This window comes from Vicugna pacos, unplaced genomic scaffold (genome assembly GCF_048564905.1).
Source record: "Vicugna pacos unplaced genomic scaffold, VicPac4 scaffold_18, whole genome shotgun sequence".
Lineage (NCBI taxonomy): Eukaryota > Metazoa > Chordata > Mammalia > Artiodactyla > Camelidae > Vicugna > Vicugna pacos.
Window position 1 is genome coordinate 12750 of NW_027328739.1, and position 144179 is coordinate 156928.

A 144179-nucleotide genomic window follows, 5' to 3' on the forward strand; every position below is an offset into this window, starting at 1 on the left:
GTCCAACATCTGGCGAATCTCCGGCGGCCAATCCCCACCCCAGGCCAGGCTGCAGGGAAGAGAAGAAATCGACCGGCTTGCCCGGGCAGCCACCCAACGGCCACCCCCACCGCCGCTGCGGCCGCCCCAAAGCATTGCAATAGCCTGCCTGGGTCAGGCTGACTGCAAGGATGTGCACTTGCCTTCTAATCCTGGCCACGTCCCTGAGCACCTCCATGCATCCCTACACCCCCTGCACCTCTGAACCCCTGCTACACTCTGCAATTCTGCATCCCTCCACCCCCACATCCCCTGAAATGCCTGCGCCCTCCACAGCCCCTGCACCCCTGTCAGCAGTTACACTTTTGCACTGCTTACAATCCTGCACCCCTGCATGTCCCACACACCACCTCTTGGGCCTTTGGCAGAGTCTCTGCTGTTAGACCAATGCACAGGGACTCACTCTTTGCCAGTATATGATGCATCAGTGGACGTCAGGGGTTGCCTGCAGGAAGGTACATGTTCCCGGTCACTAGCCTGGGCCACTAGGGTGATCTCTGTGAGGTCACCCAGGACGAGTTCAGAGATGCTGTTCTCTGGGAAGAGAGGAGTTGAAACCGGTCTTGAGGTCAGAGCTGTGCTCACCAGGCCGTCCACGCTTCATGTTTTACACAGGGCTTCGGAGAAGTGAAATGGATCCGGCCAAGTAAGACCGGCCTGCTGTGCGCCCACCTCAGTCCTGGGCTCTGAGTCAGACCGACTGGCTCCCACACTCAGGGCCCAGTTTGGGCACCTGAATTGTCCCTTTGAGGCATCCCATCAGTTCTCAGGATGAAGTCTGGCTGCTTCCACCCCATGGCCCTCCCTCCTACTGTGCTGGCCTCAGGAAGGTTCCTTATTTGGGGAAGAAGGCAGCCCACACCCTACCCCACCCCTCACCTTTCTCTAACCCAGGCTGGTGCTGTCTCTGTCCCTCAGAGTCTGGGAAGCCATCCCTCTTCAGTTATGTCCCTTCTGAGATGGACTTGTTTCCACTCAATTCTAGGCGAGGATGCACCATGGAATGCACTGGGTAAGAGAACCAAAATAAATAATTTCTTCTGTGAGGTTGTCTGTTTATCTACTGGGGCTGGGCTGTGTGTAGTTTGCTACAGCTAATTGTGTGAGAGGCTAAAACAGCCTGTGTGTCCTTGTTTTCATCTCCCCGCTGTCTTTGGGTTTTCCCTAGACACTCCTGAGACATTTACTTCTTTTAGTTTTATTCCTGTTATTACACACGGGCCCTACTGACATGGAGGTAAGGTGTTGGGGGAGCGGGACAGAGCAGGGCATCTGCAGTCCTGTGATTAGTTCTCATTGAGCCTGTGCCCTGAGCTGTGACCTCTACAAGTTTGTCTCTTTCCCCCCACCCCAATTTGGGTGACACAGAAGGGATTTCCCTTCTCCCAGGTTGGTTAGGCTCTGGTAAAATTATTTCTCATTAAACAAACAAACAAACAAAAAACAGCTTCCCCCAATGAAACAGAAAGTTCTGGGTGTATTTCAATACAGTTATTTTCTCCTTTCCAGGCAGGAAGCATGAGGAGTTATCCTCTGACCTTCATTCTGAGAACAGGACACGGTCCTGGATGTAAAATACATGAAAAAGAGCATGGGGCCCCTCTGACTGGCCCCCTGGAGTTGTCACACTCTGATATCCCCACACTGAGCCTCCTGCTGGCCTCAGGGACCTGTTAAATCTGCCTGCCCCCGGGGTTCTTACAAAATCTGGTTCTGCCTTGGGAGCTGTGAATCTCCAAGCCTGCCCGCTGTTCCCTTTGCCACCTCTCTGGGTTGGGAGCAGCTTTCCCCCTCAGTTTTCTGGGATCTAAGAAGAGCAGTGGGTTTGCAGCTCCCTCAGATCTGGTGTTATTTTCAGGACAGGAGGAAGAACTTCTGAGCTCCACACGAGCTGGACCAGAGGCTGGAATCCTCCCTTCCTCTGCCACTGTGCAATCAGTGGCTGTGGTTCTAGCCGAGTTTCTGAAGATGTGGACTTAATCACACATATCCCAGCCCCCACAGGAGCACAAAGTCCCATAAATCCCCCTAGTTTCCACTGGTAACTATGGAGCCGATGGGGACACGGGTTTTGGGACCACAGAGGCCTGACTGCACGACTTGCTCCGTGGCCTATTTACGTGGTTGCTCTGGGCCTTGTCTGAAGTGGCTTGCTTACCACACCTGGTACGTGGGAAACACAAAATAAGTACTAGAACCTTCACTTTTTCTCCCTCCAGGGCCTTCAAACATAGAAAGTAATAAGTGAACTCAGACAGCCTAGTCACCACAATGAGGTCCGTCCAGCCCGGCTCTCCTGAGTGATGGGCACTGACTTGCACCTTAACTCGGAACAGTAGGGGAACCGCCTTCCTCTAACTGGGCCTCTCCCCACACCAGGCACGCCCGCAGCTCAGACGGGGCCAGCTGCCCCACTGAGGTGTGTGCTGGTGGCTTCAGTGTGACCTGGCCCTGCCGGGACATGAACCTGCAGTGAGTGAGGTGGAGGGTCGGGTGGAGGGGGTCCCTTCTGGGGTGGCAGGGGGCCCGGTAGCACCCCTCCCAGCCTGGTGCCTGGGGCTCCCTAACACCTCCTACAGCTCCTGGGTTGGCTCCGGTCCTGGCCACTAACAGTATCTTTTCATTATGTCCCTTTTCTGCTTTTATCAGCGAGAAGTGGCTTCTGTTGCTTGTTCAGTGAAACAGTACATCGGGAAACCAGACTACTTCTAACATCAGTAAAATACCAACCTCGGTCAGCTCGCCGGGCAGACCGTGCAGCACAAAGGCCTGAACAGGGCTGTGCGAACGGCTTACGTGAAGGGTCCTCAGCATCTGTCTTCAGAGATACAGAAGCTGATGGTTCAGGTAAAACCTCAGGGTGGGATTGAGGAATCCAAAGCTGGTTGGTTTCAAAGGCTAACTGGTCAGACCAGACCCCTGAGCTGTGGTCAGAAGCCTGGCTCAACGTCACGCAGACTCAGCGCCCTAAGTGCCGGGTGGGGCTGGTGCTGTTCCCTTTGCAGGCTCTCGTTGGGGATTCACTGTAGCCCCTTAAATACAGCAGAAATTCCAGCCCCATTAGCCCCCACCCTGAGTGTTCCATGACACAAATCCCGGGAGTGTTTAATTTTCATCTTTGTTTAGGAGGATGAAGGTGGTTCAAGAGAAGACATAAATTCACACTTAGTGACACAAGGTCACAGCCAGTACTTCCTCCACAGAGAGCTATGTGCTCCCACAGTGGTGGCTGGGGGCTGGGCAGAGACCCTCTGCTGGTCCCAGAGGGACTCGCTCCTCTGGCCACAACTCATGGGTTGGACAGCAGATCCAGAGGGTGACAGAGCATCTTTCCTGGGAATTTGGAACTGACACATAGAAATCAAGTTCACTCATCTGGAGTTTGGCGGAGGGGAGGGGTGGTGGTTGGAAATCAAACGAAACCAGAGCATGAGAGAAACTTAGAAGTGAAAGAGCGAGAGACAGAGAGACTGAGCTTGTGAGAGCAAATAGTCAGAAAGAAGGCAAACAATCAGGGGACAGAGGAATTCCAGCTCCTGACTGTCTAGTCTGTCCCAGCCCATCAATGACCCCGCGAGATGTTTAATAACATTCCAGTTTTGCAGATTAGGAAACAGGCTGAAAGAGGTGGGGGCTGGGTTTGGGTGCACAGTTAATTCAATTGCCACTGGACCCCACACTTCCCATTGCCTGAAGGCACCCTAATCCTCACTGGGACCCCTGTGGTCCCCTGACAGCCCAGCACCCTGATCAAAGGGACCCTGCGGGAGTGGGAACCCCTCTTGAGTGTGGAGAGTTCCCTGCCCCGAGATGCCATGCATCAGCAAGCTCCCGCTCACCCCAGGTTAACATCAGCCCAGCTGTACAGTCTCCCAACCCGCTTCCCTCCCTGCCAGGCACCCCCATCCTTACCACCGAGTGTACTGCAGGAATTCAGGCACAGGGATGCCCAAATCAACACGAGCCCACCGGCTATAGAAACAGCAGACTCCCCGCCCCACCTGGGTTGCGAGGGGACAGAAGGTGTCCTCAACTTTCATGTGTCTAAGACAATCTTCTTCAGCTGGAGGTTCTAGAGAAAAATAAAAGGTCCAAAACATAGTTCGGTGAGGAATTCCTCCAAGGACCTGACTCCAGTGTCTACAACCATGTGTACCTACCCCCGGAATTGGGGTGAAGGTGGATTATTGATCAGCACAACCCCTGGTGGCCCAGCTCCTTGGCTTGGCTGCCCAGAGGGGGCTGGGGGAATGGGTAAGTCCAGGGCACTCAGGAAAAGCACAGAGGACCTGACCTCTCCCTTCTGCACTCGTAAACCCTTCCCCAAATCTCAAGGCATTGGACAGAGATCCGCCACAATAATGAGATGCTCCCATCTCTTCACTCACACCTGTCGGTTCACTTACATGCTGAGCATCCACTGGGTCCCAGGACAAGACACATAGAATGGCTGATGGGACAGGCTTGGTCCTTCCCCCTGGAACCTGTTCAATCTGATCAAAGAATGATCACTCATAAAGAGTTTCTCAAAATTATACAGAGACCAAAGACCAACTGCAGAGTGAACCAAATTTAAAAATATATATGAAGATCCCCCAGTCTCCCCGCCTAAGGTTAACAGCATAAAGCAAAAAGTTCTTGCCTTTAATCAGCAGGGAAGTTGTCACCCCCTCTCAGGTGGAAAGGAGAGTTATTCTTTGAGCACGTCACAGAAGTGCTCCATCGGATTGGACCAGGGCATCTACATTCATTCAGCAAATGTGTATAAGCTCCTACTACATACGGGAATCTCCTAACTAGACCGTTCCCAAGGCTCTCGGGCTTTATCAGTCAACAAAATAGACATGACTCCCCATCACTGGGGGCTCAGAATTTTAGCAGAGGATACAGGCAGCATGTTGGGGTAGCAAGAGTTTGGATAAATTTTTAAAAAAGAGTGATATGAGCAAACTCGGGTGATGGCGGTGGGGTGGGAGGCAGGCAGGAGAGAATAAGGCAATCCTGGCAGATCTCACGGAGTAATGAACTTGTAGCAGAATAGATCCGGAGGAAGAAGGAAGAGCCGGAGCCAGAGGCCCCCAGAGTGAGGGGGAGAGTGTGGGCAGAGAGGCAGAGCACGCCGGGTCCTGAGGCCTTTGTGACGACTTTGGCTCCTAATGACATGGTGACCCGTTTAGTGAGTTTTGAGGGGAGGGGTGATGTAGTCCAACTTATGCTTTTGTGTTTGTGTTTTTTGGGGGGAAGTAATTTATTTATTTTAATGAATGTGCTGGTGATTGAACCCAGGATCTCAAGCATGCTAAGCATGCGCCCTACCACTGAGCAACACCCACCACCCCCAATGTATGTTTTTACAGGCTCCCTCTGACTCTGTGTGGATGAGAGATTGCAGGAAAGCAAAGATGGAAACAGAAGGCTATTGGTATCCAGGAAAGGCTGAAGGTGGCTCTTAGGAGGGCGGGGAGCAGAGAGCAGGTATTTAATTAAGACAGAATATCCAGAATTTTCTAACAAGCTGCATTTGCTGTCTGTGAGTGTAAAAGAAAGAGAGAGAAAGGACATGGTTCCAACATCTGGGCCTGGACAATGGGAGGGATGTCCTCTCCATCCACAGGGGATGGGAAAAGGTGGGGCTGAGCAGGTGGAAAGGGGCTGGTATCAGCTCAGTTCTTCAATGTCATGGTTAAGGGGTGTATTACATATTGCCACAGAAGTGCCTAATAGGTAGAGGAATCTGTTTTCTTTTTCTTTTTAACATCTAAAAAATATAATTTAAACATATTAATTGTATTATGTGAATGATTTGGGAATTTCGTTTCATGCCAAGTATATGTTATATATAGCCAAATGGAACATATATCAAAAAAGGGGAGAAATGAGGGCTTTCACATAAAGTGGCTGTCCGTAACGTAGGTAAAATTTCAATAAAACCAGTCTTCAGGGCAAAAACCTCATCTCGGTGTTACATAAAAATAAATGAAAAACGACTATGTTCATGTACCATTATTTCATGTTACATAATAGCCCCAAACTAACACAGTGTTTAACTATGAGGCTTGTAGAAATACTATTCGCTTTTTTCACATAAATACAGAAGTGCAGAAATGTTCTAAGGTAGAATTAGCATCTTAGTGGAAATAATACATATTTGAGCATTTTACATGATATATATGTACTGATTCAAAATTTGGAAAAGTAATTACATAGTAGAACATATGTATGAATGAGAAAGCAAGATGAATGAAAGGAAAAGAATGTGATGTGAGTCTCAGGGATAAAGGCTCAGATAGAAAGGGGAAATCAGGGAATTTTGGAGAAATCGAGAAATTGATGGCATGCCAATTTCCAAGGCTGGGTTGCTTCCACCAAAGGAATAGCAGAGAGAGAGAGGAGAGGCCCAGGAACAAACCCTGGGGAACACCCACAGTATATGTTTGGAAAAAACAGGAGACATTGGTAAAGGACCAGCCAGCAGGCCAAAAGCAGAAACAGACAGAGTGATGGGCTGGAGGTTGAGTGAAGCAGGAACACGGGGTAGGAAGGATGGAAGAGCTGGGTCAAATGCTACCGAGGGACCAAGCATGATGAGGAGTCAAAATTGACCACTATATTTAGCAACATGGGGTCACTGATGGCCTTGACGGGGCAGTTTCCATAGAGCGAAGGATCAGGCGAAAAGCCAGAGTGGGTGTAAAAGGGGATGGCTCAAGAGAAGATGCAGACAGTGAGTTTAAACAACTCCTTAAAGATTTGCTGCAAAGACACAGGGTGGCAATTGGTGGGGGTGAATTAGGGTCAAGGAGTGCTGTTGGTTTAAGAGGATGGACGTTTATATACTGATGGTGCCAACTAGCAGGAGAACAAAATAGATGAGGCAGTGAAAGAGAGGATGGTTTTGGGAGTGACAACCCAGAGAAGATGGGAGGGATGGGGCCTCGGGGACTTTTGGAGGAACTGGCTTTCGATGCCACTTTTAATAAGCGGTGGGGCACCGAGAGTGAGGTCACAGACATCAGAAGGCGAGCGGATGTGCTGGGAGTTGCTTGTGAAATTTCTCTTCTGTTGGCTTGTTTGCTTGTTCAAAGTAGAAAACTAACCTTACCAGCAGAGGAACAAGGAGGAAGAAAGAGTTACTGGAGCCATGAGCAGAAGATAAGAAAGAGCCTTCCAGGGAGAATGGGACAGTAAAAAGGGCAGGGGGAGGCGGGGGAGTGCGCTCCCAGAAAGTTACATTTTCTCTTTGACGTCCCCAAATGTGTGACGTGTTATTACCCTTCCTGCTGTCTACAAAATAAAAATTAATTATGGTTCAGAGGAAATGCTATTTCATTCTAAGACGCTGCCTGTTCCTCAGGAATGGTCATCTTAAACTGCAAATATTACAAACAATGTTGAAAAGATGAACCTGTGTACCTAAAATCCCCTATTTTCTATTAATCTGTTTACTACTTAGTTCCCCTATCAATAACACATAACAAATACTGCCATGATGGAGGTACATCGATGCTTAAAAGGAAATGAGATCTGTATCCTTTTGCTAAATTCCATGGCTTCCTTAAGATGCAGTTCCACTTGGAATTTAGGAATGTCTGGTATAAGAAGTGAGAAACAGTTTGAGAAAATCCCGGGTCAGAATTATACATCACAACCACATCTCACAAGTATATACAGCCGTAAAAAAGTTTAAAAGCAAAACTCCGTAACTACTCTTAAAGACCTTTGCAAACCTGGGCCTGCCAAGATGTTTCCAAACTGGAAAGGAACTCCAATCTCTTGCCTGGTACCGGACCAGGGGCTGGCCAGCCTTTTCTGTAAAAGCGAGAGAGTAAATATTTTCAGTTTTGCAGATCATTTTGTTGTAACCATGCAGGTAGGCAATAAGAAAGCTAAGAGCACTGGGAGACAGGAAGCAAACGGGCATGCCCACACTCTCCCTTCCACTCACGGAAGCTTCTCTGTGGTGGGGAGGTTTGCCACAATCACTTGCTTCTTTGTTTCCATTGGTTTCTTTGTTTCCACCTTACTGCTCAAGCTCAGAACTTCAGGTGGGCCTGATCCTTCAGCATCCATGAAGAGAAGGCTGAGCGGGGTTGGGAACCCCACCTGATGGAGAAGAGAGATTACTGGGAGGGATATTGTGGAGGCCACCATGACACGAGACAATCACACCTTCTGGGGTGAAAGGGAACGAAGACAAGGGAAGGACACAGTAGTGGGACCCCTAGGTCGCCTGCCAGGCTTGTTCTCCCTCCACGGCAACCATGGGGGCCTGGGGGGTGTTGGGCTTCAGCTACGGTGATTAGGATGAAGGGACTAAATATAAAGGACCCTCCACCTCCTCACTAGGTTCCAAACGCAGCCCCTCTAAGTCCACCCTCTGAGTTTCTGGAACTCTGCTGGAAGAATACATGAGCAGGCCAGAGCCAGAGCCCAAGCCAAACATGACAGGGGTCTCGTGGGGCTGTAACCCCATGCTCAGTGGTCGGGGACTCCTTGCAAATCTGCAGAAATCCCTGTTCCACCTCATTCCTGGGAGATACCCCAGATCTCTTCCTGCTCTGTCTGTTCTTCTCTTGAGGCTATTGTCCTGGAGGGATGCTGAGTCCTTGAACCTGGTCCTCCAAACGTACATAAGCAGCCTGTTCAATAAAACAAATTATGCACTTTTTCACATTTGCCAGTTTTTTGATTCCAGAAAGGCTGTGGGACTCATTCTCACAGTCTCCTGTGCCCCCACCACATGGTGGCCCTCTGCTCATGTAAACACGATTTCCCACAACCGCACCCTGCCTCCCAGCTTGTCAGAGGGGAGTGTCCCACAAAGACACAGGTGTTTGTGAGGATCCTGTCCCCCAGCAGAAAGCCTGCTCCTGGAGCCACGGACAGGGATCTGGCCTCCTAAGCCGCTCAGCTCTAATTCAAAGCCTAAAGTGGGGGCCCCGAACATTGCTGAATGACTTTCTGAATCACCTGGACTGGAGGGGACTGATTTTCTTTCCAGGAATGGAGGTAGCGCAGCCTCCATTTTCAGGGCTGACCTTGACGATGGATCTAGTTCCCCCGACTGCACCGCAGGAAGGAGAGGCCCTTCCATCCCACAGCTTGGAAACCCAACCCAATGGAGTACTGAAGCAGTGCATTGCTGCCAGGTCCAGCATCCCTGCAGAGTGGCCTCTGCCCTTGAATGAGCCCCTTCCCAGGGCCTTTCTTGCCCGGACACGACCACAACCCAGTCTGTGCCAGAGCTCTGGGACTCTGCGTGTCCAGGGCACACAGGTGGGACCTGAACCAGGTGTCCCCTGGGCCTCAAGGGAGAGGGGTCTGCTTCTGCATCAGGGGAAGGTGACCCCACAAGGCTGGCAGGACACTCTCAATATGGACCTCCAGGAGCCCTGAGAGCAGTTTCCCTGCAGGTGTTAAGAGCCATCATCCGGAGGGCAGGCCCCTCTTTGTGCAGACCATCCAGCAGTGCTGGGCCCACGTGCTGACCTCAGAAATCTACATGCCCCCAGGATACCCCAGGCAACCTCACAACTTCGTCACTTGGTGACCTGGGTACCACGAGCTCCTTGGCCATCCCATGAGGGTGGTCCTTGCAGGCATGGTCTTCAGGTTCTCCCGTTGAGAAATCCCCCTGGGTTTCTGTGGTCACAGAGCACACACCAGAAGATTCTAGTCCTGCAGTGACCCCCACAGCAGTCAGCTCCCCTGTGCATGTCCAGGGACAAATGACAGCAATTTATTGCCAGGAACCGTGATGAACAAGGGGGTGGGATTCCATACTAAGTTCAGGATCCTGGTAACTCACTTTGCACCCCAAAAAGCTTCCATGAGAAATGTGTGTATTGGGATGTCTGTGCCCCTAGAAGAGCTGTTCCTGAGGGTTCCTGGGACCCTCCAGCCCCTCTCAAGGTTCTCAGATCCTGGGTCTAAATTTCTATCTGCCTCTTTTGGTGTACGGCCACGTGTGTCTCGTGGTCACAGGTCACTTTATTGTATGACTTGGCATGTTCTTAGTGCTCGTCCTCCACCCCTGCACTAGACTCCCAAGATGTTCCCACTGACCCTTGGCTCCCTGGGTGGCTCGGGGGGCCCTAAGTCTGCACCCTTCACTCTCCTCCTCTACCCCCACCTCTGGGGCCACCCCTAGGTGGACTTGGAGGTGTTTGTAAATGAGTCTTACACAAGGACATGTCTGGACAAAGCAGGACCCCACCCCCGGAAAACACACCTGCTCCCTTCTCAGAAGAGGACCCCACAGCCCCACATTGCCTCCCAGGGGTCTACTCAGGACACAGTCCCCCAGTTCTGGGCAAGGGGTCTCCCTGGAATCCTTGCTTCCAGGAAGAGTCTCTCTGTCCTTCTTCAGAGTTTAGAGGTGTTCCCATGTCCCTGACCACCAAGATGCCCAGCACAGTCCCTTCAGTGACCTGGAGAGACAAGGAACTTATGTGGCCACAGGTCTCACAGGACACACCTGCTGGGACCCCAGGCTAAAGGGCTGTCCTTCTGCCTTCTCAGGTGTGGCTCCCGTGGTACCTTTTTGCAGGGGGCCCAAACGGGGAGTGTGGCCCAAAGCAGTTCATGAGGCTCTCTGGGCAGGGAAGACTTGGGCCAGGTGGCCTTGCCTGGTTTCCCTGCTGGGCCACTCTGAAAACCCCCGCTCCTCTGGCTGTGGCTGGAGGCCCCCCAAACCTCAGGGCGGGGCCCTTTCTCTCAGCCTCCACTGACTCCAAAGCCACGCTGGTGCTAGCGAGGGTAAAGAGCTTTCTTGCCTTCTTTTGGCCAAGTTGCCACAGGTGGATGCTGCAGGGAGCTGGAGAGAGAGGTAGCACTTGCTCAGCTGTGAGTGGTTAAGCAATTTGACACCCTGTCAACTAGCCTTAAACATTGGAATGAGGACTTTCCCGGTAAAGCTGGAAGTTACTTTCAGTAACTTGTCTAAAGATTTCTGTTTTTTTTCCACTTAAAGACTCATAAAACCTCTCCCAGGTCATTCCTGGTATGGACCATTATCCAGGGATCAATCAGGAAATGCAGGAGGAGAGGGGTGGGGGTGGGGGATTGGGGAGGTTAGATCAGAGCCCACGGAGAGGAGATGCCCCTCCCAGGAGCCACACACTGGGCAGTGACTTCTGGCATCCAGCTCTCCTGTTCTCAGGCCCATTCCATCTGCGGAATTTTCCAAAAAAAACAATGGTGGAAGGGCCATGGAGGACACCTAGATCGTCCAGAATAGACAGGGGGAGCAGAGTCACCATGCTGGCCCTGGGTTTGGAGACAGACCTGCAGTGGAGACCACAGGCTTCTGAGAAGCCAGTTTTGAAATAAAGGCAGTATGCACTGGAATACCCGGTTCTAGCGAGCTCTTCATCATAGACATGTAATTTACATAGTTCTCACCACGAAATTCTGTGTTCCCAACACGCTACATGAATGACGGCTTCAACACACACTCATTTCTGAGATGTGAACAAGTGTAGAGCCGCTCTTTCATCCAGCATAATGGGCATGGTTACACCTAAGAACACTTACCAAGATTTCTCAGCAAGAGCCAATTTCGAAATAAAGGCAGTTTGTGCAGGAAAAGCCTGTTAGAGTGAGGGCTTCCCCATACACATGTAAGTTATAGAGTTCCCCTCACCATGAAACGCTGTTCCCAACATGCTACATGCATGAAGGCTTCGACACACATTCAGTTCTAAGATGTAAGCATGTGGAGAGCCGCTCTTTCATTCAGCACAAAAGGCATGGTTACACCCAGGAAGATTTACCCAGATTTCTCAGCTGCTTCCTTCAGCCAGATTCAAAATAAAGGCAGTTTGTGCTGGGAGAGCCTGTTGGAGCGTGTTCAGAGCTGTTTCGGGCTCTGTCCCAGCTGGAGGGTGCAAAGCCCAACCTCCAGAAAGAGGGACCAGGACCCCACCCGCCAGGTGGTGTTGCCTTTGTTGGGGAACAGTGATCTTTGGGTAAGATAGTTTGCGGCTCTCTCTAAAAACTGCTTTGACTTAAGTTTGCATCCTTGTCACCAGTTCCAGGACAACAGAAAAGGCATACCCTACATCCCTTTGCACTCAACTCTTCCCAAAAGAGCAAATATTTGTCCATGAAAATACCAGCTGCTCTTCTAAGGCCCACTAAATACCCAGCAGTGTGGGCGGTGCACTCTTGATCAGGGACAGGAGGAGAGGGAACAGCGGTCCTCCAGCAGGCTTGGCCTGGTGTGGCAGCTGCGCTGTGGGTGCGTGGTGGGGAGGGAATGCAGGGAATCCTGTTTGAGGGGCCTCTGTGCACGCCTGCATTATAGTCTGAGGTTTCATACAAAGCTCCAGGCATCCTAACTGATCACATACAGCCCCCACCCTTGGGCTGGAACCACCAGGAGATAAGTACCTGTAACAGGGACAGTGCCTGTTGTGGGGAGAGGTCATGGGACACTCCGGGGGCAGGGGCGGTGGTGCTGGGGAAGGCAGGGGATGCAGTGAAGGGTGGAGGGAGCAGGGTCCTTTGCTTGGGGGTGCGAGTTCTTTGGGAGACCACAGGGCATGGCACACATCATCCCCACCCTATACCCCAAATTCCTAGCCCCGCCAACACAGGGGCTGCTGTGCAACCTCTCAACGTGGCTCTCCTGTAAGACCGCACCCAACCAGGCATCTGGCACCCTGCCCTACCTCCCCTCTTGGAACAGATCCCGTCTTCTTGGAAACTGCCTAGCAGCGCGTATTCAAGGCCGGCAGCCGGCCTGGCGGATCTGCACTTCAGGTGCCTTACCTGGCCAGCCGTGCCTGCCTGGGCTCAGTCCTCTATCTTGCCCACCGGTAGCCTGGGTCCACTTCCGGTGCAAGCGGAGGCCGCGGAGCCCAGGCTGAGCCCCGCACACAGACAGGTGAGGGTGCCCCCGCCACGCTGCCCCGCCGCCCCGCCGCCCCGCCCACTGGTGGCAGCACTGCCCCAGCCTCCGGCCGGTGCCACCTGCAGGTGAGGACGTCCGCGGGGCCCCGCCCGCCCCGGCCCCGCCCAGCTGCCCCATAAGCCTCCCCCCACCCCCGTCCTGGCCGCGCCCTGGCTCCCATTGGCTCCGAAATTTCTGCCCGCGCACGTCTAGCCTCGGGAGGACGCAGACGCAAGCGCTAGGGGAGGGCCCCGCGGCGTTGCCATGGATACAGACGCCGCGCTCCTCGCGGGCCGGCGTGCGCTTCTGGGGCAGGCAGCGGGCTCCGGAAGTGTGCAGCTGCCCGGGACCATGGCGGTGTTTGCTGCTGGGGATGGCGGCTTGCTTGGCCGGGCCACTAGTTCTGGCCGCGTCAGTCGGCGGCCGACATCCTTTCTGGGGCGGCGTCTCACAGACGGTAAACGTACGGCCGTGCCGTTGGCAGGGCCAGTGGACATGGACCGGGGTGGGATCCGGGTTGGTGTGGCGGCCGGGGAGGGCTGTGGTGCCGGGGAGCGGGTTGGGGCGGGGGGGACAGGGCTGGGGCACAGCCTCCGGCTTTCCTCCCCCTCGGGCTCTGGGGCTTGGACCGCGAGTCCGGGTAGCCCTGCGTGGCCGCGGCCTCCCAGAACCCCTGGGAAGGGCAGGTGGAGGACCAGTCTTTTATGAAGCGGGGCCTTACCCTGGTTTTGAAGAGCCCCAGAATCAGATGTTGGAATAGGGTGGTTTATCAGCCTTGTATATCAGCAGGGAAATTTCAGTTCCATCCAGATGTTGGCTCCTTCGATAAAACTCAGGAGTAAGACAAGGGTCAGTGTCAATTAGCAGTTATCTAGGGCTTGACTCAAAATAGACTGTGCGGGGTGTAGAGATGGTAGATGGGCCCTCCCTTTCAAGGTTGGTAGTCTTCTGGGATTAGAGGCCTCAGTTGAGGATTACATCCTCATCTGCAGTAATGGAGATTGTGGGAAACATTAACACAGAGAAGGGAGGGGTGTTGCTGCGGTAACTCATTAAAGAAGCCAGGACACTTGCCTGGCTCTTGTGTAGGAGAATCTCGCCTAGGGTAGGGCAGCAGTTATCAAAGTGAGTCCGAGGCCCCTGAGATGCAAGACTATTTTCGTAGGAACGCCGGGAAGTCACCTGCCTTTTGCACACTCTTGCACTCCCGAGTTTCCTGTGGGGTTTTCCAGGGAAAACCTGGTCTGTGATATCACAAAACAGGTAATGTAGAGACAGATAGAATTAAGCTCTCACCAGTCCAAAAGAGATTTTCAGAAATTAAAATCACTGCTATTCCTCTCATTAATGCTTTTTGTTTAGAAAAATATACTTATTTTTTGCTTAAGAGTATTAATTGTAACATAAATTTGGTTGTTATTATTTTTAAGTGAACCCATAAGCATTTTTTAAAGTTCTTATTTAACTTCTAACACAGGAACTATTGATAGATTTAACCTACATAAACAGCAGCCTTTTGAAGTCCTCAGTAATTAAGAGTGTACAGGGGTCTTTAGGCCAAGAAGATTGAGAGCCCCTGGAGAACGGGTGCTCAGGTACTAGTCAGGTGCTTAGCGTTGATAGACAGATGCCAAGATGTCTTCTGCATGTGCTCCCGGACTCGAAATAATTGGCCACACAGAGATCGGTGGGCAGTGCCTCCACTATACAAACCAGAAGCTGCTGAACGTGTCTTGAGTCTAGGCCATGTGCTGTGAAGAGATTCCCATTGTATCTGTTCTATCTAAGCCGGGATTCCTGTGCAGAGACCTGGCCCTGAAGACCCGCTCTCCTTTGCTCCCTCCCAGGTACCTTCTGTGTTATGTCAACCCTCCGGAGGGCTTCAGCCTCCGTAGGGGCGTCTGTATCCATATCGCCTTCCTCCTGAAGACCCTGCTGAAAATGGAGGAGTCGGTGCTGGTGATACCCCCTTGGGGCCGCCTCTACCACTGGTAGAGCCTGGACATCCACCAGGTCCGGAGTCCCTGGTCTGACTTTTTTGATCTCTGAAGTCTCAACAGAAACATCCCTGACAATGAGTACGAACAGTTCATTGCAGGTGAGATGGTGATCGTTTAACTGGGGCCAGACGGTTTTTGTTCTGGTTCCGATGTGAACATCGGGCCGTCTTGCTTCGGGCTTGTCAGTCTGCTTAGGGGCCGTGCTCATGTTTCCTGCACTGCAGGTGAATTTGGTCTTTCCACAGTTTTTCTCAGGAAATATATCTGAAGTGTATGAGCTCTGTGTTCCCTCCCCTCTGAAAACCCTGGCCTTCTGGTGAGATGGAGCGGTGACAAGGAGGCCACTGCCACAGAGGCCTTGTCCCAGCAGGACTCGCTCCCTGGGCAGTAAGGGCCATTCTTAACTGAAGGAAAACACGATGTATGTGTACCATGGGCCACGTACTGGAGAAGGTATGTAACCTCTCATTCAGTATAATTTGGTCCTGCTCAAGCTTCCCATTTTAGTTTTTGTAAGAGGTAAGAGTTGAAGATTTTCTTTGAATACAGCTATTTAGAGCTTATCTTTTTTTTTAAATTGAAATGTGGTTGATTTACAATGTTTTGTTAGTTTCAGATATACAGCTGTTTTGTTAGTTTCAGGTATACAGCATAGTGATTCAGTTGTACATATACATAGTCTATTCTTTTTCAGGTTCTTTTCCATTATAGGTTGCAAGATACTGAACATTTTCCCCTGTGTTCTACAGTGAATCCTTGCTGTTTGTCTGTTTTACATATAGTAGTTTGTAATTGTTAATCCCAAACTCCTAAGTTTGTTTCCTAAGTCTGTGAGTCTGTTTTTGTTTTGTAAATAAGTTTATTTGTATCTTTTTTAAAAATTCCACATATAAGTGGTATCATATGTTACTTGTCTTTCTCTGTCTGAGTTATTTCACTTTAGTGTGATAATCTCCAAGTCCATCCATGTTGCTGTAAATGGCATTATTTCCTTCTTTGTTACAACTGTGTAATATTCTTTTATATCTAAATACTACATCTTTATCCAGTCATTTGTCAGTGGGCGTTTAGGTTGCTTCTATGTGTTGGCCATTGAAAACAATGCTGCTGTGAACATTGGGGTGCAGGTATATTTTGAAATTAAGGTTCCCTCTGGATATATGCCCAGGAGTGGGATTGCTGGATCAAATGATGTCTTTTTTTAGTCTTTTGAGGAATCTCCATACTGTTTTCCACATTGGCTTCACCAAACTACATTCCCAGCAATAATGTAGGAGGGTTCCCTTTTCTCCAAGCCTCTCCAGCATCTATGGTGAGTGGATGTTTGAATGGTGACCATTCTGAGTAGTGTGAGATGACAACTTATTGTAGTTTTGATTTGCATTTCTCTGATAATTAGTGATATTGTGCCTTTTTTTATATGACTATTGGCCATTTGTATATCTTCATTGGAGAATTGCTTGTTTAGTTTTTCTGCCAATTTTTGGATTGGGTTGTATTTTTTTTCTTATTAAGTTGTATGAACTATTTTTATAGTCTACAAGTTAAGCCATGTTCAGTCTCATTTTTTGCAAATATTTTCTCCCAATCCATAGGTTGTCTTTTCGTTTTGCTTATGGTTTCTATTGCTTTGAAATAGCTGATAGGTGTAACTAGGTCCCATTTGTTTATTTTGGCTTTTATTTTCTGTTGCTTGGGTGGATTGCCCTAGGAAAACCCTGCTGAGATATATGTCAAAAAATGTTTTGCCTATGTTTTCTTCTGAGAGTTTTTTAGCGTCTTGTCTGTTTAAGTCTTTAAGCCATTTAGAGTTTGTTTCTTTTTTGGTTTTTTTTTTTAACTCTATTATATCCTTTCGATTTGTGGTTACCCTATTTTTCAAGTATATCAACCCATTACCATATCTATTTCCTTTAGACTGATAATCACGTAGGCTCCAACACATCCTAAGAATAATGAGAAAAAGGAAAAAGAAAGAGAAAAAAATCTATCTTTTCTTGCTACCGTCTCCCTTTCCCACCATTTTGTATTTTGATGTACTTTTGCTTTTTTACATCTTCATGTTTATTGTCTTGTAACTCGTTATGTCATTTCCAATGATGTTTTTCCCATTTCTATAGCATCCTGCTTCCTTTCTGTTTAGAGTAGAACTTTTTAATGTCTCTGTTTGGTTCCATATTGCTGAATTATCTCCCTAACCCCCTCCCCCCGAGCCTCTGAATACTCAGTACAGGGAAGCCAAACCATCCTAGCCTTCATCTGTCCTGGGATGCAATCTTCAGAGTGGGAAAGAAGAATCATTGAAAAATAATATTCTGTTTGTTGCTTTCTACCCTTGCCCAGAGAGTGAGAATCACCTCTGAAGGCGGAGGAAGAAAGATGGGGGCACGGGGCACAAAGTCTTTTCTCCTTTTGATACTGAAAAAATGATTTCTTTTGTAATTAGTGATGATGCCCTTTAAATTGGTAAGATTGAGATTCCACAGCGTCAGCGCCTGTGAATAACCAGCTGGGAGAAAGCTCTCCAGGGCCCCTGTAGTGGGAAAGGCAGCCCCTCTGAGCACCTGTTGTTCTGTATTCTTCCTGCCTCCACACAGGTTCGCTAGGCACCATGCAGGACGATGCAGTTCCACAAGGTGGAGGACTGGGAGACCCCTGCTTGGTGGCGAGCCACAGGAGCCCACACTTGAAGGACAAAGTGAAGAGTAGTGGGACAGGCATAGGAACAGAGGATGGTTGAGACCCAGGATAGTTTCCTGGAGGCCAGCAGGTGAGACTGGTGGGGCAGATGGGGCCCTGGTGCATGGGCAGTCCTTGAGGGATCTGAAGCAAAGATATGAACCAAGATACTGGATTCGTGTGGGGGTAAATCGCCCCCTGGAGGCCGCTGGGCAGTGCAGCTGGCCCAGGAGGAGCGGGCACTTCCCCAAATTTGGGTTGACAGATCACAACCAACTCACTGGGAACCGAGAGGTACAGAGATATTGTTAACTTTTTGTCCCTCTTCCTGGAAAAAAATTGCTTTCTGTTGAATAGCCTGTGTAGTTAGTGAGAAATAAAGACATGAAGTAACATTTCCTCAAAAGTCATCCATTGTGTAGTTGTTAATAAGTGTCAAATGCAAACTTGAATAGATTAAATCAAACAGTCATCATCATATTTTAAAATCTTTTAAAATAAAAAATCTGCTGTCTTTGTTCTTCATTTCAGGGTTCACTTGGTGATAATAGTAACAAAAGCAACAGCAAACCTTTAAAGAATTCTGTCCTGCTGTTCCAGGAACTCTGTGTTCATGACAAAGCAATGAGGTGGCACTTTACAGGAAGGACAGTCATTAATCACACAGCTAGTAAATGGCAGGGGTGGGACTTGAACCCAAGCTGTCTGGCCCCAGAGCCCCCTCTCAGGCCCTTCAGTGCAGCTTATCACTTGGTATGCCCAACACAGGCCAGCATTAAAGAGCAGCGTGACCTTGGCCAAGGCTGCTTCACTGCTTGGCCTCTGTTTCTTCATCTGTAGAATGGGGGTGTGGGCAGTGAACTCTGTGAGCTCAGTGGTCACTTCCTCCAGCTCTGCTATTCTACTGCTTTGAGTTAATTTAAGAAGTATCCGAGCCCCTGAATGGCCCAACCATAGGATGGCACTTTGCTAGGCCGTGGGTTACGGAGAAAAATAAGATCAGCCTGCTTCTCCGAGGAGACTGTGTCCCTCCACGGCAAACGGCTGTGAGGCCCAGGCTCCCTCGGTGGCAGTCGGGGACTGGGCAGGAATGTCTGATAGAAGATGGAGGCAGAGCCCCTCCAGGAACAGTGGTGGCCACAGAGCTATCAGGAGCGGGAGCATCTGTCCAGGCTGCTGAGAGGGGGGCCCTCATGAGGCCAGTAGCCCCCCAAACTAAGCCTTCAGGACAAAGATCCAGCCATTCCTGCAGTGTCACAACAGAGCCAGTCCATCCTCATCACTGTGCCCATGTGCTCCTTTGTCCTGGGGCCTTTCTTTCCCCTACACCCAGAAGACTCTTCTCCCTCTCTTCTCTGAGTGTCCCCTCACTTCACCCATGGTCCCTGCTTCCTGGGCCACCATCTCTGGAGTTGACGATTTGCCCCATCACACCCTCCGTTTGATCAGGAGCCTGGGTTGACCTCCTTGTGCTCACTTTCCCCCATGAGGTGATTTCTCCTCCTCTCTTGGGAGCACCTGGAAAACCCAGTCCATTCCTAGCAGTGCCTGACACCCTGGCCTTCCTGCTCATCTGCCTCAGTCAGGAGCAGCTGGACCACCAGCTCTGCATTGCCTCACCGCCTACCATCAAGACGTCAATGTTGATTCTCCCTCCACCACCCAGTATGGTCATTGGAGGGTCTTCTTCTCCGTCAGCCTGAGCCAGACACCTCCCATTCACCCTACCCCCGGGCTCATACCCGGGCGTGTCTCCACCCCAGGTCCAGCCTCTCTCCTTTATGTGCCCAACTCTAGCCATCCAGCTGCTTCTCCACCAGCCTCCTTGGCCCTCCTTCACCCTCACTGGGGCATCATGCACTGACTCCTCTGCTTTCCTACCTGTCCACGTTCCTCTTACTTCCACTTCCCCACCTTCCAGCTCTGCATCCACAGTCAGCACTCTCTTTATGACAAACAAAACTCCCTTGAACCTTGATCTTTTCATTTCCTCACCAGGACGACTTCCATCTCGGTTCACCCAGCTCTATTTGTTCTGAGCCTGCAGGCAGCAGGCTCTCCCAGCACAGATTTCTAAGACTACAAATCAATGCCCAGCATGTTGCCACTGCCAGGCAATCCTCCAGGATTTCTCTAGTGAGCACATTTCCCCACTTGCCACACAGTGGTGTCAACATTCTATGCTCTCTGCACACCTCTAAGCTTCCCTCTGTCTCTTCCCTGACTCCCAGCAGATGGCCTTGCCTCCTGCTTCAGAGAGAATGACATGTTACTTGAAGGGAACTCGCTCACCTGCAGCAAATCTGCTCACCTCACCTTTTATCTGTCCCTCTCCCACCTGGACTCTAGCTGTAGTTGTTCTTAATTTAGTGAGTTTAGTTGACATATATATACACAGTTAAAAGCTTAGCACACTATAGGCTACCTTCTTGGGCTTACTTTTTCAATTTAACATAGAGTGTATGATGCATCCACTTCGTTGCATGTACCTGCAGTTCATTTGTTTTAACTGATCTTAAATGTTGTGTGTGTGAAAGTAACACAAGGCAAGTGTAAGCCAGGATTCAGGATGCTGGTTGCTTCCTGTGAGAAGAGGCCTAGGGCAGGATAGGACACAGTATGTCACTGTCAATAGTCCTGTTCTGATGTTGGGTGATAGGTTCACAACTGTTTCTTATAATATTAATTTTAATAAATAAATACTTCTGACAGGCACCTTAGGTGAGAATGTGTCATGAACCAAGGTATACAATGGATAATATTACATCATTATTGTTATGTAATCTTGTTATAAAACATATTAATCATAATCCTACATTGTTATGTGTTATATATTATATAGATACATAAATTATATATTATGTATATAAATAACTACATATGTATTGTATACTATCTGATAATAAATAAACAGAACATAACATGCTAGTATATCTACTATTATGTATTATTTAATAAATAATATACTATATCCTGTTATATGACATGGCACCTAATCTTTAATCAAATAAAAATATGTCACTATATGTAATGGTAATTAATAAAATTAAATGAAAAAGCCCGCAGCTTTTAACGCCAACACCGCTCCAGCTGCCACTGTCTATCTTCTTCCCTTTCATGGTCGAGGTCCTCACGGTGCTATCTGTTCCCACTTTCATCTCGTTATCCTGAACTTTCCTCCCCCTCCCATCCCATGCTGCCTTCTGCCCCGGGGTCCCTCTAGTCACCAGCGGCCTCTGGGGCACTGGTTTCCGGGCATTGTCTCAGGCCCAAGCTCACCCGCCTGTCCGCCGCCTCTGCCACCGCTGATGGGGACGGGGCGGGGGGGCAGAGTGCACCTGTTGTCCTGGAAGAGAATACAGCACAGACTCCGTGACCAGCAGGAGGTGTGGCCGGGACCTGCAGGACTGGCGGCAGAGCCAGACTGCATCCAGACCTGGGGCACTAGGAGTGTGAAGAAGCCCAGTCCTCACTGCCCCTGAAGTGAGGAAAACACCCTCAGGTGAGTTAAGGTGCTTATGACCTAGGTCTGTTGGCTGGAAAGGACAAAGGAGTCCCTAAGGGGAGGGTAGTTGATGTTCCAGGCCCCACCAAGGCCCTAAGGGCTGGCGGGGAAGCAGGCTGGACGCTCCACTGGACCCAGTGTCCCTTCGGGGGTGGGGCCTTCCAGAACAAGCCAAAAGCCCTCGGTCTCTGGGGGGAACGCGGCAGTGTGGGAGCATCCCTGCAGTGAGTCAAGTGACGTCAGGGCCTGTGGGATCCGTATTTATGGCCACATTGAGCCACAGCAGAAGCCACGGCAGGAGTGGATTCCTGTCTCTCCAGCTGACATCCTCGTGTCTGAGTGCCAGGCTTCAGACCCGATCCCCTGGGGCGCTAGGACAGTTATACACAGAGGCGGCTCGGGGAGGCCTCAAGAGGGCGGTACTGGCCTTCCTGCCGACACGATTACACAAAGATCAAACAATCCATCGATGGGAAGAAAATAAGAACCATGGTCACATCAGGACCGCAAGCTTAGATGTGGTATATGGGTGATATTTATCGACAATCTGGCGAGGATCTGGTCAAAGCTAGAGGCCAAGGCAGCAAACCGGTAGTGACACTAAGGAACATCGTGGTGCAGAGGCTGGACTGGGGGTCTGCAGGCTCCTCCCAGGAGGAGCCTCAGTGTTTGGGAGGTGGCTAACGTGCCTGCTTCATGTCACTAGCAAGTGATGCCACCTGTGGAAAATCAGCTATAATCCTGAGCCGGGTCAGCCCTGGGTGATGTGATAAAGGCTCCTACAAGAGGAGGCGCCAGACGGATAGTGAACCAACCAACAGGCTGATGAGTTTCTGGCCTGTGTTTATCATGCTTTCGTAGCCAAGAATGAGGAGAGAGTTGAATGGCTCACCATGAAGATTTTAACAACTTAAGAGAGTTCCATGTCTCACTGCATTTCAGTGTTACCAGGAGGAATTCAGGAGGTGTTTAGACCCAGAGGGGACTAACGGCCTCTTGGTTCCTCATCAACCTGGCAAGCCCACCAGCCCTCTATGGCCAGACCTTGGCAAGTGCCTTCCCTTGTTCTAACAAATCCCTTTCCACTCTCGCCTGTGGTATGCTTTTATTTTTGTTTAATTAATGGGAATGAAGATACCTTACAGCCTCTTCAGACCTTTCCTTAGGCCTTCTGCTCTTAGGCCCCGGCAAGGGGGCCCACTGCCCTGGGTCCTGCACTGCAGAGGGTCCCTCTGGCCCTGACACTTCCTCTGGCCACGCCCTCCATGGGGTGGAGTCAGCAGGGCCAAGGGGACAGGGTCATTGGCTCCATCCCGTGCTCTAGAAACCCAGGACCCCAGATGCCCTGTCTCAGCAGCCCCTGACCAATTCCTAGTGCCTGCATCGGCTCTCCTGGAAGTTCAGATTCCCAGGACTCACAGAGAGGCCAAAGGGCAGCTGTATGCATGGAGGGTATGAGCAGATCCCGGATGTGAGTTCTGAGTGTCCCCCTGTGAACATCCAAGGCCCCTTGTGGCAAGGGATGGACCCAGCATTGGGAAGAAAAGGGTCAGGCAAGTGGTCAGAGACTGGGAATCAGCTCTCACCACACGCTCACTTTCTTTGCCGGACTCCCCTGTGTCTTGGAATTCTAAATTTGAACCTGGCCTTCCACCTTATAATGAACGTCTATTTGTAAAGGCAGGACTTTAGAACCTACTGCACTTAACATGTTTACATGTATAGGATGTGAGCTCCCAGGTATGCTCTGGCCCTGCACTTCCAAAGGTCCAGAGCAGTTATGTTGGCTCTACTGAGACTGTAATTGGTAAAGACCATCTCCAGAGAGGAGGGGCTCCTGCTTCACGCTCCAAAGTCAGGATCTTCTGAGTGGATAAAACAAGGGACACTGTGACCCTCATTGTAAATTGATTTAGAATAACGCCATAGTGTGTAAGACGTGTGTGTGTGCACGCGTGCACCTGGGGATGTGTGTGGTACATGACTGTGTGTGTGTGTGCTCACTTGCACCTGGGGATGTATGTGGTTCTGTATGTTATGTGTGTGTGTGCGCCTGAGGACGTGTGTGGTTGTGTGTATGTTATGGGTGTGTGTGTGGTACAAGACTCCATGTGTGTGTGCTCGTGGGGATGTATGTGGACCAGAGCCAGTGTGTCTGCACGTGTGTTTGTGTGTAGGTGCATGCGTTACTTTTAATAGTAGAAGCTGTCCTTTAGAAATACGAAGTAGTAAAAATTGTATGATGTCTTTTGCTGTATAAATCAAAATTAAAATTATCAATCACCAGAAATTTAGTCCCCCTCAGATTCTGTTTTTTTTCCATATTGATTATGTCCTCATTTTACTGATGAGGAAACTGTAGCTTAGAGATGTTAACTGACTCAACCAAGGGCATGGAGCTCGTGAGCCCAGGGCCAGGACCCAGTCCAAGCCACGCTGCTCCAGAGGCCTGGAGCCCTGCTCACAATCATGCGTGGCCTCTTGGCGGGGGAACAGATTCTGATGGGCTGTGTCCAGTGTGCAGGCTGCCCATGCCGGGGACTCGGGAAGCCAGGTGGAGAGTACCAGACAGCAGACAAGAGTGAATGGCTGCTCAGAAGTCAGATAGGTTCCTAGGTCTTGGATGAGGAAGGAGGCTCACTCCTCATCCTTGATCCCTTTGCTGGTGGCCAAAAGGGACCAAGGCCCACGAGAGCACTTCTGGGAGCTGCCTGCCAACACCTGGAAAAGGACTGCTCAGGACTGGCTCTGCAGTAGGAGCAGAGGAAGGAAATGTCGCCTCCTGGTGGACATCCTTTGTGATGGCAGTAGGAGGCCTAGGAGCCTTGGTATCGAGGTGGCAAGGCAAGGTCCTAGTGGATGATCGTTTCCACGTGTCTTAAAAATCATTGCTTCATATATTTTATCCATTTTGTGGTTTACTTTAGGGTGGTAAATATGGTCAGTGTTACTCCATATTACCTGGATTAATTAATTTTTTTATTGTTAATTTTCTCTTCAGTGATTTGGAAGCTATATTGCCTCTTAAAGAAAATTCTCTCTGAATCTTTATAAATCATCTCTAAGTTTATAAATTTATATTCAATTGGACCAGTAATCCTATAAGAGTCTCAAAAATGAAATAATCTATTAGATCCTGTTCCTCAATAATGATAAATTTAGCATATTTTACCTCTCTGTTGTTCTAAACTGTGTGTGTGTGTTTGTGTGCTCCAGTTACTACTTTTTAGACAGTTGCTTTAAGTTTGTTACATTAACAAAGAAAATATAGGTATATACATCTTGGATTTCATTGCTCACTACCAATATTTAATCCCATGTCTTTCCCACTTTTGAGTTATTTACTTATTGGGATTTCCCAATCAACTGGACACATGATTGACTAATTTTTTTCGAGCGGTGGACTTGGAAAACTTACATATCTATATGCAGATTTATGTTCTCCTCATCAACATCTCTCAGAGTGTTGTTGATGGCCCAAGCCTTGTTTTAAATTAAGGCACTGTTTTTCACCACCAAAAAAAAAAACATTATTAATTTAAGGTGCTGTCTTTTTATGGCTGGCTATTCTTTTTTGGTGAATGGATATTAATAGAGATTTCCTTAACCTTCCTCCTTCTTTTTGCCATAACTCGAATTCATTGAGTAGCATGTTTTTACCATTACTCAGATTGGCTTCAACTTTGACTTCTGCTTTAAACCATCACCCCACTCTTTTTCTCCATGCTTATTCCTGAAAAAGTGAGCTCTCTATTTGTTTATAGGTGGTTCCCGTCAAAGATGTGTGACTCCCTGTCCAAAGTTCCAAAGGAAGAGAAAAGGAAAGATTCCTGTTTCTGGTGGTTACATTTTGTCAGGTTAGAGATCTAGTTATCCGTGTGGCTGTGGTGGAATCTGCAATATCTTGGCTCAGAGTTTCCTTTTTCTGGCTCACTAGGGGAACCGCATTAGCTGGGTTCACGGCGCTGTAGCCGTTGTCAGGATCCTGGGACTGAGGCAGCTCCTTTCCCTCCTTGTTATTTTGATCTTGCAAACTGGGTCCCAGCTATGTGAACCCTGCACCTGGTGGCCAGAATCGCCCCACACGTGACGTGTACCCACTTCCTTGGCGTCCCTCACTGCTATCAGCTAGTTCCAGTAAGAGTACGTGATGGCTTCCACTACTGTCCTTCCTCCATCCTCTCCAGGCAGGCCCTCCTTTCCCACTAGTTGGCCCTAAGCCTTCTCTCCTGCGCTACATACGCTGACGGAATTTCTCAGGGTTTCCAGCAGGTAGATGGGTCTCTTCTATGTTTGGACCCCTTCAGTGCTTGCAGTGAAAATATAGGATGTGGGAAGGAGGAGCTTGGGGATTCTCCGTATCTAGGGGCTCCCTATCCAGCAGATTCAACTAACGGTGGATTGAAAATATTGTTGAAAAAACAGAAAGTTTCAAAAAGCAACACTTGAATTTGCCATACACTGGCAACTACTTACATAGCATTCTTGTTGTATTAGATACCATGAGTAATCTAGAGATAATTTAAAGTACACAGGAGGACACAGTGAAAGAGAAAGTGACAACAAATATATGTGTATATTCATGTATAACTGAAAACTTGTGCTGTATGCTGGAATTTGATACAACTTTGCAAAATGACTATAACTCAATAAAAAATAGTTTGTATATATATATAAAAGTAGATGGGAGGATGTACATGAGTCCCATGCAAGTCCTATGTCATTTTATACAAGAGGCGTCAGCATCCATGGATGTTGACTTCAGGGTGAGTCCTGGAACCAGTGCCCCATGGTTACCAAGGGATTACTGGAAGTCCAGGCTCCTTATCCCAGCCTGCCATGTCCCCACATGGTCTGACTCCTACCTGTACCACACTTCCCTTGTCACTCTCCTCCAGCCCTGGCAGACTGCCCTCTGATTCTTGAACAGGCCACACTCACTGCACATCATGTCTGGCCCTTAGAAATACCTGTTACTTTCTGAGCATGGCTCTGCTTTCACAAGATGGGCTGCATTGTCACTAGAGAAGTCAGTGTGGAGGTTCCTTTAAAAACGGAAAATGGACTTAACTCATGATCCAGCCTTCCCACTCCCGGGCATATGTCAGGAGAAAACTCTAATTCAAAAAGTCACATGCACCTCAATGCTCACAGCAGCAGTATTTATAATAGCCAGGATATGGCAACAACCCAAATGTCCATTGACAGGTGACTGGATAAAGAAGTAGTAGTATATTTATACAATGGAATACTACTCAGCCATGAAAAAACAAATAATGTCATTTGCAGCAACATGGATGGACGTAGAGATAGTCATTCTAAGTGAAGTAAACAAGAAAAAGGGAAAAATGCCATATGATATCACTTATATGTGGAATCAAAAAAAGACACAAATGAACTTAAATACAGAAGAGAAACAGATCCACAGACATAGAGAAACAAACTTATGGTTCACAGGGAGAGAAGGGGATGGGAAGGGATAAATATGGGGATTCGAAAAGTGCCCCTCTTGGGGAGTGATGGAAATGTTAGCTATCTTGATCATGGTGATAGTTTTCTGGGTGTAGACATTTATCAAATTCACCAAGTAGTACATGTGAAATATGTGTATTTTATTGTACAGGTATCATACCACAATAAACGTGCCCTTAAAAAAAACAGAAAAACACTGGCGGCATTTTGTCCTACGTTTTTATGTGTCTTAAGTGAGTGGGTCTTCAAGATTCTGGTCTGCCATATTTTCTGAACCAGAAGTGCCCTCCTTCCCTTTTCTTTGGTAAACTGTCAGTGGGTGGCATTTATTCCCGTGGCTTCAACTGCTCTCTGTCCACTGATTAACTGTCAAATCTTTTCCAGCATGGACATCTCAGTTCAGTCCCAGAAATATACTTCTAATTGACAAGTAGACATTCCCATTTGATTAGCCCATAAAAACCTCAAGCTCTGTTTGTCTGGATTTACACTCTCTCAGAACTAGTTTTACTTTTTCAAACAATGACATCACTACCCCATCTCTTTTCTGTGCCAAACATCTGGGAGTTTTCCTTTACTTTTCCATTCCCTCACCCCCGTCAGTACTACAATTCTATTACTTAATGTCCCCCAACTATGTCCCTGCTTCTTGCTTCCCACTGTATTAAATCACACCCCTTGCTAGTCTCCCCAGTGCTGTTCTTTAGAGTGAACAATCCACTTTGCTCACTTATAATGACTAATCTGTGTCACTCTCCTCTTATAACCCCAAAGAATTCCACGCTGCGTGTGTGAGGAAGTCCACGCTCCCTGATTTAACGTCTCACCTTCTCATCACCTAGTTGCTGCTTTTTTTCAGCCTCAGATTCCGTTAGTTCCTCACAGCCTCTAGCCTCACTGACGTTCCTTCCCTAAGTGCAAAGTGCTCTTAGACATGACCAGGGGTCTGCACGAGACAGGCAAGCTGCTGACAATCCCGTCCCCACCACGCACTCTCCTGGTCTAGAGATTTGCTGGAATCCGTCAGATGTCAGTGCAGAAAGCATTTCCTCTCTGACACCTTCCCTACCTTCTAGAACACAGCCCTAGGCAGTGCAAGAGCACCTCTGAACATATAGTATATATGATGCCAAGTGACTCTTACCACATTGTTTTGAAAATCTATTTAAATTTGTATCTTCCACGACACACTGTGATCTCCTTGAGGGATGGGGGGCTGTGTGGTATTTGTCTAGACAGCTAATGTCTGGCACAGACCCCGGGCCATCGGAAACAGTGTGCTGACTCATCAAGAAGACTTGTCGTCTTTGCGATGTACGAAAGACTACATGCTCTCTGATCTTACACCATCCGGCAAGGGTCAAAATAATTTCACATAGAACTACAGAGGCAAAATATGTGTATTCTTTTCCTCTTTGTGAGCCCTAGATCATAGGCATCCTGGAACGGAGGTGTCACTCAAAGCTGTCTGTCCCCTAGGCTGTCACGCCCAGCTTCAACATATTTTTTAGAAGTTGTAGGGATATGTGTACATCACCCCGTCTTAGAGCAAATGGTGCTTCAGCCTGACCAAGTTTAATGTTCATATAAAAATCAGAAATCTTCCAAACTGAAGCCTGAATAAACATTTCCCTTTTCTCCTTCTAGTCTCTCTGCCATCTGCACCCCACATCCCCACTGCTCATCTGCGTCAGGCCACCTTCTATCTAGAAACATTTCCGGTGGGACACTTGGATAAGAACTAATTATAGCAGTAATGAAACTGGTCCCATGAACGTAGGCTCTGCACAACAAGGATGATTTGACCGGAGGCCTCAGCCGCGGCCTGCAGGGTCTGTTCACGTGTTCTGCCTGGCTTCCCTGCAGATGTTGTGCAGAAAATCAAACCTGCAGTTAAAGTCATAGAAGACCCAAGAAATCCAGAAAAATGCAGTGAGATTCATCTCCTTGGGAATATTTTTGAAAACCATCCACTAATATGAAGAAGAGATTTAAGAGGTTCGTTTCAAAGCAGATGATGTCCAACTGCAGGTGGGTCAGTTTTGTCATTGTTGCTCGCTAGTTGGCTTTCTGCTGCTTCTAACACGCCGCTTTTAAGAGAAGTGGCCTGAGTCGGCCCTCAGAGCAGAAAGGTGAGCTGGGCCTGGAGACAGCCAAGCTCCTCTGCTGTGTAGTGACCCGCTGAGAAGGAAGGGTTGGCCCAGGGCTTCCTCTGACTCTCTCCCTCAGTTATAAACTCTATGAAGGGAAAATGGAACAAAAATCTTAATTCAATATGGTATTGTCAAATTATTGTCAAATTCATCCCCTTTGGAGGGGATGGTATATTTCAAGGGGTAGAGTACATGCTGGATTCAATTTGCGGTACCTCAATGTAAAAAAATAATAAGAAAAAATCTTTAAAAAAAGAAAAATAACGAAGAAGAAAAGGGATCTCAAACAACCCCAGTTTAAAAAGAAAAAAACTCTTTTAAAAATAGTAGTCAGCTAGGACTTTTGCTAGATTAGGAGTTTGGGATTAACAGGTACACACTACTATGTATAAAATAAATAACCAACTCCCAGGTCCTTAATAAATTAGTTCAACCTGAATCCTTTTTCTTTTTTCCCCTAAGCAACCCGTGGAAGCCTCTGAAATTCTCATCTTATAAAAGAATTCATTTAAAGGTGGTTTGAAAGTTACTGGTTAAAACAGTAATTTGTGGTTCCATGAATATAGGTCTAGTAAGAAAGACAGACAGTAAACCAGTAAGCAAATAAATATATGATGTACTGCCAGGTACTAATAATTGCCACAAAGAAACATAAAGCATATTAGGAGAGAAAATGTTTGAATAGGAAATATGTGCGTGCTATTTTAAATAATCTGGTCAGGTAAGTCCTCTCTGAGGGTAAATAATTTGAACAAAGTCCTGAATAAAGCAAAAGAATAAGCCACGTAGGTAACAGACAAGAAAAGCCTCCCAGGCTGGAAGAAGTGTAAGTACTAGACTTGGAGTTAGAAACACAGCTGTCCTGGTGGGGACCATCGGGGCGGTGAAGATGGGCTGGAGCAGAACGGTGAGAGCTGAGGCTGCAGAGATCGGTGAGGGCCCGGATCACATAGGGCCTTGGTAGGGACACTGGTTATCCTTCTGAATACAATGGAAAATCACGAAAGTATTTTGCAAAGCGGAACAACTTGATCTGATTCATACTTTAATAAGACCGTTGTGGGTAACGTATGGGGAATAAGCAATGGAAGCAGGGCAAGGTAAACTGATGGGAAGCAAGTGGGAAGAGTGCTGCTGACCTGGAGAGAGACACCGAGGTTGGGCTGGGATGATGGTGGGAGACGGGCTGAAAGGGGGACACGATTTAACAGTAACGGTCACAGGCCTTAATGCTCGAGTTGGACACAGACACAGAGTGGTACAGGGTGATGGGTATGTGATATTTGGGGATGAGCCACAGTTTTTGTGCAGAGACCTGACAGGAGAATAAAGTGTGGACGTTGACGTCGGTAAGAAAGGTTGGTGGGTTTTGAATTCCCCCTAGAGTCGTGTCTCTGTTTCTCTGTACATGACGTCAGCCGAGCAGGGATGGGTGTTCCTACTTCTGCAGAGAATTGTGTGTCCTCCTCATCGACTAATTCGAGAGGCCGACCTGCCCATCCAATTGCAACATCTTGAATCGGCTTCTTTCTATCCAGGAGGAGATTTCCAACTAAGATGCCAATCAAAAATTCCCGTGTCCAGATTTAGAGCTGTGTGCCTTTGGGAGGATCTCAGAGATGCATCCACAGAGGCTCGGTGTGCTCTCTCTCCCTCAGAGAACACAGTTCCCTTCAGCCCACTGGGTCTCAGCAGAGAAGATTTCACACATAGCCCCTCTCAGGCCCTGGGGACCAACCTCCCGCTTGGCCAAGCTCTGAAATTGAGCACGAGTTCCGGGCAAAGGGCCTTCTCCAGGGGGCCATCTGGCAGATTACATGAGGACAGTGTACAAAAGAGTGGGAGGGTTGATGGTATAAATGCAGTTTTAGTTTTGGTCTGAAACTGATTCTGTCCTTCCGTTTCATTAAGCAAGTGTTAGGCCAGACATGATTCTCCTTTTTCTTTATATTTGATCATCCAAGAGGTTTAGATAGGGGATTTGTTTTAGGATAAGAATCTTTAAAAAAAAACCTTGCAAATAGCGTCTTGTTAGGCATTTTGACAAGTCAATTCTCCAGGCAGTATTGAACCCCCTTGTTCCTCCAGGGGGTCTCCAAAGGTATACATGTTCCAAATCTGACCCAAAGCCAATGAGTCTTTTCTTTTTTTTAAGAACTTCACCATGGACAAAAGATGTCACTAAAGAAGGTGAGAAAAGAGCAGGTCCCCATAATCCAGAGTCCCTCCCAAAGAGCCCACAGAAGTAAAGAGGAGATGAACGAGAGAAACGTTTTATTTATACACACGCAGGAGCCAACCAGAAAAGTAACTACCATGTTAAATGGTGAAAGTTAAAGGCTTTTTTATCAACCTAACTTAATAGGGAAAGGGGAAAGGAGAGAATTGGCTTCCATGACAGGTTTTCTTCTGCATCTTTTGAATCTCAGTTATTTTCAGCTTAAAGAGGTTTTGTATTAACCGTGGGTTCCATCTGACTTTCCATTCCTCGAACTTTGTTCTTCTATTTCAAGATTCACTCATGTATTCTGACCCCCTGGATTTTCCACGTGAATTTTAGATTGATTGTCAATTCCTGCAAAATACCACCTGGGATTTGGGTAGGCATTCTTTGAATCCTTAGATCTATTCGTGGACATTTGTCATCTTAGTAGAATGAAGCCTTCTGCTCCATGAATATGGGATTATTCTCTTTGAATATAGGTCTTCATTTCTCTCAACAGACTCTCTCATCTATTGTAGTCTTCAGTGTCCAAGTCGGGTACTTCTTGCTCACCTCTATTGGATGCTGATTCAGAAGAGACACGACCTCCTGGAGAACCTCTGCTTCCACTGAGCTGACATGGAACTGAGTCCTGAGAAGGCTTTAAATTCCTTTAAAAATAGGATTAATGTACTTTAATACTCCATAGATGAGTAATGAATGGGTCACATTAGCATAGGATTTTAATCCTTTTAGAATTAGTAGAGTAATACAGACACAGTACAAAAAATTGAAATATTGCCTAAAAAAGAAGTGATTTGTAATTCCCACCCACAGCGGTGTCTGTCATGAATGATTTGGTGCTTATGTCTCAGTCTCTGTGTCTCTCAGTATGTCTCTCTCCATCTCTGTCTCTCACACACTCACAATCAGATCAATTTCCATCTATATTGATTTCACACACATGTGGTCGTGCAGATGGGACCCTGGATGCAGAGAGTGGGTCTGCATACTTCCACCCTGAGGCCTCCTTGACGTTGGGTTTAGACCGGGCACCCAATTTTCCAACTGAACAGCATTCATTCATCCACATGAACCAGAATGAATGGACCCCATCCCCTCTCCATCAATATTAGTGTTGCCTTAATTCCGACTGTTTCAACCAGTGCTGTGATGAACACCCTTGAAAAGGCATCTTTGAATAGGTGTGTAAGGATTTTAATGGGATGAACTGTAAGTATCAGATCTTCTGAGGAAGAGATGCATCTGTGGCCCTTTGATGCGTCCTGCACCCTGTTCTCCTGAAGAGGAGCGTCCCTTCACTCTTCCCTCCAGGGGATCTGCTGGAGCCTCTGCCTGCTTACATTGTCACCAGGTCTGGTTGTCACCTGACTAAAGAACCGCCAGTGTGATGGTGACCGGTGCTGTCTCTGCAGTGTTTCCGTCTGCCTCTGATCTCACCTGAGAGGTCAAGCATCTCTAACACACACTGGCCACCTGCATTGCCTCTCATTGGAACTGCCCATGCCTGTTCTGTTTCTGTTTAGAACACTGAGTTTCAAAAGGATTTTGGACTACAGGGATGGGAAAAATTTCTCCAACCTTGGGTTATGAGGAATGCATTTTCCAGGTTGTGGTTTGCCTTTCAAGCAATTTTTCTGGGCTTTTACTAATTTTTTTGATTCGTTTGGTTTTGTTTTTGCCACAGGAAGAGCTAAGCATCTCCCTTGTGTCTTCTGGCTGTGGTGTCACAGGGGGAACAGCAGTGTCTACCCTGAGATTATGCACAGAGTTACCAAAAGGGCTTCATTTTGTGCATCACATCTTTAATCCCCCTGCATATCCCCTGAAAATAATAAAAATGCTGTTTCAAGTGAAAACAAACAAAAATCCTCAGCCCCAGGTGAAAACATGTGGGCAGGAAGGAAAAAATCCTTTTTTAAAATTTCATTGGCAGGGAACAACCAGTAGAGGTAAAGACACGCAAAGAGAAAGAGGACTTGGTTTTGTCAGGGGCTGGGTGAGGAGGGAGGGGAGTGCATGCTCTGGATCCAAGGTTTCACTTTGAGGAAAGAAATAGTGTGAAACTAGATGGTAGTGATGGTCGCACAACAATGTGAATGCCCCTAATGCTCCTGAATTGCACAATTTAAAAGGGGAAAAGTCTATATTTTATTACATGAAACTCTAAAAAGAAAAATCAAGGATGTCATAAATGATGTGAAACAAGCAAAGGAAACTAAAGAAAATGAAACAAAAACATCTCCAGCGGAAGGGACGTCAAGTTTGTGGGGGGACTGACGGTGGAATTTTGGAGAACATTTTGGAGAAGAAGGTGTGGGTGGGTGCAGAGGGGGCTCTACCCCAGGTGGTGGTGATGCCTGAACTGGTTCTCCGTTGCCCAGCAGTCCAGCTGCAGATGCAGGTTCAGGAGGAGCTTCAGGAGCGGCAGGAGGGAGCTCGAGGTCTCCTGCTGGATCCAATTCGTCCCATTTTTGGTCTCTGACACCTTCCCCTGCCCCTGCCTCCTCTGTAACTATTGGAAGTGGAGAGAGTTTAAGTCTTGTGGAAGACCTCATGCTGTGAGAGAGGAAAAATTTACGCACCTGCCTCCCTTTCCATGTGCCTCTACAAGGACAGAAGTCTTCCCAGAGCTTTCCAGACAGCTCCCACCAGAAAGTGCCCACAGGATGTGTTCTGTGACTGAATTTTTCCAGACAGGTGGTCTGAGGCCATTCTTTTTTCTGGTCCCAACAGTAGCCTCTAGGGACACCTCCCTGTGTGGCCCAGCCTTCGCCCCACCCTCACCTACACACATACACCAGCCCTGCCTTTCTGACCTTTGGTCTCTGCTTCGGGGGCTCCTGGTCCTCCACCTGACTTGCAGCGAGGTGGGCACGGTGCTCCAGGTCAGACCAGGGTGTGCTGAGCTACCCGTCAGCCCCGGGTAGGTTCCTGGGAGAGCCCTGGGTGATGTCTGGGTCGGAGGCCTGCCCCACTGATTTGTGGGCCATGGTGGTGGGGACCCCTCCATATCCAGACCCACCAGGAGTCTGCGCTGGCCCTCAGAAGAGTGACACACCAGCCCTTCACTTGGGGAGGGGGCGTTGGTGTTCTTATTCATCAGCTTCTTTTCAATATGTGGTATCTGGCTCTGCAATGATAGTGACCAGCAGCTGACCCAGCATGGAAGTCTCAGAGTCCTTCCCGGCCAGGAACACTCCTGATTCTGTAGACTCTACCCTCTGCTGCTAGATCAGACCAGAACCTTTTTCAGCTCAGACATCCGGGAGGGAAATTACATACCCAGAGAGCATGGGCTCCACCTCGGGCAGCAGGACCCTTCCCGGGCTCTCCACATTCCAGCCAGCCAGCTTTGTCCTGGGCTGTCTATGTGACCGGGCCCCCCAGGCCTCTGTCCTGCTCTTTCTTGAGGCAGATACCCATCCCCAACATGACTGCTCCACCTTCACCAGGCAGGATGGGGCCGTGTGGCTACCTGGATGGGATCTGAGTGGTGGCCCAGCCTGGAGGGGCCTGCCCTGGGCCTCCCTGGGTTACCTTTGGGTCTCTCTGGCCAAAAGGCCAGAGGTGCCTTGGGTGAGACCTGACCCAGTGCCGGCAGCGTTGGTAGGGGCCCTCGCTGAGGGCTTTCCGGGGCCTGTGGCCTCAGGATAATGGGATGCAGCAGAACATGCCTCTGTCTCCAACCAGGTGAGCTGAGTAGGGACTTCTCTACAGAGCGGGTGCCTGGTGACTTCAGTTCCAAGTTCTGTTGGGCTCTATTGCCAGGGAAGTGAGGTCACTTCCTAGGGTCCACTTCTCCAAGCTTCCTCCAGACACAAAGCTCCTCAAGGGCCTTTCTGGGCTTCCAATCTCTCATTTCTCACTCCATGCCATGTCCACACACAGTGACACCAACTCAGGCCCCCCCCATAGCCCTGGGGAGGCCTGGATGCAACCAGTGCCGCAGCTCTGAAGACACAGCTGGGTTCAGACCTGGCTGCCCCTACTCAGCAGTGTTATCATCCTGGACAAGCCACGTGCCTCTCAGGGTCTCCCCAATCCCCCATCAGCACAGTGGGGATCATTCTGGCCCCTGCTTCCTAGAGAAGCCATCCTGTCTCTAGACCTAGAAACACCTATTGCATCTGTCACCCCCACGGGCTGGCATCACAGGGAGATCGTGCACAGACTCAGCAAAGGAAGGAACCCACAGAGGGCTGGCGGAGTGCAAAGCACACCCCACACAGGCCGGGGTCTGCCCTGGGGTCTGGAGAAAGTCACTTTCCTTGCTGCTTGCTTCCCCGCTCCCAGTCGTGAGACCGAAATTAAATACAACTCTGACATCGTCCGCTCTGGCATACAACCTCCTAGGTCATTCTGTCATGTTGACATACAGGCCCAGTGTCCCATCTCGGCCTCTGTGGTGGGCGGCCCCACAACGGCTTCCTATTTTTTGCCTTCTGTTCCCACACCCTCCCCTGGAGGGTGGATCGACTTTGGGACCAGGTTCTGACACATAGACTGACTTGTGAAAAAGTATGTGAGTTCCACTCATTACCAGCTCCAGTGTTCCTTCTCTCTGTCTCTGTCTCTCAGTGCCTCTCTGAGTTGTCTCTCTCTCTGTTTCTCTGTCTCCCCCTGCTTCTCTGTGTTTCAGTCTCTCTGTCTCTTTTCCTGTATGTATGTGTGTATATATTTATGTGTATATGTGTGTATTTATGTGTGTGTATTGTACGGGTCCAGGGCAGGTCACTTCTGAAAATCCCTTGATGACATATTGATTATTTTGAATTCATGTTACTGAAGAAACATTATCTTTGAAAATTGTGCAAGCACTTTGGTGGGATCTTCTCTAAGGCTCAGCACTGCTAGGGAAGGGATGCACCTGTGGCACTTTGATGTATCCTACACCTTGTTCTGCCGGAGAGGAGCGTCCATTTGCTCTTCCTTCCAGGGTACCTCCTGGGGCCTCTGCCTGCTCACGTTGTCACCAGGGCTGGTTGTCACCGGGGTAAAGACCTGCCAGGGTGATGGTGGCCAATGCTGTCTCTGCAGTCTGTCTGTCTGCCTGTGTCCTCACCTGAGAGGTCGAGCATCTCCAGCACAAACCGGCCACCTGCACTGCCTCTCGTTGGAACTGACTCTGTGTGTTTTGTTTCTTTTCAGAACACTGGGCTTCAAGAGCTTTTTGGACCACAGGGATGTGAAGCTTTTTTCCGACCTTGGGTCATGAGGAAAGGTATTTCCAGGCTGTGGTTTGTCTTTCCAGCTGTCTTTCTTGGCCTTTGTTTTCTGCTTTTGTTTGGTTTGATTTTGCCACAAGAAGAGCTAAGCATCTCCCTTCTGGCTCTGATTTCACACTTAGAACAGCAGTGCCTACCCCGAGATTATACACAGAGTTACTAAAAGGGCTTCATTTGGTACGTCTCATCTTTAATCCATCTGGACTTTCCTCTCAAAATACAAAAATGCTAATTCACGTGAAAACAAAAAAAAAATAATTCACCCGTCCCTACTTAAGATATGTGGGCAGACAAACCAAAAAAAAGCCACCTTTTATACGATTTCACTGATAGGGAACCTCCAGGATACGTAAAGACATAGAGAGAGAAAGGGGATTAGGGCTTGTCATGGGCTAGGGGAGGTAGGACGTGGGGTGCTCTTTGTATACAAGCTTTTATTTTGAGGAAGGAAATAGTCTGAAACAAGTGGTGCTGGTCTCACAGCACTGTGAATGCAATTAATGCTCCTTAAAATTGCACAATTTAAAATGGGAAAAGGCTAAACTTTATTCTTATATACTTAAAACAAAAATAGAATATAGTATAATAGAAAAGAAAAAATCTGACTCCATAGAAGATCTGTCCTTTTGGCTTTAACCCTTTGCCCTCTTTTCTAGGCTTAGTTTTACTAGCTCTGCACCTTTTGTAAAACAATGTTGCCTTTAGCCTTAAATATACAGAAGAGCCTACTTTCAAGGCTTTGATTTTTTAAGGATATTAACACTTTTGCACTTATATAAAGACAACAGGTTGTAGAATAGAAAACTACTTTTGTTTTGTTAGGGGATTTACAGAGGCACTATGACCTGGTCTACGTAAACAGCTGTAAACCAAGATAATGGCGGACTAATATCTTGGAGAACCATATTCCCCATGTCAACTTCAGGCTCCTTTTCTACTAAAAAGGGGAGGGGCTGTGGTTGGTTGTTGCAAACTTGTTGGTGTAGGAATTCTTTGTTCTTGGAATCCTTTGCAGCTGTCCACGTGGGTCAGATCATGGTGTTCCTGCAAAACCTGCAACAAAACAAACCTTTTCTATTCTGCAACTTGTTATCTTTATAGGAGTGCAAAGTGTTAATATCCTTAAAGCTCAGACTTTTGAGAATAGGCTCTCCTGTTTATTTCAGGCTAAAGGCAACACTGTTTTACAAAAAGTGCAGAGCTAGCAAGTCTAAGCCTAGAAAACACGGCAGAGGTTTAAAGGAAACGGAACAGATCCAATATGGAGTCAGATTTTTTCTTCTCTATTACAGTGAGTTTTGGTGAGAGCTAAGTGGATGATTCCTGGGTGGGTCCTCCACTGTCCCAGGCTGGATTTCAGACAGGATCCCTGCCAGATTCACCATGATTTTGGACCTAATCTACCACAGAGAAACTGACAATTATTGGATTAAAATTACCTTTCAAAATCCCTTCAATTGCCTGTAAACTATACCTCAGCAGGGAATGTCTCATTGGCCAGTCAACTGCCAGTCTCCCCTGATGCAAGGGACAAGCGTCGCGGCGAGATCCATGGTGGCCTGGCCAGTGCACCTTCCTACTTTGCTCTAAAGCTTTGGATTCCTCACTTTGACACTTTAAAAGCTCCCTTACCTCTTCCCTCTGGCGTGGTGTGAATGAAGGTCCCTGCACCCACCTGTGCTGAATCCATGCCATGCACACAGCCCCATGCACACAGCCCACCATCTGCTGTCTAACCCTGGGATCAAGTGCAAACTCTGAACTCCCCCACACCAAAGGTCCTCGTGCCCAGTGCCTCCGCCCTAGGGGTCCAGATCACCATCAGTACCATCAACCACCCAAAGCCCAAGGCCAGTGGCTGGCAGCCTGGGATCAACCTGACCCATCGGGTCAGTTGAGGCACAGGCTGCTGGGATCAAGGTGCCAAGGCGGGAATTGGAACCACCTTCAGCCCAGCCTGCCTCACCCTGTAGCCTCAGACATTAACTATGAAGGTGCACACTAGGCTCGATCCCCCACTGGTGGCAGTAGTCATCATTACTGGAGCACGGATTTCCCCACCCCAACCACAGGGTGAGGGGTGAGTGAGTGAGCTCAGAGTAGGGATGCACTCAGATTGAAGGGGATACCATGGTGTGGGGGTACAGGTTGAGAGGTGTGGGGCCCGATCAGAGTGGAAATGACCTGCTGAGAGGTGAGGGGGATAATTTCAGGATGTTGGGTGTCCTGTGCTGAGGCATGAGGGGTAAGCTTGTGGGTGTAGGGGCCATAGGTTAGGACCTAGCAGGATGGAGTGTCAGGACAGGGACATGGTGTGAGGAGAAGGAGCCGTGTCTTCAAGGTCTGGTGGGAGACTAGGCCTGGCCAGTGGTGGGAGGGTAGTAACAGGGAGGGGAAGTTGAGCAGGGGAAGTGGGGCTGGGTGGGTGAGGACTGGCCTAGGGCAGTCGTGGTTCTAGTTCAATGCCAGGACCCAGTCGGTGGCTGGGTGAAGGCTCTGGGGTTGGAGACCCGGCGGGACAAGCAGGAGGGGCCCCACCTGGCTCCTCCCGGCCCCAGCGGCCAGGGCCGGTAAAGCAGGAGACCCACCCGAGCAGTTTGCGCTGCGGGCGGGAGGAGGAGGGGCGCGCACGCGCAGACGGACAGACGCGCGGACTCCGGAACCCACCCAGAACACGTGGAAGCTGGCGGCAGCCGGTTGCTCCTGGACCAGCTGCTGGAAGAGGAACACGGCCTGGGGTCTGGGCCGCCGCTTGCCCGCGGCTCGGCTGCCGCTGCCGGACAGTTAAGTGGGCGCTGGTGGGGGCGCGCTGCTCGGGGACCCGGCGGGTGACGCCTGGGCTGTGCGGCTGAGGATGCGCCCAGGGAGGGGTGCGGAGGTGAGGTCCCGGCCGCGCGTCCCGTTGGGACCCTGAGGCGGGTCCCAGCCGCCGCTGTGGTTCGTGGTAACCCCGGTATTAGTAGTTCCTGAACACCGCGTTTTTGCCGCCGCTTCTACCCAGGTTTAGGAGAGCAGGTACAGCCCCGGGAGTTGGGAGGGCGCGTGGGCGGTTCCAGAGCATCTCCGACTGGCCCTCAGACGATGGCCTGCTCCTGGCAGGCGGGTGCGGTGCGGTCGCGGGGCCTCGGATGGAATGGGGACTGCCCCATGAGAGCCCCTGGATTTGCTCCCATCTTACCCGCGACCTGACCTTGGGGGCGGCCTCTAAAGACCCAGGTTAGTGGGACTCAGGTTACAGGTCAGTCTGCTCCTGGGAGATGGGCTCGGTGCGATCAGTGTGCTGGGATGGCTGCAGCAGCAGCGGGAAATTGTTGCAACCCCCGCGCTCTCACAGGGCAGCCCCAATCCCGCCATCGCAGCTGCCGCCTTTCCCTGACAGCACAGCACCCGCCTTCCAGGAGCAGGCTGACCTGTAACCTGAGTTCCACGAACCTGAGGCAGCAGAGGCCAAGCTCAGGCCATGCGCTGGGGAGTTTGAAGCAAATCCAAGGGCTCCCATGCTCAGAACCCATAACCCGCCACTGCCTTCGATCACACCGTGCCCTCCTCCCGACAGCAGGCTGACCTGCGGACCGTGCCTGGAGCAGCAGAGGCCGAGCCCTTGACAGGCCGTGGGGGAGATGGGGGCAAGTCTACCAGCTTGCCAGGTCGCTGCCCATCTCCCTGCCGCTGCCCCAGGTACGTGGATCACTTGTTTTCAAGTCAGTGGTTTCCTGAGAGGCAGGCGTGGTGCAGTCAGGTGGCGGGGGCTGCAGGGGGGGTGCTGCCCCAAGGGGAGCAGGTGGACTTGCTCCCATCTCCCCCAGGGCCAGACCTGGGGACGGCCTCTGCTGCCCCAGGTTTGCAGGACGCATGTCATGGCAGCCTGTCCCTGGGAGGAAAGCTCAGTGTACTCGGGGCAGTCTCAGTGGCTGACAAGGATTTTAGAAGTGGGCTCTAGCCCAGCATAACTAACTATCCTTTCTTCTCTTGCTTCCTCAGTTGGTGGCTGTATCGGCTTTTTCATTATAGGTTATTGCGAGATAATGAACATAGGTTTCTGTGCTATATAGAAGAAACTTAACTTAAAATCTCTTTTTATATATAGTGGCTGACATTTGTAAATCTCGAACTCCCAAATTTATCCCTTCCTATCCCCTTTCCCTGGTAACCTTGATTGTTTACTAAGTCTGCAAGTCTGTTTCTGTTCTGTAGATGAGTTCACAGTGTCTTTTTCTCTCTTTTTTTACATTGCACATATGAGTGGTATCATTTGGTATTTTTCTGTTTCTGGCTGCTTTCACTTAGAATGACGATCTCTAGCTCCATCCATGTTGCTGCAAATGTTTTTATTTTGTCCTATTCATGGTAGAGTAGTATTCCAGTGTATAAATATGCCACAACTTCTTTATCCAGTCATCTGTTACTACATTTAGCTTTCCTCCATGTCTCGGCTCTTGTATACAGTGGTGCTGTGAATACTGGTGTGCAGGTATCTTTTCACATTGGAGTTCTTTCCAGTTATATATCCAGATGTGGGATTGCTGGGTCATAGGGTAAGTCTACTTTTAGTTTTTTCAGGGATTTCCATGCTTTCCATAATGACTACACCAAACTAGATTCCCACCAGCAGTGTAAGAGGGTACCCTTCACTCTACAGCCTCTCTAGCATTTATCATTCATGAACTTCTGAGCGATGGCCATTCTGACTGATGGGAGCTGATACTTCATTATAGTTTTGATTTGAATTTCTCAGTTTATTAGTGATATCGAGCATTCTTTCATGTGCCTATTGGCCATTTGTGTCTTCATTGAAGAAATGCTTGTTTAGGTCTTATGCCTATTTTAAGATTGAGCTGTTTGTTTTTTTGTTAAGTTGTATGAGCTGTTTATATATTCTGAAAATTAAGCCTCTGTTAGTCGTATCATTTGCAAATATTTTCTCCCATTCGTAGGTTGTTGTTTCCTTTTGTTTTACTTATGGTTGTCTTTGCTGTGAAGAAATTTATGAGTTTAATTACGTCCCTTTTGTTTATTTTTTTCTCTTATTTCCATTGCTTGGGTAGATTACCCTAGGAGAATGTAGCTAAGATTTATGTCAGATAATGTTTTGCCTATGTTTTATTTTAGGAGATTTATCATGTCTTGTCCATCTGCATCTTAAGCCTGTACTCAAAATCTGTGCTTCAGTTTTGAATTTTGAGCTTCTTAGAGAAAATCTACTCTTAGCTCATACATCAGATTCAACATGTCTAAAGCTGATTTCATAATCTTTTTTCTTGCAGCGTCTCCACTTATTCAGTGGGATAATCATTCTTCCAGTCTTGAATACATAGAGGCTTGGAGTGGTCTTTGATTTATCTTTCTCTCACCACCCTCCACATTTTGTCAGCTTCTTGAACTGTATGTTTTTGGTTTCAAGTGTCTATTCTGATTGCTGATACTCTGATGAAGAGCTTTCATCCCTGATACATGAATTTTTCCTTCTGCTGAATTCTTGGATATTCTCTCCCCCCCTTTCAGTCAACCTAGAGTTTTGGTGCTCCCACATCTACAGTCAAGTCAAAGACTTAACACAACCAGATCTCAGCCAGGGAGTCTCGACCCTTCATCATTTTGGACTTACCTTATTTGTTCCAATCATTATGTAACTTAGCCTCCTAGGGTAACCTGTGCCTTATTAAAAACCAGGAGTCACCAGCCTTTTCCTATCCAGTCCTCAGTTAAAACAGCTTAGAATTGCCCTGAGAACTAGTTGGAGCCCCATCCCCTTCATAGAGTCTTCCCTATTTATTCCAAATACTTCTAGCTCCTCTTTGTATTCCTGTACTGTTTATGATCAGTAGTCTGTAATCTTGGATTTGAGTACTGACTTGGTACCATTCCTGGGTGGTTTCCAATGTGTCTCCTCACTTAGCTGGTAACTGGAGAAGACTCACTTGTTCAGCCTCCTTTATACCCCTCACCCTGCTTAGCATCGGGCAATAACAGGCATCCAGGCAGTGCTTACCTTCTTTATTTATTCGCAGTGGTGGTGGTGTGGATTATAGCTAATAACTATTAATTCAGTGTTGCAATTAAAAAAGAAAGCCAAGAAAATCCAAAAAACTTTATCTCCATGTTCAGTTTAGTGCTTTACCTCAATAGTTTTCTTAAGACTGTGTTTACATTCACATAGTGTTCAGTGCTTGTACAGTTCCCTGAGGCAAGCAGGTGAGATGTCATTATGTTTGACTTTCACGTTACATTTCATATTGGATATATTTGTGCAATGACAAAACCTTCTTTTATAAGTAAACAGTCAGAAGCCCAGAGAGACTAAGAGCCTAACCCAGGGTCACCTGGTTAGTGTTTGGCACAGGCCAGGACCGCAGTTCACATCTTCCAGCTGATCCTCTTCCAGTGCCTTTTCATTCCACTGCTGGGAAATGTAGCCCCATCAGCCAAACGGCCAAGTCACATTGCTGCCCCTTTACCTGCCAGTGATGGCAGTGCTACAAAAAGTGGCAAAGTAAAGGTCAGAAATAGGAGTGATAAAAGACATGGAAGTGCTGGAAATGGATCCTCAACCTCCTCCTCCCTACTTGAGCGCCTCACAAGTGTCCCACTCTGACAGTGCTGTTCATTGTTTATAACATAGCCTTAAAATCAGACTGATCTTTTATAGGACATGCTTTTATCCTGGTCCCTTTCCTGCTAGTAGTCACCGTCATGGGCAGAAAGTGCCTGGCTGTGCTCTGTTTGTCACGTAGGTGGGAGGGAAAGTGGGAGAGGGAGTTGGTTGAACTGAAGCCGAGCTTTTTACAGCTCTGTTGTTCTAGGACCAGAGCAGTTCCACTCTTGCTTTCATCACCTCTCCACCTCTGAGTCCCAGCCACCCATTCCTGCCTGCTTCCCCACATGCCACGTCCTGGGGGAGGACAGAGTTGTGGGCAATGCCCCCTCCGCCCTCTGTTCTGGGAGGTGCAGGAGTCTGCTTTAACTTTTGAGCTGTTTTGGTAATTGGGCTTTTCCAGCTTTTCTAGACATCTCCTTTCCAGCTCTGAGAAATTGGAGATGTAACTTAACCATACATGGACTATACTAATGTATTCAGTGACATTAGTGTCATGTTGTCTGTAAGGTGTTCTGTGACTGGATAGGAGGTTTTTTATCTCACAGGATGCTTCACATCCAATTCTAAAGGCCTAGAGGCTGCAGTACACTGTAATCCAAGTCCTTACATGTCTGTAAGGTAGACATGAACATTATTTGATAATATGACCATATGTTCATAGATTACGGTTAGTCCACCGGCTCTGTATCTAATGAAAGTTTAAATACCAAACGCTTGAAGAAAATTTGCGGGCCATGTCTTTTTGCCTGTAAGTAGTTGCAAAAACTGAAATCACAACTCTACCACAAGCCACAGTGTTTCCCAGTAGAGAAAGCCCTCTAATTTTACAACCTCTAAGTAATGCAGTGGTTCTTTGAGTGAGATGAGGGATGCCAGAGTATTTTTTGGGACACTAGAGTGGCATGACAAGTATTCTGGGACTGGTTACAGTTGAATCTCTACTTCCTATATCCTGGACTGATTACAGAGGCAATGTTAGTGCGGTAACCATCTTGTGGATGCAAGTGTAGCTAGGAAGACAACAGAGAAAATAGAAGGGATACAAAGTAATGGAGGGACTTCATAGCAGTACAAATGGTGACTTTGACACCACCAGCTGCTGATGTGAACTTTGCAAGAATTTGTGAGAAGTGGTGGGTGTCATTGCAAGCAGGAGAGTCCTGCAGCTTTTGGGGTGAACAGGCAAAGGGGAGAGCAGATATGGTGGCTATCCAGGGGCTATTTTTTCCTGAATGTGAAAATGTCCAGTCCCCTGTTCAATTTTGCAGCCACAACTTCACATGACTCAGGGCATTATTTCCACCAGAATACCATAAAAATATAAACAACCTCTGTTTCCCAAAGTGTTTGTTCTCGATCTGAGATGACTGTCCTGTGGTGGTAGGTAAGTGGGCGATGGGGCCTATTACATCACCCCCTTTCACTAGAAGTCTACCTCGCTGCTTTTCAACCTACTCCTAGAGGTGCTGTCATTCTGTTACACCTAGGCCTGTAAGACGGGCTTGCCTGAATCCTCACGTGAACAGGTATGGTTATGTGCAGTTTTAAAAAATTGCTTGGGTCATGTGGTCCTTTGTTCCTTCCAATGGAAATCACTATTCCAGAGCAAATAGTATGCATCTATACAAACTATATTGTTTGTAAGATGTCTTCAGAGGTTTTGCAGTAGGTTTAAGTATTTGCTTGATGATGGCATCTTGATTGATTGAAGGAGGCAACCCTCACTAGGGGCATTGTGTGCTTTCTGTCTGAGAGTTCCTTTACTGGCAGCAGGGTGATCGTAGGCAGAGTTAGAAAGTTACCTGATCTGAGAAGCCGAATTTGCCCACAGCTGGGAATTGGCGGAAGAGTCTGTTATGGAAGGAAAGCTTTAGGATTATCTGGTAGCAGAGTTCTGGGATCCAAACCCTGGGAAACCTCAGCTTTTGTAGAGCATGTTCTGTAACAATAGGCTATAGGATAATTTTTACACTTGTTATAGGATGTAGAGTTGGGGAAAGGCTTAAAAGTGCAAGAACCTTAAAAGAGAATCTCCGAATATTTTAAAGAAGACAGTTCTCAGAATGAGAGCTTTTCTGGAAAAGACTAGCTCTTCACTTCACAGGGGAAGCAGGGAGCAGGTGTAACTGCACTTACGGTAACTTCAAAGGTAAACCTTACCCTCCCACTTAGCTGTTTCCTGGTGTAGGTTCATCTCCCACATCTGTAGTTTTAGACCTGATGTGTCATTTTCTGGTACTCCATTCTGCTTCTTAGTGAGAGACTGACCCAAAGTCACATAGCAATTGAAAAATTGCGCAAAGGTCTTTATAGTTAAAAATGTAGACCTGTGGCAGGGTGCTGCATTTGCAATTGACTTTCAGTACAGAGAACACTGAAAAGAATGCAGTGTTATTTCTTTTTTTATTCCTTTAGCCTTTGAATAGAAGGTTTTCTTTGCAGAGTTTCTGGAGTACATCAGAACAAGCAGGAGCTAAAATAGCTTTAAGAAAGCTCCAGTATAGACGTTGCTTATAGTGTGGTATCTGTCTTATGTTAATTCTTTAAAGCAGGAAGTTGTAACTCTCAATTTCTTAAGCAAATATAAACATTCTTGACTCTTATTGACATTCTTTGTGAGGTGAAGCTGCTTTTGCTTCCATTCTGAGCATTTAAAGGCCTTCTATGATACTTCTACCAGTCCTCAGTATTTTATTTTCCCTCTGTTGTGAACTTGTTTTTAAATTTGAAGCAGATATAAATATCATTAACTTGCTACATATGTAGATATTCAGTGTTACATAGTCAAAAGTTTGTGTACATCACATGTATCTACATAATTCCCCCCTTTCCAACTGTGTTCCTGATGAAAGGATGGTGGGAAATGGCATTATGGGGATATGTCTTACAGTACACAGTGTTTCCCCTGTTCCCTCTACCATATCTGGATGTTCTTTCATCTTTCAGCTTCTAGACTTACTTGCTCTTTTTCTTAAGCCAGGTGTATCTCATCCCCCTGCGCACACACACATGTGTACACACACACACATTCTACCGTAGGGAGTAGCGTGCACCATCCAATTCTCCCACTCCAGCTCTGGACCCACCCACTGGAGGCAGTGTCTTGCACGAATTCATTTGTAAGTTGCTTTTTAAAACTCGAGTGGTCAGGAAATAGGACTGATATCCACACCTAGTAGGCAGGCCCTCAAGGACAACTTCTATGGTTAATGCCAGGTTATCTTAATGTTTGACTACCTGGGTTTCATGTCTTCCTGTGCCACCTGTGTGACCCATGATTCCCACATTTCTGTCTCCTGCTAGAATTTTTCTCTCCAACTCTGGACTCTTACAATCTTCTACTGATTTGACATCTTCAATTGAAACTCTGATATCTTAAAAGCAACATGTGTAAAAACTGAGCTCTTTGTTCTCCTACCCCCAAAACTGGTTCTTCCTGCAACCTCCCCCATTCAGTTAGTGGAAACTTAATCCATCCAGCTGCTTGGGTTAAAAATCTTGGAGTTATTCTGACTTTCACTGACATACCACATGAATTCTGTCAATAGATCTGGTTTAACACTGCCTTTAAATCATATCCAGAACCCAGCCACTTCTCACCATGGCTCCTGCCTCCAATGCTGCCTCCCTGCCCTGAGCCACTGTCCTCTCCTCCTGCACAGCCCTTTTCAGAGGCTTCCCACCTTTCATCTCTGACCCGTTTCGACTATTCTCACCGGGCAGTCAAGTGAGCCTCGAAAACCTAAGTTAGATTGTGTCGTCCTTTTGCAGTGCCTCCCCATTTCACTCTGGGTAAAAGCCACAGTCCTTACAACGTCCTCCAAGGCCATACAGGACCTGCACTGACCTTTCTCCGCAGCTCCAGCCGTGCCCCCATTCTGGAACATGCGAGGTGCGCGCTGCCCTTGGTGATGGTTATTCCGCCCACCTGGGACTTCTCACCTCCAAGTCTTAGTTCTAACCTCAGTCCTCAGTGTGGCCTGCTCTGGTATTTAATACAACATCACCCTCATCCCATACCCTCAACTCTCTTTACCTTGCCCTTTTTTGATTTTTCCATGGTTCCTCTTTCCTATCATGCCACCTCCTCTGCTGCTCTGTTGAGTGAATTGTCATCTCCACCCCCCAATCCAGCTAGACTCCAACAAAGCTCCGTGAGGACAGGAATTTTGTTTTGCTTATTGATCTATTCCAAGTGCCTAGACTAGTCCTGGGTACATAGTAGGCAGTCAAAAATTATTTGCTGAATAAATTTAAAGACTATTTTAAAAATGAATCATCCTTTCAGGAACGGGTGAGGATCAGAAGCTGCATAAAGGAAAATGGTGCAGTAAATAATGATATTTGCCTGTTGTTCTTTGTGTGATATATATATATGTGTTTTAGTCTTAATTTGGTATCCCAGTTTCTTAATTTAATAGCTGTATTAAGGTGTAATTTACAGGCCATGAAATTCACACATTATAATTGTGCAAGTCAGCCATTTTATCTATTTCTAGATTTGTGCAACTTTGTCCTCATAAAGTCCCCTTGTGTCCGTCCATATGCAGTTTGCCCTCCCCTCAGTGGCACCCTGATTTTATTTCTTATTTTTTTTTTTGGTAATCACATCTCAAACGGATAATTTACACAGCAGTACTAATATAGCTTTGCACTTTTTGAAATGACACACTTAAATATGAAATTAGCGGTCATTGCTGAATGTAGGTAGCAGTATCCGACATTGGTGAGAAGAATGGACTTGAGTGTCAAACTGGCTGCAGTCTTACCCAGCTCCACCATTTACCAAGTTACCCAAATTTTCTGCCTCAAGCTCTTTATCTGTTATATGGGGGTAATAATAGCAGCTTACAGAGTTGTTGTGAGGATTAAGCAAACAGGGAAACAAAATTTAGTATAGTGGCCTGCTTATGTTATTACCTAAGAAATGGGCTTATGTTATTACCTAAGAAATAGCCTTGCAGGTAGAGGGCAAAATTCAAATCAGTTTCTAAAGTATATGTAAAATATAATCCAGTTCCTGCCTGGTTTGTAAACACTTATGCCTACTGAAGAATTTAAAAGCAGGCTAATTTCCAACAGAAAAGATCATTTCTCAGCATTTCTTTCAAAGAGAGCTGCAAAATCACTTTTACTAACTAAATGTTCCATGCCCAACTCTGACAGAAATTTGACAACAGGGACGTAATTATCTACATTTTTGTTAAAATGATGCTGACCATCAGGAAGTGTTCTCAATTATATTTTAGCCTTTATGTTGAGAAATACTGTGAGACTTCTTCTAAATTAATGGGTGGGGGCATTCATTGTAGCTCTTGTAGCCTGATAAGCCTGCACTAAATTATCTTTTTTTAACTTTTAATTAAAGTAATAAATTAATTTTTTGCTGGGGGTGGTAATTAGGTTTTTATTTATTTATTTTATATTTAGAAGAAGTACTGGGGATTGAACCCAGGCCCTTGGGCATGCTAAGAACATGATCGTCCACTTGAGCTATACCCTCCCCCCTAAATTACCTTAAATAAGGTCTTTTTCTCTGTTTTGTTACTTTATGTACAGATGCACAAAGCAGGGTCATCAGAAGCCTCTCAATCACGAAGATGATAATAGTGAAAAACATTGCGCAGTGACAGTGAATCCTTGGCATATGAAGAAAGATTGTAAAGTCCTGAATGAATTAAGAAGGTATTGTTACATTAACATACATGTAAGCATGGCTCTCTTACCTTAATTTTCACTTTATAATGAAGATAATCCCCACCCGTCAAGGTTGCTTTGTTTGATAGAGGGCATATCTAAATCCTTTTCTGCAAGTTTTTTAAATAAGAAAGAGCAGCTAATTTATCAGAAGTGTGAATGGTGTAATCTGGTCTGTCTAGTATGGTAGCCACGAGCCACATGTGGCTATTGTGAATTGAGATGTTCTATAAGTGGAAAATACATAATAGATTTTCAAGACTTCGTACAACAAAAATAATGTAAAATATTATTAATAAGTTTTAAAAGTGTCAATCACACTTTTGAAATGATAGTGTATTGTATATTTTGGGATAAATGTAATTATTACTGGAATTAATTTCACTTGTTCCTTTTTATTTTCTAAATGGAATTACTGGAAAATTGTGACTTGCACTATGTTTCTATTGACAGTGCTGGCTTCTAACTTATTGCAAATAATATGAAAAGAAAACTTTGATTAAAAATTTTGTAATTGAGTAGTTGATTTACATCATTTTAGTTTCAGGTGTACAAAATAGAGGCTCAACATTTTCATAGAATATATTCCATTTAAAGTCACCATAAAATAATGGCTATATTTCCCTGTGCTGTATGATACAGCCCTTTAACCTATCCATTTTATGCGTAGTACTTTTTACCTCTCAATCCCCTAACCCCTTCCTGCCTCCCCTCTTCTCCTTCTCCCCATTGGTAACCACCAGTCTGTTCTGTGTACCTGTGAGTCTATTTCTGTTTTATTATACTCATTAATTTTTTTTATTTTTTAGATATACATATAAGTTAATACATAGAATATTTGTTTATCTTTCTCTGACTTATTTCACTTAGCATAATACCCTGTAGGTCCATCCATGTTATTGAAAATGGCATTATTTTATTTTTTAATGGCTGAACAGTATTCCATTTGTGTGTGTGTTCATGGTATATATGTGTGTGTATATATATGTATACATGTATATATACATATATATATATATATATAATATACCACAACTTCTTTATCCAGTCATCTGTGAGTGAACATTTGGGTTGTTTCAGTGTCTTGGCTATTTTAAATAGTGCTGCTGTGAACATTGGGGTGCATGTGTCCTTTTGAATTAAATTTTTCTCCAAACATATACCCATGAATGGGATTGCTGGATCACACGGAAGTCTATTTTCATTTTTTTATGGAACCTCTCTTCTGTCCTCCATAGAGGCTGCACCAATTTACATTCCCACCAACCGAGTAGGAGGGTTCCTTTTTCCTTAAAAGGTAAAAAATTCTCTACATTTACTACTTTCCTTTCAGTTTAGGACACAGTTTGGCAAAAACCAGATAGAATTTAATAGGAGTAAATACAGTATTTAATTTGAATGTCCATGCATTATGGATAGATATGTTATTGATGAGTAGGTTCCATATTTTTGTAGGTGCAGATGTTTTTATAGCTTCACAGACATTTCAGTCTTGCAGAGAGGAAAATTTCTTTTTATTTTGCTGAACTTGTCCGGGTGTCTTTATCGGACTTGGTCCAGGCCTGCAGAGGTGAATACACATCCAAACCTGAACCATTTGAATGTCTGCAAGATTTTAAGAGTCTAGAATATCAGATCTGGACTGTAACTCTGGTAAATGACATCAGTGACTGGACTCAAGAAAACTCCATTTGAGGACAAAACCTTTCATAAGCCAAAAAGGCTTTGAAATTGTGACAAAGCCAGAGACTTTTGTGTGCCACTTATGGCCACAAACCCATGAGGACAAACACAGGCCTTCTGGAGTGCCAAGGGAATTCCATGTGAGGAGTCCAGAACTCACAGGAATCCAACAAGTCCCTGTCTGCCAGAGCACCTTCATTGCTACTGTGCTGTTTTGAGTAAATGTCTTTTCATCAGGTTCAAATTTGTTTGTTGTTATTTTTTTGCATAAAAAAACAACTTGTTCCCTGGTGAAAGTAAAAGCCTAACATTTTCTGATTTCTTTTGACAGAGAAAACATGAGCCTGTGGATCTAACCTCATCTGTGATGGTCTGCAGCTGGGAGCAACCAGATCAGTGTCAGTCCCCTTGCAGCCATTGGCTGGGAGCCTGCATGTTCCTTGGAATGGTATTTGAAACATGTCACACTAGCCTTCGCTGTGGGCTGGGAGGCGAGTCAGTCAGAATCTGCATTATGGAATGTATGTTTCAGATCTACAGTTAGGAGATCTTTTTTAATAGCCAGAGAATATAGTCATAAATATATCTATTAATGTATTTATGCAAGAACCTTTTTAAAGATTTTTTTATTATAAAAAGTTACCCCCCAAAATTGAAAATGAAAGAACAGTGGAATTAAAAATCATCTGTACCTTAATTATACATAAAGAATCATAAAATCCTTCTAAACTTTTTTTGTTCAAATGAAGATATTTTTCCCTTCCAAAAAGGAAAATTATTATTTCACATTTTTTTGCTTTCTCCTTTTATTATATATTCCATATCAATAAATATAAATCTTTTAAGTCCCTTTTAATGGCTGTTTAACATTTTATTGAACAGATATGTAAATAGTCCTAGGTTTCAGAAATTTAAAAAATTGTCATTACAATACCACTGCAAAGAATATTTTGGTGTTTCTATTTTTAGTTACTAATTTGGACTAAAAATTAACAAGTTTGCTTTTCTTCATCTAAAACATTGGTTATTTTATGAAGGAACTGTAAGGATTTTAAATAACTTTTCAGTAATTTCAACAAAGAAATTATCTTTAAGGCAAAAATGTATGATGGATTGCAAATCTATTTTTATTATATCTTCACTTTTACCAGTGTGACATATGTGTGTGTTTACACAAGTGCTTTAACTACCAGCAACGTAAGAAAAATCTGTGTACTAAAAATGTGAAAATACTTTCCCGGTTTGTGTTTTCATTCTCCCAATATAGGTTTTGGATGACAAGCTTGTATTTGCAAAAGTACACCCCCTGTGGGAGGTGTTCTGTACATACACTGAGATACTGCACATAATATTGCCTCTGAAGCCCAATGATCTGAAAACCCGGTCCTCAGCCTTTGATAACTTCAGATGTTTTATGAAAGTCCTCCAAGTGGATGAAAGTATCAACAACCGGAACAAGAGCTTTTCTTTGCCCTATTTGAGAAGAGCTCAGTGAATGACTTTTATATTCAAGATAGAGATACATTCTCCAATCCAACCACCAGAAACCGCATTGTAAGTCTAAACCGAGTTTAGCTGCTGTCTTGGGGGTGATTTAGAACCTGCTGTTGAATTATCAGTGATTTGGTTTGGTTGTTTTGATTTGGTTTTTAAAAGCTGCCCATAAAAAGGAAAAAAGAGAAAGAAAAGAAATATGCCTACAGATTCCTGTTAGGATAGTAAACAGTGGCTGGTTAGTTACCTTGTATAAACCACAAGCTCTCTTAGAACATTTTTAGGTTTACATCATCCTTTCTCAGATCAAGTATCAAGTAAGGGACAGTGTTAAAAAAAATTCAGGATTAACAGGTTTGTGAGCTCCAGGATTTGCAAGGCAGCTTTCCCTCCCCATGGTGTAAGTCAAATGGCAGAATTGAAATAAAGCACCTCATGTATCCTCCAGTGTTAACAGGAAAAGGCTAATCTTCTTGACCTTGTTTCTTCCTGGGTAAAATGAAGATAATATATCAGGAGGCGACAAGCTCATTTAAGGCAGGAAGCATGTTGTCTTGTTCACTGCTGAATCACAGGCACCGGGAAGGCTGAGTTTAACGAGCGAATGAATGAACTGTACTTCACCCACAGTTACCATGTGGGACAGTGAGGATTAGAAGCTAAGAGCATAGACTCTATAGGGTAGGGCACAGCTCAAGTGATGGGGTGCATGCTTAGCAAGCATAAGGTCCTGGGTTCAGCCCCCATAACGTCCTCTAAAATAGACATATAACCCTAATTACCTCCCCACCCCCCACCAGAATTACCTTATTATCTCCCCACCACCAAAAAAAAAAAAGAAGTGGCCAAGAGCATAGACTCAAGCTGGAACACCTGTGTTGGTTTCTCGCTGTCGACCTTGTAAATGTCATTTACCCTCTGTGTCTATCAAGTTCCTCACGAATAAAATGGGGATAATTGTAGTACCAACCTCATAGAGATGCTATGGGGATTAATGAATCTGTGTCAGTGATACAACTGCCCTGGCTTATATTAAGTACTATGCATCTGTCAGCTCTTTTCATAATTACTGACAGATGTTATTATCGACAAAAGACGTATTAGTTCTTTGAAAGAGAAATGCATGTTAGACCATTTCATTTATCACTTTCTGTAATTCAGGCTTTTCCCTCTGAAATACCATTTTATGTCTGTACACTAGAAAGCCACAGGGCTTTCCAAATTTCATCTGTCTGGGTTCTTGTCATGATGGCAATACTGCAGATTGCTGACATTTTTTAGGGACTCTGTCTGAGATGACAGCAACCCCTCAAATTTAGGAGCTCTTCTCTAACTGATAACATCTCGCTAGAAATGAAGTTTTTATAATGTAACAGCTTCAGACGCTTAATGATGCCATAAATGCAAGGATGTTATATCTAAGCTCTTTAAATAAATCCTGTCATTGAAATAAAGGAAATACTATATTATAGCCCTCTATGACTTTGTTATCTTTGCTATCCATTTATCTGACTCTCTAAGACCAAAGAAAGCAAATACTAAGATTGATCATTACTACTGTGTGGTACACGTATTTGTGGATGAAGACAATATTGAAATGCACTGTTTAAGATATTAAAATGGACACTAAACAGCTTCTTGATGCACATGCATGAACAGAACAGGGAGCTGGGTGCAGGGAGCAGACACTGAGCTTCCTGGATTAGAGACCCAGCTTAGCAGTCCAGCCCAGCAGTCCACATGTTTCATATTTATGTTCCAGCAAAATTAGCAGTGAGAGTCTTAAATGAACTTTGGGGACACTTGCAAACAGCTGTCATGATTACTATTGTGGGACACCAGGATTCTACAGTGTTTAGTTGGCATCTGTGCATAACCAGTTCTTTTCCACTAAAGCTTCTTGTAATTGCTGGTCCCACATCCAGGTTGAGGAATCATCTCATGTGGTGTTTGGGAGGGAGGTAAGTGGAGTCAGGACCCATGTTAAGGCTGGGTGGGTAATAATCTGGTGCTAGTACAAGAGAAAGGAAAGTAGGTCAGGTGGGAAGGAGAATGACTGGATTTAAACTTTGTTTCTTGAGTAAGCTAAATATATGACATCATGTCAAGTTACTTTGTTGTTTATATTCCATGTGCTGTCACCGAATAACTACTGAATTGTGGGGACAAAAATGCCTGGGTTTTAGAATTGACCCTGCCCCTAACCTGCCAGAGTCCAGGTTCCTCTGGGTGCCCAAAGAGGGGGCTGGACCATCAGGTGTCCCTCCACTGCAGCAGTTTGGGCACTTGGGTGGCCTAGATTTTTGCTGTGGAAGACTGGCCCAGTTGTAGGACATTAAGCATCTGCAAGGCTCTCACTAGGTACCCACGGTGGTCACAGGACTGTGACATCCAAGCGTTCCTTTCCACCCACGTTTGCAAATGACCCTCAAGGGGTTAATATTAATCCTGGGTGAGAATTATGAAAAATTATATGGTACCTCCATCGCTCCTGGCAAGTGAGGGCCCCTTATTTACAAATGACCACAGAGTGTTAGCACCAGATTTTATCAACAGAACATGTGAACATTTTGTGACAGTGACACTCACCTCTTTGCTTCTGATTCCCAGTGCCACTTCAACCTCCATCAGAGGACTTCAGCTGCCCCAGCGATCAGGGCCTTCTGTACAGGGAATGGGCTCCTCCTCGAAGCACAGACAAGCAGCAGCCCTTAGGTCTCATCAGGTGAGCTCTTGTGGAGAGCACTCCAGTGGGAAGGGCTCAGGGTTGTCCTCATGGCATGTGAGTGTGACAGTCCTCCAAGAGTGTTAACAACCAGGAAGCTCACAGGAGCTCTGAGCTTCGTTGCCCCAAGTTTTTACTGCAGGCTTTATTACAAAGCCATGATTTATTGGGTCACTACCAACATGGGTATCCCAAACCCTAACTGTAAGTCAAACCTTTCCTTAGCCCTAAACTTTGAGCCCCTTCCTCTCCTGGTGGCCACTCACTTGTCACAAAGCTCAAAGCCCCACTCCTCTAATCACATGGTTGGTGTCTCTGGCTGGCCAGTCCCCATCCTGAGTCATCTCATGAACACAAGCCATCCAAGGTTCCACCATGAATAGCATAGACACTCCTATCTTGGGAAATTTCGAGGCTTTAGCGGTTGCTGCCTAGGAACTGGGAAAAAAGACCTACCAAATTCTTCATTAAATAGGAGTAAATGTTATATTTCATTTAAATTATAAAATAAGAGAGAAATTCTCACTGCTTTTCTGTATCTGCTGTTCGACACCGTTTCACTACACCACGTGATTGTAATGTCGCGCTCAGCATGTGTCTTCTCAGAGCACCAGCGCCGGCTGCTCCCCGGGAGCTTATGCTGTTTGGGCAAGGCTGCTGGGGGGATGGAGGCCAAGGACAACCGAGAAAACAAAAATAATCGGGCAAATAAGGAAACAATGTCAGATTGAAATGAAGAAATAACACAGTGTTGAGATGGGAGACTTGGGAGGAAGTGAGTTAAGAAAGCTATCTTTAAGTAGGTTACATGTGAGCTGAGATGGCAATAAGGAGGCTGGAATTTGAAGATCTGGGAAAAGTCACCCATGGAATAGAGGCAGCTTGTCCATTGGCCCTGAGGCACAAATGTGCTCAGCAGGTTTGAGGAGATACTGGAGCCAGAGCTGGTGAGATTGATGAGACGCGAGGTTTAGAAGGGCATCAGGAGCACGGAAAGGAGTGTAGGCTCTAAGCGCAGTGAGAAGCAGTCATGATTGCTTAAGCACTAAAGTAATTTTCTCTCACTCACATTTTGCAAAGATAATGTGGAGAATGTATGGCAGTGACCCAGGAAGCAGGGAGGCCAGGTAGGAGGCTCTTGGATTGGGCCAGATGAGAGATGGTGGGAGCCAATGAGGAATGCGTTTGGGGAGTGGGGCTGACAGGATGCAGTTATGTGCTGGCTTTGGATGGTTAGGAGAAGAGGAGGGTCAAGGTAGCCCCAGGCCGGTCTGGAGCCAGGTGTCTGTTCTTTCTTTTCTCAGTGCCCCATGCAGTTTCCCACCTACTTGGGCAAACCTCTTAACCTTCAAAGTGAGGGTTTTAAAACACTGAAGTCTATTTGTTGTTTCACATTTTATGGAAAGATTCAAACATGTACAGAAATAGAGAGAACAGTACAGCCAGCCTGCCTGGGTGTTATCAGTCACCCAGCTCCAGAATTATAAACTCAGAGTCACTGTTGTTGCATCTTTCATCTCCATCTCCTCCCCTCCCCCACTATGGGGTCATTTTGAAGACAATCCTACATAGCTTAACCTTTCATTAGTGAAATGACAAGGTCTCTTTCAAATAAAATTGGAATATTCCTTTTTTTTAGGGTTACAAAATAATTCCCTGCTTGTCACAAAAATACACTTTTAAGTAGTTTTGGGGTTGAAATCAAGATCCAGACAAGATTCAGACATTGCAGCTAGCATATCTCTCAAGTGCGTTCTAATCTATAATTTTCCTGTTTCTCATTTTCCTTGAAATTGCTGAGGGGTTTCTCTATTTCCTGTTTGGCTGATTTCATTCTCCCCTATGGTGTTAGACTTGTTTCTCCATCCTATGTATTGGCTTTAGCTAAGTGATTTAATCCTCCCCTAAAAGCTTGGTCTGATTGAGGTTCAACTTTGTGCAAAAATATTTGTTATGTGAAGTTTTGTACTCCTGTTATAAGGTACATAATATTACAGTTGACTCTCTTTTTTGTGATGACAGCAGCCAAAAATGATTGTCATCCGGGGTCATTATTTCATATGGAATTTTATTTCATGTGGTCATACTCTAATTTCCTCCCTCAATTATCAGCAGGATCAGTCACGAAGAGGCACTTTCTCCTTAACCCGGGTTATCCTTTAGAACACAGTTTTAAAGGAGGATATTTGTTAATATGTAAATATTTAAAATTGATAATTTTTTTTCTTTTTAATTTTTTTTCTAATGGAGGTACTGAAAATTGAATCTAGGACCTTATGCATGCTGAGTACACACTCTGCCACTGAGTGTACCCAATCCCACTTGAGATTCATATTGATTTGATATCTTCCTTCTGTTATTTATTTTTTTTGTGTGTTATACAGAATTTGAAGGCAGGGCAATGGGTTTGACCGCTCTTTAATCATTCTTTATGGGCTTTTGGGGTTTGTGTGTGTGTTTGTGTTTGTAAAGAAAACAATTTTCCCACTATTTTAAGTATGTATTGCTAAGGCAATTATGTTGATTTTTTCCCTGCTCCTGGTCCATGTATTCCCTTGTTACTTCCCACTAGTGGCCCCTTGAGCTCTGTGACAAGACTAGCATGTCATTAATCCATGTGGAAGGAAATCTGAAGAGATTTATTCAAGGAGATGAAATTTGTAGACAATGTATTGGAAAGTATTGTGAAAGTTGTTCGTTAAGAGAAGGTCTGAGGTTGAATTGTTTAGTGCACAGAAATCTAAGCTATGAACCACCAAGACAATTATTAACTCCAGGAAAACAAAGTAGGGAAGAAAAGGTAAGACTAGCACAAATTGCTACAGCTTTGAATAGTCTGTACAGAGTAATAATAATGTAAAGCAAGGATACTGAGCTGATGAAAATTATAATGTAATTGTATTAAAAGGTTGGAAGAAAGAAGGTTTGGGTATGTAGATGAGATGGGGTTTGAAAGAGATCTGAATCCTCATTTTCCGAAAAAGAAAGTTAAATAGGTGATACATAAAGCTGAAAAAGTCAGTAGGCTGTGTTACAAGGATATTAATCAGAGAAAGGGAGTAAGTATTCCAAGAGTCAGCAGTAGGAGCTGAACGTGGTTGTTTCTGGCCAGGAAATGGGGCAGTTGTTGGGAACTGCTCCTTTTTACAATCGGTGTTCGAGAACTGTTTGACTCTTTATTGAATGTATGGCATTAGTTTGATGAAAAGAAATCAAAGCTGAATTTTGAAAAATTTATGTTAAGAATTGGGATGCTTTTGCAGAGAGAGATAACAATCAGCAAAACTACATTTGAAGGGATCCTCATTATTCCTTGCATTTCAGCAAGGACTAGGAGGCAGACATCTGTTTAAGGTTCAAAAATTCTGTCTGACCTTCCTGCCGACTTGTAACCTTTGGAAGTAATGAACTCCCCGTCACTGTAAATATCCAGGCAGAGGCTGCCTGACCATCTCTCTAACTGTAGCAGGGTGTGTTTACCATTGGGCAGTTAGAGCAGGCAACTTCTAACATTCTTTCAGTTTTGAATTTGGCATTTTCAGGATGGATAGTTGATAAGAATGTATTACAAAAAGCTTAACAAGGGAGTCCAAGACATCTCAAACCCATTGCCAGGGTTTTCTCTGCCAGACACCATCCTGAGCCTGCCACCCGTGAGCCAGGCCACAAAGCTCAGTCACATAAGAATGAACACACTTTGTCGCTCCTATCTGATTTGGCATCGGGCTCAGCCCTTTTCCCCATGGAATGGTCCACGCCCATGTCTCTGACGATGGAGCTGGTCTCACAGCAGCCCTGTGAGCGCTGGTCCAGCCCAAGGGATTCCTGCGTGAAGTTTTCCAGGATTCCAGGCTATTCTCAGAGCTGAGTGCCCCTTAGGCTAAGCCCACGGAACTCATCTCAGCTCCAGACTGAGCTGGAAGCCTCAGAGAGAACTCAGAGCTGAGGAAATCCACAGGTTTTACCCAGCACTGCCGAGTCAGCAGTGAGCCAGTTGAGGGAAGGATCAGCAACAGCAAGACACACCTGAGCCGCCATCTCATTGTTCCGCCTCATCCCTAAATCCTCTGTGTCTGCCTGTCTGTGTCGGTCTCCCTTTTAGGATCAGCCTGGCACCACTTCATGCCCTGCCTCCTTCCTTCTAATCTTGCCTCCCTGGCCTGTTCCATCTACTCCAGATTAACTGAGAAGAGGTTTTAAAACCTAGGAACAACAGACGTGCTAGATACAAAGAATACAGGGCAGTGTCTTCCTCAGTCACATCCCTCCTGCCCTCTCCCATTCCCACAATGAGTTTTATAAATATTTTGTCAGACAGACATTGCACTCCCAGTTGTTATCATTATCAGCCATTTCCTTATTATCTGTGGTTTACGATGCATTTGCTCCAGGGACTTTCCCGAGATAAGGCAGGAGCAGATGACTGAGCCACTTGTTGATGTCCACTTGTGTCAAGCCTGTTAAGAATGATTTTTGGGGGGATTTGTTGAATGTGCCAGACTGTCCAGTGAGTGGTGATGATCCCCTGCATCTGCTCTGGAGTCGGCCTCGTCCCCTCCTTTGCTCTGTTCTCATTTATCTCTCTTCAGCAGGTGAGCCAGTGATCTGTACTTCTATGATACATAAAACACTTCTTATTTCATGGTAGAATTTGGGGGCTGCTATGAAAACGCATATGTTTTAAGAGTGAATTGAGTCGGAGGTTTAAACTTAAAGACCCCTTGATTTAGAATCAGAAATTAATATGATGGAGGGAGGGTATACCTCAGTGGTAGAGTGCATGTCTAGCATGCATGAGGTCCTGGGTTCAATCCCCAATGCCTCCATTTAAAAAAAAATAAATAAACCTAATTATGCCCCCCAAAAAAGAAAAAATAAATTAACATGAGGATGAAGCTACAGAGTGATTATTTGTGTCTTCTGAAACTTCCTTCTGTCTTTCTGCAAGAAATTCTAAGGAGAGAAGTTCGGAATCTACTTTGCTTGGCTGGGCTATTACACTCAGATGCTCCTCCTGGCAGCAGTCGTGAGGGTGACTTGCTTTCTGTGTGGATATTTTAATCAAAATAACTGTACCTGTGGGTAACTTGTCTTTATTCCTTGTTACCGTGCTTACTTAACTTAGAATGACATTCTCCAGGAGCATCCATGTTGCTGCAAATGGCCCTATATTGTCAGTTTATATGGCCGAGTAGTATTCCATTGTATAAATATACCACTTCTTTAGCCAGTCATCTGCTGATGGACATTTAGGCTGTCCCCATGTCTTGGCTACTGTAAATAGTGCTGCTATGAACATTGGGATGCAGGTGTCATCCTGAAGTAGGGTTCCTTCAGGATACATGCCCAGGAGCAGGATTCCTGGGTCATATGGCAAGTCTATTCCTAGACATTTGAGGGAACTCAATACTGTTTTCCACAGTGGCTGCACCACACTGCATTCCCACCAGAAGTGTAGGAGGTACCCCTTTCTCCACAGCCTCTCTAGCATTTGTCATTTGTGGATTTTTGAATGATGGCCATTATGACTGGTTTGAGGTGATACCTCATTGTAGTTTTGATTGGCATTTCTCTGATAATTAGTGACATTGAGCATTTTTTCATGTGCCCATTGATCATTTGTATGTCTTCCTTGGAGAATTGCTTGTTTAGGTCTTCTGCCCATTTTTGGTTTAGGTTATTTGGTTGTTTCTTATTAAGTCATTTGAGCTGCTTATATATTCTGGAGATCAAGACTTTGTCAGTTTCATTTGCAAAAATATTCTCCCTTTCTGTAGGTTGTCTTTTTTTTTACTTATGGTGTCCTTTGCTGTGCAGAAGCTTGTAAGTTTCTTTAGGTCCCATTTGTTTATTCTTGCTTTTATTTCTATTGCTTGGGTAGACTGCCCTAAGGGAACATTTCTGAGATGTATGTCAGATATTTTGCCTGTATTTTCTTCTAGGAGGTTTATTGTATCTTGTCTTATGTTTATCTTGCTGAAGAGACTGTCTTTATTCCATTGTATATTCTTGACTCCTTTGTCGAAGATTAGTTGACCAAAAGTGTGTGGGTTCATTTCTGGGCTCTCTATTCTGTTCCATTGGTCTATATGTATGTTTTTGTACCAATACCATGCTGTCTTGGTGACTGTAACTCTATAGTGTTGTCTGAAGTCTGGGAGAGTTATTCCTCCAGGCTCTCTCTTTTTTTTCTTCAGTAATACCCTGGAATTTCTATGTCTTTGATGGTTCCATATAAATTTTATTGTGATTTGTTCTAGTTCTATGAAATATGTCTTGGGTAATTTTACAGGGATTGCATTAAATCTGTATATTGCCCTGGGCAGTGTGACCATTTTAACAATATTGATTCTTGCAATCCAAGAGCATGGGATACCTTTCCATTTTTTAAAGTCTTCTTCAATTACCTTCACCAATAGTTTACAGTTTTCTGTGTATAATTCTCTCACCTCTGTGGTTAGATTTATTCCTAGAAATTTTATTACTTTGGGTGCTATTTTAAAGTGTTTTATTTCTTTACTTCCTTTTTCTGTTGATTCATCATTAGTGTAAAGAAATGAAACTGATTGTTGAACATTAATCTTGTAACCTGCTACCTTGCTAAATTCTTCGATCAGCTCTAGTAATTTTGGTGTGGACCTTTTAGGGTTTTCTATATATAGTGTCGTGTCATCTGCATGTAGTGACACTTTTACCTCTTCTTTTCCAATTTAGACCCCTTTTACTTCTCTTACTTGCCTGATTGCTATGGTCAGGACTCCCAAGCCTATGTTGAATAGGAGTGGTGATAGTGGCATCCTTGTCTTGTCCCAGAATTTAGTGAGAGCTTTTGAGGTTTTCACCATTTAGTGTTATGCTGGCTGTAGGTTTGTCATATATAGCTTTCATGATGTTGAGTTATGTTCCCTCAATACCCACTTTGGTGAGAATTTTTATCATAAATGGGTGTTGAATTTTATCAAAAGCTTTTATGCATCTATTGAGATGATCATGTGGTTTTAGTCCTTTCTCTTGTTGATGTGAAGTATTACATTGATTGATTTGCATATGTTGAACCACCTTTGTGTCCCTGAGATGAACCCCATTTGAGCAAGTTGTATAATCTTTTTTATGTGCTGTGGAATTCTATTTGCTAGTATTTTGGTAAGGACTTTTTTGCATCTGTGTTCATCAGTGATATTGGTCTGTAATTCTCTTTTTTGGTGGTGTGTTTGCCTGGTTTTGGTATCAGGGTGATTGTGGCTTCATAGAATGAGTTTGGGAATATTCCTTCTTTTCAATCTTCTGGAAGAGTTTGAGAAGGACTGGTAGGAGTACTTCTTTGTATGTGTGGCAGAATTCCCTGGTGAAGCTGTCCAGTTCTGGATTTTATTTGTAGGGATTTTTTTTTATTGTTTATTCGATTTCATTCCTAGTGATCAGTTTGTTCAAGTGGTCAGTTTCTTCTTGATTCAGTTTTAGTGGACTGTATGTTTCCAGAAACTTGTCCATCTCCTCTAGGTTATCCCTTTTTTTATGTAGTTTTTCATGATATTCTCATATGATATTCTATATTTCTATGTTATTTGTTGTAATTTCTCCATTTTCCTTTCTTATTTTGCAAATTTGTGCTCTCTCTTTTTTCTTCTTTGTGAGTTTGCCCAAAGGTTCTCGATTTTATTTACACTTTCAAAAAATTGCTTTTGGTTTGATTGATTATTTTCTCTATTTCTTTTAATCTCTATTTTATTTATTTCCTCCCAGATCTTAATTATTTCCTTCCTTCTGCTGACTTTTGGGTGTTTTTACTCTTCAGTTTCTAGTTCTTTTAACTGGTGGGTTAGATTTTTTTTTTTTGATATTGTTCTTCTTTTTTGAGGAAGGCCTGTATCACTCTAAACTTTCCTCTTAGCACTGCTTTTGCTTTATCCCATAAGTTTTTTGTGGTTGTTTTCATTTTCATTTGTCTCAAGGTATTCCTTAATTACAACTTTGATTTCATCTTTGACCCATTTTTTTTAATAGCATGTTGTTTAATCTCTATGCTTTCCTTTTTTTTATGCTTTATTTCTCTGAAGTTGTTTTCTAGTTTCAATGGCATTGCGGTCAGTAAGGATGCTTGAGATAATTTCTATCTTCTTAAAATTTTTGAGGCTTCTTTTGTGACCAAGTACATGATGAATCCTAGAAAATGTTCCATGCACACTTGAAAAGAATGTATATCCTATTTTGGGGGGTTGTAATGCTCTGAAAATATCCACTAAATCTAATATTTCTATTGTATCATTTAATTTCTCTGTTGCCTTATTTATTTTTTGTGTGGAAGATCTGTCTAGTGATGTTAATGTGGTGTTAAAACTTCTGACAATGATTGTATTCCCATCAATTTCCCCGTTTATCTCTGTTAATAGTTGTTTTATGTACTTAGGTGCTCATGCTGGATGCATATATAGTAATGATTGTAATATCCTCATCTTGTATTGCTCCTTTAATCATTATAAAATGCCTTTATTTATCTTTCTTTATGGCCCTTGTTTTAAAGTCTATTTTGTCTGAAATCAGAACTGCTACACCTGCTTTTTTGGAGTTTCCATTTGCATGGAATATCCTTTTCTGTCCATTCACTCTCAATCTATATGTGTCCTTTTCCCTAAAGTGTGTCTCTTGTATGCAGTTTATTGAAGTTTCTTGCTTTATTATCCAGTCTGCCACTCTGTCTTTTGACTGGAGCATTTAGTCCATTATCATTTAGAGTAATTAATGATAAATGAGTGTTTATTGCTATTTGAACTTATATTTGCAGTTGATTTCATATTTCTTCTTTGTTTCTTTCTTCTTCCTTTTGTGGTATGGTAATTTTCCTTTGTGTTATCTTGGATTGTATTTAGTTTTTGTTACTCACTTGTAAGTTTTTGGCTTGTGGTTACACTTTTTTGTAAGTCTGTTAACCAATTACTGTAACTGTGTGTACTAAACAGATAGTAATGCAATCTCTAACCCATCCTACCTAGAACAAAAATTTTAAGAAAAAAGAAGAAAGAAAAAATACTCTATATTTTCTTGCTTCCCTCTCCCACTCAATGATTTAGATGTCTTCTTTTACAATTTCATGTTTATTCTATTTGTAATTCATGGTAGTTATCACCTTTCCAGTTATAAGCTCTCATTTCTGTATCATCCTGCTTCTTTTTTATTTAGAGTGTACCTTACAATATTTCTTTTAGCATGGGTTTAGTGTTGCTAAAGTCTTTTAGTTTTTCTTCTCTGTGAAATTCATTACCTCTCCCTCTGTTCTAAAGGATAGCCTTGCTGCAGAAAGTATCCTAGGCTGCATCTGTTTTTTCATTCAGGACTTTGAATATATATTTCCACTCCCTTCTGGCCTGTAGTGTTTCTGTAGAGAAATCAGCTGAGAGCCATCTATTGTAACTCACTCTTTGTTTTTCTCTTGCTGCCTTTAGGATCATTTCTTTATCCTTCAGTCTGGCCATCTTGATTTTGTCTTGGTGTGAGTCTCTTTAGGCTCTTCCTGTTTGGGAACCTCTGAGCCTCCTGTACTTGGGTGTCTGATTCTTTCTTTATGTTTGGGAATTTTTCAGTTATGATTTCTTTAAATACCTTCTCCATCCCCTTTGTTCTTTCTTCCCCTTCTGGAACTCTTATGATGCATAGATTGGCATGCTTTATATTATCCCATAGGTTCCTTATATTGTTTTCATTGTGTTTTATTTTTTTCTCTCAACTGTTCTGATTGTGTGCTTTCTGTTGTCCTGTCTTCTAGGTCACTTATTCGTTCCTCTGCATTATCTAGCCTGCGTTGTACTGCCTTTAGGTCAGATCTCATTTCAGCCAATGAATTTACCAATTCTACTTGGCTCTTCTTTATAGCTACTATTTTGTTTTTGACATATTTTATGTCTCTAAACACTATCTCTTTTAATTCCTTCAGTAATTCTATCACTTCTTTTTAGAAATCTTGATCTAATCGGCCATTAATATCTATTTCATTGATCGTTCTTTCATGGGATTTCTCTTTCTCTTTTAATTAGGAATACTTCCTCTGCTTCTTCAACTGCTCATATCTGGCACTGTGGCTTAAGGAGTATCAGTTATCTATTGTGGCCCTTAAAGGGGTTTATTTCTTTATCTATCTAAGGCTAATGCTGGAATAAATCTTAAAAACGAGAGAGAGAAATAGAATTTTAAAAGAATGGAGGAAAAGAAGGTTTGAAAACAGTGCATAATCAATAATAGAAGAGCAAGTTGAAGAATAGGAATCGAGTTGAGATGTCTTTTTAAAACCTTAATAAAAAGAAGAACAAAATCAAAACACAATATTTAAAACCTGTGAATAATCAATAACAGATCAAATCCAAGAGAATTAAAAATGAAATGAGAATTGTAAACATATAGAACTGTTTAAAAAGTAAAGATTAAAAAGCTAATAGAAAATAAAACAGGTATAAAAAGATTTTAAAAACAAAGATGTGTTCTCCTAGAGACTGAACGCTCTTAATGGTTTTATTGAGAGTTCTTTGTGTCTTCGCCCTGTTTCATGAACTCAGCTTGCTCTGTTGGCCCCCTCGTCTGTGCTGCTCACAGTGTCCATTGGCAAGAAGATTGCACCCCTCCAACACTGGGTCAGGTGCTGCTCTCCTTCGCGGTGGGCGGGTGGGTCACTCCCCGTCCGGATGCCACAGTCAGTGCTGTGTCAGTTGCTCCATAGGTGGGCTCAGCTTCAAGAATAACATGTTTATGGAGATATAATTCACATACCATAAAATGCAGCCTTTGAAAGTGTGCATTAGGGTTTTATGTACATTTCAGGGTTGTGTAGCCATCACCCCCAAAAGGAACCAGTACCCTTTTGTAAGTCAGTCCCTAACCTTCCTTTCCCTTAGCCCTCAACAGCCACCACTCTACTTTCTGCCTCTATGGGTTTGCCAGTTCTAGGCATTTCATATAAGTAGAACCATACAGTATGCTGCCTTTTTTGATTATCGTCTTTCATTTAGTGTGACGTTGTCAGGGCTCATCCATCGTGTAGCATATATCAATACCCAAATTCCTTTTTGTATTCATATAATATGTCATAGTTATAAATACACCACATTGCTTATCCATCCATCAGTTGATGATGAATAATTCTGCTGTAAATGCTCATGGACAAGTTTTTGTGTGAACACATATTTTCACTTCTCTTCAGGATATATCAAAAAATGGAATTGCTGGGATGTATTCTACTTTTAAATTTTTGAGGAATTGCTAATATAGCTTTTAAAGTGACTGAAGCATTGTATATTTCCAGAAATAATGTATGAGGGGTCCAGTTTCTCCACATCCTCAACTACACTTTTTATAACTGGGTTTATAGATTCATATTTATATATCATATATCATATATATTTGTCATCCTAGTTGGTATGAAGTGGTATGTCATTGTGATTTTGATTTCTGTTTCCCTAATGCCTACTGATGTTGAACATCTTTTTATGTGCTTAGTTCCCATTCGTATGTCTTCTTTGGAGAAACACCTATTCAAATTCTTTGCCCATTTTAATTATATTTGTCTTTGTATTGTCATGTTTTAAGTCTTCTTTGTCTATTCTGGATAAAAGTCCCTTATCAGGGAAAATTTTGGAAATATTTTCATCCATCCTGTGGATTGTCTTCTTACTTTCTTCATGAAGTCCTTTGAAGCACAGAAGTTTTTAATTTTACTGAAGTCCAGTTTACTTGATTTCTTTTCTTTTGTTGTTTGTGCTTTTGGTGTCATATATTACAAGTATTTGTAATCCAAAGTCCTGAAGATTTTCTCATTGTTCATTTTCTAAATGTTTTATATTTTCAGGTCTGTGATTTATTTTGAGTTAATTTCCATAAATGGTGTTAAGATAAAAGTTCAGTTTTCTTTCTTTCCAGGTGTATGTACAGGTGTCCCAGCATCATTTTTGTAAAGATTATTTTTTCCCCATTGGATTGTCATGGCACCTTTGTCAAAAATTAAATGGCTGTGTGTAAGACTTTGTTTATGGTCTCTTAGTTCTTTTCTCTCAATCTATTTTTCTGTCCTTTCTGCAAGTATCACACTGTATGGATCACAGTTTTGTTAGTGAGTTTTGAATTTGGAAACCTCAAAACTTTGTGTTCTTTTTCAAGATTGTTTTGACTATATTGGGTATCTTGCATTTCCATATTAGTTTTAGGATCAGCTTGTTAACTTCTGCCAAAAAGCCAGAGCTGCATTGAATGTATAGGTCATTTTGAGGACAATGGCCATCCTAACAATAATAAGGCTTCTGATCCATGAACACAGAAGAGCTTTCCATTTATTTTAGGTCATTTTTAACTTCTATCACTAGTATTTTAGTTTTCAATATACAAGTTTCAGATATTTTTCTCAGTATTCCACATATTTTTCTTAATATTACTAATTATTTTATTCTTTTTGATGCTATTGTAAATGAAAAGGTTTCCTTCATTTTATTTTTAGATTATTCACTGCTGTTGAATAGAAATGTAATTACTTTTTATATATTCATTTGTGTCTTACAATTTTGGTCAGACTGGGTTATTAATTCTAAGAGGAATTTTTTTTCTTTTCTCTCTATTTTTCCTTTGTGGATTCCTTGTGATTTCAATATATAATATCATGTCATCTGGAATCAAAACAGTTTTATTTCTTTCTTTCTAATCTAGAGGCTTTATTTTCTTTGTCTGATTGATTTGACTAGAACTTCTAGTACAATGTTGATTTTGGGAGGGAATAATTCAGTGCTTCTGCATTATGTATGATCTTTGCTTCAGGTTTCTCATAGATGTTCTCTGTCAAGTTGAGGAAGTTCTCTTCTATTCCTAGTTTTTATCCATTATTCTATTAATATGTATTACATGAATTGACTTTTGTATGTTGTACTGCCTTTGCATACCTGGATACATCCCACTTAATAGTGGTCTATTTTATATGTTACTGTTTTGGATTTGCTTGTATTCTGTTGAGGATTTTTGCATTTATATTCATAAGAGATAGTCTTTAGTTTTCTTGTGATGCCTTTGTCTGGTTTTCCTATCAGTGTGATACTAGTCTCATTGAATGAATTGGGAGGTGTGCCCACCTCTTTATTTTCAGACGAAATTGTGAAGCATTTTTTGTTTGTTTTTGTTTTTGTTTTTTCTTTAAGTAGTTGATGGAATTCACCAGCAAAGCCATAAGGGCCTAGCATTTCTTTGTGTGAATGTTTTGGATTGCTATTTCAGTCACTACTTACTTTAGGATTATTTGAGTTTTCTATTTCTCCTTGAATTAGCTTCAGTCATTTATGTCCTTCTAGGAATTTATCCATTTCATCTAGATTATCTCATTTATTGGCTATATAATTATCCATGGTATTCCCTTATATTCCTTGTTATTTTTGTAAGGGCAGTAGTGACATCCTTCCTTTCATTTCTCATTTTAGTAATTTGAATCTTCTCTCTTTTTTTTTCAGTACTAGATAAAATTTGTCAATTTTATTGATATTTTCAAAGAACCAACTATTCCTTTTGTTGATTATTCTCTGTTGTTCATCTATTGTCTATTCCATTTATTTCTGCCTTTAGTATTTTGATTAGAATGTTTAATTCATTTATATTAATGTAATTTCTTATCAGATTGAAGTTACAACTGCTGTCTACTTTCTATATGTCTTTTTTTCCCATTCCTCTATTACTACACATTTTTGTACAAAGTAAGCATTTTCAAGTGTGCCATTTTAATTTGTTTATTTTATCTTTTTCTTCTCCTCCTCCTACTCTTCCTCCTCTTCTTTCTCTTCCATTGCCCTGGAGATTATAATTAACATCTTGTTTTAAAGCAATCTAGTTCACATGAATACCAACTTAATTTCAACAGTACACAAAAACTTTGCTTTGGTATCAGTCTTTTCCCTCCCCCTCCTCATGCTGTCACTGTCATACAAATTGCACCTTTATGCATTGATAAGCTCATCTACACAGTTTCATAAATATTGTTTTATGCAGTTGTCCTTTACATCAAATAGAACAAAACATTTACATGTAATACCCGATTTATACTGTTTTATTTTTTTACTCATGTAGTAGTGCTCTTTATTTTTCAGGCGAGTGTCCTTTCATTTACACCTGCTGGACTATCCTTAGTATTTCTTGTAGGGCAGGCCTGCTAGCAATGGATTCTTTCAGATTTTGTTTTTGTAGGAGTGTCTTAATTTTTCTTTTAATTTTTTTAAAGAATCATTTTGCTGGCTATAAAATACTTGGTGACAGTCTTTTCCTTTTATCTCTTTGACGATACCATCCACTGCCTTCTGGTCTTCATGGTTTTTGATGAGAAATCAACTGTCTTACTGAGGAGCCATTCTATATGTTGAGACACTTTTGTCTTTCGGATGTCAAGATACTTTATTCTTGTCTTTTGACATACTGAATCTGATGTGCCTATTTTAGATGTCTCTACGTTTATACCACGTGGAGTTTGTTGAGCTGCTAGGATGTACAAATTAATGTTTTCATCAAATTTGGGAAGTTTTCAGCCATTATTTCTTTATATATTCTTTCTGCCCCTTTTTTTCTCTCCCTCCTTCTAGCACCCCCATTATGTGTGTATTGGTATTGTTGATGGTGTCCCACCTATCTCTGACACAGCGTTCATTTTTTTTCATTCCTTTTTCTTTCTGTTCCACAGACAGGATAATCTCAGTAGTTTTAATTTAACTGACTTTTTCTTCAACAAGTTCATATCTACAGAGAAACCACTTATTGAAATTTTTATTTTAGTCATTATATTTGTATCTCTAGAATTTCTAGTTGGTTTTTATTATAAATTTTATTTATTGTTATTCTCTGTACAATGAGATGAGCACATAATTTAATCCTTTAGGCATGGTTTCTGTTAGTATTTTGAACATATGTGTAATTGCTTATTTATGTCTTTGTCTAGTAAGTCCAGTGTCTGGGCTACCTCAGGGAGTTTCTGTTGACTACTTTTTCCCTGTCTGTTATGACCAAACTTTTCTGTTTCTTTGTACATCTTCTAATTTTCTGTTGAAAACTGGACATTTAAAATATTACAATGTGGCAGATCTGAAAGCCTGATTTTCCTCATCTCCAGGGTTTATCATTGCTTTCATTGTCATTGCTGCTGCTGCTATTTATTTAGTTACTTTCCTGAACAAATTCTGTAAAGTCTGTTTTCTTTATCATGCATGACCATGAGATCAGTGTGTGTGAAGAAAGCCTAGTTGTCATCACTGTAGTAATGATTGGACAGTGATTTCTTTCAATGACTGGAGCCAATCGTTTGAGCTGTTGCCAGGTGGCTGTGTGTCCACGTGCTGAGGGATGCCCTCAGCACCGGCATGCAGTCAGCAGCTCTTCCGTAGCCTTTAGTTCTTGCTTATGCAGAACCTCAAGTTCAGCCAGAGTTGAAGGCTTAGGATTTTCTCAGATCTTTCCTTGCCATGTGCCACACATGTATATTGCCTTCTACAATTCTCAGAATTTTTTGGAGCTTTTTAACCCTACCTTCACCCCCAGAACTTCTCATTACTCAATTTTGCCTTCTAAGTTTCCTAGTCAGCACCTAGTTAGCCTCTACTGGTCCTACTGCCTCAGACAGTTGTAATGTTAGATACTCACTGCTGTTTCCCACATACACTCTGGGGACAGGCTGTTTGCACAGCATAAGTTTGTGATAGGTCACATAGTGACAGCTCTCTGGGGGCGGATTTTTTGGGTAACTTTAAATCACTTCTGCCCCTATCTTGATTGTGAGACTATTGCTTATAAAGGCCACCATTTAGGTGAGGATACAGGGATGGGGTAGATCAAGTTACAATGCCTCAAAACTCACTATCTTTATGGAGATTTAGCTGGGTTTTTTTTCTCAAATAAAGACTCCCCGAATTGCTGGAAGTGTTGGTTTAATTTCCAGAGTTCTACAGAGGTTAATTTTGACAAATTTTACAAAGCCATTGTCATTGCTTCATAGAGGAGTAAGTTTTCCAAGATATTTCCTCAGATATTCTAGAAGTGTATCCCATTTGCATTTGTGTTTAACTGAGTTACTTGCAAGACTAACTAATTCTACAGCTCCAGCCCCATTCACATAAGAGTCCATCTGCATGGATTCTCCTACAGCAGTGTACAACCTGTTGTCAGATTGTTGTTTTTCTTATTAAAGTGTAGGGGTTTTTAAAAATATGCTCATGAATAGCCTTTTGTCATTTTTACACGTTACAAAACTTCTACTAGTCCGTAGTTATTTTTTCCCCTCACTTATCGTTGCTTTAATGAAGTTCTCACTATTAAGGATTTTCAGTATAGCAGTTTGTGGATGCTGATCACACGGGTGAGGCATTTAACTACTGTCTAAACCTCAGTCTTTGCTCTGATTCACTGTCTGGAACATCTGAACACATCTACTGAACCCCGTATACCAATGGATGCTGACAGACCTAATTAAAAAAATGCTTTTTAAGTAAAGCAAAAAATATTAACTTTGACACTGGAAACGACAAATCTCAAATTTCCTAGCTGATCTTGCTTTCTGTGATCATGAGCTACATCATGTTTTTAGAGCTGACAGGCATATTGAACTACTAATTTTATTTCATCGGATTTTAGAATGCAGAACACATTTCAGGCCCACTTATAGCACCATATGTGTATCTTAAAGGATATGTACATATGATGATGTCTTTATTATAAGTACCTTATTTTATTTTAAGTACCTACTGCTGTGCACCTCATTAAGGAAAGCTTGAAACTGCAGTACTGAAATTTTTCATACCACCATCATCCCATAGCATCACTTTTGCACTTAGATGTTGTGTGGCAGAGTATTTTTCTGCTCCCTAGAAATGATCAATGTTGAAGGGGGAAAAAAACCCTCCTCAAATAAATATAATCCAAATCACACACTTATCTGAACAATGGCCACCATTTTAGTCCATAGTCCACACCAATCCATCTACTCATACTGACTCAGAGTACTCAACATAGACAATCCACCCCTGAATTCAGGGTCCTCAACACACGTTCTATCCCTTCCCCATTCCTTGTTGATTCTGACCTACTTTTGTCCAACGCATCCTGCCAGTCTCTTTGCTACCTGACTGCACTTTTCAATTTTTACCTTTGAGTTCCAGGCTGCGCCTAGTAATTCCCAGAGAAACGCCAGACACTTGGCTCAACAGGAGGGGCTGTGAGGATTTCAGAAAGCTGTTAACCTAACTCACTTTCAGATCAGTGAGTGGCTGTTGTGAGCATTCCTTCTAGATCTCTGCCATACCGGCTGCATCCACCCCAGCAAAATAACGTAGCTCCTCCAACCACCTCTGCCTCCATTCATCTGGGTTTCTGCTTTCAGTGACACGCAGATGCTGCTGATGGGCATTATATATATATATATATTTTAATTGAAGTATAGTCAGTTACAATGTGTCAATTTCTGATGTACAGCACAATGTTCCAGTCCTTCATATTCACATATATATGTATGAATTCCTTTTCATATTTTTTACTAAAGTTTATTACAAGATATTAAATATTGTTCCCTGTGCTATACAGAAGAAATTTAGTTTTTTAGCTATTTTTATATATAGCAGTTAATATTTGCAAATCTCAATCTCTGATGGAAATATTTAAAGCCACATCTGGAACCCTTGTTGCGGAAGTGTCTGAGAAATATATTTTCGACCTCATAGACTTTTGGTTAGGAAGATGGAATAAAGGCTGACCTGGCTCACCTAACTTGTCTGCCTTTGTGAGTTTCAAGTCCCAATGAAATGTCCCAGCCCTTCAGTAGCAAACTCTTAAAGCAACCAAAATGCTCCCATCTACCAGAGCATGACTTGTCCTTAGACACTGCTGGACATAACCACCGACGCTGTCTAAGGCATCGTCTTCATCTGGTGCACACTTTGTTTAGATTTGTAATATCCTGATTAACAGGACAAGCTAGTTTGGATTCCCAAGGCCACAGGCATCCTTCTGCCTGACTTTGGAGTATATATGTTCATTGAAGAGTCCTCTTTCAGATCAGCTAGAGCTGTCTGGTGTGTGGTTTCCCAGAGAATGTGGGTGCAGTGCTCCCCACCAGAGTCCTACCAGTTGTTTTATTGCAGGAAGAGAGAGAGCAAAAGAGACAGAACAGGAAGTTCTTGTCCAGCCTCAAACACAGTCACCCCCTCCCAGGGCTCTTGCTCTGGGACAGACAGCAGTGCAGGTCAGCAGCGATTTGGCCCCGGTGTACTCCAAAACATGGTGTGGTTTTACTGGGTTATCTGTGTCTTTCATGGGCCCTGCAAAGTTCTCGGCTTTGTGAAATGGGGAACTAAGGAACTCTCACCCATGGCTGTAACTCCCAGGGTTTGCACCCTTACGGGTTTTGAGGATTTGCTGGCAACTCATTCTTTTTCACTGGGTCATTTCTCGGTTACACCTGCAGTCCTGTGACTTCCTTATCAGAACTGCTCCTTACGTTCGGGATTTAGTGAAAGATGCCATTTTAGCCTGTAAGTTCATGTTCAGGGAGGAGGAGGAAAAAGCACAGATCAGAATTGCTCTTTTGCTTTTTTTTATTATTGTTTTCATAAGCCATCTCTTGTTGTCGAATGGACACTGAGCAAATGAATGACTGTTACAGCCCCATTTGAAGGATGAGAAAAACGACACTCAGGGAGAGGAGGCAAACTTCCTGAGGTTCCAAAGACCAAAAGGGATGGACACAGAATAAGATCCCTGCAAATTTCTTGTCTGTCATTCGCCTTTATGTCAATGACAGAGTGCCGTGTGTAGTAGTAAAGTTGTAACGTGCTTTTAAAAGGGTGCAGATGTTCTTGTTTTGTTTATAAAATCACAGTGTTTTGTCTGAGACTCTGAAAAAGAGAAATGGGTTAGTAAATGTTGGTTTCTCATCCTTGGTCCTTCCTCCCCTTCACAGATACGGACCCTTCCATCTGTAGCAGGAATACGACAGCCCCAGCCTTCCCGTCTCATGAGATCAGTACTCATTCATTTCATTCCTGCCCACCAGTAGGTGATAAAGCACAGCGAGATTTTCATGTCCTGCTTCACTGATTCTTGTGAAATTAGGTGTTTGAAGATAGAAACTCATGAAAGGAAGCTGCTTTTTTTTTTATATAAAGTGCAGTAATTTTCCTAGCAGAGAAGGAAATTGAGGATTTTCTTCATTGAAAATCAATAGAGATTTCAAGAGCATCTGTATTTCTGATGCATGGATTAAAATGACAAAATCTAGAGGGATTACAGAAACACAAGGAAGATACCAAAAGTGTCTTTAAAGAGCTTTTCTAAGACTGGGCTTGTAAAGAGACTGTTAGTTGACAGAGACCCTCTTCTCACCCATAGTCCCTCTCCTTAGGTTGGAAAGGGCCTGCGCTTCCCATGTGTGCATTCCTGGTGCTTCAAGTGAGTTGTAGGTTAGGGCGGTGCACATGGTGCTCCCTTCAGTTTGTCCATCCTAAGTAACCCCTGGCAGTCAGAGGGCGAGTGTGTTGCAACGATGTGAACCATTCACCATGCTCTCCGTGGTGTGTGCTCATCTCAGCTCATCCAGGCTTAGGTGATGGCAGAGCAGAGAGTGGTGTCAAGAGGTCAGCCATGAGTAGGAGGGAGCAACTGGAGTCAGCTGGTGCCCAAGTGGCTAGGAGTTCCAGGTTGAATTCCCAGGACTTCCCACAGCTCATTCATTCAGCTAATACTTCTCCAGCACCTGTCATGTGCTGGTGCTTCATTGTGAACAGAACCAAATCCCTGTCCTCATGAAGATGACGTTCTAGTGGACATAAGAAATGATAAACGCAGAAGCAGATCCAGGTCAGGACACATGAGTGCTGTCTACTTTGGAGTGCACAAGGTGAGATCCTTTGGGAAGGAATGTATGATACAGGAAAATGTGGGGGAGAGGATGGCCATATCCCAGGTCTTATTTGGGTCCCTGAGATGCACCTCGTGTTGTGTGGGTCCTTGGTTTGCACAGGAACGAATCCAAGAGAGAGCCACAATTCAGTAAATGTAGATTTATTCAGAGAGATATATACTCCACAGACAGAGTGGGCTGTTTCAGAAGGCAAGAGAAAGGCCATGAGGCGTGAGGGTTGGGTGCTCCAGTTTAAAGGAAAAGTAGATACACACTCCACAGACAGAGTGTGGGCTGTCTCCCTCAGCAGAGAGAGCAGCCACGAGGTGTGGTTGTTAGTTTTTATGCCCTCAGTATCTTCATATGCTAATAAGTGGGAGGAATATTCCAACCGCTTTGGGGAAGGTGTTGCGATTACCAGAAATTGGGCCACCACTCACCCTTTGACCTTTCATGGTCAGCCTTGAACCTGTCCTGGCACCTGTAGGAGTGCCATTTAGCATCCTGCTGTATTTCAGTGAGTGTGTATTGAAGCTCAAGATCTACTGGGAGTTGACTTTTCCACCGTCTCGGTGCTAATGGCTGTGCCATTCTTTTAATGGCAGTGCCCTTCCCCCTTCCCTCCTGTCTCATGAAGGAGCTCTGGACTGATTGCACAATTGCAGAGCAGGGGACAGAGTGGAAAGAACTTTATAAGTGGAAGGTGGAAGGCAGTGTTGGTAGTAGAATTCTCAAGTCAATTATAAAGTAAGGGTCTTCTGTTTGCTGGGGGTATCTGGTGTCACATTAGGGAGCTGTGAGCCTTGGGGACTTCAGTGAGTGGTGGCTCACTGTATATACTGTGTTGCTTCTTAGGCGGCTCGAGAATAGTTGGCTTTTAGGTGACCCATTCACTCAAGCAGGGGTCTTTTTGGGGATTTTCTGCACTTGAGGCTAACATGGGTCACATGGGGGGGCAGGACCGGCCAGTCACAGCTTGGTCCACAGTCACCTAGTGCCCTCGTGGCTTTCATCCCATGGATGCGTCACTTCTCCCTGGATGGGGACAAGGTCACAAGTGGTGGGGCAGCTTCTCAGTGGCGAAGGCATTGCTCTCCAGACCCAACACTCAACAGCATGGACCCCTGGTGTTGGCCACAGTCTTGGCTAGATGAGGCTGTTGAGTAGCTGAGCTCGTGAGACGTGGGTGCCATGCTTCCACTCTCACCAAGAGCTCTACTTTTGAAGGTTCTGGTCAGACAGCCACAAATACTCCCAAGCCCATAAACAAGGAACAGTCCCTTTCACTCGGGGAAGGGCACACAGAAGGAGAACGGATCATCCCGAGAGCAGGAGAGGCCAAATCAGTCCTGCCCTCAGGGGTCTGACAGACGAGCCAGCTCAGTTCCTCTTACTAGTTGTTTACTTGGAGGATCTGGGGTATTTTGGTGACCTGCAAGTGTCAGGAAATAGTACACGAGGGCTTTGTAGATTTTCTGGTCTGGTGTTAACTCACCCCATTGTAGCTGTTGTGCAAGGAAACAAAACTTGATGGACAACAGGCCATGGCCCCTGCTCCCTGGTGGAGCCAGGAGATTACAATGTTAAGAACGACTGCGGGGGCATCATTTCTATGTTGAGAGGCCAGATGGCCTTACATATCTCTCATGCTGGATGTCTAAGTTGCAAAGGGAAACTGGATTTCATCCAGCTCTCCAGCCAAGGAGGAGACCACAAGTGGCCTCCCCCACCAACTGTGAGCTCTTTGCCTCCACTGACAGCAGCATCTATAGCAAAAAGCTGGGCTGCCACCTGCGTTTCCATGTAAACATCCGAGTAGCCACAGCAATGGCCTTGTGAGCGATGGTGTGCCCAAGGAAGTGCTGTGTGGGACGGAGGGAGGAGTGCCGGGGTCAGACACCGGGCGGGCGGGCAGGCAGTGAGGGCATCTGTGCAGCGCAGGTGCCATGGAACTGAGCCAAAGGGAGGCTGGTTTTGGAGCAGGGAGCCTGGGCAGTGCCGTGTTGTTCGTAAGAAGATCCTGGGCTCTGGATCCAAGAAGTCATTGGCTTGATTCCTGATCCCAACCCTCATCTTGGGCAAATGTTTGAAGCTTTCTGTGACTCTGTTTCTTGGTATCCCAAATGGGGACAATAGTAGAATTACCTCTGAGAGTCAGGAGCGCCTTTATAGATGTCATTTCATTACGCTCACAGCAGCCCACGAGCACGGTGCTAGGTCCCCCGTTTTACACGTGGCAGACGAGTAACTTAATCAGTAATCAAGCAGCTAAGAATGGTCATAATCAGCATTTGAATTTGATCCCTGTGTCCAGATAGTTTCTATTCTCACTGAGTATTACTGGAAAACTAGTAAAGTCAGAACAAACACTGCTGGGAAGTGGGTGCTTGAAATATGTTTGTCGTCTTCGCTATTGGGGAGTTTTGACTTCACATTCCTCACAGCACTTCCGAGGCTCCCTGTGTCTCCGGCTGCCCCTGGTGGGGTCTACAGGGCTCTAGGCAGCTTCTCCTTGTTCTCTAACCCCAAGGCTCTCTGCTCTCTGCAGGTTGATTCTCAACCCTGAGTGCTCGGTAGAGCTAATGTCTAAAAACAAAAAAAGGTGGGGACGGTATGGCTCAGTGGTAGAGCACGTGCTTAGCATGCAAGAGGTCCTGGGTTCAATTCCCAGTACCTCCATTAAAATAAATAAAGCTCAATACTCCCCACAAAAAGGAAATAATTATTTAAAAAATAATAAACAGTACAAAGGCCCCACTCTAGGCTGTGGTGCACTATTTTTTAAAGGCTCCCAAATTCTTCCCATATGCAGGAGGTTGAGAGCTATCCCTATACACCTCTTGTGAGCTTGTCCACTCACACCCATTAGCCTCTTGAAACAGAAAAACTACTTGGCTCAGCCTAGAACATTCTCACGATTTCTAGACTTTTATTTGCCTACTGCACATCTCTCCTGGAGCACACAGGCACCCAGCCAGAACTGAATCAGTTGTCTCCTCTCATGACTTGCCCCTCTTCCTGCCCTTCTTTTTTTTTAATTTTTTATTCATTTATAATCATTTTACAATGTTGTGTCAAATTCCAGTGTTCAGCACAATTTTTCAGTCATTCATGGACATATACACACTCATTGTCACAATTTTTCTCTGTGATTTATCATAACATTTTGTGTATATTTCCGTGTGCTATACAGTATAATCTCATTTATCTATTCTACAATTTTGAAATCCCAGTCTATCCCTTCCCACCCTCTACCCCCCTGGTAACCACAAGTCTGTATTCTCTGTCCATGAGTCTATTTCTGTCCTGTATTTATGCTTTGTTTTTGTTTGTTTGTTTGCTTTTGTTTTTTAGATTCCACATATGAGCGATCACATATGGTATTTTTCTTTCTCTTTCTGGCTTACTTAACTTAGAATGACATTCTCCAGGAGTATCCATGTTGCTGCAAATGACATTATGTTGTCGGTTTTTATGGCTGAGTAGTATTCCATTGTATAAATATACCACATCTTCTTTATCCAGTCACCTGTTGATGGACATTAGGCTGTTTCCATGTTTTGGCAATTGTAAATAGTGCTGCTATGAACATTGTAGTGCAGGTGTCATCCTGAAGTAGATTTCCGTCTGGATTCAAGCCCAAGAGTGGGATTCCTGTGTCATATGGTAAGCCTATTCCTAGTCTTTTGAGGAATCTGCACACTGTTTTCCATAGTGGCTGCACCAAACTGCATTCCCACCAGCAGTGTAGGAGGGTTCCCCTTTCTCCACAGTCTCTCCAGCATTTGTCATTTTTGGATTTTTGAATGACAGCCATTCTGACTGGTGTGAGGTGATACCTCATTGTAGTTTTGATTTGCATTTCTCTGATGATTAGTGATATTGAACATATTTTCATGTGCTTTTTGATCATTTGAGTGTCTTCCTTGGAGAATTGCTTGTTTAGGTCTTCTGCCCATTTTTGGATTGGGTTGCTTATTTTTCTCTTATTGAGTTGTATGAGCTGCTTATATATTTTGGAGATCAAGCCTTTGTCGGTTTCACTTGCAAAAATTTTCTCCCATTCCGTAGGTTTTCTTCTTGTTTTATTTCTGGTTTCCTTTGCTCTGAAGAAGCTTGTAAGTTTCATTAGGTCCCATTTGTTTATTCTTGCTTTTATTTCTTCTAGGAGAAAATTTTTGCAATGTATGTCAGATAATGTTTTGCCTATGTTTTCCGCTAGGAGGTTCTTGCCCTTCTTATTTCAGGGAATGGCACTATAATTTAGACACTGCCAAAGCCAGAAAGCTGGCCGGCATCTCTGACCTCTTCCTGCCCTTCCATCACACCTGTGGCCAATCCGTCCACCTGCTGAAATGTTTTCTTCTCTCTCCTCCTGGCAGGGCCTCAGCAGGCCTTCACATGAACCTGCCAATAGGCCTCCCTGCCTCTATCTTGTCTCTTTCTAGATCACTTTGCATGTCTCCTCTACCTTGGAGGCACACAGAGTCCTTTGTGATGTGCCCCTGTGATCTCTCCACCTGGTTGCCTCACCTGCCTCCCACACCCTGTGCTCGCTTCTAGACTATTTGCAGTTCCTGGAAGGGACCTGGCTCTCTTTGGCCTCCCTCCTTTGCATGTGCAGCTCCCCAGGGAGAAATGGCCTTAACATTATAAGTTCACCTGATCAATTCTAGGGCATCTCAGAGCTCACCACAGTGGTTCTCTCCTCTGGGAGAGCCTTGGCTACAGTTCTGACTCCCTGCCCCGAGCACCCTCTGCTGACTGTTATCCAAGCCCTCTTAACACGCCTCCACAGCCATCACTTTACAATGAGTCCTGTGCTCCTAGGAGCTCCCGGAAGCAGGGACTGTGTCTTTTTCCTCTTTATTCTCAGAGCATTGTAGAGACTCAGATACAATGGTGGAGGGAACAGTGGTTATTCTGCAATTTCTCTAGAGTTGGGGCCTAGGGGTAATAGTCTGGTGGGAAGAAGGGCTTAGGGGATTTCCCCTGAAGCCACATTTTCAATTAACATTTCATGTTGTTTTTGTCTACTATTTGAAGTTACGAGTCTTAAAACAGAATGACGATTTGTAAAAATTACCCTACCGATGATTGAGGAAAATGGCAGTTTTCTGTATTTAAGAATATTATTTTAAGTTTGTGTGACTGAGGTGGTGGAAAATAGAAATGCAGGGGCTACTAAAGCATTCTCATCCCCTTCCCCACCCTCAGGTCCTTTGGACAGAAGAGACAGAGGGATTTGTCTTTCCTTCTACAAATTTTTATAGTTGACTCCCATTTTTTCACATGCGCCTTCATTATTGCGGCCTCGTTTTCATCGTAGACTAGGTGTCCCTTTGTCTTGAACTAAGTCCCGGTCACTGCTCCCCCTTCCTGTTGGGATGTGCACAAAGAAGCATGGCTCTCATCCTAAAGTCAGAAAAAGGGTAGAAGAAGCAGGGAAACATTTGTTGAGGTGCCATCAGTGTTTGAGCAGTGTTTGAGCAAGGCATTTTACATAATTGGAAATGTAAATTTATTACTGCCACTCCTGCTGCAAAATTAAAAAAATAAAACTATATATCTTTGTATCAACATTCCAGAGCTATGAAAAGATGATTTCTGAGTCATCTGTATTATTGCTTCTTTCCATCAGCTGAGATAATTCAGAGGTGCTGGTGCTTGCAGTCAGCAGCAGCAGGACAGTATGTTGTGAGCATGAATAACTCTTGGGAAAAAAATGCCTTTACTAGGAGCATCTGAAAATGTCTCCAAATATAGATTTAATAAATTGAATCACAGATCTACAGAATGTTGGCACTGAAAAGATATGGAGGGAGCAGGTCAAACTCCTCTTTTTATAAATGGAAAAAAATGAGTTTCAGCTACCAATAGAAAGTGACATTTGTCTTTTACAATGTAATAAGCTTCTAATAATCCCCATTATGAATTGTTCCCATTGTTTACAACTGAAGATGGGGGTAAAGCATATGTTGGTGAAAGACTGTACATTCAGAGATGAAAGCTGAAACTTAGACAAAATTAGATGTTCATAATGCTTTTGAGTCCTGAAAAACAAAGACTTATCATATTGGCAGCATACAAAAAATACTGAAGAAAAGTTTTTGGTCATTTAAACTGCCAAATTTAAATTTAAAATTGCCAGCTAATAAGTTTAAATTTTCATTGGAACATGCTTGTTGAAAAATTGAAGATGAAGACTCATTTAACTTTATCGTTCTTCCTTATTTAAAAGATTTCCTTATTATTTTTTTTTTAGTTTTTTATTTGAAGTATTTTGCTTTACTTGTGAAAGCATGCTCCATTGTTTAGAGAGGCCAGCGTTGTGGTAGTGATTTCTTGGGAATGAAGTTGCCTAAATTCATATTTGAACACAGCAGCTTGCTTCCTGAGTGATTTTGGACAACTTCTCTGTGCCATAGTTTCCTATAAAATAAGAATAAGAGAGTTGCTTCTTCATGACAGTGGTAAGACGGGTCAAAGTACAGAATCTACTTGGAAGGCTTCCTGGCTCAGAGGAAGGGCCATGTACTTAGTTACAGCTATTATTATACTATATCTGGTTTTATAATCCAGGTAAATCTTGAGTCTTACTGATTTCATCTCTTAAAAAATTCTAAATATAAACTCTAAAATGGAAACTCTTAAACTTCATAGTTGTAGCTAATTAACACATAAAGCTCAATGAAGAAACACACAGTGGAGACCAGTTAGCTGCAGACACCTGTGATACTTTCTGTCCTGCACAGACTCTAAGCTGCCACTACCGTCACTTCTGAAATCAAAGGCAAACTAAGGAATAGAGCTTTAAATCTTGGCCTCGTCAGGTGCTCAGACCATGGCAGGGAAACAGTTTACTGTTCACATGTGCATTTTCAAATAATAGTATTTAAACGAACACTGTACATATTTTGTTGTGTGTTTGACATCGTTAACAGAAAAGAAAAGAAAAGAAAAAACAGGAAAAATCCCATGCATTTACAAATAAGGAGGCTATGTCTGAAAATTATTATTTTTTTATATTATGTTTAGGATTTAGTGACCAGTTAGGAGAAATATCATTTCATTGGTGTAATCCCTTGATTGACTGAACATGCTTTTTTAATTAGGAAGAAGAGTGTGTTCCATTTACCACCCGGGGAAAGTGTATACATATAAACCTTTGTGCAAGTGCTCTTTTCTGTGTAAGAACCTGCCACAGACTTTTAAAATCTAATGTGAAATGCTGAGAAAACTGAAAGTCAAGCTGGGAACTATGTAATCTCATAGAGAAAACTTTTTCCAGAGAACATCTGAGCCAACGCAGGGCGCCACTCTGGAGGTTCCACAGTCTCTTCTGTACACAGTGCTTCCCCCAATTCTTTTCACCTCATTTGTTCAAATCAGATCAGTGGTTTAGGATTCTCCAGGGTCTGATTAAGAGACCAGATGGAGGCATTAAATTTCTAAAATTTTCCAACAGTAACAACCAAGGTAAAATATCTAAGAATAGCCTAAAAAAAGGATAGTAGGAACTATCAAAAAATAAAAGTAGAAACTACTGAAAGATATAAAAGTTTCTTTAATCACATGATTCTAGATTAAAAGATCATATCTCCAAAATATCAGAAGTTATAAAATTGATTTGGGTTTATTGTGAATAAAATCATATTAGTAATATAATAATTAATATGATAATGAGAGTTTTACTAGTTCAAGTATAGCCAGATTAGAAAATAGGGCAGGAAGTCCAGATATGGGCTCTGATATCAATAATAATTTAATATAAGAGATGGAAGACATTACAAATCAGGGAGATAAATAAAGGTTATTCAGTGAATGGAACACTTGTTAGCTACTTGGGGGGAAAAGAAAAGATTGAAATCATACAGTGAACCATATATTGTGATAAATTCCAGAAACATTTAAAAAGTAACACAATTAGAAAAAAAAGTAGAAATAAATATGGATGAGTATACAGCCTCTAGATGAACAGTAATTTTCAGAGGAAAGTATACAATGATTTGCATGCATCAGAAGCATCCTAATTTTAAACAAAACACCAGAGGATGTTATTTGTTTACAAATCCGACAAGGGGTTAATTTCTTCAATACATAGAGAGTTCAGATCACTTCAAAGGTAACATCTAAAAATCTCAGGAGCGTAGAAGGCAGAGAAGATGAACACACATTCACAAAGGAAAAAATAGATGTCACACTTCAATGGTAATTCACTCAGTGCACATCAAAATGAAATAGTTTTCCACCTCTCAAGTGAAACAGCTCTGTTTATGAGGATGAAATGACAGTGATCACCAATCCCATGCCTAGGTTACTGGATAATTTTTTGTGAAGTATGGTTGATTTACAATGCTGTGTTAACTTCTGGTGTACTCCTCAAACCTTCTTAGAAAGCAGTCTGGCAGTTGATATCAAGAGTCAAAAATATTCATATGTTTTAATCCACTAATTCAGCTTTGAAAAACTTTTAATCAGGAATTATTTCAAAATGGCAGGGAAAATTCAGTATGGATGCAAGTCACAGACATACTTATATATATATATAAAATCTCAGCCAAAATATTCTTCCAACTCTTCACAAAGTAGAATAGTATGCAGCCACGAAAAAGTGTGTCGATGAAAATATTTTATGACATGTCAAAGTGTTATGCTTATGATAGATTTGAGAATAAAATTAATATATAAAATGATTTGTAATATACAAACAATGCACCGTTCTGAAGGAATTATGTCTATAGGTAGAAGCATTATTCTTATATTATTTTTTATTCATTTTCAGAGTTGGAGTCTTTTGATTGTAGGTGACAAAATCAATCTCCAATGTGTTTAAACAACAACCAAAAAATGGGGATGCATGGGATTTATTGGTTCCTGTAAATGAAAACCTCAGGTCTGAGGTCTGGTTTCAGTCAAGGAGAGATACTCTAGCCCAGATGTTGTCAAGGGCTGCTTTTGTCCTGTCTTCATTCTGTATCTAAAGATGTCTCAGCATGATGCTTCTGGGCACTCAGTATCCCAGATCATCCATCCAAACCAAGACAGGTCTCTTTTGGCAGCTTCCTCTCTTGATAGAGGAAGCTTATGATTCACATGGGCACCAGCACGTATCTCCTCACATAATAGTGGCTCTTCCTGGGTTATTTGCCAATTCTCCAATCATGTGCAAGGCCAATAGAATGAGGGGTATTATTTGTCTTAAACCAACTGAGATCTACTTCTGGTGCTTCAGAAAGAGTGGGTCAATCGAGCTTAAATCACAGGACTAAAAACAAAATGGAGGTTACTTATCCTAAAGCAAGTTCTGGGTCCTCTTCTAAGACTGGGGACAGATCCAGGACAGCAGTTCTGTCCACTATTGAGTACTTTCAAATTTTCTTTAATGAGCAAATGTTAAATTTATGATCAGAAAAGATGATAAATAAGAAGAAACTTGAGGAAGGAGAATGGAAAGCTTTCCTGTTTCTTAAGAAATATTGAACCCATTAAGTGTTTCAAAGAATAATGGAAATGTGTCAAGTTTGTAAAAGTTCTGAAATGAATTAGAATTGATTTTACAGACCATGTAGGAGACAGTGCTATACAGTTAGTGTGTCTTTGGGCTCTCTGAGTATTTCAGTACTTTCACTTAAAGTTGCTTCATTTGGGGCAAATTGCATCATCTCCACGTGGCTCTATTTCCTCATCTGTAAAAGAGATATAATATTACCTTCCCCACAGGGTGATTGTGAGGATTTTGAAAAATAGATGTGTGCTGAAGCAATAGTAAGCATTTAAGGAATCTTATCTATTATGTTTACTTAATACATAATTAAAAAATTATTATGCAGACTTTTAAAAAATGCATACTATTTAAATGGCCTATATGTGCTGTACAAGAGAGGAAGGCTTAATATACCTTCTATAATACATTTTTCTCAGTCTTAACTAATTTTCACATTTAATCACACACACACCAAAAAGTTATTCCTTTCACAATCATGAAGACTTAACTGTGAAGAAAAGGATGATGAAAGAGAGTAGAGGAGAAAATAAAATGCTTTCTCTACAAACTGATGGCTTAAAAACTAAGAAAAACACCTTTTTAAGACTTTGGTCACCATATTCGTAGCTAATACTTAGGTAGAGTTTTTCACATGCCTGTGGTTAATGTTCCAATTGTTTTCAAAATTAGTAAATAATTGACTCATCACAATAGTCTTATAAATTGTTATTATTATACCCCCATTATATGGGTGAGGAGATTGAAGCCCCTTGAGGTTAAGAAATTTACACAAGGCCCCACAGCTAGCTTCGGAGCTGGGATCCAGATGCAGGAGTGTGGCTCCGGGAGGGGCTTGTAAACACTCCCTCTGCTCTCCCCTGCAGGTGCAAGCCAGCGGCCCACTGTTACTATAAATAACATGATGTGGTTCACTTAGTCCTGAAATTCACATTCTTTGTAGCTTTCTCTCTGGGGCAGCCATCAGGAGCAGCCAGGGACACTGGGTACATGCTTCTGGACTATGACCAAGAAGGTAGATGGAAGGAAAACAGTTTAAAGTGGGATCTTTAATGCGCGTTCTTCAGTGGCCAGAAAAAAACCTGCCTAGTGAGGAACTGAAACCCTATCAGCCACGTGCAAGTTATACTTCAGACACCCCCGCTGCCCTTGGGTCCACGCAGTCAGATCTACAGTGGATCAGGGACATGAATCTTGTGCAAATGCAGGGAGTAGGAATACCTGCCATTTTAAGATCTCAAGGAGTATGAAAAGCATGTGAAGCTTTCATCAGCAGAGACCTGCTGTCACTTCCACTGTTTCCCTCAGGGCATGTCCACAGCTTCACTGGTCCTATTCAGAATGAAGACGTCAGCTAGCACTTGCTGACCCCTGAATCGGTGATAGGTTCTCCCTTGAAAGGAAGCATATCCCCTTCATGGGTTACAACTAGTTCATAACCTAAGTAATTCTACAGATGTAGAAGGGATACTTTCATTGGTTCTGCTATCACAGACTTCCCTCCAAAAGAACATGCCACCAGTTACCCCATTTTCACCCATTAAAATATACTTAACAGGCTTCCTTCTTTAGTGCAGTTTTAGGTTTACAGAAAAATTCACAGAAATTGGAGTTCCCATATATTCCCTACGCCCTGCACACAGCTGCTCCTGCTGTCAGCGTGTTACATTAGTGGATGCACTCATTCTTTTTGACATCTTTCATTCCTCCTCCCCTAAAATTTAACATGCCTGATATTCACGTCTCTTATGCATTTACGTGTGATTTATATCACATCTCACGTTTATGTGAGGTTTACAACACATGCATGTTTTCTGTTTAAGCTGGGTTGGGGGCAAGTTTTCTGTGTAAAAATACGATCATTAGTGAGTCTCATGCTGCTGGGTTTTTGGGTTGTCAGGTCCTGTTGACCATTGCTTCAGTTATTGGGATCATTGTCTACGGACTTTCAGTGTTCATTGTATTTTCTGCAAAACTTCCCAAGAACCTGAATGGAACAGACCCAATCCAAAAGTACCTGACTGTGCAGGTGGGCCACGCCCATCACTGCTTCCCTCATCAGTTTTATCATCATGGTGACCCTGAACGCCATATATGAGAAAGTGGCAATCATGATGACTGACTCTGGTAAGCTCCTCCTGCAGCTGAGGCCATTTCTACACCAGTTTTAGAACCAGGTCAAAACAGAGACTATCTTTTAGGCACTTCAATTCCAGTACATTACAGTCTTTAGTAATCTTCAAGTGTAAACGTATTTCCTCTAGCCTATATGAGAAGTGAATTAGCTCCAGTTTTGCATTAGTAAAAGGGACAAAGGTAGCTTTAGAATGTCCAAGCTCTGTGTAAATATGTCAGTGCTTAATAATAATTTCAGTTACATTAGATAATATACCCCATTTTTGAAAGTAAATAGTCTCTGTATTGCAAATATGTGGAAGAGTGTCGTGGTTCCAGTGGCAGATTTGCTTGTGCGTTACGGAGAGGACAGATAATCACAGTTTTATGTGTCTTCCCCCCATGCTGTTCCTGTTAGTGTAGCTCCATTCTATCAGCTGCGGCTTCTATAATAAATGTTTCTTCTCTCTGGCTTGTATCCCACCCAGCAGCTTAGCAGCCTAAGTTAAGTGCTTCCCACACATTGCATGTGGCTGGGTGGTTCTCCCAGTGGTCTGCTCAGTGGTCATCTTCTGAAAATACTATGACCAATTCAAATTCTGTACTAGGAGGATGACCCGTTTTATGTTCCCCAAATGCTTCTAGCAAGTTGCCCCGTGTTTTGTTTGTCTTCTTCAATAGTCCTACCTTACTGCCGTTCAGGGAGACAAGAGAATATTATTTAGCAGGATGTTTAGAAGTAGCTTTCTTTCAAATTACACCTGACAGAGGACAGTCCTTGACCATTGGATACTGTTGTGCTTATAAATTTTAAGGAACGGGTGACCTTTTTTTTTTTTGCCTTGTGGGATATTGCGTTCTTAGTGGGAGAAACTCTTACAACATTGTGTACAGTTGGAAATAACATAGTGGATAAGTTAAGAAATTCAAAACAGCTGATATAAAAGAGTGAATTGCATATATATATATATATATATATACACACACACACATATTTAGCGTGTTAACTCATGTGTCCGTGGCTTTGATTAGGGTTTCAAAGCCGTTCACAGATTTACAGACTTACCTTTTCTTTATTCTAGCTGCAGAGCTCCCAAGGACCAGACTGACTATGAGAATAACCCAGCCATGAAGGTGTTCTTGTTCCATTTTGTCAACTACTACTCCTCGTGTTTCTACATCACATTCTTTAAGGGCAGATTTGTGACTTATCCGTGAGATCTGGTGTATTGGCTGTAAAAATACAGAAATGAAGAGGTGTGAATACAGCTTTGTGTTCTGACAGTCTAATCTGTTTCAGGTTTTCTCTTAGTTGCCCAATGAAGAGTGTCTTTACTCTCTGTTCCTTTGATTTTTTTAGGCATAAAATAATGACTTTATTTCATGTTAGAGCTATCTAAAATTTAAATGAGATTTTCTTTATAATATTCCAGTGTGACCCAAGTGGCTGTCTCCTTGAACTGATGACACAGCTGACAATAATCATGGGAGGACAGTCCATCTGGAATAACATACAAGAGGTGTTGCTTCCGTGAGTACTCAGTCATATGTTCTTGGGGTGAGAACGGCCCACCCACCCACGTCATTTTCCTGCGTGGCCATCTCTAGAACAGGGGAGACTCTCTGCTTATTAAAGCTCTCCAGATAGGATGATACAGCCAACAGTATAAACGTACCTGCTGTTTAATAATTATGTTTAAATACCTTCCTTTTTATGTTTAACATAAATCCTCAAGTGCTATAGTCTCTGCTTATTAGCCCACCACTGGGGACTGACTGATCAGAGCCCATTGAGAGATGGCCCTTTTTGGGGCCATGAACTAAGTTTTCCCACAACTTCCTGCAAATTTCTCCTCCATTTATATATGCATTTAAAAATCCAAAACAGAAATTTGTTGAGTGCCTAGTATGTGCTAGTCACTGTATTAAATGTTGTACATATATGTATGTGTGCTTGTGTGTGTGTGTACAAGTTAATCACCCAAACAATCCTTATTCTTATCTTCCTTTTGCAAACGAAGATCCTGTGGCTTAAAGAGGGTAACTGATTTGCCCAAGCTCTCATTGCCAATAAGAGACCACTGTGGGACTCAGATGTAAGACTCTATCTCTCTGAATCCATGTTCTTCTAAGAACAGAGACTCTCTTGGGTTCCTAAGGCACAAGGTTACATTAACGTTTTAAGAAACACTTGTCTAAAATAATAACTACAGAGATTTTGACTTATTGTTCTCTTACTAAAAATGAGAAAAGCAGATGTTAGCCAAGGTCACACTGTCCTTTTGATTTTCACATAAGCCCGATCCCACATAAAGTGGACAGTCCAATGTTATCTGCAATTTCTAAATATTTCAAGGAGCTTACTGTATTCGCTTTCTGTTGCTGTTGTAACTAGTATCCCCAAACGTCATGGTAGTAGGAAGAAAAAAGAAAAATTCTCCACTAAACAACACAAATTTAAACTTGTAGTTTTCTTGAACGCAGAAGCCTGCTGAAGTCAAAGTGTTGGCACGGCTGTTTCTGAAGGTCTCAGGGGAACCTGTATCTTTGACTTTTCTGGCTTCCAGAGGCCACCTCCATCTCTTGGCCTGTAACCTCTTTTCTCAGTCTCAAGGTCAGCATGGTTGTGTGCCTCTGACTCTGATCCTGCGGTCAGATCTCCTCTCCTCTCTCCCCTCTTTTGCCTCCTTCTTCCTCCTTTAACGACCCTGGTGATTACACTGGGCCCACAACTATAATCCAGCTGGTCTCTCTTAGAGTCGACTGGTTAGCAACCTTAACCACATCTGCAAACATAGGTCCCCTTTGCCAGGGAATCTGACCTCTTCCTATGTTCTGGGGATAAGGACATAGACATATTGGGGGGAACATTTTTCTGCCTACCACACTAAACTTTTTAAGATAATTTCTGGCTTTGAGTTTCTGTTTTCATGAAACTTTTGAACTCTCTTCTGTCTTGCCTTCCACACCAGCATTCTGCTTCTGGCCAACCTAACTGCAGAGCTCGCCCCTCTCTGTTGTGTCCCCCAAAACCACTTACACAAGCAGGCCTTACTGTTGTTTGGAGCATGGGGGAGAAACTCAAACAACTTGAATTTTGAAATAAAAAACCTCCATGATTTTAAAATCTTCCATGCCACTATAAAAATATTTATTTTTAACTTCATTTTTTAATTTTTAAACTATTTTAAACTTTGTAACTTTTTTAAACTTTACTTTTTTTCTTATCATCCTTCATTGTAGGCTCCAGAAACCTGCTATTCTGCCCACCGCATCCAAGTTCCCCTTCATTGTTTCTCCTCCCTTCCCTATCCTTCCTTCTCTCTCCCTTATTACCAAGTTTCTGTCCATTCTTTTTATAGGGCAGTTAAATTATTTTTTCTTTCTTTCTTTCTGTTTTTGCAGAGTGAACACCTTTGCGTGTCAGTGTGTCCTTCCACATTTCTTCACAAGGGCTTCATCTTTCAGCTTCAGTATGGATTCCTGGGGTCTGTCTCGAAACAAAGGCATTTCCCTTGTCCCCCAGCTCACCACGCCCCTCAAAAAAAAAGATTCTGATCTTCACTGTGAAATGAATCTTTTTTTTCCCTGCTGTGCAGTAGACAACACTTACCCTGAGCTCACAGCCAGATATTTCCAGAGGAGTAAAAGTAGGTCATGTGCAAGTAATACTACTTTTCTCTGTGAAAAGAAACAGATCAGATAGAGGAAATACTTAACTCAGATTACTCAAAAGCATTTCCTGAAGGAAATAAGTAAATTACTTAATACTAAATTTTGTTGAATCTGGTTATCCGTGAGCTATTTTTACCAATCAAGAAGGATATATTTCCTAAACTGGTACTGAGCAATTCATGTGAAATGAAACTTGCTCACATAAACTAGTTTAAAGTAAAGGATGCATTATAGTATCTGTGGTCTATTTATACCTTTGCTTAAGTAAGCACATTGTTCTAGGTTCCAGTGAGCTGAACTTTGCCTCCATGTATTTCTACTATGGGCTAAAATATTTAGGGAATTTATTTTGAATTATGTTTCCCTTTTTTGAAAACCAGGAATTCTGAATTGTAGCCAAGTTTGAGGGTGGCTTGTGTTTTCCTCACTGCCTCTTCTCTTTGTTTAAGTGCAGTTTCATTCTTAATTTTTCATATAAAATCCTAACATACCAAAGATCTATCAATTAATCTTGCTGCACCAAAGCTATACCCATCCTCAAAAATACATAGGAAGGGAAAATAAAACTTATCAAAATTAGCGACTATTTTCGTGCTATTCAAATATGTCTAAAGGAACATAATGAAATGAATTTCACTATATCTCACCTGCCTCCACGGCCCCAATCCCATGTGGGTTTCTTGAGTAGGAATCTGGGAGCAAATAAAGAAGGACAGTGATGCCGTGATCCAGGCTCCCTCTGGGGTCTCCCCAGCACTTGGTTCGGCACCTGGTATAACGTAGGTCTCAGTCCAAGCCAGCTGAGTGAGTGAGTGACTCACAGGCATTGAATGCGTAACTTCAGTGAATTAACAGCATTCTTTGTAGGACTCAGAGAATAAGCTGAGTGCCCTGTGGCCTTCCCAGCCTCACATACTATTTTGATGTTGGGGTCATTTCTGGGAATGTTATTCTGTACTGGACAAAAGGTTAGTACAATTCCAGGGTTAAGCAACTTTCCTAGGGAAATTTTATGATAAAATATTAAGAAAAATAGTTAAATGCCCAAAATGACATAGCATTGTCCTTTGGTGTTTAGATAATGTATGGCTGTAATTTTCTTACTTTATATGTTTTCTACATTTTCGACTGTGTGTATGCACTACTATATAATAAGAAAAAGCAAATGTTTAAAAGAGAAAATCTCTCTTCTCCAGATATGATTTGGTTAGAGGATGAGTCAGAGAAATATAATGAGAGAATCTTAAATATATGTGTCCATAATTCACTCTTTAAATTCAGGAACAGGAAACTCAGGAATGAAATAGATTAAGAGAATCAAAGATACTTGTATTCAAGATTAGCAAGTAGGAGTGTCCTCAACAGAAATGGTGATAATCTATAAATCAGGGATTAAATGTGATAATGAAGGTACAAAGACAACATGAAGTAGAAAATGCCACGTGGCAAGCACAGAGTAAAGGGCAATATACTATGATTATGCCAATATGTGTGGTCAATTCCCAAGCAAATTATTGTGTAACCCCTGCTAGAGGAAGAAAGCTTCCAGCCTTGGCTGGAGAGGGGGGAAGATCCAGTGTCTGTATTTTTTAAAATGTCTACAGTTGCTTCTCATGTGCAAATTGATATCCCTGCACGAGAACCTTAAACCAACAGAAAACCCAAAAGACCGTGGACAATGATAGGTAGACGAGAGCCCAAGCTTTTCTGCCACAGATGAGTGGTTCCACTCAGGAAGACTGAGCAAGAGGCTCAGAGTCTTAGCTAAGGACAAGCAAGTCGGAACTTCTAATACGACCTAATGCCATCGACAGGGGAGGGCATTTCAGCACAAGAAGGGAGCGCCAGTTGATTTAACATGGAAGTTTCACCCTGGATCCATACCATGATGGATTTGGTTCCTGGAGGGTAAAAGCCCTGCTTCCCTGTGGCATGGACCGGATTCCACAAGAGGCTGAGACAGGAAGTATGAGGCAGAGAAAAATTCCCCCAGGAGAATCCCGAGTCTGGGTGCCAGGGAGGGTGATGGACGAGAGTGGTCCCAGCGCCACCCGCACCGCAGGGCTCCGAGTGGCTGTGGAGCTGCGCGCCCCCGGCCGGACCTCAGACCTGACTGCAGCGCTCCGGGCTGCGGCCTGGGGAGCGGCTTCAGTAGCAGGCTGGCCCCGTCATTCTCGTAGGTGTTGCATTGACCCCCAACCCTGTGGCCACGGTGATCCCAAGCCAAGGGTCTAAGTGACTTCAACCCTATTTACAGGTGACCACAGCCGGTTAGCCAGTGCTGCTCAAAAGGAAGATCCCCCATGGGGTTTTGATGTGTCAGGGGGGTTGCTAATACCTGGCCTGCTTTGAATCATTTCATCCTGACAGCAGCCTGGGCAGTTGAAGTTTCATCTCTCAATTTTATTTCAACTATTTTGTTGAAAGTATAGTTGGTTTACAATATTGTGTTAATTCTTGCTGTACAGCATAGTGATTCATATATATATATATTCCTTGTCATATACTTTTCCACTATAGGCTATTAAAAGTTATTGAGTGTAGTTCCCTGTGCTATACAGAAGGATCTTGTTGTTTGAAACAAAAATTACTAAACAAAGTAACAAAGTAAGCAGACTAAACCTAGCCATGTATATGACACAGTTGAGTTTATCTCAGGATTTAAATGTGGTTTTGATCTCCAGGATCTCTTTATCAAATTATCATATGTAAAGTGCCTGTGGAACACTTCTCAGAAATATGTTTTAAAATCATAAGATTTAGAGAATAAAGAAGGAAGATAATTATACTGGAAAGCAGATATCAAAATATAGAAATGGGCATTTGTGATAGAGTAATATCTGAATTATTGGAAGAATGTGTTGAATAAGAGGATCCAGTGGTGGGTCTACTAACCGCAACATTCTGCCATAGCAGTGAGTGTAAATCATCTTCTGAGATCTGCAACAGTTGCATTTTGAATGTAAATAAAGTTAAAAAATAAGCCATGAAGTGTGGATTCAGATTCAGGGGTATCTCGAGTCCATATCCCCAGCACTTCCCAGTGCTCCCTGCTCTTCCCCTAATGTCATTGAAAGAAGTGGGGAAAGTTTGTGAAGCGAAGGGCATGTTCCATTGCAAAGAAATCTCTTAGCAAACCTGGGAGCATGACCAGTGAAAGCTTAATGCTGAGATTAGAGGCCGTGGGAAACCAAGCAGAGGCAACTCTTTACAAGTCACATCATATGCTCTGTGTGTGTCTACGTGTGTATGTATACAGACGTGTGGGCATGTATGATGTATACACCTGCCTTTCGTGTGAAGCCGCCTCACTGTCCAAATTTGAAATCCATCCAAACGTGCAGTGCAGTCAGCTGAAGCTCAGCCTGATGCTAAGTTGTCTGTTGTTGCTCTGTCTCTTCTGCTGAACTCCACGAGTAAACCACGCGCCAGCTGTTGCTTTCAGGGACAACAGCTCTGTAAGCTACAGGTCCATGCCTTGTTTCACTGCCAACTCTGATTTCCTTTCAGGATAAATTGCCATTTGAAAAGGGGGAAGCATTCAGTTGGCCCACAAGCCTCTGAGTGAGGAAAAAAGATAACTTTAGAGACAGCTCTGTGGGACAGCATCCAGAAGGGGACAGAGCATTGGGCTGGGAGTCGAGGCTGTGTTTCTTTCAAGCTCTGCAATGAATTTGAGGTGGCATGCCACTTCTCTGGCCCTTGATTTGTTCAGCTTAAATTAGGGTCTTGGACCTGTTCTATCCAACGTTAGAGTATCACTTTTTTGCTCAGTGACCCTCCATGGCTCCACAATTCCTTCAGAGGGAAAAATGCCCACATCCTCATGGCAGCCTCTAAGGCTCCACCCCCAAAACCACCACTTATTTCCTATTCACTGTGACCCACACCAGTCTCCATGCTGTCTTTCCAGCGTGAGAGACCTCCAGGCCTGTAATCACTGTTCCCTCTGCCCCTCCTCTGCCCACCCCTTTGTTTCCTTCTTTGCCTTATTCAAAGGTCACTGCCCCATCCCCACTCCTCCCTAGCACACATTCCTCACCCTCCTTTATTTTCCTCCGCAGCACTTATCACCGGCTCACAGACCCTGTATTTCTGTCTTTTACTTATTTTCTGTGAGATTTTCAGACTGGAAAGGCCATGGTGGATAATAGCAGAGAAATGGGGGTAAAAAAGACAAATGAGGGAAGGCATCTTCTAAAACCTAAAATGCCCACCTGAAAAGGAGGTAGGAGATAAAGTAGTAGTAGTCGTTACAATTTTGGTAAACCCAAGGTACGTGGTCAGGACTAGTTTTCACAATTTTTGAGGGTAGGGAGGCAGCAATAAAAAGAAATTTATCCTGAAAACAAGAAATTAAATTCTTGGGAAGATGATGTGTTCAACTTGAAATGTCAGTAATACTTTTATGACCTTGGTCTGATAATATCCTGCCTTATAATTTGATCTGTTTGACAGCTGGGTCATTAATCTAATGGTGCCACAGTTCCAGAAGCAGAACAGACCACCCCACGATGGGAATGGGACAACCGTCTGTATCCCATGGGCAAACTGGGGTTATTTTATGAATACCCTGAAATGAGTAAGTCATCAGTGGAGATTTCTGTGCTGCCGGTTATACTAGAATATGCTTTGGGTCTCAGAAGCATCGGTTACCTAGCCAAACAATGACCTAGCATACCGACACGGAGCCCACTTTTCTCCATTAGATGCAATTATGCAGTCAGGCTGTCAAATAGGGTGCCTGTGTGTATCTTTGTCAATATTTATGTTGTACAAAGCTGAATGTTTACTGCCAAGGAATGAAATGGAATACTCATTCAGATATGTCTCCACCATTGATTCTCAGATCCTTCTGGTCATGTCGTCTGAGGATGAACTCAGAACCGTTACTAGATGTGACTCAGCTCGGGCTGTAGCCCGTGTGGCACAGCTGCTGGCTGATATCCTTCTAAACAGAGTCATGTGAGCCAGCCGGCCTGTGCAGAAAGCCCGCAAGGGCATCCTGCCTCATTGCAGCAAGGTTCACAGGGTCACCCCTTCCACATCTCACACCTGCCTTTGATATGGTTTCTGCCTGATTCCTTGAGTGACCCCATGGCACATCACTGGCTTGAATTCAGGATGAATTTGCTGATCTGGAGTATCGGTAGAGCATACATCCCCTCCTTCTCCAATGTCTTTGTCCATTTCTGTATATTTGCTTGGGCTCTGTTTCTCTTTGGTTGAACTTGGTTTTGAGCTCTCAGTTGCCTTTAAATTGTTGCATCTCAAAATAGATTTCCATAGGAAACGTTATCTTTTCTATTATGCATGGAGCACTTTTATCTACTAGAAGGCTGATGAAGTGCACGTTTTGTATCTGAGCCCTTTCAGCTCACCACTGCCTTGAAGTAGTTTTTTTTTTTTTTTTAAGCTTAGGAGACAAGAAAGGATTTTGGTCAATAGGCTTTGCATTTATGCATGCGGGTTCATGTCTGCAAAGTCACCCCTTTGTGCTTCCTGTTTATAAGTCTACAGATAGAGGGAGTTTGCTTTTTCCTAAATTACATTCTCCCTACATAACAGGATGGAGTAACAGCTATTCTAGAGAGATTGTTCAGATTTATTTGTTTTCCTATTATCTAAATAATCCCTGACGAATTAGAAAATTCAATCCATTTCTGAGAGTAGGCAGTCTGTTTTTCTGTATTCAACGCTGGAGTGAAACTTATATTGTGTTCTTTTCATTCATGGGAGGTAGAATTTCCAAGTGCTTTTTGAATTATTTTTGTTCCTCTAAAATAAATTGCCTTTGGTGGTGATCTCCTGACCTCAGTTTCCTCCTCCCAGTTTTCCCCATGATCATTAATGTCACCCCACCTGCCTTTTTAGTTATGCCTCTTAGCTGCTGAAGGGGAACAGCTACTGACAGATGACCCTGGAGCCCTCCACCTGTGCTTCGTTAGGCCTCGCACCCAGCCACCAACCCTAGTCTCCTTCACCTGAAATATCTTTCTCTGCTTTTCTGCCTGGAAGGACTCTTGCCAAGCCTTGGCAGGGACCCCTCCACTTTTTAGAAATTATCTGCTCTCCTGTCTAGGCATGAATTGCACTTGATTCTTGTCTTGATGGTGCATGATCGTGTCCGTGTCCATTGTGCTCCGTGGCTGGACTGATCCTGTCGGAGGCTGTAGTCAGGCTTTTCATCCTCCCGTCCATGTCTGGAGCACCACAGCCAGGACCCTGGGCCTCATACGTGTTTAAGTGACTTGAGCTTGGAGTTTCAGCACACTCACATACAACTGTTAGATGAGTTGGCGGTAATATTGCCCCCAAGGCCCCCACAAGGTTCTATATGGCATATGGCTTTTTCTGAGTGAAATTTCTCTTTTATTTGTTTTAGTGAATTCCCCACACTGTCCTTTGAGATTATTAGAGTAACCCTGAGTTGTTAACCACAATAGCTCTCCCCACACCAGCGAAAGATCCTGCTGTCTGAGAACTCAGACTTGGGACATAAGAGAAATAATCTATCAGTCTTAAAATCTGGAAGCCATAAGATACCATTTTGTACTTAGAGCACCCACAGCACAAACACCAGTCTCTCAAAAATTTGACGCTGCCTTCCCAGAGGGCGGGCGCCATAAGTGAAATGCTGTGAGGGATGAAGTGAGAGCTCTTTGTCTCTGGTACTGCCTTTTCCACCCTTGCTGTGTTAACTTGATCTTCCCTTCATATATTATGTTCTCCATTTAATTTATTGCAGTTAATATCAGTTGTTCTTCAACATCTCCTTGCACCCGAACCGTCCATTCCCTCTCTCTCCAGTGCTATCCCACCCATGCCTCTCCTGCGCTCTCCAGGACCAGGCCTGTCTCCCCCACGCCCTCACCTCTGTTCTGTCTGCCCACCACCTGCTCTGACATTTCCTTAACTCTGCAGAATGAACTTCCCAAAATGGCAGCTGAGTAACTGGGGGGGATTGTAGACCTCTCATCTCTTTACCGATTCATTCGTTTATCTATCCAAAAAACACTGAGCACCTGCTATGCCAAACACTGTATCAGCTACTGGGGAAACCAAGACAGATAAGACTTGGTGTCTGCACACCCCAGGCCAGGCGAGACTTGGCGAGTAGTTGATGGATTGCTAACCAGGTGAACACAAATTGGACTTCCTAGAGCTAGAAATATTTGAACTGAATTTTGAAAGGTGAAAGGAAGTTAGCTCTCTAATGTGTGGTAGAGGGAGTGGACACTTCATGCAGAGAGGTAGAGACATAAGTGTACATGGCATGAACTGGCTTGGCTAGACTGAAGAACAACAAGTAGGGCTAGAACAAAGGATCCATAGGTGGGAATATCAGGTGCACATGGCCTCTGTCACTATGGGCCTTGTGTGCTTAGACTTGAATGTATCCTTAATGAAACAGGTATATATTGGAATATTTGTAAGTAAGAGAATTGCATAATGTTTATGTTGAAGAATATCTGGTTATTCTAGCAGCAGAATGGAAGATACTATTTTTGGGAGAGGCCCATATTTTGGGGGGAAAGGATGTTTCGGGAACAACCCAGGTAACCCAGACAACAAGTGGCACACGCCTGCAGAGAGGCCCTGGGCAGAGGGAGAGGGACATGGGCGGCAGAAGTGATGACTGCTGCAGTAGGGAATGCAGGGCTGGGGCAGCGGGCCACAGAGCTGCTGAGGTGGCTTTCCAGTGACCCATCTTGAAAGAGGATCTGCAGGGGCAGTGTAAGGGGAAGAGCTGATTTCGAGATGGTTCTGTGTGTGGCAGTTTGAGTGCAAAGTGTCTATGGGACATCTGAGGGGTGATGTCTGTTGTTAAGCTGGATTCACCAGTCAGGAGCTCAGAGGAGCTGTGGGTGAGGCCGTGGGGCGATTCAGTCCTGCCAGGCGGAGGACTGAAGATGAGGCCCTGGGGAAAAGGGCCATGAACATGGCAAATGGGAGACGAGAAATCCACCAGGAGAAAGAACAGTAGAGCAGTTGGGAGAAAGCTAGTTGAGGCAACACAGAGAAGGCTGTAACCTGGCATAAGAGGGATTTGAACACTGACTAAAGGAGCATAGTGAGAAACGGGGGGTGTGTGGGGCAAAAAAGCAAGGGCTAAATCCCACCTTTAATTGCCAAGACTGGGGAAAGGGAGGAGGAGGACTAAGGTAGCCTGTAAAAAACAGATCTGTGTGTATCTGTGTCTGTGCATATGTGCACACACACTTTTCTGCCTGGGCTTTTTAAATTTATTTAAGTAAAACAAAAATTAAGGGGGGAAAACATTCCACTGAGAGGAAAATATTTGTCCACGGCAAAAGCTACCTGGTAATCAAATAAACAGGAGCTGAAAATGCCCACTGGTTTGAAACACGCAGTCGCCGGCAGTGCAACTCCTGTCTCAGTGCCTCGGTGAGGGCCGTGGGGGATGCAGGGTTCCGAGCCCTGGAGGAGCCATCAGCGCAGGCACTTCTCCAAGAAACTGGACTTTAAATGGAAGGAGAAAGAGTAGAAAGTATCAGAGAGCAACACAGGGCCGTGAGAGAGGGTTGGGCGAGGGTTAGTTTTGTTTTACAGGGGGCGTTTCTGGCCTTGATGAGTTCCTAGGCCTTTGCTGTTATTGGTCTTTGTTCCAAAAGCTTTTTAGAAAGTTCTTCTCGTTTGAATATCTGAACAGATTAAATCATGTTGGGTTATTTCTGGTATTTTATTTTTTAATTAATAAATTATCTGGAATTTATTTTAATATCAAAAGTGAGGACACTGTGCCAGGTCTTCCAATGATTTAGCTAATTACTCCAGTACTTGAATCCACTGATTTGAAGTGTCAGTTTTATAATATTACTAAAATCTCAAAAATATCCACGTCTATTCTTGAAATGCATTGTATTACATTCATACTCTCAGTGCACTATATCTATACTTTTTCCACGACCATAGATTAATGCCTTCTAGAGTTGGTCCTATTTAATATTTTTCCAGAATATCCCTAATACTGCAAATTCAAACTTCCCTCCTCATTATTTTATTTGTATATTTGTGTATATTTCTGGAAGAACAATACGATCACCTTTCAGATATTTTTCTTAAATCCATTTTGGATTATTAACTAAATTTGCATTCAGATTCTAAATTTACTTTGGAGAAATAATGTTCTATGTCCCCCAAGCTTGAGTCTGCCCAATGAAGAGTATGGTGCATTCTTCTGCTCATTCAATCATCATATTTTTTTTTCTTTTTTTTAAGTCATTTATCAGAATCATCTTAACATTTTTAATTAATTTATTTCTGAATAGTCTGTGCCTTTGTTGTCATTATAAATGATATCTTTTCTGGGTTTTTAATTGGTTTGATTGCTAATAAACTCCTAATTTCTGGCAATGAGAAGGAGATCTGACAGTGTGGGGCACTCTTTCCAATATGGTGACTGTGAGCAGTGTGTTTCCTTAGGATGTCCACTTGCCAATTTGCCAGTGGCTGCACCCACTCCACACATTTCTGCTACTTACCTGCCCCCTGTAGGCAGATGAGTTCATGTAGGGTTAGGTGGGTTATGGACACAGATACTGATATCACTGCTGCCACACTGCTGACTCTGTGGCATCACTAACTCTGGTTCTTGCTCTCTGACCTCCCTGAATATGACAGCTCCTTTTGGGCTGTGGACCTACTGCATCTTTCCAGCAATGTCGGCTTTTATGCAACACACCCCTGCCTCTCAGGTCACAAGCAAATGTCAGCTCCTCCTACACATCCACCCCATCCACGGTCTTGCCGTTCCTGGCCAGAGTGGTCCCTATCCCTTGACTGATCAGTAACACTAAAGGGACTTTAAATTTGCCTCTCATCCTCTGGCTTAGTTACATACCTGTGCTAGTTTACTTTAAAGGTCTGCCAGTTAGGAGGGGAGGGTCTAAAAGTCTTTTAGATTTCTGGCCTTATCATTTCTAACTGCTCCCCCACCCCATGGAACAGCTTACCACAGATCTCTGCTGCCCCATCTGTAGCAATGCCCTGTAAATTACAGACAGAGAGAAAAGAACTTCTAAGCCACCACCATAGCTTTGACTTCCTGTGACCACAGAGATCATAGAAATATCAAGATAAAAATTCCTGAAGAAGGATATTTTTCTTAGGAAGACACTTTAATTGCATACCTTTCTTTGACTTGTAATAAATTAATAGACTCTCTGAATGTGCTGCACTCACCTTCCCAGACTCAAGGGAGCTTGCTCACTTGCCTATTTTCAGTGCATTTCCTCCAACATTCTCTATGCAGAGCTTTCCCAAAGGTACATTTCTTATTTCTATTTAAATTGTTATATAAATCCACAATATTCTTTTTTTAATCCTCAATTACAAATCATCTTCCAAGATTGCATTATTTCAACACTGAGAGTGAATAATATGCTTCAAGATTCCCAAGTTTATTACGAGCAAATAACTATGGTTGGTTGAAGATTTTTAAGTATGTTATTCCAACTAAGGGTATATACGTGAAAGAAACAGTTTGTAATAAGTCTTCTTCCCAGAGATATTATATTTGCCTTTTGTTTGGATTCTTTCACTGTTAAACATTATTATTACCATGAATGTGTTTTCTCTTTGGGATTTAGTTCACCATTTGCCACTCTCTCTTTACAGGAGTAAAGGAATATATGTTGTCCTTCCATCCGTCCACCACTCCATGTTATGTGTCCATTCCTTAAACAGGTATTCAGTTTGGGTTCACCACCTTATCTGTGGCCTCTTTCCAGTGGCCCCTCTGTTGGCTCTGGAGAACAATATATTGCAAATCAGAGTGGGTACGTGGAAACTTGACTACAAAGTATAGACGCATGGTGCCAGAAAAAGCCCAGAACATCACAGCGTGGCAGTCAACCATGAAAGTAACAGCAATTCTGGCTGTGGTGGACCAGCGTGAATAAAAAGGCTTCATTGGGTGAAGACTTAGAAGAGTCCAAAAATGCATTGGCGTTGCTTCCTAAGGAATCCAGTGATGGGTATTGTTTAATATGAGAGGGAGATGCTAACACTATCATCGTTATAAACAACATAGTTGTTGTAATTGTTATTATTTTTTATATAATTTCTTTATAATAAATATTTGTGACTTACAAGACCCTTACAGAGGCAGTTATTAAGAAGTGTGGCCATTATACTGTTACAGAAGAGTTAATTCAGTAGAAGTATGGTAATAGTATTAATGAGTACTCTTTTGATCCTCACATGAATATAAAAGTTACCCAGGAGTGCTTGTATAATGGAGATAGAAATCAATCCATTTAAGAGTTTGTAGAACCTAAAATAACAGCAGTCATCCCACCGTATTTGACTTCGTGTGTGTGCTGGAGGTGGGGAAACAGAGTCCACACATTTTCTGGGGGCACATGTGTTCCCAGGCTGGGGGATATCGGCTAAAAACCTCCGCTGCCCATAGAGAGGCACACGCCAATACTTGGCTTAGAGCCCAACCCCCACATTCCCTGTAAGACCGGCCTAGGAAAACACTCAGGGAATACAAGCTAAGGGATTCTATTCGAACCCAAGAGCTGCTGTCAGTTGGAGGATCCTCCCCACACTCAGGAAGCCAGAACACGGCTTCGTGTGTGTGCTGGAGGTGGGGAAAGAGACTCCACACATCTTTATGGGGGCACAGGTGTTCCCAGGTTATGGATTTTGGATAAACACCTCCACAGCCCATACATAGGCACTCGCTAATACTTGGCTTTAGAGCACAACCCCCACATTCGCTCAAAGCTCACCCAAGGAAATCAGTCAGGGAATTCAACCTTAGGGATGCTATTAGATTCCAGTTGCTGCTGTCAGTTTGAGATTCCTCCCCACACTCAGGATACCAGAACAATTCTTCGTGTGTGTGCTCTAGGTTAGGAAACAGAGTCCACGAATTTTTCTGGGAGCACAGGTATTCCGAGGATGGGGGTTGTAGTTTAAAGACGTCCATTTCCCATCGAGGGGCACTCACTAATACTTGGTTGAAGAGCCCAACGCCCACTCTCCTCCTCACTCCGGTCTTGGCAATCCATCAGGGAAGACAAGCTAAGGGATTCTTTTAGAACCCAGGCGCTGCTGTCAGTTGGAGGAACTTCCACACACTCCGGATTCCGGAACACAACCTTGTTTGTGGGGGAAGTGTGGAGCCCCAATCCACGCAGATGAATGGGGGCACAGGTTTTCACCATTTGGGGAATTTCCTCTAAGTATTTCTACAGTCTGTCAGGGGGCACTCCATGCTAATTGGCCATCAAGCCCAACCCCCACCTTTTCCTCACAGCCTGGCCTAGGTAAACACTCAGGGAATACAAGCTAAGGGATTCTATGAGATCCCAGGTGCTGCTGTCAGTTGGAGGAGCCTACCCACATTCAGGATACCAGAGGAATTCTTCGTGTGTTTGCTGGAGGTGGGGAAACAGATTCCACGCATCTTTCAGGGGACACAGATATTCCCAGGTTGGGAGTTGTACGATAAACACCTCCAATTCCCATGGAGAGGGACTCGTTATTTCTTGGTTTTAGAGCCCATACCACACTTTCCCCCGCACTGCGGCCTAGGCAACAAACAGGCGAGACAAGCTAAGGAATTCTATTACAGCCCAGGCGCTGCTGTTAGTTGCAGGGTCTTCCGTACACTCAGGATTCCGGAAACAAGAATTCTGTGTGGGGGAGTTGTGGAGCCCCTATCCACGCAGATGAATGGGGGAACAGGTGTTCCCCGTTACGGAGAAGTCCTCTTAATAATTCCTCAGTCCATCGGTGGGCACTCGCATCTACTTGACTCCCTAAACCCAACCCCCAGCTTTCCCATGCAGCCCGGGTTAGGGAAACACTCAGGGAATACAAGCTAAGGGATTCTATTAGGACCTAGGGGCTGCTGTCAGTTGGAGGAGCCTCCCCTCACACAGGATACCTGAACACGCCTTCGTGTGTTTGCTGGAGTTGGGGAAAATGAGTCCATACATCTTTATGGGGGCACAGTTTTCCCGGGATGGGGCTGTAGTTTAAATACCTCCACTGCCCATAGAGAGTCACTTGCTATTACTTGGCTTTATGCCCAAACCCCACTTTTGCTCACAACCCGGCATAGGAAAAGACTCAAAAATTTCAAGTTAAGGGATCCTAGTAGTTCCCAGGTGCTGCTGTCAGTTAGAGGAGCCTTCCCACACTCAGGATACCAGAAGACTTCGTGTGTGTGCTAGTGGTGGGGAAACAGAGTCCACACATCTTTCTGGGGGCACAGGTATTCCCAGGTTGTTGGCTGCTGGTTAAACACCACCGGTTCCCATGGAGAGGCACTCGATAATACTTGGGTTTAGAGCCCAAACCCCACTCCCCCTGTATTCTGGCCCAGGCAAACCATCAGGGACGACTAGCTAAAGGATTCTACTAGAACCCAGGAGCTGCTTTCAGTTGGAGGAACTTCCCCACACTCAGAAATCCGGAACTCAGCCTTGAGTGGGGGGGATTTGTGGGGCCCCACACCACGCAGATTTATGTAGGCACAGGTGTTCCCCGTTAGGGAGAAGTCCTCTTGGTACCTCTTCAGTCAATCAGGGGACGCTCGCTGCTACTTGGCCTCCAAGCCCAGCCCCCAGCTTTCCCTCGCAGCCAGGCTTAGGGAAACACAGTGAATACAAGCTAAGGTATTCTATTAGAACCCAGGCACTGCTGTCAGTTGCAGCAGCCTCCCCAGACTCAGGATAACTGAACAGGCCTTCGTGTGTGTCCTGAATTTGGGGAAGGAATGTCCACGAATCTTTATGGGGGCCAGGTGTTATCAGGTTTGGGATGCAATTTAAACATCTTCACAGCCCATACAGAGGCTCTCGCTAATACTTGGTTTTAGAGCCCAACCTCCAACTTCGCTCAGGACTGGCATATGAAAACACTCAGGGAGGTCAACCTTTGGGATCCTATTAGATCCCAGTTGCTGCTGTCAGTTGGAGGAGCCACCCACACTCAGAAAACAAGAACAGTTCTTCGTGTGTGTGCTGGAGGAGGGGAAAGAGAGCCAACGCAGCTTTCAGGGCGCACAGATATTCTCAGGTTGGTGGTTGCAGGAAAAAAACCTCCTATTCCCATGGAGTGGAACTCGTTAATATTTGGTTTTAGAGACCAAACCCACTTTCCTTCGCACTCCGGCCTAGGCAAACCATCAGGGAAGATAAGATAAGGGATTCTATTACAGCCCATGCGCTGATGTCAGTTGGAGGATCTTCCTTACACTCAGGATTCTGGAAACCTGCCTTCTGTGTGGGGGAGTTGTGGAGCGCTAATCCACGTGGATGAATGGGGGCACAGGTGTTCCCTGTTAGGGAGAAGTCCTCTAAATACTTCTTCAGTCCATCAGGGGGCACTCGCTTCTACTTGACTTCCAAGCCCACCCCCCAGCTTTCGCACGCATCCAGGCATAGGGTAACACTCCTGGAATGCAAACTAAGTGATTCTATTAGAACACAGGGGCTGCTGTCAGTTGGAAGAGCCTCCCCTCTCTCCGGATACCTGAACATGACTTCGTGTGTGTGCTGGAGGTGGGGAAACAGAGTCCACACATCTTTTTGGGTCACAGGTGTTTCCAGGTTTGGGATGTTGCTTAAACACCTCATTGCCCATAGAGAGGCACTCGCTAATACTTGGATTTAGAGCCCAACCCCCACCTTCGCTCACAGCCCGGCATGGAAAACACTCAAGGAAGTCAAGCAAAGGGATTCTACTAGATCCCAGGTGCTGCTGTCACTTGGAAGAGCCACCCAACACTGAGAATATCAGAACTCTTCTTCATGTGTGTGCTGGATGTGGGGAAGCAGAGTCCACGCATATTTCAGGGGGCTTAGGTATTCCCAGGTTGGGGGTTGTAGGTAAACGACTCCACATCTCATGGAGAAGCACTCCATAATACTTGGATTTAGAGCCCAAACCCCACTTTCTCCCGCACTCCGGCCTAGGCATGCCATCAAGGAAGACAAGGTAAGGGATACTATTAGAACCCTGGCGCTACTGTTAATTTGAAGAGCCTCCCCTCAATCAGGATACCTTAAAAAGTCTGTGTGTTGTACTGGATGTGGGGAAATAGAGTCAACGCATAATTATGGGGGCAGAGTTGTTCACAGGTTAGGGATGTTATTTAACACCTATAATGTCCATAGAGATGCACTCGATAATACTTGGTTTTAGAGCCCAACCCCCACAATTGCTCACAGCGCGGCCTACGAAGACACTCAGGGAAGGCAAGCTGAGGGATACTTTAATATCCCAGGTGCTGCTGTAATTTGGAGGATCCTCCCCACACTCAAGACACGAGAACACTTCTTCGTCAGTGTGCTGAAAGGGGGAAAAGAGAGTCCACGCATATTTCATTGGTCACAGGTATTCGAAGATTGGGGGTTGTAGGTATACCTCCGGCATAGCAAATGGAGAGGAACTCCCTAATACTTGGTTTAAGAGCCCAAACCTCAAATTCGCCCGCCCTCCGGCCTAGGCAAACCATCAGTGAAGTCAAGCAAAGGGATTTTATTAGAACTCACGGAATACACTCAGTTGGAGGAATTTCCCCCACTCAGGATTTCAGAACCCAACATTGTGTGTGGGAGGTGTGGATCCCCACCCCACGCAGATGAATGTGGGCACAGCTCTTCCCTGTTAGGCAGAAGCCCTTTAAGCACTTCCTCAGTACATTTGTGAGCACTCGCTGCTAATTGACCTCCAAGTGTAGCCCCCAGCTTCCCTCGCATCGCGGCCTAGAAATACGCTCAGTGGATACAAGTTAAAGGATTCTTTTAGAACTCAGGCGCTGCTGTCAGTTGGAGGAACTTCCCCATTCTCAGGATTCCAGAACACAACCTTGTGTGTGGAGGAATTGTGGAGCCCCACTTCACGCAGTTGAATAGGGGCACAGGTGTGCCCCGTTATGGAGAAGTCCTCTAAATAATTCCTCAGTACATCGGGGGGCAATCGATGCTACTTGGATTCCATGCCCAACCCCCAGCTTTTCCTGATAGCCTGGCCTAGGGAAAAATTCACGGAATACAAGCTAAGGGATTCTATTAGATCCCAGGTGCTGCTGTCTTTTGGAGGAGTTTCCCCACATTCTGGATACCTGAACACGTCTTCTTGTGTGTGCTGGAGGTGGGGATACACATTCTACTCATTTTTATGTGGGCACAGGTGTGCCCAGGTTGAGGATGCAGATTAAAAACCTCCACTTCCCATAGAGTGGCCCTCACTAATTCTTGGCTTTAGAGCCCAATCTCCACCTTTGCTCACTGCCCGGCTTGTGCAAACACTCACGGAAGTCAACCTAAGGGATCCTATTAGATCCCAGGTTCTGCTGTGATTTGCAGGAGCCTCCCCACACTCAAGATAACAGAACACTTTTCCGTGTGTCTGCTGGAAGTGGGGAAACAGAGTTCAGGTTTATTTCACGGGCCACTGGTATTCCCAGTTTGGGGGTTGTTGGTTAAACACCTCCATTACCCATGCAGAGGCACTCGCTATTACTCGGATTTAGAGCCCAACCCCTACTTTCCCCCGCACTCTGGCCTAGGCAAACTATGAGGGAACTCATGCTAAGGGATTCTATTTTAATCCAGGTGCTGCTGTCAGTTGGAAGAACTTCTCCACTCTCAGGATTCCGGAACACAGCCTTGTGTGTGGGGAAGTAGAGGAGCCCCAGTCCACGCAGATGAATGGGGGCACAGGTGTTCCCGATTATGGACAAGTCCTCTAAGTCCTTCGTCAGTCCTTCAGGGGGCACTCGCTGCTAATTGGCCTCATAGCCCAACCCCTATTTTTCCCTTGCCACCCGGCCTAGGGAAACAGTATGTCAATACAAGTTAAAGCATTTTATTAGAACCCAGGTACTGCTGTGAGTTGTAGGAGACTCCCCACACTCAGGATAACTTAACACTTCTTCGTGACTGTGCTGGAAGTGGGGAAACAGTGTCTACGCTTCTTTCTGGGGGCACAGAAACAGTGTCTACGCTTCTTTCCGGGGCAACCCCCGGTTGGGGGTTGTATGTTAAACACTTCCACATCCCATTGAGAGGCACTCGCTTATATTGGGTTTTAGAGGCCACCCCCACTATCCCCCTGACCCTGGCCAATTCAAGCCTTCAGGGAAAACCAGCTAAGGAATTCTATTAGAAGCCAGGCACTGCTGTCATTTGGAGGAGCCTCCCCACACTAAGGATAGCAGAACACCTCTCCGTGTGTGTGCTGAAGTTGGGGAAATAACGTCCTCGCATCATATAGGGGCAAACGTATTCCCAGGTTGTGGTATGTAAGTGTGTGCCCACACTCAGGAAGCCAGAACACGTCTTCGTGTGTGTGCTGGAGGTGGGGAAAAAGCCCCCATGCATCTTTATGGGGGCACAGTTGTACCCAGGTTGGGGATGTAGTATAAACACCTCCACAGCCCATACAAAGGCACTCGCTAATATATGGCTTAAGAGCACAACCCCCACTATCGCTCAAAGCCCAACCATGAAATCAGTTAGTGATGTCAACCTAAGGGATGCTATTAGATCCCAGTTGCTGCTGTCAGTTGGAGGTTCCTCCCCACACTCAGGATATCAGAAGAATTCTTCGTGTGTTTGCTGGAGGTGGGGAAACAGAGTCCATGCATCTTTCAGGGGCACAGATATTCCCAGGTTGGCAGTTGTAGGATAAACACCTCCAATTCCCATGGAGAGACACTCGTTATTTCTTGGTTTTAGAGACCATACCACACTTTCCCCCGCACTGCGGCCTAGGCAAACAATCATTCAAGTCAAGCTAAGGAATTCTATTACAGCCCAGGCGCTGCTGTTAGTTGCAGGGTCCTCCATACACTCAGGATTCTGGAAACAAGAATTCCTTGTGGGGGAGTTGTGGAGCCCCAATATACGCAGATGAATGGTGGAAGAGGCTTTCGCCATTAGGGAGAAATCCTCTAAATACTTCCTCAGTCCATCGGGGGGCACTCGCATCTACTTGACTCCCTAAACCCAACCCCCAGCTTTCCCACGCATCCCGGGTTAGGGAAACACTCAGAGAATACAAGCTAAGGGATTTTATTAGGACCCAGGGGATGCTGTCGGTTGGAGGAGCATCCCCTCCCTCCGGATAACTGATCACGTATTCGTGTGTGTTCTGGAGGGTGTTAAAAAGAGTCCACGCATATTTTTTGGGTCACAGGTGTTTCCAGGTTTGGGATGTTGTTTAAACACCTCATTGATCATAGAGAGGTACTCGCTAATACTTGGATTTAGAGCCCAACCCTCACCTTCGATCACAGCCCGGCATGGAAAACACTCAAGGAATTCAAGCAAAGGGATTCTACTAGATCCCAGGTGCAGCTGTCACTTGGAGGAGCCACCCAACACTGAGAATATCAGAACTCTTCTTCATGTGTGTGCTGGATGTGGGGAAGCAGTGTCCACGCATATTTCAGGGGGCTTAAGTATTCCCAGGTTGGGGGTTGTAGTTAAACGACTCCACATCTCATGGAGAAACACTCCATAATACTTGGATTTAGAGCCCAGACCCCACTTTCTCCTGCACTCCGGACTAGGCATGCCATTAGGAAAGAAAAGGTAAGGGATACTATTAGAACGAAGGTGCTGCTGTAATTTGGAAGAGCCTCCCCTCAATCAGGATACCTTAAAAAGTCTGTGTGTTGTACTGGATGTGGGGAAATAGATTCCACACATATTTATGGGGGCAGAGTTTTTCACAGGTTATGGATGTTATTTAACACCTATAATGCCCATAAAGATGTACTCGATAATACTTGGTTTTAGAGCCCAACCCCCACGATTGCTCACAGCGGGGCCTTGGAAGTCACTCAGGGAAGTCAAGCTGAGGGATACTTTAATATCCCAGGTGCTGCTGTAAGTTGGAGGATCCTCCCCACACTGAGGAAGCCAGAACACGTCTTCGTGTGTGTGCTGGAGGTGGGGAAAGAGACTCCACGCATCTTTATGGGGGCACAGGTGTTCCAAGGTTAGGGATGTAGGATAAAAACCTCCATAGCATATACAAAGTCACTCGCTAATACTTGGCTTTAGACCACAACCCCCACAATCGCTCAAAGCCCACCCAAGTTAATCAGTCAGGGAAGTCAACCAAAGGGATGCTATTAGATCCCAATTGTTGCTGTCAGTTGGAGATTCCTCCCCACACTCAGGATACCAGAACAATTTTTCGTGTGTGTGCTCTAGCTTAGGAAACAGAGACCACGCATTTTCCTCGGAGCACAGGTATTCCCAGGATGATTGTTGTAGTATGAAGACGTCCATAGCCCATAGAGAGGCACTCACTAATACTTGTTTGAAGATCCCAACTCCCACTCTACTCCTCACTCCGCTCTTGGCAATCCATCAGGGAAGACAAGCTAAGGGATTCTATTAGAACCCAGGCGCTGCTTTCAGGTGGAGGAACTTCCACACACTCCGTATTCCGGAACACAACCTTGTGTGTGGGGGAAGTGTAGAGCCCCAATCCACGCAGATGAATGGGGGCACAGATGTTCTCCATTTGGGAGAATTCCTCTAAGTATTTCTTCAGTCTGTCAGGGGGCACTCCATGCTAATTGGCCATCAAGCCCAACCCCCACTTTTTCCTCACAGCCAGGCCTTGGTAAACACTCAGGGAATACAAGCTAAGGAATTCTTTTTGATCCCAGGTGCTGCTGTCAGTTGGAGGAGCCTACCCACATTCAGGATACCAGAGGAATTCTTCGTTTGTTTGCTGGATGTGGGGAAAAATTGTCCACGCATCTTTCAGGGGGCACAGGTATTCCCAGGTTGGGAGTTGTAGGATAAGCACCTCCAAATCCCATGGAGAGGCACTCGTAATTTCTGGGTTTTAGAGCCCATACCACACTTTCCCCCACACTGCGGCCTAGGCAAACAATCAGGCAAGACAAGCAAAGGAATTCTATTACAGCCCAGGTGCTGCTGTTAGTTGCAGGGTCTTCCGTACACTCAGGATTCCGGAAACAAGAATTCTGTGTGGGGGATTTGTGGAGCCCCAATCCACGCAGATGAATGGGGGAATAGGTGATCCCCGTTAGGGAGAAGTCCTCTAAATACTTCCTCAGTCCATCGGGGGGCACTCGCAAATACTTGACTCCCTAAACCCAACCCCCATCTTTCTGACGCAGCCTGGGTTAGGGAAACACTCATGGAATAAAAGCTAAGGGATTTTATTAGGACCCAGGGGCTGCTGTCATTTGGAGGAGCCTCCCCTCACTCAGGATACATGAACATGTATTCGTGTGTGTCCTGGAGGTGGGGAAACAGAGTCCACGTATCTTTTTTGGGTCACAGGTGTTTCCAGGTTTGGGATGTTGTTTAAACACCTCATTGCCCATAGAGAGGCACTCGCTAATACTTGGATTTAGAGCCCAACCCCCACTTTCGCTCACAGCCCGGCATGGATAAACACTCAAGGAAGTCAAGGGAAGGGATTCTACTAGATCCCAGGTGTTGCTGTCACTTGGAGGAACCACCCAACACTGAGAATATCAGAACTCTACTTCATGTGTGTGCTGCAGTTGGGGAAGCAGAGTACACGCATATTTCATAGGGCTTATGTATTCCCAGGTTGGGGGTTGAAGGTTAACTAATCCAAATCTCATGGAGAAGCACTCCATAATATTTGGATTTAGAGCCCTTACCCCACTTTCTCCCGCACTCCGGCCTAGGCATGCCATCAGGGGAGACAAGGTAAGGGAAACTATTAGAACCCAGTCGCTGCTGTCATTTGGAAGAGCCTCCCCTCAATCAGGATACCTTAAAAAATCTGTGTGTAGTACTGGATGTGGGGAAAAAGATTCCACGCATATTTATGCGGGCAAAGTTGTTCAAAGTTTTGGGATGTTATTTAACAACTTTAATGCCCATAGAGATGCACTCGATAATACTTGATTTTAGAGCCCAACCCCCACCATTGCTCACAGCACGGCCTAGGAAGACACTCAGGGAAGTCAAGCTGAGGGATAATTAAATATCCCAGGTGCTGCTGTAATTTGGAGGATGCTCCCCACACTCAAGACACGAGAACAATTTTTCGTCAGGGTGCTGGAGGTGGGAAAACAGAGCCCACGAATATTAAATTGGGCACAGATATTCGAGGATTGAGGGTTGTAGGTAAAACACCTGCATAGCACATGGAGAGGAACTCGCTAATACTTGATTTTAGAGCCCAAATATCACTTTCCTCCACACTCAGGCCTAGGCACACCATCAGAGATGTCAAGCTAAGGGATTATTTTAGAACTCACGGAATGCTCTCATTTGGAGGCATTCCCCCACTCAGGATTCCAGAACCCAACTTTGTGTGTGGGAGGTGTGGATCCCCACCCTATGCAGATGAATGGGGTCACAGCTCTTCCCCGTTAGGTACAAGCTCTTTAAGCACTTCCTCAGTCCATTTGTGAGCACTCGCTGATAATTGAAATCAAAGTGTAATACCAAGCATCCCTCGCTTCCCAGCCAAGGGATACGCTCAGCGGATACAAATTAATGGATACTTTAAGAACCCAGGCGCTGCTGTCATTTGGAGGAGCCTCCCCACAATCAGGATACCTGAGCACGTATCCGTGTGTGTGCTTTAGGTGGGGAAACAGAGTCCACGCATCTATATGGGGGCACAGGTGTTCCAAGGTCGGGGAAGTAGTTTAAAACCCTCCAAAGCCCACAGAGATGCACTCGCTAATGCTTGGCTTTAGTGCCCATCCCCCACCATCGCTCACTGCTAGGCCTAGGAAAACACCTACGGAAGTCAAGCTGAGGGATTCTATTAGAACCCAGGTGCTGCTGTCAGTTGGAGGTACCTCCCCATACGCAGAAAACCAGAACACTTCTTTGTGTGTGTGCTGCATGTAGGAAAACAGAGTCAAAGCATCTTTTGGGGGCACAGTTATTCCATGGTTGTGGGTTGTAGGTTAAACACCCACATCCTATGGATAGGCTCTCGCTAATACTTGGTTAAGACCCCAATCCCAACTTTGCCCCGCACACCGGACTTGGCAAGCCATCATGGAAGACAAGTTAAGGTATTGTATTAGAACCCAGGCGCTGCTGTTAGTTGGAGGAACCTCCCCACACTCAAGACATCTGAACCCGATTTCGTGTGTGTGCTGGAGGAGGGAAACAGAGTCCACGCATCTATATGGGGGCACAGGTGTTCCCAGGTTGGGGATATTCTTTAACCACCTCCACTGCCAAAAGTTAGGAACTCGCTTATACTTGGTTTTAGAGCAAAACCCCCAACTTCGCTCACAACCCGTCCAAGGTAATTACACAGTGAAGTCAACCTAATGGATCCAATTAGATCCCAGGTGCTACTGTCAGTTGCAGGAGCCTCCCCACACTCAGGATACCAGAAAAATTCGTGTGTGTGCTGGAGGTGGGGAAACAAAGCACACGCATTTTTCACGGGGCACAGTAATTCCCAAGTTGTGGGTTGAAGTTTAAACATCTCCACTACCCATGGAGAGGCACACGCTAATACTTAGTTTTAGACCCCAAATCCCACTTTCAACCACACACTGGCCTAGGCAAACCATCAGGGAAGACAAGCAAATGGATTGTATTTAAACCAAGACGCTGATGTCAGTTGGAGGAACTACCCCACCCTCAGGATACTGGAACCCAACCTTGTGTGGTGGGGAGATTTGAAGCCCCACTCCACGCAGATGAATGGGTGCTCAGGTGTTTCCCTTTATGGAGAATTCATCTAAATACTTCCTCAGTCCATCGGGGACACTCGCTACTATTTGGCCTCAAAGCCCAACCCCCAGGTTTCTCTCAGAGTCAGTCCTAGGTAAACCCTCAGGGATTACAAGCTAAGGGATTCTATTAGAACCCAGCCGCTTCTGTCAACTGAAATTGCCAGCCCACACTCAGGATAGCAGAAAACTTCTTCATGTGTGTTCTGGTGGTGGGGAAACAGAATCCACGCATATTTCAAGGAGCCCAGGTATTCCCAGGTTGTGGGTTTTTGGTTAATAACCTCCACTTCCCATGGAGAAACACTCGCTAATACTTGGTTTTAGAGCCCAACCCCCACTTTCCCCCGCACTCCGTATCAGGCAACCAAACAGGGAAGACATGTTAAGCGATTTTATTAGAACCCAGGCGCTGCTGTCAGTTGGAGGAACTTCCCTGCACTCAGGAATCCGGAACACATTCTTGTGTGTGGGGGAGTTGTGCAGCCCCACTCCACCCAGATGAATGGGGGCAAAGTTGTTCGCTTTTGGGAGAAGTCCTCTAAGTACTTCCTCAAATGATCAGGGAGCACACACTGCTACTTGGACTCCAAGCCCAACCCCCAGGTTTCCCTCACATCCTGGACCAGGGAAACACTCCTATTACAAGCTAAGGGATTCTATAAGAACCCAGGCGCTGCTGTCATTTTGAGGAGCACCCCCCACACTAAGGATATCTGAAAGTCTTCGTGTGTGTTCTGGAGCTGGGAAAGACATTGCACGCATCTTTATGGGGGCACAGGTGTTCCAAAGTTGTGGATTTGGTTTAAACACCTCCACTGCCCATAGAGGGGCACTCGCTAATTCTAGACGTTGGAGCCCAACCCCCACATTCGCTCACAGCCCGGCCTAGGTAAACACTCAAGGAAGTCAAGCTAACGGATTCTCTTAGACCCCAGGTGCTGCTGTCATTTGGAGGAAACTCCCCACATTCAGGATAGAAGAACACTTCCTCGTTTGTGTGCTGGACGTGGGGAAACAGAGTCCAGGCATCTTTCAGGTGGCACATGTATTCCCACGTTGCTGGTTGTAGGTAATATTTCTCAAATCCCCATGTAGATGCATTGGCTAATACTTGGCATTAGAGCCGAAACCCCACATTCCCCTGCACTCCAGCCTAGGCAAACCATCAGGGAAGGCAAGTAAAGGGATTCAAGTAGAACACAAGCGCTGCTGACAGTTGGAGGAACTTCCCCACACTCAGGATTCCGGAACCCAACCTTGTGTGGCTGGGAGATGTGGAGCCACAATCCAAGTAGATGAATGGGGTCACACTTGTTCCCCATTAGGGTGAAGGCCTCTAAATACTTCCACATTCCATCGGGGGGCAGTTGCTGCTACTTGGCCTCCAAGCCAAACTCCCAGCTTTCCCTCTCAGCCCGGCCTAGGGAAACACTCAAGGAATACAAGCTAAGGGATACTATTAGAACCCAGGCGCTGCTGTCATTTGGTGGAGCCTCCCCACAATCAGGATACCTGAGCACGTCTCCGTGTGTGTGCTTTAGGTGGGGAAACAGAGTCCAGGCATCTATATGGGGGCACAGGTGTTCCAATGTCGGGGAAGTAGTTTAAAACCCTCCAATGAGCACAGAGTTGCACTCGTTAATGCTTGGCTTTAGTGCCCATTCCCCACCATCGCTCACTGCTAGGCCTAGGAAAACACCTACGGAAGTCAAGCTGAGGGATTCTATTAGAACCCAGGTGCTGCTGTCAGTTGGAGGTACCTCCCCATACGCAGAAAACCAGAACACTTCTTTGTGTGTGTGCTGCATGTAGGAAAACAGAGTCAAAGCATCTTTTGGGGGCACAGTTATTCCATGGTTGTGGGTTGTAGGTTAAACACCCACATCCTATGGATAGGCTCTCGCTAATACTTGGTTAAGACCCCAATCCCAACTTTGCCCCGCACACCGGACTTGGCAAGCCATCATGGAAGACAAGTTAAGGTATTGTATTAGAACCCAGGCGCTGCTGTTAGTTGGAGGAACCTCCCCACACTCAAGACATCTGAACCCGATTTCGTGTGTGTGCTGGAGGAGGGAAACAGAGTCCACGCATCTATATGGGGGCACAGGTGTTCCCAGGTTGGGGATATTCTTTAACCACCTCCACTGCCAAAAGTTAGGAACTCGCTTATACTTGGTTTTAGAGCAAAACCCCCAACTTCGCTCACAACCCGTCCAAGGGAATTACACAGTGAAGTCAACCTAATGGATCCAATTAGATCCCAGGTGCTACTGTCAGTTGCAGGAGCCTCCCCACGCTCAGGATACCAGAAAAATTCGTGTGTGTGCTGGAGGTGGGGAAACAAAGCACACGCATTTTTCACGGGGCACAGTAATTCCCAGCTTGTGGGTTGTAGTTTAAACATCTCCACTTCCCATGGAGTGGCACACGCTGATCCTTCGTTTTAGAGCCCAAATCCCACTTTCAACCACACTCTGGCCTAGGCAAACCATCATGGAAGACAAGCAAAGGGATTCTATTAAAACGAAGATGCTGATTTCCCTTGGAGGAACTACCCCACCCTCATGATTCTGGAACCCAACCTACTGTGGTGGGGATGTGTGGAGCCCCACTCCACGCAGATGAATGGGTGCTCAGGTGTTTCCCTTTAGATAGAATTCCCCTAAGAACTTCCTCAGTCCATCGGGGGGTACTCGCTGCTACTTGGCCTCCAAGCCCAACCCCCAGCTTTCCCTCATGGCCCGGCCTAAGGAAACACTCAGGGAACACAAGCTAAGGGATTCTAATAGAACCCAGGTGCTGCTGTCATTTGGAGTAGTCTCCCCATGCTCAGGATTCCAGAAAACTTCTTCGTGTGTGTGCTGTTGGTGGAGAAAGAGAGTCCACGCAAATTTAAGTGTGCACATGTATTCCCTTGTTGGGGGTTGTTGGTTAAACACCTCCACTTCCCATGGAGAGGCACTCACTAATACTTGGATTTAGAACCCAACTCCCACTCTGAACCGCACTCCGGCTTATGCAATCCATCAGGGAAGAGAAGCTTAAGGATTCTACTAGAATACTGGCACTGCTGTCAGTTGGAGGAATTCTCCCACTTTCAGGAGTCCAGAAGCTAGTCATGTGAGGGGGGATTTGTTTATCCCCACTCCACGTAGTTGGATATGGGCACAGGTGTTCGCCTTTAGGGAGAATTCATCTAAATACTTCCTCAGTCCATCAGGGGGCACTCGCTACTATTTGCCCTCAAAGCCCAACCCCCAGCTTTCCTCAGAGCCAGGCCTAGGGAAACACTCAGGGATTACAAGCTAAGGGATTCTATTAGAACCCTGGCTCTGCTGTCACTTGAAAGTGCCGTCCCACTCTCAGGATACCTGAACATGTCTTCGTGTGTTTTGGAAGTGGGGAAACAGAGTCCATGCATCTTTATGAGGGCACAGTTTTTCCCAGGTAGATGATGTAGTTTAAACACGTTCACTGCCCATAGAGAGGCACGGGGTATTAGTTGGCTTTCGAGCCCCACCCCCACCTTCGCTCAAAGCCCGGCCTAGCAGAACACTCAAGGAAGTCAAGCAAAGAATTCTATTAGATCCCTGGTGCTGCTGTTAGTTGGAGCAGTCTCCCCACACTCAGGAAACCAGAACACTCCTTCGCACGTGTGCTGGAGGTGTGGAAACAGAGGCCACGCATTTTTCTTGGGGCACAGGTATTCCTAGGTTGGAGGATGTAGGTTAAACACATCCACATCCCATGGATAGGCACTCGCTAATACTTCATTTTAGAGCACAACCTCCCATTTCCCCAGCACTCCTGGCAGGGTAAGCCATCAGGGAAGAAAAGCTAAGGGATTGTATTGAACCCAGGTGCTGCTGTCACTTGGAGGAACTTCCCAACACTCAGGAATCCGGAGACATTCTTCTGTGCGCGGAAGGTGTGCAGCCCCAATCCACGCAGATGAATGGTGACACGGGTGTTCCCCGGTAGCGGAGTTCCCTAAGTACTTCCTCAGTCAATCGGTTGGCACAAGCTGCTACTTGGCCTCCAAGCCCAACCCCCAGCTTTCCCTCGCAGCCCGGACGAGGGAAACACTCAGGGAATACAAGCTGAGTTATTCTACTAGAATGCAGGCGCTGCTGTCAGTTGGAGGAACTTCCACACTCTCAGGATTCTATTCTTGATTCCAGCCTTGTGTGTGTGGGAGGTTGGAGACCCAGTCCACGCAGATGAATGGGGGCACAGGTGTTCCACTTTAGGGAGAAGTCCTCTAAGTACTTCCTCAGTAAATCGGGGGGCACTCGTTGCTACTTGGACTTCAAACCCAACCCCCACTTTCCCCCACTCTCCAGCCTAGGCATGCCATCAGGGAAGACAAGCTAAGGGATTCTATTAGAACCCAGGCGCTACTGTCAGTTGGAGGAGGCTCCCCACACTCAGGATACCTGAGCAAGTCTTGGTGTGTGTGCTGGTGTTGGGGATACATAGTCCACGCAACTTTATGGGGGCACAGGTGTTCCCAGGGAGGGAATGTACTTTAAACACCTAAACTGCCCATAGAGAGGCACTCGCTATTACTTGGCTTTAGAGCCCAACCCCCACCTTCGCTCCCAGCCTGTCCTTGGAATACACTCAGGGAAGTCAACCTAAGGGATGCTATTAGATCCCAGATGCTGCTGTCAGTTGGAGGTGCCTCCCCACACTCAGGATACCAGAACACATCTTCATGTGTGTGCTGGAGGGGGAAACAGAATCCACGCATATTTCAAGGAGCCCAGGTATTCCCAGGTTGTGGGTTTTTGGTTAATAACCTCCACTTCCCATGGAGAAACACTCGCTAATACTTGGTTTTAGAGCCCAACCCCCACTTTCCCCCGCACTCCGTATCAGGCAACCAAACAGGGAAGACATGTTAAGCGATTTTATTAGAACCCAGGCGCTGCTGTCAGTTGGAGGAACTTCCCTGCACTCAGGAATCCGGAACACATTCTTGTGTGTGGGGGAGTTGTGCAGCCCCACTCCACCCAGATGAATGGGGGCAAAGTTGTTCGCTTTTGGGAGAAGTCCTCTAAGTACTTCCTCAAATGATCAGGGAGCACACACTGCTACTTGGACTCCAAGCCCAACCCCCAGGTTTCCCTCACATCCTGGACCAGGGAAACACTCCTATTACAAGCTAAGGGATTCTATAAGAACCCAGGCGCTGCTGTCATTTTGAGGAGCACCCCCCACACTAAGGATATCTGAAAGTCTTCGTGTGTGTTCTGGAGCTGGGAAAGACATTGCACGCATCTTTATGGGGGCACAGGTGTTCCAAAGTTGTGGATTTGGTTTAAACACCTCCACTGCCCATAGAGGGGCACTCGCTAATTCTAGACGTTGGAGCCCAACCCCCACATTCGCTCACAGCCCGGCCTAGGTAAACACTCAAGGAAGTCAAGCTAACGGATTCTCTTAGACCCCAGGTGCTGCTGTCATTTGGAGGAAACTCCCCACATTCAGGATAGAAGAACACTTCCTCGTTTGTGTGCTGGACGTGGGGAAACAGAGTCCAGGCATCTTTCAGGTGGCACATGTATTCCCACGTTGCTGGTTGTAGGTAATATTTCTCAAATCCCCATGTAGATGCATTGGCTAATACTTGGCATTAGAGCCGAAACCCCACATTCCCCTGCACTCCAGCCTAGGCAAACCATCAGGGAAGGCAAGTAAAGGGATTCAAGTAGAACACAAGCGCTGCTGACAGTTGGAGGAACTTCCCCACACTCAGGATTCCGGAACCCAACCTTGTGTGGCTGGGAGATGTGGAGCCACAATCCAAGTAGATGAATGGGGTCACACTTGTTCCCCATTAGGGTGAAGGCCTCTAAATACTTCCACATTCCATCGGGGGGCAGTTGCTGCTACTTGGCCTCCAAGCCAAACTCCCAGCTTTCCCTCTCAGCCCGGCCTAGGGAAACACTCAAGGAATACAAGCTAAGGGATACTATTAGAACCCAGGCGCTGCTGTCATTTGGTGGAGCCTCCCCACAATCAGGATACCTGAGCACGTCTCCGTGTGTGTGCTTTAGGTGGGGAAACAGAGTCCAGGCATCTATATGGGGGCACAGGTGTTCCAATGTCGGGGAAGTAGTTTAAAACCCTCCAATGAGCACAGAGTTGCACTCGTTAATGCTTGGCTTTAGTGCCCATTCCCCACCATCGCTCACTGCTAGGCCTAGGAAAACACCTACGGAAGTCAAGCTGAGGGATTCTATTAGAACCCAGGTGCTGCTGTCAGTTGGAGGTACCTCCCCATACGCAGAAAACCAGAACACTTCTTTGTGTGTGTGCTGCATGTAGGAAAACAGAGTCAAAGCATCTTTTGGGGGCACAGTTATTCCATGGTTGTGGGTTGTAGGTTAAACACCCACATCCTATGGATAGGCTCTCGCTAATACTTGGTTAAGACCCCAATCCCAACTTTGCCCCGCACACCGGACTTGGCAAGCCATCATGGAAGACAAGTTAAGGTATTGTATTAGAACCCAGGCGCTGCTGTTAGTTGGAGGAACCTCCCCACACTCAAGACATCTGAACCCGATTTCGTGTGTGTGCTGGAGGAGGGAAACAGAGTCCACGCATCTATATGGGGGCACAGGTGTTCCCAGGTTGGGGATATTCTTTAACCACCTCCACTGCCAAAAGTTAGGAACTCGCTTATACTTGGTTTTAGAGCAAAACCCCCAACTTCGCTCACAACCCGTCCAAGGGAATTACACAGTGAAGTCAACCTAATGGATCCAATTAGATCCCAGGTGCTACTGTCAGTTGCAGGAGCCTCCCCACGCTCAGGATACCAGAAAAATTCGTGTGTGTGCTGGAGGTGGGGAAACAAAGCACACGCATTTTTCACGGGGCACAGTAATTCCCAGCTTGTGGGTTGTAGTTTAAACATCTCCACTTCCCATGGAGTGGCACACGCTGATCCTTCGTTTTAGAGCCCAAATCCCACTTTCAACCACACTCTGGCCTAGGCAAACCATCATGGAAGACAAGCAAAGGGATTCTATTAAAACGAAGATGCTGATTTCCCTTGGAGGAACTACCCCACCCTCATGATTCTGGAACCCAACCTACTGTGGTGGGGATGTGTGGAGCCCCACTCCACGCAGATGAATGGGTGCTCAGGTGTTTCCCTTTAGATAGAATTCCCCTAAGAACTTCCTCAGTCCATCGGGGGGTACTCGCTGCTACTTGGCCTCCAAGCCCAACCCCCAGCTTTCCCTCATGGCCCGGCCTAAGGAAACACTCAGGGAACACAAGCTAAGGGATTCTAATAGAACCCAGGTGCTGCTGTCATTTGGAGTAGTCTCCCCATGCTCAGGATTCCAGAAAACTTCTTCGTGTGTGTGCTGTTGGTGGAGAAAGAGAGTCCACGCAAATTTAAGTGTGCACATGTATTCCCTTGTTGGGGGTTGTTGGTTAAACACCTCCACTTCCCATGGAGAGGCACTCACTAATACTTGGATTTAGAACCCAACTCCCACTCTGAACCGCACTCCGGCTTATGCAATCCATCAGGGAAGAGAAGCTTAAGGATTCTACTAGAATACTGGCACTGCTGTCAGTTGGAGGAATTCTCCCACTTTCAGGAGTCCAGAAGCTAGTCATGTGAGGGGGGATTTGTTTATCCCCACTCCACGTAGTTGGATATGGGCACAGGTGTTCGCCTTTAGGGAGAATTCATCTAAATACTTCCTCAGTCCATCAGGGGGCACTCGCTACTATTTGCCCTCAAAGCCCAACCCCCAGCTTTCCTCAGAGCCAGGCCTAGGGAAACACTCAGGGATTACAAGCTAAGGGATTCTATTAGAACCCTGGCTCTGCTGTCACTTGAAAGTGCCGTCCCACTCTCAGGATACCTGAACATGTCTTCGTGTGTTTTGGAAGTGGGGAAACAGAGTCCATGCATCTTTATGAGGGCACAGTTTTTCCCAGGTAGATGATGTAGTTTAAACACGTTCACTGCCCATAGAGAGGCACGGGGTATTAGTTGGCTTTCGAGCCCCACCCCCACCTTCGCTCAAAGCCCGGCCTAGCAGAACACTCAAGGAAGTCAAGCAAAGAATTCTATTAGATCCCTGGTGCTGCTGTTAGTTGGAGCAGTCTCCCCACACTCAGGAAACCAGAACACTCCTTCGCACGTGTGCTGGAGGTGTGGAAACAGAGGCCACGCATTTTTCTTGGGGCACAGGTATTCCTAGGTTGGAGGATGTAGGTTAAACACATCCACATCCCATGGATAGGCACTCGCTAATACTTCATTTTAGAGCACAACCTCCCATTTCCCCAGCACTCCTGGCAGGGTAAGCCATCAGGGAAGAAAAGCTAAGGGATTGTATTGAACCCAGGTGCTGCTGTCACTTGGAGGAACTTCCCAACACTCAGGAATCCGGAGACATTCTTCTGTGCGCGGAAGGTGTGCAGCCCCAATCCACGCAGATGAATGGTGACACGGGTGTTCCCCGGTAGCGGAGTTCCCTAAGTACTTCCTCAGTCAATCGGTTGGCACAAGCTGCTACTTGGCCTCCAAGCCCAACCCCCAGCTTTCCCTCGCAGCCCGGACGAGGGAAACACTCAGGGAATACAAGCTGAGTTATTCTACTAGAATGCAGGCGCTGCTGTCAGTTGGAGGAACTTCCACACTCTCAGGATTCTATTCTTGATTCCAGCCTTGTGTGTGTGGGAGGTTGGAGACCCAGTCCACGCAGATGAATGGGGGCACAGGTGTTCCACTTTAGGGAGAAGTCCTCTAAGTACTTCCTCAGTAAATCGGGGGGCACTCGTTGCTACTTGGACTTCAAACCCAACCCCCACTTTCCCCCACTCTCCAGCCTAGGCATGCCATCAGGGAAGACAAGCTAAGGGATTCTATTAGAACCCAGGCGCTACTGTCAGTTGGAGGAGGCTCCCCACACTCAGGATACCTGAGCAAGTCTTGGTGTGTGTGCTGGTGTTGGGGATACATAGTCCACGCAACTTTATGGGGGCACAGGTGTTCCCAGGGAGGGAATGTACTTTAAACACCTAAACTGCCCATAGAGAGGCACTCGCTATTACTTGGCTTTAGAGCCCAACCCCCACCTTCGCTCCCAGCCTGTCCTTGGAATACACTCAGGGAAGTCAACCTAAGGGATGCTATTAGATCCCAGATGCTGCTGTCAGTTGGAGGTGCCTCCCCACACTCAGGATACCAGAACACATCTTCATGTGTGTGCTGGAGGGGGAAACAGAATCCACGCATATTTCAAGGAGCCCAGGTATTCCCAGGTTGTGGGTTTTTGGTTAATAACCTCCACTTCCCATGGAGAAACACTCGCTAATACTTGGTTTTAGAGCCCAACCCCCACTTTCCCCCGCACTCCGTATCAGGCAACCAAACAGGGAAGACATGTTAAGCGATTTTATTAGAACCCAGGCGCTGCTGTCAGTTGGAGGAACTTCCCTGCACTCAGGAATCCGGAACACATTCTTGTGTGTGGGGGAGTTGTGCAGCCCCACTCCACCCAGATGAATGGGGGCAAAGTTGTTCGCTTTTGGGAGAAGTCCTCTAAGTACTTCCTCAAATGATCAGGGAGCACACACTGCTACTTGGACTCCAAGCCCAACCCCCAGGTTTCCCTCACATCCTGGACCAGGGAAACACTCCTATTACAAGCTAAGGGATTCTATAAGAACCCAGGCGCTGCTGTCATTTTGAGGAGCACCCCCCACACTAAGGATATCTGAAAGTCTTCGTGTGTGTTCTGGAGCTGGGAAAGACATTGCACGCATCTTTATGGGGGCACAGGTGTTCCAAAGTTGTGGATTTGGTTTAAACACCTCCACTGCCCATAGAGGGGCACTCGCTAATTCTAGACGTTGGAGCCCAACCCCCACATTCGCTCACAGCCCGGCCTAGGTAAACACTCAAGGAAGTCAAGCTAACGGATTCTCTTAGACCCCAGGTGCTGCTGTCATTTGGAGGAAACTCCCCACATTCAGGATAGAAGAACACTTCCTCGTTTGTGTGCTGGACGTGGGGAAACAGAGTCCAGGCATCTTTCAGGTGGCACATGTATTCCCACGTTGCTGGTTGTAGGTAATATTTCTCAAATCCCCATGTAGATGCATTGGCTAATACTTGGCATTAGAGCCGAAACCCCACATTCCCCTGCACTCCAGCCTAGGCAAACCATCAGGGAAGGCAAATAAAGGGATTCAAGTAGAACACAAGCGCTGCTGACAGTTGGAGGAACTTCCCCACACTCAGGATTCCGGAACCCAACCTTGTGTGGCTGGGAGATGTGGAGCCACAATCCAAGTAGATGAATGGGGTCACACTTGTTCCCCATTAGGGTGAAGGCCTCTAAATACTTCCACATTCCATCGGGGGGCAGTTGCTGCTACTTGGCCTCCAAGCCAAACTCCCAGCTTTCCCTCTCAGCCCGGCCTAGGGAAACACTCAAGGAATACAAGCTAAGGGATACTATTAGAACCCAGGCGCTGCTGTCATTTGGTGGAGCCTCCCCACAATCAGGATACCTGAGCACGTCTCCGTGTGTGTGCTTTAGGTGGGGAAACAGAGTCCAGGCATCTATATGGGGGCACAGGTGTTCCAATGTCGGGGAAGTAGTTTAAAACCCTCCAATGAGCACAGAGTTGCACTCGTTAATGCTTGGCTTTAGTGCCCATTCCCCACCATCGCTCACTGCTAGGCCTAGGAAAACACCTACGGAAGTCAAGCTGAGGGATTCTATTAGAACCCAGGTGCTGCTGTCAGTTGGAGGTACCTCCCCATACGCAGAAAACCAGAACACTTCTTTGTGTGTGTGCTGCATGTAGGAAAACAGAGTCAAAGCATCTTTTGGGGGCACAGTTATTCCATGGTTGTGGGTTGTAGGTTAAACACCCACATCCTATGGATAGGCTCTCGCTAATACTTGGTTAAGACCCCAATCCCAACTTTGCCCCGCACACCGGACTTGGCAAGCCATCATGGAAGACAAGTTAAGGTATTGTATTAGAACCCAGGCGCTGCTGTTAGTTGGAGGAACCTCCCCACACTCAAGACATCTGAACCCGATTTCGTGTGTGTGCTGGAGGAGGGAAACAGAGTCCACGCATCTATATGGGGGCACAGGTGTTCCCAGGTTGGGGATATTCTTTAACCACCTCCACTGCCAAAAGTTAGGAACTCGCTTATACTTGGTTTTAGAGCAAAACCCCCAACTTCGCTCACAACCCGTCCAAGGGAATTACACAGTGAAGTCAACCTAATGGATCCAATTAGATCCCAGGTGCTACTGTCAGTTGCAGGAGCCTCCCCACGCTCAGGATACCAGAAAAATTCGTGTGTGTGCTGGAGGTGGGGAAACAAAGCACACGCATTTTTCACGGGGCACAGTAATTCCCAGCTTGTGGGTTGTAGTTTAAACATCTCCACTTCCCATGGAGTGGCACACGCTGATCCTTCGTTTTAGAGCCCAAATCCCACTTTCAACCACACTCTGGCCTAGGCAAACCATCATGGAAGACAAGCAAAGGGATTCTATTAAAACGAAGATGCTGATTTCCCTTGGAGGAACTACCCCACCCTCATGATTCTGGAACCCAACCTACTGTGGTGGGGATGTGTGGAGCCCCACTCCACGCAGATGAATGGGTGCTCAGGTGTTTCCCTTTAGATAGAATTCCCCTAAGAACTTCCTCAGTCCATCGGGGGGTACTCGCTGCTACTTGGCCTCCAAGCCCAACCCCCAGCTTTCCCTCATGGCCCGGCCTAAGGAAACACTCAGGGAACACAAGCTAAGGGATTCTAATAGAACCCAGGTGCTGCTGTCATTTGGAGTAGTCTCCCCATGCTCAGGATTCCAGAAAACTTCTTCGTGTGTGTGCTGTTGGTGGAGAAAGAGAGTCCACGCAAATTTAAGTGTGCACATGTATTCCCTTGTTGGGGGTTGTTGGTTAAACACCTCCACTTCCCATGGAGAGGCACTCACTAATACTTGGATTTAGAACCCAACTCCCACTCTGAACCGCACTCCGGCTTATGCAATCCATCAGGGAAGAGAAGCTTAAGGATTCTACTAGAATACTGGCACTGCTGTCAGTTGGAGGAATTCTCCCACTTTCAGGAGTCCAGAAGCTAGTCATGTGAGGGGGGATTTGTTTATCCCCACTCCACGTAGTTGGATATGGGCACAGGTGTTCGCCTTTAGGGAGAATTCATCTAAATACTTCCTCAGTCCATCAGGGGGCACTCGCTACTATTTGCCCTCAAAGCCCAACCCCCAGCTTTCCTCAGAGCCAGGCCTAGGGAAACACTCAGGGATTACAAGCTAAGGGATTCTATTAGAACCCTGGCTCTGCTGTCACTTGAAAGTGCCGTCCCACTCTCAGGATACCTGAACATGTCTTCGTGTGTTTTGGAAGTGGGGAAACAGAGTCCATGCATCTTTATGAGGGCACAGTTTTTCCCAGGTAGATGATGTAGTTTAAACACGTTCACTGCCCATAGAGAGGCACGGGGTATTAGTTGGCTTTCGAGCCCCACCCCCACCTTCGCTCAAAGCCCGGCCTAGCAGAACACTCAAGGAAGTCAAGCAAAGAATTCTATTAGATCCCTGGTGCTGCTGTTAGTTGGAGCAGTCTCCCCACACTCAGGAAACCAGAACACTCCTTCGCACGTGTGCTGGAGGTGTGGAAACAGAGGCCACGCATTTTTCTTGGGGCACAGGTATTCCTAGGTTGGAGGATGTAGGTTAAACACATCCACATCCCATGGATAGGCACTCGCTAATACTTCATTTTAGAGCACAACCTCCCATTTCCCCAGCACTCCTGGCAGGGTAAGCCATCAGGGAAGAAAAGCTAAGGGATTGTATTGAACCCAGGTGCTGCTGTCACTTGGAGGAACTTCCCAACACTCAGGAATCCGGAGACATTCTTCTGTGCGCGGAAGGTGTGCAGCCCCAATCCACGCAGATGAATGGTGACACGGGTGTTCCCCGGTAGCGGAGTTCCCTAAGTACTTCCTCAGTCAATCGGTTGGCACAAGCTGCTACTTGGCCTCCAAGCCCAACCCCCAGCTTTCCCTCGCAGCCCGGACGAGGGAAACACTCAGGGAATACAAGCTGAGTTATTCTACTAGAATGCAGGCGCTGCTGTCAGTTGGAGGAACTTCCACACTCTCAGGATTCTATTCTTGATTCCAGCCTTGTGTGTGTGGGAGGTTGGAGACCCAGTCCACGCAGATGAATGGGGGCACAGGTGTTCCACTTTAGGGAGAAGTCCTCTAAGTACTTCCTCAGTAAATCGGGGGGCACTCGTTGCTACTTGGACTTCAAACCCAACCCCCACTTTCCCCCACTCTCCAGCCTAGGCATGCCATCAGGGAAGACAAGCTAAGGGATTCTATTAGAACCCAGGCGCTACTGTCAGTTGGAGGAGGCTCCCCACACTCAGGATACCTGAGCAAGTCTTGGTGTGTGTGCTGGTGTTGGGGATACATAGTCCACGCAACTTTATGGGGGCACAGGTGTTCCCAGGGAGGGAATGTACTTTAAACACCTAAACTGCCCATAGAGAGGCACTCGCTATTACTTGGCTTTAGAGCCCAACCCCCACCTTCGCTCCCAGCCTGTCCTTGGAATACACTCAGGGAAGTCAACCTAAGGGATGCTATTAGATCCCAGATGCTGCTGTCAGTTGGAGGTGCCTCCCCACACTCAGGATACCAGAACACATCTTCATGTGTGTGCTGGAGGGGGAAACAGAATCCACGCATATTTCAAGGAGCCCAGGTATTCCCAGGTTGTGGGTTTTTGGTTAATAACCTCCACTTCCCATGGAGAAACACTCGCTAATACTTGGTTTTAGAGCCCAACCCCCACTTTCCCCCGCACTCCGTATCAGGCAACCAAACAGGGAAGACATGTTAAGCGATTTTATTAGAACCCAGGCGCTGCTGTCAGTTGGAGGAACTTCCCTGCACTCAGGAATCCGGAACACATTCTTGTGTGTGGGGGAGTTGTGCAGCCCCACTCCACCCAGATGAATGGGGGCAAAGTTGTTCGCTTTTGGGAGAAGTCCTCTAAGTACTTCCTCAAATGATCAGGGAGCACACACTGCTACTTGGACTCCAAGCCCAACCCCCAGGTTTCCCTCACATCCTGGACCAGGGAAACACTCCTATTACAAGCTAAGGGATTCTATAAGAACCCAGGCGCTGCTGTCATTTTGAGGAGCACCCCCCACACTAAGGATATCTGAAAGTCTTCGTGTGTGTTCTGGAGCTGGGAAAGACATTGCACGCATCTTTATGGGGGCACAGGTGTTCCAAAGTTGTGGATTTGGTTTAAACACCTCCACTGCCCATAGAGGGGCACTCGCTAATTCTAGACGTTGGAGCCCAACCCCCACATTCGCTCACAGCCCGGCCTAGGTAAACACTCAAGGAAGTCAAGCTAACGGATTCTCTTAGACCCCAGGTGCTGCTGTCATTTGGAGGAAACTCCCCACATTCAGGATAGAAGAACACTTCCTCGTTTGTGTGCTGGACGTGGGGAAACAGAGTCCAGGCATCTTTCAGGTGGCACATGTATTCCCACGTTGCTGGTTGTAGGTAATATTTCTCAAATCCCCATGTAGATGCATTGGCTAATACTTGGCATTAGAGCCGAAACCCCACATTCCCCTGCACTCCAGCCTAGGCAAACCATCAGGGAAGGCAAGTAAAGGGATTCAAGTAGAACACAAGCGCTGCTGACAGTTGGAGGAACTTCCCCACACTCAGGATTCCGGAACCCAACCTTGTGTGGCTGGGAGATGTGGAGCCACAATCCAAGTAGATGAATGGGGTCACACTTGTTCCCCATTAGGGTGAAGGCCTCTAAATACTTCCACATTCCATCGGGGGGCAGTTGCTGCTACTTGGCCTCCAAGCCAAACTCCCAGCTTTCCCTCTCAGCCCGGCCTAGGGAAACACTCAAGGAATACAAGCTAAGGGATACTATTAGAACCCAGGCGCTGCTGTCATTTGGTGGAGCCTCCCCACAATCAGGATACCTGAGCACGTCTCCGTGTGTGTGCTTTAGGTGGGGAAACAGAGTCCAGGCATCTATATGGGGGCACAGGTGTTCCAATGTCGGGGAAGTAGTTTAAAACCCTCCAATGAGCACAGAGTTGCACTCGTTAATGCTTGGCTTTAGTGCCCATTCCCCACCATCGCTCACTGCTAGGCCTAGGAAAACACCTACGGAAGTCAAGCTGAGGGATTCTATTAGAACCCAGGTGCTGCTGTCAGTTGGAGGTACCTCCCCATACGCAGAAAACCAGAACACTTCTTTGTGTGTGTGCTGCATGTAGGAAAACAGAGTCAAAGCATCTTTTGGGGGCACAGTTATTCCATGGTTGTGGGTTGTAGGTTAAACACCCACATCCTATGGATAGGCTCTCGCTAATACTTGGTTAAGACCCCAATCCCAACTTTGCCCCACACACCGGACTTGGCAAGCCATCATGGAAGACAAGTTAAGGTATTGTATTAGAACCCAGGCGCTGCTGTTAGTTGGAGGAACCTCCCCACACTCAAGACATCTGAACCCGATTTCGTGTGTGTGCTGGAGGAGGGAAACAGAGTCCACGCATCTATATGGGGGCACAGGTGTTCCCAGGTTGGGGATATTCTTTAACCACCTCCACTGCCAAAAGTTAGGAACTCGCTTATACTTGGTTTTAGAGCAAAACCCCCAACTTCGCTCACAACCCGTCCAAGGGAATTACACAGTGAAGTCAACCTAATGGATCCAATTAGATCCCAGGTGCTACTGTCAGTTGCAGGAGCCTCCCCACGCTCAGGATACCAGAAAAATTCGTGTGTGTGCTGGAGGTGGGGAAACAAAGCACACGCATTTTTCACGGGGCACAGTAATTCCCAGCTTGTGGGTTGTAGTTTAAACATCTCCACTTCCCATGGAGTGGCACACGCTGATCCTTCGTTTTAGAGCCCAAATCCCACTTTCAACCACACTCTGGCCTAGGCAAACCATCATGGAAGACAAGCAAAGGGATTCTATTAAAACGAAGATGCTGATTTCCCTTGGAGGAACTACCCCACCCTCATGATTCTGGAACCCAACCTACTGTGGTGGGGATGTGTGGAGCCCCACTCCACGCAGATGAATGGGTGCTCAGGTGTTTCCCTTTAGATAGAATTCCCCTAAGAACTTCCTCAGTCCATCGGGGGGTACTCGCTGCTACTTGGCCTCCAAGCCCAACCCCCAGCTTTCCCTCATGGCCCGGCCTAAGGAAACACTCAGGGAACACAAGCTAAGGGATTCTAATAGAACCCAGGTGCTGCTGTCATTTGGAGTAGTCTCCCCATGCTCAGGATTCCAGAAAACTTCTTCGTGTGTGTGCTGTTGGTGGAGAAAGAGAGTCCACGCAAATTTAAGTGTGCACATGTATTCCCTTGTTGGGGGTTGTTGGTTAAACACCTCCACTTCCCATGGAGAGGCACTCACTAATACTTGGATTTAGAACCCAACTCCCACTCTGAACCGCACTCCGGCTTATGCAATCCATCAGGGAAGAGAAGCTTAAGGATTCTACTAGAATACTGGCACTGCTGTCAGTTGGAGGAATTCTCCCACTTTCAGGAGTCCAGAAGCTAGTCATGTGAGGGGGGATTTGTTTATCCCCACTCCACGTAGTTGGATATGGGCACAGGTGTTCGCCTTTAGGGAGAATTCATCTAAATACTTCCTCAGTCCATCAGGGGGCACTCGCTACTATTTGCCCTCAAAGCCCAACCCCCAGCTTTCCTCAGAGCCAGGCCTAGGGAAACACTCAGGGATTACAAGCTAAGGGATTCTATTAGAACCCTGGCTCTGCTGTCACTTGAAAGTGCCGTCCCACTCTCAGGATACCTGAACATGTCTTCGTGTGTTTTGGAAGTGGGGAAACAGAGTCCATGCATCTTTATGAGGGCACAGTTTTTCCCAGGTAGATGATGTAGTTTAAACACGTTCACTGCCCATAGAGAGGCACGGGGTATTAGTTGGCTTTCGAGCCCCACCCCCACCTTCGCTCAAAGCCCGGCCTAGCAGAACACTCAAGGAAGTCAAGCAAAGAATTCTATTAGATCCCTGGTGCTGCTGTTAGTTGGAGCAGTCTCCCCACACTCAGGAAACCAGAACACTCCTTCGCACGTGTGCTGGAGGTGTGGAAACAGAGGCCACGCATTTTTCTTGGGGCACAGGTATTCCTAGGTTGGAGGATGTAGGTTAAACACATCCACATCCCATGGATAGGCACTCGCTAATACTTCATTTTAGAGCACAACCTCCCATTTCCCCAGCACTCCTGGCAGGGTAAGCCATCAGGGAAGAAAAGCTAAGGGATTGTATTGAACCCAGGTGCTGCTGTCACTTGGAGGAACTTCCCAACACTCAGGAATCCGGAGACATTCTTCTGTGCGCGGAAGGTGTGCAGCCCCAATCCACGCAGATGAATGGTGACACGGGTGTTCCCCGGTAGCGGAGTTCCCTAAGTACTTCCTCAGTCAATCGGTTGGCACAAGCTGCTACTTGGCCTCCAAGCCCAACCCCCAGCTTTCCCTCGCAGCCCGGACGAGGGAAACACTCAGGGAATACAAGCTGAGTTATTCTACTAGAATGCAGGCGCTGCTGTCAGTTGGAGGAACTTCCACACTCTCAGGATTCTATTCTTGATTCCAGCCTTGTGTGTGTGGGAGGTTGGAGACCCAGTCCACGCAGATGAATGGGGGCACAGGTGTTCCACTTTAGGGAGAAGTCCTCTAAGTACTTCCTCAGTAAATCGGGGGGCACTCGTTGCTACTTGGACTTCAAACCCAACCCCCACTTTCCCCCACTCTCCAGCCTAGGCATGCCATCAGGGAAGACAAGCTAAGGGATTCTATTAGAACCCAGGCGCTACTGTCAGTTGGAGGAGGCTCCCCACACTCAGGATACCTGAGCAAGTCTTGGTGTGTGTGCTGGTGTTGGGGATACATAGTCCACGCAACTTTATGGGGGCACAGGTGTTCCCAGGGAGGGAATGTACTTTAAACACCTAAACTGCCCATAGAGAGGCACTCGCTATTACTTGGCTTTAGAGCCCAACCCCCACCTTCGCTCCCAGCCTGTCCTTGGAATACACTCAGGGAAGTCAACCTAAGGGATGCTATTAGATCCCAGATGCTGCTGTCAGTTGGAGGTGCCTCCCCACACTCAGGATACCAGAACACATCTTCATGTGTGTGCTGGAGGGGGAAACAGAATCCACGCATATTTCAAGGAGCCCAGGTATTCCCAGGTTGTGGGTTTTTGGTTAATAACCTCCACTTCCCATGGAGAAACACTCGCTAATACTTGGTTTTAGAGCCCAACCCCCACTTTCCCCCGCACTCCGTATCAGGCAACCAAACAGGGAAGACATGTTAAGCGATTTTATTAGAACCCAGGCGCTGCTGTCAGTTGGAGGAACTTCCCTGCACTCAGGAATCCGGAACACATTCTTGTGTGTGGGGGAGTTGTGCAGCCCCACTCCACCCAGATGAATGGGGGCAAAGTTGTTCGCTTTTGGGAGAAGTCCTCTAAGTACTTCCTCAAATGATCAGGGAGCACACACTGCTACTTGGACTCCAAGCCCAACCCCCAGGTTTCCCTCACATCCTGGACCAGGGAAACACTCCTATTACAAGCTAAGGGATTCTATAAGAACCCAGGCGCTGCTGTCATTTTGAGGAGCACCCCCCACACTAAGGATATCTGAAAGTCTTCGTGTGTGTTCTGGAGCTGGGAAAGACATTGCACGCATCTTTATGGGGGCACAGGTGTTCCAAAGTTGTGGATTTGGTTTAAACACCTCCACTGCCCATAGAGGGGCACTCGCTAATTCTAGACGTTGGAGCCCAACCCCCACATTCGCTCACAGCCCGGCCTAGGTAAACACTCAAGGAAGTCAAGCTAACGGATTCTCTTAGACCCCAGGTGCTGCTGTCATTTGGAGGAAACTCCCCACATTCAGGATAGAAGAACACTTCCTCGTTTGTGTGCTGGACGTGGGGAAACAGAGTCCAGGCATCTTTCAGGTGGCACATGTATTCCCACGTTGCTGGTTGTAGGTAATATTTCTCAAATCCCCATGTAGATGCATTGGCTAATACTTGGCATTAGAGCCGAAACCCCACATTCCCCTGCACTCCAGCCTAGGCAAACCATCAGGGAAGGCAAGTAAAGGGATTCAAGTAGAACACAAGCGCTGCTGACAGTTGGAGGAACTTCCCCACACTCAGGATTCCGGAACCCAACCTTGTGTGGCTGGGAGATGTGGAGCCACAATCCAAGTAGATGAATGGGGTCACACTTGTTCCCCATTAGGGTGAAGGCCTCTAAATACTTCCACATTCCATCGGGGGGCAGTTGCTGCTACTTGGCCTCCAAGCCAAACTCCCAGCTTTCCCTCTCAGCCCGGCCTAGGGAAACACTCAAGGAATACAAGCTAAGGGATACTATTAGAACCCAGGCGCTGCTGTCATTTGGTGGAGCCTCCCCACAATCAGGATACCTGAGCACGTCTCCGTGTGTGTGCTTTAGGTGGGGAAACAGAGTCCAGGCATCTATATGGGGGCACAGGTGTTCCAATGTCGGGGAAGTAGTTTAAAACCCTCCAATGAGCACAGAGTTGCACTCGTTAATGCTTGGCTTTAGTGCCCATTCCCCACCATCGCTCACTGCTAGGCCTAGGAAAACACCTACGGAAGTCAAGCTGAGGGATTCTATTAGAACCCAGGTGCTGCTGTCAGTTGGAGGTACCTCCCCATACGCAGAAAACCAGAACACTTCTTTGTGTGTGTGCTGCATGTAGGAAAACAGAGTCAAAGCATCTTTTGGGGGCACAGTTATTCCATGGTTGTGGGTTGTAGGTTAAACACCCACATCCTATGGATAGGCTCTCGCTAATACTTGGTTAAGACCCCAATCCCAACTTTGCCCCGCACACCGGACTTGGCAAGCCATCATGGAAGACAAGTTAAGGTATTGTATTAGAACCCAGGCGCTGCTGTTAGTTGGAGGAACCTCCCCACACTCAAGACATCTGAACCCGATTTCGTGTGTGTGCTGGAGGAGGGAAACAGAGTCCACGCATCTATATGGGGGCACAGGTGTTCCCAGGTTGGGGATATTCTTTAACCACCTCCACTGCCAAAAGTTAGGAACTCGCTTATACTTGGTTTTAGAGCAAAACCCCCAACTTCGCTCACAACCCGTCCAAGGGAATTACACAGTGAAGTCAACCTAATGGATCCAATTAGATCCCAGGTGCTACTGTCAGTTGCAGGAGCCTCCCCACGCTCAGGATACCAGAAAAATTCGTGTGTGTGCTGGAGGTGGGGAAACAAAGCACACGCATTTTTCACGGGGCACAGTAATTCCCAGCTTGTGGGTTGTAGTTTAAACATCTCCACTTCCCATGGAGTGGCACACGCTGATCCTTCGTTTTAGAGCCCAAATCCCACTTTCAACCACACTCTGGCCTAGGCAAACCATCATGGAAGACAAGCAAAGGGATTCTATTAAAACGAAGATGCTGATTTCCCTTGGAGGAACTACCCCACCCTCATGATTCTGGAACCCAACCTACTGTGGTGGGGATGTGTGGAGCCCCACTCCACGCAGATGAATGGGTGCTCAGGTGTTTCCCTTTAGATAGAATTCCCCTAAGAACTTCCTCAGTCCATCGGGGGGTACTCGCTGCTACTTGGCCTCCAAGCCCAACCCCCAGCTTTCCCTCATGGCCCGGCCTAAGGAAACACTCAGGGAACACAAGCTAAGGGATTCTAATAGAACCCAGGTGCTGCTGTCATTTGGAGTAGTCTCCCCATGCTCAGGATTCCAGAAAACTTCTTCGTGTGTGTGCTGTTGGTGGAGAAAGAGAGTCCACGCAAATTTAAGTGTGCACATGTATTCCCTTGTTGGGGGTTGTTGGTTAAACACCTCCACTTCCCATGGAGAGGCACTCACTAATACTTGGATTTAGAACCCAACTCCCACTCTGAACCGCACTCCGGCTTATGCAATCCATCAGGGAAGAGAAGCTTAAGGATTCTACTAGAATACTGGCACTGCTGTCAGTTGGAGGAATTCTCCCACTTTCAGGAGTCCAGAAGCTAGTCATGTGAGGGGGGATTTGTTTATCCCCACTCCACGTAGTTGGATATGGGCACAGGTGTTCGCCTTTAGGGAGAATTCATCTAAATACTTCCTCAGTCCATCAGGGGGCACTCGCTACTATTTGCCCTCAAAGCCCAACCCCCAGCTTTCCTCAGAGCCAGGCCTAGGGAAACACTCAGGGATTACAAGCTAAGGGATTCTATTAGAACCCTGGCTCTGCTGTCACTTGAAAGTGCCGTCCCACTCTCAGGATACCTGAACATGTCTTCGTGTGTTTTGGAAGTGGGGAAACAGAGTCCATGCATCTTTATGAGGGCACAGTTTTTCCCAGGTAGATGATGTAGTTTAAACACGTTCACTGCCCATAGAGAGGCACGGGGTATTAGTTGGCTTTCGAGCCCCACCCCCACCTTCGCTCAAAGCCCGGCCTAGCAGAACACTCAAGGAAGTCAAGCAAAGAATTCTATTAGATCCCTGGTGCTGCTGTTAGTTGGAGCAGTCTCCCCACACTCAGGAAACCAGAACACTCCTTCGCACGTGTGCTGGAGGTGTGGAAACAGAGGCCACGCATTTTTCTTGGGGCACAGGTATTCCTAGGTTGGAGGATGTAGGTTAAACACATCCACATCCCATGGATAGGCACTCGCTAATACTTCATTTTAGAGCACAACCTCCCATTTCCCCAGCACTCCTGGCAGGGTAAGCCATCAGGGAAGAAAAGCTAAGGGATTGTATTGAACCCAGGTGCTGCTGTCACTTGGAGGAACTTCCCAACACTCAGGAATCCGGAGACATTCTTCTGTGCGCGGAAGGTGTGCAGCCCCAATCCACGCAGATGAATGGTGACACGGGTGTTCCCCGGTAGCGGAGTTCCCTAAGTACTTCCTCAGTCAATCGGTTGGCACAAGCTGCTACTTGGCCTCCAAGCCCAACCCCCAGCTTTCCCTCGCAGCCCGGACGAGGGAAACACTCAGGGAATACAAGCTGAGTTATTCTACTAGAATGCAGGCGCTGCTGTCAGTTGGAGGAACTTCCACACTCTCAGGATTCTATTCTTGATTCCAGCCTTGTGTGTGTGGGAGGTTGGAGACCCAGTCCACGCAGATGAATGGGGGCACAGGTGTTCCACTTTAGGGAGAAGTCCTCTAAGTACTTCCTCAGTAAATCGGGGGGCACTCGTTGCTACTTGGACTTCAAACCCAACCCCCACTTTCCCCCACTCTCCAGCCTAGGCATGCCATCAGGGAAGACAAGCTAAGGGATTCTATTAGAACCCAGGCGCTACTGTCAGTTGGAGGAGGCTCCCCACACTCAGGATACCTGAGCAAGTCTTGGTGTGTGTGCTGGTGTTGGGGATACATAGTCCACGCAACTTTATGGGGGCACAGGTGTTCCCAGGGAGGGAATGTACTTTAAACACCTAAACTGCCCATAGAGAGGCACTCGCTATTACTTGGCTTTAGAGCCCAACCCCCACCTTCGCTCCCAGCCTGTCCTTGGAATACACTCAGGGAAGTCAACCTAAGGGATGCTATTAGATCCCAGATGCTGCTGTCAGTTGGAGGTGCCTCCCCACACTCAGGATACCAGAACACATCTTCATGTGTGTGCTGGAGGGGGAAACAGAATCCACGCATATTTCAAGGAGCCCAGGTATTCCCAGGTTGTGGGTTTTTGGTTAATAACCTCCACTTCCCATGGAGAAACACTCGCTAATACTTGGTTTTAGAGCCCAACCCCCACTTTCCCCCGCACTCCGTATCAGGCAACCAAACAGGGAAGACATGTTAAGCGATTTTATTAGAACCCAGGCGCTGCTGTCAGTTGGAGGAACTTCCCTGCACTCAGGAATCCGGAACACATTCTTGTGTGTGGGGGAGTTGTGCAGCCCCACTCCACCCAGATGAATGGGGGCAAAGTTGTTCGCTTTTGGGAGAAGTCCTCTAAGTACTTCCTCAAATGATCAGGGAGCACACACTGCTACTTGGACTCCAAGCCCAACCCCCAGGTTTCCCTCACATCCTGGACCAGGGAAACACTCCTATTACAAGCTAAGGGATTCTATAAGAACCCAGGCGCTGCTGTCATTTTGAGGAGCACCCCCCACACTAAGGATATCTGAAAGTCTTCGTGTGTGTTCTGGAGCTGGGAAAGACATTGCACGCATCTTTATGGGGGCACAGGTGTTCCAAAGTTGTGGATTTGGTTTAAACACCTCCACTGCCCATAGAGGGGCACTCGCTAATTCTAGACGTTGGAGCCCAACCCCCACATTCGCTCACAGCCCGGCCTAGGTAAACACTCAAGGAAGTCAAGCTAACGGATTCTCTTAGACCCCAGGTGCTGCTGTCATTTGGAGGAAACTCCCCACATTCAGGATAGAAGAACACTTCCTCGTTTGTGTGCTGGACGTGGGGAAACAGAGTCCAGGCATCTTTCAGGTGGCACATGTATTCCCACGTTGCTGGTTGTAGGTAATATTTCTCAAATCCCCATGTAGATGCATTGGCTAATACTTGGCATTAGAGCCGAAACCCCACATTCCCCTGCACTCCAGCCTAGGCAAACCATCAGGGAAGGCAAGTAAAGGGATTCAAGTAGAACACAAGCGCTGCTGACAGTTGGAGGAACTTCCCCACACTCAGGATTCCGGAACCCAACCTTGTGTGGCTGGGAGATGTGGAGCCACAATCCAAGTAGATGAATGGGGTCACACTTGTTCCCCATTAGGGTGAAGGCCTCTAAATACTTCCACATTCCATCGGGGGGCAGTTGCTGCTACTTGGCCTCCAAGCCAAACTCCCAGCTTTCCCTCTCAGCCCGGCCTAGGGAAACACTCAAGGAATACAAGCTAAGGGATACTATTAGAACCCAGGCGCTGCTGTCATTTGGTGGAGCCTCCCCACAATCAGGATACCTGAGCACGTCTCCGTGTGTGTGCTTTAGGTGGGGAAACAGAGTCCAGGCATCTATATGGGGGCACAGGTGTTCCAATGTCGGGGAAGTAGTTTAAAACCCTCCAATGAGCACAGAGTTGCACTCGTTAATGCTTGGCTTTAGTGCCCATTCCCCACCATCGCTCACTGCTAGGCCTAGGAAAACACCTACGGAAGTCAAGCTGAGGGATTCTATTAGAACCCAGGTGCTGCTGTCAGTTGGAGGTACCTCCCCATACGCAGAAAACCAGAACACTTCTTTGTGTGTGTGCTGCATGTAGGAAAACAGAGTCAAAGCATCTTTTGGGGGCACAGTTATTCCATGGTTGTGGGTTGTAGGTTAAACACCCACATCCTATGGATAGGCTCTCGCTAATACTTGGTTAAGACCCCAATCCCAACTTTGCCCCGCACACCGGACTTGGCAAGCCATCATGGAAGACAAGTTAAGGTATTGTATTAGAACCCAGGCGCTGCTGTTAGTTGGAGGAACCTCCCCACACTCAAGACATCTGAACCCGATTTCGTGTGTGTGCTGGAGGAGGGAAACAGAGTCCACGCATCTATATGGGGGCACAGGTGTTCCCAGGTTGGGGATATTCTTTAACCACCTCCACTGCCAAAAGTTAGGAACTCGCTTATACTTGGTTTTAGAGCAAAACCCCCAACTTCGCTCACAACCCGTCCAAGGGAATTACACAGTGAAGTCAACCTAATGGATCCAATTAGATCCCAGGTGCTACTGTCAGTTGCAGGAGCCTCCCCACGCTCAGGATACCAGAAAAATTCGTGTGTGTGCTGGAGGTGGGGAAACAAAGCACACGCATTTTTCACGGGGCACAGTAATTCCCAGCTTGTGGGTTGTAGTTTAAACATCTCCACTTCCCATGGAGTGGCACACGCTGATCCTTCGTTTTAGAGCCCAAATCCCACTTTCAACCACACTCTGGCCTAGGCAAACCATCATGGAAGACAAGCAAAGGGATTCTATTAAAACGAAGATGCTGATTTCCCTTGGAGGAACTACCCCACCCTCATGATTCTGGAACCCAACCTACTGTGGTGGGGATGTGTGGAGCCCCACTCCACGCAGATGAATGGGTGCTCAGGTGTTTCCCTTTAGATAGAATTCCCCTAAGAACTTCCTCAGTCCATCGGGGGGTACTCGCTGCTACTTGGCCTCCAAGCCCAACCCCCAGCTTTCCCTCATGGCCCGGCCTAAGGAAACACTCAGGGAACACAAGCTAAGGGATTCTAATAGAACCCAGGTGCTGCTGTCATTTGGAGTAGTCTCCCCATGCTCAGGATTCCAGAAAACTTCTTCGTGTGTGTGCTGTTGGTGGAGAAAGAGAGTCCACGCAAATTTAAGTGTGCACATGTATTCCCTTGTTGGGGGTTGTTGGTTAAACACCTCCACTTCCCATGGAGAGGCACTCACTAATACTTGGATTTAGAACCCAACTCCCACTCTGAACCGCACTCCGGCTTATGCAATCCATCAGGGAAGAGAAGCTTAAGGATTCTACTAGAATACTGGCACTGCTGTCAGTTGGAGGAATTCTCCCACTTTCAGGAGTCCAGAAGCTAGTCATGTGAGGGGGGATTTGTTTATCCCCACTCCACGTAGTTGGATATGGGCACAGGTGTTCGCCTTTAGGGAGAATTCATCTAAATACTTCCTCAGTCCATCAGGGGGCACTCGCTACTATTTGCCCTCAAAGCCCAACCCCCAGCTTTCCTCAGAGCCAGGCCTAGGGAAACACTCAGGGATTACAAGCTAAGGGATTCTATTAGAACCCTGGCTCTGCTGTCACTTGAAAGTGCCGTCCCACTCTCAGGATACCTGAACATGTCTTCGTGTGTTTTGGAAGTGGGGAAACAGAGTCCATGCATCTTTATGAGGACACAGTTTTTCCCAGGTAGATGATGTAGTTTAAACACGTTCACTGCCCATAGAGAGGCACGGGGTATTAGTTGGCTTTCGAGCCCCACCCCCACCTTCGCTCAAAGCCCGGCCTAGCAGAACACTCAAGGAAGTCAAGCAAAGAATTCTATTAGATCCCTGGTGCTGCTGTTAGTTGGAGCAGTCTCCCCACACTCAGGAAACCAGAACACTCCTTCGCACGTGTGCTGGAGGTGTGGAAACAGAGGCCACGCATTTTTCTTGGGGCACAGGTATTCCTAGGTTGGAGGATGTAGGTTAAACACATCCACATCCCATGGATAGGCACTCGCTAATACTTCATTTTAGAGCACAACCTCCCATTTCCCCAGCACTCCTGGCAGGGTAAGCCATCAGGGAAGAAAAGCTAAGGGATTGTATTGAACCCAGGTGCTGCTGTCACTTGGAGGAACTTCCCAACACTCAGGAATCCGGAGACATTCTTCTGTGCGCGGAAGGTGTGCAGCCCCAATCCACGCAGATGAATGGTGACACGGGTGTTCCCTGGTAGCGGAGTTCCCTAAGTACTTCCTCAGTCAATCGGTTGGCACAAGCTGCTACTTGGCCTCCAAGCCCAACCCCCAGCTTTCCCTCGCAGCCCGGACGAGGGAAACACTCAGGGAATACAAGCTGAGTTATTCTACTAGAATGCAGGCGCTGCTGTCAGTTGGAGGAACTTCCACACTCTCAGGATTCTATTCTTGATTCCAGCCTTGTGTGTGTGGGAGGTTGGAGACCCAGTCCACGCAGATGAATGGGGGCACAGGTGTTCCACTTTAGGGAGAAGTCCTCTAAGTACTTCCTCAGTAAATCGGGGGGCACTCGTTGCTACTTGGACTTCAAACCCAACCCCCACTTTCCCCCACTCTCCAGCCTAGGCATGCCATCAGGGAAGACAAGCTAAGGGATTCTATTAGAACCCAGGCGCTACTGTCAGTTGGAGGAGGCTCCCCACACTCAGGATACCTGAGCAAGTCTTGGTGTGTGTGCTGGTGTTGGGGATACATAGTCCACGCAACTTTATGGGGGCACAGGTGTTCCCAGGGAGGGAATGTACTTTAAACACCTAAACTGCCCATAGAGAGGCACTCGCTATTACTTGGCTTTAGAGCCCAACCCCCACCTTCGCTCCCAGCCTGTCCTTGGAATACACTCAGGGAAGTCAACCTAAGGGATGCTATTAGATCCCAGATGCTGCTGTCAGTTGGAGGTGCCTCCCCACACTCAGGATACCAGAACACATCTTCATGTGTGTGCTGGAGGGGGAAACAGAATCCACGCATATTTCAAGGAGCCCAGGTATTCCCAGGTTGTGGGTTTTTGGTTAATAACCTCCACTTCCCATGGAGAAACACTCGCTAATACTTGGTTTTAGAGCCCAACCCCCACTTTCCCCCGCACTCCGTATCAGGCAACCAAACAGGGAAGACATGTTAAGCGATTTTATTAGAACCCAGGCGCTGCTGTCAGTTGGAGGAACTTCCCTGCACTCAGGAATCCGGAACACATTCTTGTGTGTGGGGGAGTTGTGCAGCCCCACTCCACCCAGATGAATGGGGGCAAAGTTGTTCGCTTTTGGGAGAAGTCCTCTAAGTACTTCCTCAAATGATCAGGGAGCACACACTGCTACTTGGACTCCAAGCCCAACCCCCAGGTTTCCCTCACATCCTGGACCAGGGAAACACTCCTATTACAAGCTAAGGGATTCTATAAGAACCCAGGCGCTGCTGTCATTTTGAGGAGCACCCCCCACACTAAGGATATCTGAAAGTCTTCGTGTGTGTTCTGGAGCTGGGAAAGACATTGCACGCATCTTTATGGGGGCACAGGTGTTCCAAAGTTGTGGATTTGGTTTAAACACCTCCACTGCCCATAGAGGGGCACTCGCTAATTCTAGACGTTGGAGCCCAACCCCCACATTCGCTCACAGCCCGGCCTAGGTAAACACTCAAGGAAGTCAAGCTAACGGATTCTCTTAGACCCCAGGTGCTGCTGTCATTTGGAGGAAACTCCCCACATTCAGGATAGAAGAACACTTCCTCGTTTGTGTGCTGGACGTGGGGAAACAGAGTCCAGGCATCTTTCAGGTGGCACATGTATTCCCACGTTGCTGGTTGTAGGTAATATTTCTCAAATCCCCATGTAGATGCATTGGCTAATACTTGGCATTAGAGCCGAAACCCCACATTCCCCTGCACTCCAGCCTAGGCAAACCATCAGGGAAGGCAAGTAAAGGGATTCAAGTAGAACACAAGCGCTGCTGACAGTTGGAGGAACTTCCCCACACTCAGGATTCCGGAACCCAACCTTGTGTGGCTGGGAGATGTGGAGCCACAATCCAAGTAGATGAATGGGGTCACACTTGTTCCCCATTAGGGTGAAGGCCTCTAAATACTTCCACATTCCATCGGGGGGCAGTTGCTGCTACTTGGCCTCCAAGCCAAACTCCCAGCTTTCCCTCTCAGCCCGGCCTAGGGAAACACTCAAGGAATACAAGCTAAGGGATACTATTAGAACCCAGGCGCTGCTGTCATTTGGTGGAGCCTCCCCACAATCAGGATACCTGAGCACGTCTCCGTGTGTGTGCTTTAGGTGGGGAAACAGAGTCCAGGCATCTATATGGGGGCACAGGTGTTCCAATGTCGGGGAAGTAGTTTAAAACCCTCCAAAGCCCACAGAGATGCACTCGCTAATGCTTGGCTTTAGTGCCCATCCCCCACCATCGCTCACTGCTAGGCCTAGGAAAACACCTACGGAAGTCAAGCTGAGGGATTCTATTAGAACCCAGGTGCTGCTGTCAGTTGGAGGTACCTCCCCATACGCAGAAAACCAGAACACTTCTTTGTGTGTGTGCTGCATGTAGGAAAACAGAGTCAAAGCATCTTTTGGGGGCACAGTTATTCCATGGTTGTGGGTTGTAGGTTAATCACCCACATCCTATGGATAGGCTCTCGCTAATACTTGGTTAAGACCCCAATCCCAACTTTGCCCCGCACACCGGACTTGGCAAGCCATCATGGAAGACAAGTTAAGGTATTGTATTAGAACCCAGGCGCTGCTGTTAGTTGGAGGAACCTCCCCACACTCAAGACATCTGAACCCGATTTCGTGTGTGTGCTGGAGGAGGGAAACAGAGTCCACGCATCTATATGGGGGCACAGGTGTTCCCAGGTTGGGGATATTCTTTAACCACCTCCACTGCCAAAAGTTAGGAACTCGCTTATACTTGGTTTTAGAGCAAAACCCCCAACTTTGCTCACAACCCGTCCAAGGGAATTACACAGTGAAGTCAACCTAATGGATCCAATTAGATCCCAGGTGCTACTGTCAGTTGCAGGAGCCTCCCCACGCTCAGGATACCAGAAAAATTCGTGTGTGTGCTGGAGGTGGGGAAACAAAGCACACGCATTTTTCACGGGGCACAGTAATTCCCAGCTTGTGGGTTGTAGTTTAAACATCTCCACTTCCCATGGAGTGGCACACGCTGATCCTTCGTTTTAGAGCCCAAATCCCACTTTCAACCACACTCTGGCCTAGGCAAACCATCATGGAAGACAAGCAAAGGGATTCTATTAAAACGAAGATGCTGATTTCCCTTGGAGGAACTACCCCACCCTCATGATTCTGGAACCCAACCTACTGTGGTGGGGATGTGTGGAGCCCCACTCCACGCAGATGAATGGGTGCTCAGGTGTTTCCCTTTAGATAGAATTCCCCTAAGAACTTCCTCAGTCCATCGGGGGGTACTCGCTGCTACTTGGCCTCCAAGCCCAACCCCCAGCTTTCCCTCATGGCCCGGCCTAAGGAAACACTCAGGGAACACAAGCTAAGGGATTCTAATAGAACCCAGGTGCTGCTGTCATTTGGAGTAGTCTCCCCATGCTCAGGATTCCAGAAAACTTCTTCGTGTGTGTGCTGTTGGTGGAGAAAGAGAGTCCACGCAAATTTAAGTGTGCACATGTATTCCCTTGTTGGGGGTTGTTGGTTAAACACCTCCACTTCCCATGGAGAGGCACTCACTAATACTTGGATTTAGAACCCAACTCCCACTCTGAACCGCACTCCGGCTTATGCAATCCATCAGGGAAGAGAAGCTTAAGGATTCTACTAGAATACTGGCACTGCTGTCAGTTGGAGGAATTCTCCCACTTTCAGGAGTCCAGAAGCTAGTCATGTGAGGGGGGATTTGTTTATCCCCACTCCACGTAGTTGGATATGGGCACAGGTGTTCGCCTTTAGGGAGAATTCATCTAAATACTTCCTCAGTCCATCAGGGGGCACTCGCTACTATTTGCCCTCAAAGCCCAACCCCCAGCTTTCCTCAGAGCCAGGCCTAGGGAAACACTCAGGGATTACAAGCTAAGGGATTCTATTAGAACCCTGGCTCTGCTGTCACTTGAAAGTGCCGTCCCACTCTCAGGATACCTGAACATGTCTTCGTGTGTTTTGGAAGTGGGGAAACAGAGTCCATGCATCTTTATGAGGACACAGTTTTTCCCAGGTAGATGATGTAGTTTAAACACGTTCACTGCCCATAGAGAGGCACGGGGTATTAGTTGGCTTTCGAGCCCCACCCCCACCTTCGCTCAAAGCCCGGCCTAGCAGAACACTCAAGGAAGTCAAGCAAAGAATTCTATTAGATCCCTGGTGCTGCTGTTAGTTGGAGCAGTCTCCCCACACTCAGGAAACCAGAACACTCCTTCGCACGTGTGCTGGAGGTGTGGAAACAGAGGCCACGCATTTTTCTTGGGGCACAGGTATTCCTAGGTTGGAGGATGTAGGTTAAACACATCCACATCCCATGGATAGGCACTCGCTAATACTTCATTTTAGAGCACAACCTCCCATTTCCCCAGCACTCCTGGCAGGGTAAGCCATCAGGGAAGAAAAGCTAAGGGATTGTATTGAACCCAGGTGCTGCTGTCACTTGGAGGAACTTCCCAACACTCAGGAATCCGGAGACATTCTTCTGTGCGCGGAAGGTGTGCAGCCCCAATCCACGCAGATGAATGGTGACACGGGTGTTCCCCGGTAGCGGAGTTCCCTAAGTACTTCCTCAGTCAATCGGTTGGCACAAGCTGCTACTTGGCCTCCAAGCCCAACCCCCAGCTTTCCCTCGCAGCCCGGACGAGGGAAACACTCAGGGAATACAAGCTGAGTTATTCTACTAGAATGCAGGCGCTGCTGTCAGTTGGAGGAACTTCCACACTCTCAGGATTCTATTCTTGATTCCAGCCTTGTGTGTGTGGGAGGTTGGAGACCCAGTCCACGCAGATGAATGGGGGCACAGGTGTTCCACTTTAGGGAGAAGTCCTCTAAGTACTTCCTCAGTAAATCGGGGGGCACTCGTTGCTACTTGGACTTCAAACCCAACCCCCACTTTCCCCCACTCTCCAGCCTAGGCATGCCATCAGGGAAGACAAGCTAAGGGATTCTATTAGAACCCAGGCGCTACTGTCAGTTGGAGGAGGCTCCCCACACTCAGGATACCTGAGCAAGTCTTGGTGTGTGTGCTGGTGTTGGGGATACATAGTCCACGCAACTTTATGGGGGCACAGGTGTTCCCAGGGAGGGAATGTACTTTAAACACCTAAACTGCCCATAGAGAGGCACTCGCTATTACTTGGCTTTAGAGCCCAACCCCCACCTTCGCTCCCAGCCTGTCCTTGGAATACACTCAGGGAAGTCAACCTAAGGGATGCTATTAGATCCCAGATGCTGCTGTCAGTTGGAGGTGCCTCCCCACACTCAGGATACCAGAACACATCTTCATGTGTGTGCTGGAGGGGGA

General features: G+C 45.7%; 2 long non-coding RNA genes across 2 annotated transcripts; both read left to right on the forward strand.

Annotated features, from left to right (window-relative positions):
- The first annotated feature begins 39703 nt into the window (after positions 1 to 39703).
- LOC140692894 (uncharacterized) lies at positions 39704 to 50643 on the forward strand. Its single transcript, XR_012068500.1, has 4 exons — positions 39704 to 39873; positions 48350 to 48475; positions 49726 to 49784; positions 50502 to 50643. It is a non-coding gene; the product is annotated as an uncharacterized lncRNA (long non-coding RNA).
- An 809-nt stretch (positions 50644 to 51452) lies between these two features.
- On the forward strand, positions 51453 to 100477 carry LOC140692893 (uncharacterized). The gene is made up of 4 exons (XR_012068499.1): positions 51453 to 51724; positions 54275 to 54389; positions 87322 to 87419; positions 100205 to 100477. It is a non-coding gene; the product is annotated as an uncharacterized lncRNA (long non-coding RNA).
- The last annotated feature ends 43702 nt before the right edge of the window (positions 100478 to 144179 follow it).